This window comes from Anomaloglossus baeobatrachus, unplaced genomic scaffold, assembly GCF_048569485.1.
Source record: "Anomaloglossus baeobatrachus isolate aAnoBae1 unplaced genomic scaffold, aAnoBae1.hap1 Scaffold_2756, whole genome shotgun sequence".
Lineage (NCBI taxonomy): Eukaryota > Metazoa > Chordata > Amphibia > Anura > Aromobatidae > Anomaloglossus > Anomaloglossus baeobatrachus.
In genome coordinates, this window is record NW_027442248.1 from 1 (window position 1) to 144,179 (window position 144,179).

At 50.5% G+C, this 144,179-nt stretch overlaps 1 long non-coding RNA gene, 2 other non-coding genes and 1 pseudogene across 3 annotated transcripts; all 4 read left to right on the forward strand.

Moving 5' to 3' along the window:
* The first annotated feature begins 1,162 nt into the window (after positions 1 to 1,162).
* LOC142265719 (uncharacterized) lies at positions 1,163 to 70,967 on the forward strand. The gene is made up of 5 exons (XR_012731976.1): positions 1,163 to 1,320; positions 38,628 to 38,677; positions 46,290 to 46,339; positions 62,256 to 62,306; positions 69,389 to 70,967. It is a non-coding gene; the product is annotated as an uncharacterized LOC142265719 (long non-coding RNA).
* Positions 33,022 to 33,175, forward strand: LOC142265721 (5.8S ribosomal RNA). Its single transcript, XR_012731978.1, has one exon. It is a non-coding gene; the product is annotated as a 5.8S ribosomal RNA (ribosomal RNA).
* On the forward strand, positions 40,653 to 40,798 carry LOC142265722 (5.8S ribosomal RNA; annotated as a pseudogene).
* LOC142265720 (5.8S ribosomal RNA) lies at positions 56,599 to 56,752 on the forward strand. Its single transcript, XR_012731977.1, has one exon. It is a non-coding gene; the product is annotated as a 5.8S ribosomal RNA (ribosomal RNA).
* Positions 70,968 to 144,179: the final 73,212 nt, after the last annotated feature.

Below are 144,179 nucleotides of genomic sequence, written 5' to 3' on the forward strand. Positions count from 1 at the left end.
CTGCGACTCCCAATTTGTTTGGATCCATTAATCCATGTAAAGGCTGTTACATATGCGGATACTGTGTGGCTTGCAATAACATCGACAGAGGTACTACTTTTTCCTTGGCAGATGGCAGGCGACACTAACATCAGGGAGTATATCACATGCGGTACAACACATGTGATATACCATGCGACGTATGGGTGTCCGCAGGTGTATATCGTAATATCTTGGGAGTTACGGATCAGAACAAGGGACCACACGTCAGGGACATAGTTGCGACAAAAATGGTGTAAGATGTCTCGACACAAAACTTTGCAGCGACATTTTAGGACAACTCATAACTTCAACCCTAGTTCCCTCAGACCTGTTATACATGGAGTCTTCAGAGGGGGCAATCTCAAGAAACGCCTGGCCCAACGCTTACCAGGTGGATTGTTACCCTGGGGACTATGTCTCCGGATGGACTAAACAAATCCTTTAGTTTCTCCTCATTTTTATGATTGACCATCTGAGTTAAATATCTGAAATATCCTCTTCACGTGTGTTCTTTTCATTATATGTTTTTCTTACCTCCTTTTTATTACCCTATATTGGGGTGTCTTGCCTGTATTGATGTGCACCTTCCTTTCTATTAAGACCTCATGAAATCATTCCTCCTGGTCCTTTAATGTGCGTCTTTTTGGTCCAAACGATGAATGGTTTTTAGGAATTTCGACAACCTATCAGCACAATGGATGTATTTTTAGTATGATGCTGTTTTACATACATGCACATACTGCCTATACTGTAATTATGACATACATATTTATAGTATTATTACTATTACTTATCTTTACATTTTGAGGAATATGTGCATCTATTTAGATTGATTCTTATATTGTATATGTGTGTGCTGATTTGGCTGTGGCAATGTATTAAGCACATTTAGTCCCCGCGACACCACTATGAGCACTTTCCTTCTTGAGGTTGCCCCTGTGTGCGGAGGTGACGCGTTCCTCCTGTTATCAGGAGCAATCTCGATGATGTGCGATCACAGTGGTAATAAACCATGTGACCATGTGATTCTCATGTGACCTACACTGCTATGACGCCAACGCTGTGAAGCCAGGCCTCTACAACAGCATCCTCTGATATTATTAGAGTGGTGAGCGCATGCTCGGTGACGTGTGTTACGTAATTGATCACGTGGTCACTCACAGGTCCTTTTATAAGGTCTTGCAAGGCTATGGAGACTATCACAAACCTCTGAGAAGAAGCGGACAATCCGCCTGAGAAACGGCTGTCAGGCTCTTCCCTTCAGTCCACATGCCCTGCTTATACCCCTGAGACTACTGGGTAAGACAACTTTGTTGCAAACACATTATAATTAAGAGTGCAAGTTACCATGATATTCTCTACATGAGCACAATCTTTATATTCATTACTAACGCTGTGATTAGATGTTGCTACACAGGCGACCTCTTGTGGGAATTAAATGTATTTTCCCTTTACCACTGTACTTTATGTCTTTACCAATTTGAGCAGATGATTGAATCTATTATATATAATATTCTGTAGGTTTAGCTTGGGCACTGTGTCCAATTCCTGTCTTGTATTAAATCTTGTATTGTTTTAATAAATATTTTTGTAATTGTTTAATAAAGATTCATTAATTATACATGTAAAATCTCCATTGTTTTTTAGTTTGCAGCTGATCAGCCTTGCCTATTTTCATGCCAGAAATATTTGGAGAAACAAATTGACTTGGCAAAGGGCTCCATTAATAAAGCGAAAATTAAAGGGGATAATGGGCAACCTGGCGTGACCTATTTGTAGTAGGGACGGGTTAGAAAGTACAATTGATGAGTAAATTTGTGCAGTGGTCAATGTGTTAAGTACCATAATTGAGGACGAGATAGGACCAGAGATGCCAAATTTTATGAGCACTTCTTGGAGGTAACCCCAGTGTAATCGATTGAATGCTTTCACCGCATCCAAGGACAGAAGCAAATAAGGCATTCCACGAAACCCCACCTTAGAAATAATGTTGGTAACGTGACCTGTACCTTCAGCAGTTTGACTTTTTACAAAACCCACCTGATCCTGTTCTGTAAGTGATAAAATATTAAGATTAAGAGATATGGCTTTAGTGTATAGTTTAGATCTGAATTTTAAAGGGTTATTGTCTTTAACGTTGGCTGGCTTAGGTAGTGTAATAATGAAAGCCACAAGCATTTTTTTAGGATACAATTTAGTCTTAGCGGCTTTATTAAAGTCTCACTAAATAAGGAGCTTGCAGCAATTAATATTTCTTATCATATTCGTTTGTGACACCATCCAGTCCTGGGGCTTTGTTAAGCTTTAATAACTCTACAGCTTTTATTTCTTGAAAGGTAAATGGTTGGGAGACAGTTTGTATGTTCAGGATTCAATTGAGTTACCTTTATTTTATTCAGAAAGGAAGCTCTTGTAATCCGGATGGAGAGTTTTGGTATCTGTTTCCAAGATGTATAATTTGTGATAATTAGGAAACTCATTGGTAATGTTCTGAGGATCTATTAATTTACATTTGTCAGATGAGTAGAAGAAAGATATACGGGATGGAGCGGTTTAAGATTTTGTTTGCTAAAAAGGGAGCTTCTTACTGTGCCAATAATGACAGTACTTTTTTAGCGTTTGTTCATGTTGGTGAACTTTCCTCCCACCTCTCCTCTAACTCTCTCTTCGACAACCTCCAGTCCGCCTTCCGTCCACATCATTCCACTGAAACTGCCCTGACTAAAATTACAAATGACTTACTTACTGCCAAAGCTAACAACCACTTCTCTATACTCCTACTTCTAGACCTATCCTCAGCCTTTGACACTGTCGACTACTCCCTGCTACTACAGATCCTCTCTTCCCTTGGTGTCAGAGACCTCGCCCTATCCTGGATCTCTTCATACCTTTCCAACCGCACTTTTAGTGTCTCCCACTCCCACACAACCTCTTCATCCCGCCATCTCTCTGTTGGTGTCCCTCAAGGCTCTGTCCTGGGACCCTTACTCTTTTCCATCTATACGTTTGGACTGGGACAACTCATAAAGTCCCATGGCTTCCAGTACCACCTATATGCCGACGACACTCAAATCTACCTCTCTGGTCCAGATGTCACTTCTCTGCTGTCCAGAATCCCAGAGTGCCTATCGGCTATATCTTCCTTCTTTTCCTCTCGCTTCCTAAAGCTCAATGTGGCCAAAACTGAACTGATCATCTTTCCTCCGTCTCACCTACACTCCCTACCTGATCTAGCTATTACAATAAATAACATCACGCCTTTCCCAGCACCCAAAGTTCGGTGCCTCGGAGTGACCTTGGACTCTGCCTTGTCCTTCATACCACACATCCAATCCCTCACCGCCTCCTGCCGTCTTCAACTCAAAAATATTTCCAGAATCCGTCCTTTCCTCAATTCTTAATCTACAAAAATGCTAGTGCATGCTCTCAATCTCCCGCCTCGACTACTGCAACATCCTCCTGTGGTCTCCCTGCTTACACGCTCGCCCCTCTCCAGTCCATCCTTAATTCTGCTGCCCGAATGATCCACCTCTTTCCTCAATACCACCCCGCTTCTCATCTCTGCAAATCCCTCCATTGGCTCTTAATCTTCCATCGCATCCAATTCAAACTACTAACACTGACCTACAAAGCCATCAATAATCTGTCTCCTCCGTATATCTCTGAACTAATCTCTCGCTACACTCCAAAACGTAATCTTCGGTCCTCCCAAGATCTCCGTCTCTCATTCGCTCCTCATGCAACCGACTCCAAGACTTCTCCCGAGCATCCCCAGTCTCCTGGAACTCGCTGCCTCAACACGTCAGACTATATACTACACTTGCAAACTTTAAACGGAACCTGAAAACTCATCTGTTCAGAAATGCCTATAACCTTCAATGACCCCACTGCCCCACTACCGTGCGGAGCTGCCGGACCACCCCCGTGCGGGGCTGCCGCCCCACCACCATGCGGAGCTGCCGGACCACCCCCATGCGGAGCTGCCGCCCCACCACCGTGCGGAGCTGCCGCCCAACCTACACCCCGCCTACTGTCTCCTCCCCAAAACCCTTTAGAATGTAAGCCCGAAAGGGCAGGGCCCTCTTCCCTCTGTACTAGTCTGTTTATTGAAACTTGTATATGTTTTCTGTATGTAACCCCCCTTCTCATGTACAGCACCATGGAATCAATGGTGCTCTATAAATAATAATAATAATAATAATAATGTTGGTAAAAATGTGCATGCAGTTGGTTTTAAAGCTGGGATATCTCTAATGCTCGATCATTGGAAAATTATAATTTATTGAGATTATGGAGGGTACAAAGTTTATTTTGTATATCTGTATAAAGTAACTGCTTATCATTATTGTGGAATGATTGTTTGATAAATTGACCTCTTAAGTATCTTTGTGCGCACACAAGAGAGTCGTATCCAAGACTTCACTATTATCATTTAGTTCAAAATAATCCAGGATGGATTGTTGAAAGTATGGGGAAGAGAGCGGATGATTTAAAATGTAGTTGTTTGAACACCAAATTGGGTTGGGAAAAGGTTTGAATAGCTCTTTTATAGATAAATACAGGCACGATCTGACCACGTTATAGCAGCAAAACACGTTTGATTCAGTTGAAGTAATGCTGCTGTAACATTTAAAAGCTAAATAATCAGTAAAACCTAATCTCATGTTTCTTAAATTTCTACATGATACAGATTATCGGAATTTATACTTCTTAGCTCAAATGGGTTTATTATAATCACCTCACATTTTCAAGGAAACAAAACTTTCCTTTACTAAAGAGGCAGTCGCTTAGATAGCAAAGGAACTGCTCCTCTTTGGTGAAGTGTCAGAATACGGTTGCCAATTTCAAGAGAAGGTTCCACAATTGGGGCCACTTTAGGGAATTCATTCAATCAGGATTTAAATAAACACGCACTAAGATTGGATCCTTACACCTAAACCAACATCTGAACCTATCACACGGCTAAAAGGTACTTATGATGACCAAACTGATTGCATTACAAGTATCCTCAGAAAATATTGGGGGATTCTCAGGGCAGATCCCGATACTTCTGGTTTCATATTTGTATCCCCCTGTCATCTTAAGGAAGGGGAGATCTATCAAGGTCATGTGGTACACAACCATCTCTCTATATAAAAAATAAAAAAGCCGTTACCTGGTTGGACAACATATCACTGGGTGCCTTCAGGTTTGATAACTTTAGTTTTGCCAACATGTCACTCCTAATACTTTTAGAAGTGTTGTTACAAATTGGGTCTATAAAAACGACTTTGCCAATTGTAAAACCACTGGTGTAGTGTAGCTGTGCACCTACACTTGCCCCAAAGATTAAGTAGGAAAAACGACACGACAACTTCAGGTTCATATTAGCGAAAACCTTGGGGATTTTAGACATGGCAGGGAGACCCCTTTGGCACATCATGTTAATGCCGTAGATGGTAGCGATATACTGTTTCATTTCAAAGTAAACTATCCCACAAAGTGATTGGGATGAAAGGATATTGCTAAGGGAAAGCAGGTGGATTTTTTGGCTTGAGTTAAGGCCCTGTCACACACAGAGATAAATCTGCGAAAGATCTGTGGTTGCAGTGAAATTGTGGACAATCAGTGCCAGGTTTGTGGCTGTGTACAAATGGAACAATATGTCCATGATTTCACTGCAACCACAGATCTGCCAAAGATTTATCTCTGTGTGTGTGACGGGGCCTTTATACTCAGCCCCAAGGACCTTAACCAGCAATTAAGCTTTGTTAGATTTATTAAGTCTGTCCAGCTCTAGTGGTATTTACACTTTAGCATACCTTTTACATACAACCTCCATTTCTGGTATAGGCCCTAGTGACCACTGGTATTTTTTATAAATTGATGATCATTTGGTCTTGTATATATTTTTTTTAAATTGTTCGTGCACTTATTGGGATCAAGATTGTATTATTGTCCTGTACATTTTTTGATAATATCCCCAACTAATGAAGAGTATAATCATGTCTGTCCCTTATTATTGCGCTATCTATAGTCCAGATCTACAGTGCTTCTTGTCCACATCAAATATCATGCTGCCTATTTGTGCCCATAACTCATAGGGGTATTTCTACATCTGCTATATCTGTAGTATTATGCGTTTACATACGGTTTTTCCATACAGCGTGCATGCGCAGCTAGCAGGCAGTTGTTGAAACGCATTTGCATCCCACCACTCTCTAGGGTGCGTGATTTCTCATCCCTACTATATGATAGACGTTTAATTCGGCTTCTGTTATTACGTCACATCCGGCGTGCTGCACTAAGTGGAATCCCACGATGCATTCCATTGCCCATCAGGTCACATCAGGTACGCTGTACTCAGTGAAGCCCAAGATGTGATCCACCGCCTATAACGTCACTTTCTACACTCCAGAAGCGATATTAATCCTGGCCATATATGGCGCAGTTTCCTCTAATGCCTGCATATGTTACGGCACAGCGGTGTCACATGCTGTATTTTCTGCATCCTGGTCTTCTTCTCCAATGCACCACACAAGTGGAACCCATTAACTCCAAAACCCTATCTCTCCTATGGATAATGACAAAACAAAGAAAAAATAGTGTCTTTTAGTCCCTAAAATAAAAGTATTTTAATATAAAGATCCAGAGTTCTGTGATCAGTAACCTGTAATGATCAATCTCAGCAGCAGGCGGAGGATGATAGAACTGACATCCTGATATCATTCAGAACTTGTGTTATATATTCTGGATTTTACTGTACTTTTGCATTCTTGGCCATCCATTAAAAAAAAAATGAAAATACCGAATATAAAAGTATCAAACACAGCAATAAATATATGAAGATGACCAAATGTGTAAAGTGAAAAAAAAATGCTAAAAAGGCTGTTACACTAGTGATGTGTCGGTCGGGAACAATCCGATCCAAAGATCCGGCTCCTTGCTGTGACTGACAGGAGCTGGATCCTCAGTGAGAGCCACTAAATTCTCTAAACGGCTCTCAGTGGGCGTAAAAAAAATGGGTGTTTGGTGGGCAAAACCCCGCCCACTTAGCAAAGTAATTGGTCAGTTGGGAGTGGGCAGGGTTTAGCAGCGGGTAGGCGGGGTTTCAGCATCGTCAACAAAAGATTAAATGTGTGTTTACCTGTGGTGAACACATAATTAATAGGGAGCCAGGAACGAGCCAAAAGAGTCGGCTCTTTTTGGTAAACGAGGCCATGGGAACCGGATCACCAAAAAGAGTTGGACTGCCCATGACTATGATACACCAATGAAGTGACAAAATTATTCATGAAAAAAATTCTACTAGAAATGAATGTGAAAAACTTGCAAAAATGTGAAGCGCTGAATAAATATATGGCCAGAATATACTGTATATACAGTATATCCATCACTGCCCACACTGTGGGTTGGGACTATCAATATACGGACAATTTGAATTTAGCAATTATAAGGCTCCTGTCAGGTCTGATAACGCTCTTAACCTGCATCTATCGGGTTAATCAGCAGTTTAATACTGTTTGAAAGGTCCTGGCCGATGTACTGGAAATGCGGCTTCGAGGAAAACGTTTACGTTACTTCTCTCAGTAGCCCCCGGTGCTAACACCGCTCACAACACGTGGACAGCCTGCTCTGCACTAATACACTGCACCGCAAGAAGTGAAGGTGCCAGAGCGGTGGCAACAATTTCTCCGGACACGCCTGTATGACTAAAAGCCTACTGGGGGAAAAGTTTATTTTCATTTTCAGTACTGCAGCTGGCATCATCCAAAAGGCCCCGTCACACACACAGATAAATCTTTGGCAGATCTGTGGTTGCAGTGAAATCATGGACATATTGTTCCATTTGTACAAAGCCACAAACCTGGCACTGATTGTCCACAATTTCACTGCAACCACAGATCTGCCGCAGATTTAGCTCTGTGTGTGACAGGGCCTAAACCATATTAACCTGCAGATATCCGCAGGGTCACTTGAAATATTTTTACCAGGCCTTTGTGGTTGTAAATTAAAAAGTGAGAAAAAAAAATACTTAAATATCTTAACAAGTAAAGTTAAAGAGCACATGTAGTATAAAACCCCAAAATAGCCTTAGTGAAAAAATAGTGGTATATGCTCTAGTCAGGAACTGGTAGAAATGGGGGTATATGTTCTAGTCATGAACTGGTTAATGGTGACTTGTTTTTGTAAAGATGGAGTCAGTACATTTCTAACGGCTCAGCCCTGGTGTCAGCCTCATTCAGACTTCAGCGATTTTTTTAACAAAAAAATTGGTCTGAGTTTCAGCAGTGGGTTTTTTTTGTCAGTTTGTTCAGTCAGATTTTATAATCAAAGTTTGTCCGATTTTTTTCATTTTTTTCTTGGATGAAAAAGCAAAAAAGAAGGGAATTTTGTTTACTTACCGTAAATTCCTTTTCTTCTAGCTCCAATTGGGAGACCCAGACAATTGGGTGTATAGGCTATGCCTCCGGAGGCCGCACAAAGTATTACACTAAAAGTGTAAAGCCCCTCCCCTTCTGCCTATACACCCCCCGTGGTCACACGGGCTGCTCAGTTTTGGTGCAAAAGCAAGAAGGAGGAAAAAACAATTATAAACTGGTTAAAGTATGCTCAATCCGAAGGAATAACGGAGAACTGAAACCATTCAACATGAACAACATGTGTACACAAAAAAACAGGGGCGGGTGCTGGGTCTCCCAATTGGAGCTAGAAGAAAAGGAATTTACGGTAAGTAAACAAAATTCCCTTCTTCTTTGTCGCTCCATTGGGAGACCCAGACAATTGGGACGTCTAAAAGCAGTCCCTGGGTGGGTAAATAATACCTCATAATAGAGCCGTAACGGCTCTGGCCTACAGGTGGCTAACCGCCGCCTGAAGGACTCGCCTACCTAGGCTGGCATCTGCCGAAGCATAGGTATGCACCTGATAGTGTTTTGTGAAAGTGTGCAGGCTCGACCAGGTAGCAGCCTGACACACCTGCTGAGCCGTAGCCTGGTGCCTCAAAGCCCAGGATGCACCCACGGCTCTGGTAGAATGGGCTTTCAGCCGTGAAGGAACCGGAAGCCCTGCAGAACGGTAAGCTTCGAGAATTGGTTCCTTGATCCACCTAGCTAGGGTTGATTTGGAAGCCTGTGACCCTTTACGCTGGCCAGCGATAAGGACAAAGAGTGCATCCGAGCGGCGCAGCGGCGCCGTACGAGAAATGTAGTACCTGAGTGCTCTCACTAGATCTAACAAGTGCAAATCCTTTTCACATTGGTGAACTGGATGAGGATAAAAAGAAGGTAAGGAGATATCCTGATTCAGATGAAAGGGGGATACTACTTTAGGGAGAAATTCCGGAACCGGACGCAGAACCACCTTATCTTGGTGAAACACCAGGAAGGGGGCTTTGCATGACAGAGCTGCGAGCTCCGACACTCTCCGAAGTGAAGTGATTGCTACTAGGAAAACCACTTTCTGTGAAAGGCGTGCGAGAGAAATATCTTTCATTGGCTCAAACGGTGGTTTCTGAAGAACCAGCAGTACCCTGTTCAGATCCCAGGGTTCCAACGGACGTTTGTAAGGAGGCACGATGTGACAAACCCCCTGCAGGAACGTCCGTACTTGAGGAAGCTTGGCTAGGCGCTTCTGAAAAAACACAGAGAGCGCAGAGACTTGTCCCTTAAGGGAGCCGAGTGACAAACCCTTTTCTAATCCGGACTGAAGAAAAGACAGGAAAATGGGCAAGGCAAATGGCCAGGGAGAAAAACTCCCAGCAGAGCACCATGACAGGAATATTTTCCACGTCCTGTGGTAGATCCTGGCGGACGTTGGTTTCCTAGCCTGTCTCATAGTGGCAATGACCTCCTGAGACAATCCTGAGGACGCTAAGATCCAGGACTCAATGGCCACACAGTCAGGTTCAGGGCCGCAGAATTCTGATGGAAAAACGGCCCTTGAGACAGTAAGTCTGGACGGTCTGGTAGTGCCCACGGTTGGCCGACCGTGAGATGCCACAGATCCGGGTACCACGACCTCCTCGGCCAGTCTGGAGCGACGAGGATGGCGCGGCGGCAGTCGGCCCTGATCTTGCGTAACACTCTGGGCAACAGTGCCAGAGGAGGAAACACATAAGGGAGTTGAAACTGCGACCAATCCTGAACTAAGGCGTCTGCCGCCAGAGCTCTGTGATCGTGAGATCGCGCCATGAATGCCGTGACTTTGTTGTTGTGCCGGGATGCCATTAGGTCGACGTCCGGCATCCCCCAGCGGCAACAGATCTCCTGAAACACGTCCGGGTGAAGAGACCATTCTCCTGCGTCCATGCCCTGGCGACTGAGAAAGTCTGCTTCCCAGTTTTCCACGCCTGGGATGTGAACTGCGGAGATGGTGGAGGCCGTGGCTTCCACCCACATCAAAATCCGTCGGACTTCCTGGAAGGCTTGCCGACTGCGTGTCCCGCCTTGGTGGTTGATGTAAGCCACCGCTGTGGAGTTGTCCGATTGAATTCGGATCTGCTTGCCTTCCAGCCACTGCTGGAAAGCCTTCAGGGCAAGATACACTGCTCTGATTTCCAGGACATTGATCTGGAGTGAGGACTCTTGCTGAGTCCACGTACCCTGGGCCCTGTGGTGGAGAAAAACTGCTCCCCACCCTGACAGACTCGCGTCCGTCGTGACCACTGCCCAGGATGGAGGTAGAAAAGATTTCCCCTTCGATAGTGAAGTGGGAAGAAGCCACCACCGAAGAGAAGCTTTGGTTGCTTGAGAAAGAGAGACGTTTCTGTCGAGAGACGTCGGATTCCTGTCCCATTTGCGTAGGATGTCCCATTGAAGAGGACGCAGATGAAACTGCGCAAAAGGAACTGCCTCCATCGCCGCTACTATCTTCCCTAGGAAGTGCATGAGGCGTCTCAGGGAGTGCGACTGGCCCTGCAGGAGAGATTGCACTCCTGTCTGTAGTGAACGCTGTTTGGTCAGCGGGAGTTTCACTATCGCTGCTAGAGTATGAAACTCCATGCCAAGATATGTTATCGATTGGGCCGGTGTCAGATTTGACTTTGGAAACTTGATAATCCACCCGAAACTCTGGAGAGTTTCTAGAGTAGCGTTGAGGCTGTGTTGGCATGCCTCTTGAGAGGGTGCCTTGACCAGCAGATCGTCCAAGTAAGGAATCACTGAGTGTCCCTGAGAGTGGAGTACCGCTACTACTGAAGCCATGACCTTGGTGAAGACCCGTGGGGCTGTCGCCAGGCCGAACGGCAGTGCCACGAACTGCAGGTGCTCGTGTCCTACGGCAAAGCGTAGGAAGCGCTGATGCTCTGCAGCAATCGGTACGTGGAGATAAGCATCTTTGATATCGATCGATGCGAGGAAATCTCCTTGGGACATTGAGGCGATGACGGAGCGGAGGGATTCCATCCGGAACCGCCTGGTCTTCACGTGTTTGTTGAGTAGTTTCAGGTCCAGGACAGGACGGAAAGACCCGTCCTTCTTTGGAACCACAAACAGGTTGGAGTAAAAACCGTGACCCTGTTGCTGAAGCGGCACAGGGACCACCACTCCTTCCGCCTTTAGAGTGCCTACCGCCTGCAAAAGAGCATCGGCTCGCTCGGGAGGCGGAGAAGTTTTGAAGAATCGAGCCGGAGGACGAGAGCTGAACTCTATCCTGTAACCGTAAGACAGAATGTCTCTCACCCACCGGTCTTGTACCTGTGGCAGCCAGATGTCGCAAAAGCGGGAGAGCCTGCCACCGACCAAGGATGCGGTGTGAAGTGGCTGCAAGTCATGAGGAAGCCGCCTTGGTAGCGGCACCTCCGGCGGTCTGTTTAGGACGTGAGTTAGACCGCCATGAGTCGGAGTTCCTCTGATTTTTCTGAGGCCTTTTGGACGAGGAGAATTGAGACTTGTCCGCGCCCCGAAAGGACCGAAACCTCGACTGTCCTTTCCTCTGTGGGGGTCTGTTCGGTTTGGGCTGGGGCAAGGATGTATCCTTTCCCTTGGATTGTTTGATGATTTCATCCAAACGCTCGCCAAACAATCTGTCGCCAGAAATTGGCAAACTGGTTAATCGCTTTTTGGAAGCAGAATCTGCCTTCCATTCCCGTAGCCACAAGGCCCTGCGGAGTACCACCGAATTGTCGGCTGCAACCGCCGTCCGGCTCGCAGAGTCCAGGACAGCATTAATAGCGTAAGACGCAAATGCCGAGGTCTGAGTGGTAATGGACGCCACTTGTGGTGCGGACGTGCGTGTGGCTGCTTCAATTTGCGCTTGACCTGCTGAGATAGCTTGCAGCGCCCAAACAGCTGCGAATGCTGGGGCAAAAGAAAGCGCCTATAGCTTCATAGATGGATTTCAACCAGAGCTCCATCTGCCTGTCAGTGGCATCTTTGAGTGAAGCCCCATCTTCCACTGCAAGTATGGATCTAGCCGCCAGTCTGGAGATTGGAGGATCCACTTTGGGACATTGAGTCCAACTTTTAACCACGTCAGGGGGAAAAGGATAACGTGTATCCTTAAGACGCTTAGAAAAACGCTTATCTGGACAAGCATGGTGATTCTGGACTGCCTCTCTGAAATCAGAGTGGTCCAGAAACATGCTCGGTGTACGCTTGGGGAACCTGAAACGGAATTTCTCCTGTTGAGAAGCCGCCTCCTCTGCCGGAGGAGCTGAGGGAGAAATATCCAGCATTTGATTGATGGACGCAATAAGATCATTCACTATGGCGTCCCCGTCTGCAGTATTAAGATTGAGAGCGCCCTCAGGATCAGAATCCTGATCAACTGTTTCCGCTTCATCAATCCGAGATTCCCCTCGCTGAGACCCTGAACAATATGATGATGTTGAGGGAAAATCTAAGCGAGCTCGCTTAGTCGGTCTGGGGCTGGGGTCTGTGTCAGAACCCTCAGCCCGGGATCTATGAGATACCCCGGGAGGACATTGTTGGTCCAACTGAGGGGGCCCAGGGAACACAGATTCAACAGAGTCCCTGTGCTGAGATATCGGCCTGGACTGCAAGGCTTCTAGTATCTTAGCCATAGTGTCAGAGAGTTTTGCAAACTCTGTCCCTGTCACCTGGACATTGTCAGCAGGTGGCTCCCCCTGGGCCCCTCTTAGCAGAGGCTCTGGCTGAGCAAGTGTCACAGGGCCCGAGCACTGTACACAATGAGGGTCAGTGGAACCTGCCGGTAGCGGGGTCGTACATGCGGCGCAGGCAGCATAATAAGCCTGTGTTTTGGCACCCCTGCCTTTTGTGGGCGCCATGCTATTATCTTCCCTAAGCAACACAATAGGGTATATAGCCAGAATGAACTGTGCACCATACAGTGTAAATTGTATAGTTACACTACTGCACAATGGGGCTGGCACCACAGGTGCTGCTTACCACCCGCTTAAAAGCGGTTGTGAGGCCACCGAAGTCCCTGCCTGGGTCCCCCAGACCTTGTCCCCCTCTGCTGCGTCCGAGGAGCTGACAGGAATGGCTGCCGGCGTCCTGAGGAGAGAGGGGAGTCGTGGGCGTGGCCTAGAAAGTGCGGGAACTGGTGCCTGCACTGTGCACAGTGAGAGGGATGGAGTATGCAAAGCATGCTCCAGCCCTCCGTGCTGCTCGTGCTGTGCAGCGTCCCGCCTTTCTCCTGCCTGTCAGGGGTGAGGGCGGGAGGAAAAGGAGACCAGGCCGCAAGTCAAGCCGGGGACTATAGTAATAAGCGCTGCCGCCGTATAAGCGCGGCCAGCGCGGAAGTCCCCGGCGCACTACAAGTCCCAGCCGCGCCACAGTGTTCTGTGGCAGCGGCGGTTAGCGCGGCGGTCCCTAAACATAAACACACTCAGTAACGCTGAGTGTGTAATGGCACATTAAACCCTGTCAGCGCCGCGGTCCCCGGCGTACTAGCACACCCAGCAAAGCTGCAGTGTTGCTGTGCGCGGACCCCACAGGGATACAGAGTACCTTACAGAAGCAGGGCCATATCCCTGAACGGTACCCGGCTCATATCCAGCAGGCTCCACAGGAGATGTGGATGAAGCACGGTCTCCTGTGCCTGGAGACCGATAGGATCCCACTTCACCCAGAGCCCTGAGGGGGATGGGGAAGGAAAACAGCATGTGGGCTCCAGCCTCCGTACCCGCAATGGATACCTCAACCTTAACAACACCGCCGACAAAAGTGGGGTGAGAAGGGAGCATGCTGGGGGCTCTATATGAGCCCACTTTTCTTCCATCCGACATAGTCAGCAGCTGCTGCTGACTAATCTGTGGAGCTGTGCGTGCATGTCTGCCTCCTTCGCACAAAGCAAAAAACTAACTGAGCAGCCCGTGTGACCACGGGGGGTGTATAGGCAGAAGGGGAGGGGCTTTACACTTTTAGTGTAATACTTTGTGCGGCCTCCGGAGGCATAGCCTATACACCCAATTGTCTGGGTCTCCCAATGGAGCGACAAAGAAAACAAGTTTGACTATGTTTCCCATTAGTGAAACAGATGTTACAGATGGTGGCAGAGTGCCGAGAGATTGTTCCTGGACCCATAGACCTGCACTGCTGATATAGGTCTGACGCATGGATCATTATCGGACGGCTCTACGTTTCTGTGCAATCAGTCCACGAAAAACCATGGACTTGTGAAAAGCCATATTCACTATCGCAGCTCTGAGAGTGATCCGTGAGAAACATGGATCTCACTCATCCGAGAAAAAATGAGGAATGAATGAGGCCGAAGGATTTAGGATCAGCACAGAGCTGCCAGATTGCCTGATATCCAGTACATACACCCGGGACGTGTGCGTGTGTGTGCGTGTGTGTGTAAATATATATATATATATATATATATATATATATATATATATATATATATATATATATATACACATATATATCTAGTATCAAGTGCCAATGATACACGATTGGCTGCGGTTTCTGGAGGATCATCTTCATGATATCAGTGGAGGTCAAAAAGATTTTATTATGTTCAGTTTCTCTCAGTTTTCTATTCTGCAATTTTTTTAAGTCAATCGGAGAAGGCAAAAATACCTATAAGAATTTTTGTTTTCTTTTTCCATCTTAACCCCTTTTCCCCTGGGGCAATCTTCTGGGTTTTTTCCGCCCCTTCTTCCAAAAGCCATAACTTTGTTACTTTTCCATATGAAGACTTGATTTTTGCAGGAAGAGTTGCACTTTTTAATGACACTATTCATTTTGCCACATATTCAACTGGAAAATGGGAAAAAAATTAAAGTGCGATGAAATTGCGAAAAAAAAGTGCAATTCACGATTGTTTTGGGGGCTTCTTTCTTTACCATGCTCACGCTATGCTAAATCTGACCTGGCAGTATCAGTCTCCAAATCAATACGAGTTTGTAGACACCAAACCCATATAGATTTACTGTTATCTAAGGGGTGAAAAATATTCAGAAGTTGGTAAAACATAAATATAAAACTGTTCTTTTGTCGCCAGGTTCCGTCACCCGCTCCGTTCTCATTTCTCGGATCTGGGGCTCAGTGACATCTTATTTTCTTACGTCTTGAGCTGGTGTTTTTAATGATACAATTTTTGGGTAGATATGATGTTTTGATCGCCCGCTATTACATTTTTATGCAATGTTGCAGTGACCAATAAAACGTAATTCTGGCGTTTTGCTTTTTTTTCTAGCTGCATCGTGTGCCAATCAGATTAATTGATTTTATGTTTTGATAGATTGGGCATTTCTGAACACGGCGATAACAAATGTGTAATTTTTTTTTACGTATTTTCAATGGAGCAAAATGGAGATGATTTTAACTTGTAGGTTTTTTCATTTTTTTATTTATATTTTTTAATGATTTTACTAGTCCCCTTAAAAGACTTTTTTTGCCTGCAGTGTTCGATCACTTCTGATGAGAGCGAAGCTTCAGCCTCATCAGCACCGCTCTGTACAGCAGAAACGCTGATCTCCTGAGTGCCGGCGTTTATGTCACAGGAGAGTAAATGGAGGCGGCAAAAGGGAGCCTGCATTAAAGGGACAGACCTGGCCAAGGACGTATATATTGTGGCCATGAGGGGGTTAAAATGTGAATTTTTCGCACTATTTCCTATTATCACTATTACGCTTTTTTCTGGGTTTTGATGCTGTAAAATGATTTTCTCGTCTTTTGACCTCATTTATACGGATTCTGATGATTTTCGGACCCTCTTTTGCGCTCTGTGCGGTATTTTTCTCTCATCCCTATTATTGCTGTTATGTATAATTATTGCTGTATTTTTCGAGTTCGGTTTCGTCACTTTTGCGCTTCCGTTCCATCAGATTTTCCCCCTTTGATGTAATTACACAGGATTTGCTGATTTTTGGATTATTTTGCACATTTTCCTCAGTATTTTCTCTCTGATGATTTCTCTATTTCTGAGGTTCGGTCACTTTTTTCCTGCATTTTCCGATTTTGGGTTTATTTTCGGAATTTTTTTGCCCTCTGTGCGGCATTTTCTCTTTTTTACCTTCCTATTTATAATGGCACATGTAATATTTAGGGATTGTGTAACATTAATGGTGATTCTGAGCATTGCCGCCATGCTCGTCGTAATCTACCAATACTGCCAACATTACTATCTATAGAGGCCTCATCCGCTGCTCTGAGTGATCGTCTCTGCAGGAACCATCTTTTGTGAGGTGATTTTACCTCATGAAATCACTAAACCCTGCCCCATATTCACACTGGCGCCTTTACACTGAGCTGCGCCGTCTGCCCTATATCTATATCTAGCCTCTTTTCCCTGTATAATTGCTCCATAGACTGGTTGTGGCCGCACTATAGAGACAGCACAGCTCATTGTCACAGCTCTCCCCTGCACTGTGCGATAATAATGGCGCCGTCTGCCCTATAACTAGCCTCTTTTCCTGTGTAATTTCCCCATAGACTGGTTGTGGCAGCGCTATAGACACCGCACAGATCATTGTCAGTGCTTTCTGCGTTACTCGTGTGATCATAATGGCGCCGTCTTCCTCGCCGCGCTCCTTTTATAACATCGGTGGACAGAGCGCCGACACTGCGATCACTAGCGACACCTAGTGGTGGGAGGATGTAGATGCTAGAGTGTACTAGCTTCTGCCTGGTATGACGTCACTTGTCATGTGATGGGGCGTGTTCAAACTGCCGTCTGGTGTTTCTAGCGAGACGTTTCCAGAGGGAAAAAACATTCTTTCTCTAAGTCACGTGGGCATAGAGGTGATTATCATAGAAGCGGGGGGACGGGTGAGATGGGGGGTGTAGGAATATAGTGGACAGGAAGAAACATTGCCACGCCAACCATACAGCCGCCTACTACCCGGACAGGAGCCCGTACATTCTAGCTCAACAGTGGACTAGCGGGTAAATGATCTGGGTAGATGCTAGAGAATACAGGCTGCTTGCAGGTTATGACGTCACTTCCGGGGCGTATCCATCTACTGTTAGGGGCGTGTCCTTTATTCAGCGCGCCAGAGAAGCAGCCACGCACCATTGGCACGCAAAGCACTGTGGCGCATGGTCAACCGAAACCTAGGCACCGGAGACCCAAGCTCCATGGACACAGAACCAGGCACAGGACACCCAGGCCCCATAGACAGCAGACACCAGTGATTTAGGCACCGGAGACCTAAGCACCGGAGACACAGGCCTCATTGATACAGATACAGGTTAGTGAGGTTAGCAGGTTGCAGGCATGCAGTTGTGTGATGAGGATGATGATGATGTGAAGCTGCACGCTAGAGGGTTTGGGAGGCTCGGATGATGATGATAAAGATGGGAGGCTGCACAGTGGAGGCTAGGATGATGGGAGGCTGCACAGTGGAGGCTGGGATGATGGGAGGCTGCACAGTGGAGGCTGGGATGATGGGAGGCTGCACAGGGAAGGCTGGGATGATGGGAGGCTGCACAGTGGAGGCTGGGATGATGGGAGGCTGCACAGTGGAGGCTAGGATGATGGGAGGCTGCACAGTGGAGGCTGGGATGATGGGAGGCTGCACAGTGGAGGCTGGGATGATGGGAGACTGCACAGTGGAGGCTGGGATAATGGGAGGCTGCACAATGGAGGCTGGGATGATGGGAGGCTGCACAGTGGAGGCTGGTATGATGGGAAGCTGCACAGGGAAGGCTGGGATGATGGGAGGCTGCACAGTGGAGGCTGGGATGATGGGAGGCTGCACAGTGGAGACTGGGATGATGATGATAGGCTGCACAGTGGAGGCTGGGATGATGATAGGCTGCACAGTGGAGGCTGGGATGATGATGATGATAGGCTGCACAGTGGAGGCTGGGATGATGATGATGATAGGCTGCACAGTGGAGGCTGGGATGATGATGATAGGTTGCACAGTGGAGGCTGGGATGATGATGATGATGATAGGCTACACAGTGGAGGCTGGGATGATGATGATGATAGGCTGCACAGTGGAGGCTGGGATGATGATGATGATAGGCTGCACAGTGGAGGCTGGGATGATGATGATGATAGGCTACACAGTGGAGGCGGGGATGACGATGATGATGATAGGCTGCACACTGGAGGCTGGGATGATAATGATGATAGGCTGCACAGTTGAGGCTAAGATGATGATGATAGGCTTCAAAGTGGAGGCTGGGATGATGATGATGATAGGCTGCACAGTGGAGGCTGGGATGATGATGATGATAGGCTGCACAGTGGAGGCTGGGATGATGATGATGATAGGCTGCACAGTTGAGGCTAAGATGATGATGATGATAGGCTTCACAGTGGAGGCTGGGATGATGATGATGATGATAGGCTGCACAGTGGAGGCTGGGATGATGATGATAGGCTTCACACTGGAGGCTGGGATGATGATGATGATAGGCTGCACAGTGGAGGCTGGGATGATGATGATGATAGGCTACACAGTGGAGGCTGGGATGATGATGATGATAGGCTGCACAGTGGAGGCTGGGATGATGATGATGATAGGCTGCACAGTGGAGGCTGGGATGATGATGATGATGATAGGCTGCACAGTGGAGGCTGGGATGATGATGATGATAATAGGCTGCACAGTGGAGGCTGGGATGATGATGATGATAGGCTACACAGTGGAGGCGGGGATGATGATGATGATGATAGGCTGCACACTGGAGGCTGGGATGATAATGATGATAGGCTGCACAGTTGAGGCTAAGATGATGATGATAGGCTTCAAAGTGGAGGCTGGGATGATGATGATGATGATGATAGGCTGCACAGTGGAGGCTGGGATGATGATGATGATAGGCTGCACAGTGGAGGCTGGGATGATGATGATGATAGGCTGCACAGTTGAGGCTAAGATGATGATGATGATAGGCTTCACAGTGGAGGCTGGGATGATGATGATGATGATAGGCTGCACAGTGGAGGCTGGGATGATGATGATAGGCTTCACACTGGAGGCTGGGATGATGATGATGATAGGCTGCACAGTGGAGGCTGGGATGATGATGATGATAGGCTACACAGTGGAGGCTGGGATGATGATGATGATAGGCTGCACAGTGGAGGCTGGGATGATGATGATGATAGGCTGCACAGTGGAGGCTGGGATGATGATGATGATGATAGGCTGCACAGTGGAGGCTGGGATGATGATGATGATAATAGGCTGCACAGTGGAGGCTGGGATGATGATGATGATAGGCTGCACAGTGGAGGCTGGGATGATGATGATGATAGGCTGAACAGTGGAGGCTGGAATGATGCTGATGGTAGGCTGCACAGTAGAGGCTGGGATTATGATGATGATAGGCTGCAAAGTGGAGGCTGGAATGATGATGATAGGCTGCACAGTGGAGGCTGGGATGATGATGATGAAAGGCTGCACAGTGGAGGCTGGGATGATGATAGGTTGCACAGTGGAGGCTGGGATGATGATGATAGGCAGCACAGTAGAGGCTGGGATGATGATGATGATAGGCTGCACTGTAGAGGCTGGGAGGATGATGATGATGATAGGCTGCACAGTGGAGGCTGGGATGATGATAGGCTGCACAGTGGAGGCTGGGATGATGATGATGATAGGCTGCACAGTGGAGGCTGGGATGATGATGATGATAGGCTGCACAGTGGAGGCTGAGATGATGATGATGATGATAGGCTGCACAGTGGAGGCTGGTAAGATGATAGGCTGCACAGTGGAGGCTGAGATGATGATGATGATAGGCTGCACAGTGGAGGCTGGGATGATGATGATAGGCTGCACAGTGGAGGCTGGGATGATGATGATGATAGGCTACACAGTGGAGGCGGGGATGATGATGATGATGATAGGCTGCACACTGGAGGCTGGGATGATAATGATGATAGGCTGCACAGTTGAGGCTAAGATGATGATGATAGGCTTCAAAGTGGAGGCTGGGATGATGATGATGATGATGATAGGCTGCACATTGGAGGCTGGGATGATGATGATGATAGGCTGCACAGTGGAGGCTGGGATGATGATGATGATAGGCTGCACAGTTGAGGCTAAGATGATGATGATGATAGGCTTCACAGTGGAGGCTGGGATGATGATGATGATGATAGGCTGCACAGTGGAGGCTGGGATGATGATGATAGGCTTCACACTGGAGGCTGGGATGATGATGATGATAGGCTGCACAGTGGAGGCTGGGATGATGATGATGATAGGCTACACAGTGGAGGCTGGGATGATGATGATGATAGGCTGCACAGTGGAGGCTGGGATGATGATGATGATAGGCTGCACAGTGGAGGCTGGGATGATGATGATGATAGGCTGCACAGTGGAGGCTGGGATGATGATGATGATAGGCTGCACAGTGGAGGCTGGGATGATGATGATGATGATAGGCTGCACAGTGGAGGCTGGGATGATGATGATGATAATAGGCTGCACAGTGGAGGCTGGGATGATGATGATGATAGGCTGCACAGTGGAGGCTGGGATGATGATGATGATGATAGGCTGCACAGTGGAGGCTGGGATGATGATGATGATAATAGGCTGCACAGTGGAGGCTGGGATGATGATGATGATAGGCTGCACAGTGGAGGCTGGGATGATGATGATGATAGGCTGAACAGTGGAGGCTGGAATGATGCTGATGGTAGGCTGCACAGTAGAGGCTGGGATTATGATGATGATAGGCTGCACAGTGGAGGCTGGGATGATGATGATGATAGGCTGCACAGTGGAGGCTGGGATGATGATGATGATAGGCTGCACAGTGGAGGCTGGGATGATGATGATGATAGGCTGCACAGTGGAGGCTGGGATGATGATGATGATAGGCTGCACAGTGGAGGCTGGGATGATGATGATAGGCTGCACAGTGGAGGCTGGGATGATGATGATGATAGGCTGCACAGTGGAGGCTGGGATGATGATGATGATAGGCTGCACAGTGGAGGCTGGGATGATGATGATGATGATAGGCTGCACAGTGGAGGCTGGTATGATGATGATGATGATAGGCTGCAAAGTGGAGGCTGGAATGATGATGATAGGCTGCACAGTGGAGGCTGGGATGATGATGATGATGATGATGATGATGATGATGATGAAAGGCTGCACAGTGGAGGCTGGGATGATGATGATGATAGGTTGCACAGTGGAGGCTGGGATGATGATGATAGGCAGCACAGTAGAGGCTGGGATGATGATGATGATAGGCTGCACTGTAGAGGCTGGGATGATGATGATAGGCTGCACAGTGGAGGCTGGGATGATGATGATGATGATGATGATAGGCTGCACAGTGGAGGCTGGGATGATGATAGGCTGCACAGTGGAGGCTGGGATGATGATGATGATAGGCTGCACAGTGGAGGCTGGGATGATGATGATGATAGGCTGCACAGTGGAGGCTGAGATGATGATGATGATAGGCTGCACAGTGGAGGCTGGTAAGATGATAGGCTGCACAGTGGAGGCTGAGATGATGATGATGATAGGCTGCACAGTGGAGGCTGGGATGATGATGATAGGCTGCACAGTGGATGGGATGATAATGATAAGCTGCACAGTGGAGGCTGGGATGATGATGAGGACAGGCTGCACAGTGGAGGCTGGAATGATGATGATGATAGGCTGCACAGTGGAGGCTGGGATGATGATGATAGGCTGCACAGTGGAGGTTGGAATGATGATGATGATAGGCTGCACAGTGGAGGCTGGGATGATGATGATGATAGGCTACACAGTGGAGGCTGGGATGATGATGATGATAGGCTGCACAGTGGAGGCTGGGATGATGCTGATAATGATAGGCTGCACAGTGGAGGCTGGGATGATGATGATGATAGGCTGCACAGTGGAGGCTGGGATGATGATGATGATGATAATAGGCTGCACAGTGGAGGCTGGGATGATGATGATGATAGGCTGCACAGTGGAGGCTGGGATGATGATGATGATAGGCTGCTAGGCTGCACAGTGGAGGCTGGGATGATGATGATGATGATGATGGGCTGCACAGTGGAGGCTGGGATGATGATAGGCTACACAGTGGAGGCTGGGATGATGATGATGATGATGATAGGCTGCACAGTGGAGGCTGGGATGATGATGATGACAGGCTGCACAGTGGAGGCTGGGATGATGATGATGATGATAGGCTGCACAGTGGAGGCTGGGATGATGATGATGATAGGCTACACAGTGGAGGCTGGGATGATGATGATGATAGGCTGCACAGTGGAGGCTGGGATGATGATGATGATAGGCTGCACAGTGGAGGCTGGGATGATGATGATGATGATAATAGGCTGCACAGTGGAGGCTGGGATGATGATGATGATAGGCTGCACAGTGGAGGCTGGGATGATGATGATGATAGGCTGAACAGTGGAGGCTGGAATGATGCTGATGGTAGGCTGCACAGTAGAGGCTGGGATTATGATGATGATAGGCTGCACAGTGGAGGCTGGGATGATGATGATGATAGGCTGCACAGTGGAGGCTGGGATGATGATGATGATAGGTTGCACAGTGGAGGCTGGGATGATGATGATAGGCAGCACAGTAGAGGCTGGGATGATGATGATGATAGGCTGCACTGTAGAGGCTGGGATGATGATGATGATGATGATAGGCTGCACAGTGGAGGCTGGGATGATGATGATAGGCTGCACAGTGGAGGCTGGGATGATGATAGGCTGCACAGTGGAGGCTGGGATGATGATGATGATAGGCTGCACAGTGGAGGCTGGGATGATGATGATGATAGGCTGCACAGTGGAGGCTGAGATGATGATGATAGGCTGCACAGTGGAGGCTGGTAAGATGATAGGCTGCACAGTGGAGGCTGAGATGATGATGATGATAGGCTGCACAGTGGAGGCTGGGATGATGATGATAGGCTGCACAGTGGATGGGATGATAATGATAAGCTGCACAGTGGAGGCTGGGATGATGATGAGGACAGGCTGCACAGTGGAGGCTGGAATGATGATGATGATAGGCTGCACAGTGGAGGCTGGGATGATGATGATAGGCTGCACAGTGGAGGCTGGAATGATGATGATGATAGGCTGCACAGTGGAGGCTGGGATGATGATGATGATAGGCTACACAGTGGAGGCTGGGATGATGATGATGATAGGCTGCACAGTGGAGGCTGGGATGATGCTGATGATGATAGGCTGCACAGTGGAGGCTGGGATGATGATGATAGGCTGCACAGTGGAGGCTGGGATGATGATGATGATAGGCTGCTAGGCTGCACAGTGGAGGCTGGGATGATGATGATGGGCTGCACAGTGGAGGCTGGGATGATGATAGGCTACACAGTGGAGGCTGGGATGATGATGATGATGATAGGCTGCACAGTGGAGGCTGGGATGATGATGATGATAGGCTGCACAGTGGAGGCTGGGATGATGATGATGATAGGCTGCACAGTGGAGGCTGGGATGATGATAATGATAGGCTGCACAGTGGAGGCTGGGTTGATGATGATAGGCTGCACAGTGGAGGCTGGATTGATGATAATAGGCTGCAAAGTGGAGGCTGGGATGACGATGAAAGGCTGCACAGTGGAGGCTGGGATGATGATGATAGGCTGCACAGTGGAGGCTGGGATGATGATGATGACAGGCTGCACAGTGGAGGCTGGGATGATGATGATGATGATAGGCTGCACAGTGGAGGCTGGGATGATGATGATGATAGGCTGCACAGTGGAGGCTGGGATGATGATGATGATAGGCTGCACAGTGGAGGTTGGGATGATGATAATGATAGGCTGCACAGTGGAGGCTGGGTTGATGATGATAGGCTGCACAGTGGAGGCTGGATTGATGATACTAGGCTGCAAAGTGGAGGCTGGGATGACGATGAAAGGCTGCACAGTGGAGGCTGGGATGATGATGATAGGCTGCACAGTGGAGGCTGGGATGATGATGATAGGCTGCACAGTGGAGGCTGGGATGATGATAGGCTGCACAGTGGAGGCTGGGATGATGATAGGCTGCACAGTGGAGGCTGGAATGATGATGATGATGATAGGCTGCACAGTGGAGGCTGGGATGATGATAGGCTGCACAGTGGAGGCTGGAATGATGATGATGATGATGATGATGATAGGCTGCACAGTGGAGGCTGGGATGATGATGATAGGCTGCACAGTGGAGGCTGGGATGATGATGATGATAGGCTGCACACTGGAGGCTGGGATGATGATGATAGGCTGCACAGTGGAGCCTGGGATGATGATGATGATGATAGGCTGCACAGTGGAGGCTGGGATGATGATAGGCTACACAGTGGAGGCTGGGATGATGATGATGATGATGATGATAGGCTGCACAGTGGAGGCTGGGATGATGACGATGACAGGCTGCACAGTGGAGGCTGGGATGATGATGATGATGATAGGCTGCACAGTGGAGGCTGGGATGATGCTGATGATAGGCTGCACAGTGGAGGCTGGGATGATGATGATGATAGGCTGCACAGTGGAGGCTGGGATGATGATAATGATAGGCTGCACAGTGGAGGCTGGGTTGATGATGATAGGCTGCACAGTGGAGGCTGGATTGATGATAATAGGCTGCAAAGTGGAGGCTGGGATGACGATGAAAGGCTGCACAGTGGAGGCTGGGATGATGATGATAGGCTGCACAGTGGAGGCTGGGATGATGATGATAGGCTGCACAGTGGAGGCTGGGATGATGATAGGCTGCACAGTGGAGGCTGGAATGATGATGATGATGATAGGCTGCACAGTGGAGGCTGGGATGATGATAGGCTGCACAGTGGAGGCTGGAATGATGATGATGATGATAGGCTGCACAGTGGAGGCTGGGATGATGATGATAGGCTGCACAGTGGAGGCTGGGATGATGATGATAGGCTGCACAGTGGAGGCTGGGATGATGATGATGATAGGCTGCACAGTGGAGGCTGGGATGATGCTGATGATGATAGGCTGCACAGTGGAGGCTGGGATGATGATGATAGGCTGCACAGTGGAGGCTGGGATGATGATGATGATAGGCTGCTAGGCTGCACAGTGGAGGCTTGGATGATGATGATGATGATGGGCTGCACAGTGGAGGCTGGGATGATGATAGGCTACACAGTGGAGGCTGGGATGATGATGATGATGATGATAGGCTGCACAGTGGAGGCTGGGATGATGATGATGACAGGCTGCACAGTGGAGGCTGGGATGATGATGATGATGATAGGCTGCACAGTGGAGGCTGGGATAATGATGATGATAGGCTGCACAGTGGAGGCTGGGATGATGATGATGATAGGCTGCACAGTGGAGGCTGGGTTGATGATGATGACAGGCTGCACAGTGGAGGCTGGGATGATGATGATGATGATAGGCTGCACAGTGGAGGCTGTGATGATGATGATGATGATGATAGGCTGCACAGTGGAGGCTGGGATGATGATAATGATAGGCTGCACAGTGGAGGCTGGGATGATGATAATGATAGGCTGCACAGTGGAGGCTGGGTTGATGATGATAGGCTGCACAGTGGAGGCTGGATTGATGATAATAGGCTGCAAAGTGGAGGCTGGGATGATGATGAAAGGCTGCATAGTGGAGGCTGGGATGATGATGATGATGATAGGCTGCACAGTGGAGGCTGAGATGATGATGATAGGCTGCACAGTGGAGGCTGGGATGATGATAGGCTGCACAGTGGAGGCTGGGATGATGATAGGCTGCACAGTGGAGGCTGGAATGATGATGATGATGATGATAGGCTGCACAGTGGAGGCTGGGATGATGATAGGCTGCACAGTGGAGGCTGGAATGATGATGATGATGATAGGCTGCACAGTGGAGGCTGGGATGATGATGATAGGCTGCACAGTGGAGGCTGGGATGATGATGATGATAGGCTCCACAGTGGAGGCTGGGATGATGATAGGCTGCACAGTGGAGGCTGGGATGATGATGATAGGCTGCACAGTGGAGGCTGGGATGATGATGATGATAGGCTGCACACTGGAGGCTGGGATGATGATGATAGGCTGCACAGTGGAGCCTGGGATGATGATGATGATGATAGGCTGCACAATGGAGGCTGGGATGATGATGATGATAGGCTCCACAGTGGAGGCTGGGATGATGATGATGATAGGCTCCACAGTGGAGGCTGGGATGATGATAGGCTGCACAGTGGAGGCTGGGATGATGATGATGATGATAGGCTGCACAGTGGAGGCTGGGATGATGATGATGATAGGCTGCACACTGGAGGCTGGGATGATGATGATAGGCTGCACAGTGGAGCCTGGGATGATGATGATGATGATAGGCTGCACAGTGGAGGCTGGGATGATGATGATAGGCTGCACAGTGGAGGTTGGGATGATGATGATGATGATACGCTGCACAGTGGAGGCTGGGATGATGATAGGCTGCACAGTGGAGGTTTCGCCTGTGTTATACTGTCTGTCTGAGCTGTGTATCTAATCCTATCCTGTGTGATACTTTCTGATGAGCTGTGTATCTAATCCTAACCTGTGTGATACTGTCTGATGAGCTGTGTATCTAATCCTATCCTGTGTGATACTGTCTGCTGAGCGGTGTAGCAAATCTTATCCTGTGCAATACTGTCTGCTGAGCTGTGTATCTAATCCTCTCCTGTGTGATCCTGTCTGCTGAGCCGTGTATCTAATCCTATCCTGTATGATACTGTCTGCTGAGCTGTGTATCTAATCCTCTCCTGGGTGATACTGTCTGCTGAGCTGTGTATCTAATCCTGTCCTGTGTGATACTGTCTGCTGAGCTGTGTATCTAATCCTCTCCTGGGTAATACTGTCTGCTGAGCTGTGTATCTAATCTTTTCCTGGGTGATACTGTCTGCTGAGCTTGTGTGATCCTGTCTGCTGATCCGTGTATCTATTCTTCTTCTGTGTGATACTATCTGCTGAGCTGTGTATCTAATCTTCTCCTGTGTGATACTTTCTGCTGAGCCGTGTATCTAATCCTGTCCTGTGTGATACTGTCTGCTGAGCTGTGTATCTAATCCTCTCCTGTGTGATACTGTCTGCTGAGCTACGTATCTAATCCTGTCCTGTGTGATACTGTCTGCTGAGCCGTGTATCTAATCCTGTCCTGTGTTGATACTGTCTGCTGAGCCGTGTATCTAATCCTGTCCTGTGTGATACTGTCTGCTGAGCTGTGTATCTAATCCTGTCCTGTGTGATACTGTCTGCTGAGCCGTGTATCTAATCCTGTCCTGTGTGATACTGTCTGCTGTGTTTCTAATCCTGTCCTGTGTGTTGCTGTCTGCTGAGCTGTGTATCTAATCCTGTCCTGTTTGATGCTGTCTGCTGAGCTATGTATCTAATCCTGTCCTGTGTGATACTGTCTGCTGAGCCGTGTATCTAATCCTGTCCTGTGTGATACTGTCTGCTGAGCTATGTATCTAATCCTGTCCTGTGTGATGCTGTCTGCTGAGCCGTGTATCTAATCCTGTCCTGTGTGATGCTGTCTGCTGAGCCGTGTATCTAATCCTGTCCTGTGTGATACTGTCTGCTGAGCCGTGTATCTAATCCTGTCCTGTGTGATACTGTCTGCTAAGCCGTGTATCTAATCCTGTCCTGTGTGATACTGTCTGCTGAGCTGTGTATCTAATCCTGTCCTGTGTGATACTGTCTGCTGAGCTGTGTATCTAATCCTGTCCTGTGTGATGCTGTCTGCTGAGATATGTATCTAATCCTGTCCTGTGTGATGCTGTCTGCTGAGCGGTGTATCTAATCCTGTCCTATGTGATACTATCTGCTGAGCCGTGTATCTAATCCTATTCTGTGTGATACTGTCTGCTGAGCTGTGTATCTAATCCTCTCCTGTGTGATACTGTCTTATGAGCTGAGTATCTAATCCTCTCCTGTGTGATACTGTCTGCTGAGCTGTGTATCTAATCCTATCCTTTGTAATACTGTCTACTGAGCGGTGTAGCAAATCTTATCCTGTGTAATACTGTCTGCTGAGCTGTGTACCTAATCCTCTCCTGTGTGATACTGTCTGCTGAGCCGTGTATCTAATCCTCTCCTCTGTGATACTGTCGGCTGAGCTGTGTATCTATTCCTATCCTGTGTGATGCTGTCTGCTGAGCCGTGTATCTAATCCTATTCTGTGTGACACTGTCTGCTGAGCCATGTATCTAATCCTATTCTGTGTGACACTGTCTGCTGAGCCGTGTATCTAATCCTATTCTGTGTGACACTGTCTGCTGAGCTGTGTATCTAATCCTATCCTGTCATATTGTCTGCTGAGCTGTATATCTAATCCTATCCTGTCATACTGTCTGCTGAGCTGTGTATCTAATCCTGTCCTGTATGATACTGTCTGCTGAGCAGTGTATCTAATCCTCTCCTGTGTGATACTGTCTGCTGAGCTGTGTATCTAATCTTATCCTGTGTGATACTGTCTGCTGAGCTGTGTATCTAATCCTATCCTGTGTGATACTGTCTGCTGAGCGGTGTATCTAATCCTATCCCTTTGCAGACTGAGTGCACCAATGACACGGGACTTAGAAAAAAAAGACTAATTTTTCAGACTTCCGAGATCTGACCGGCGTCGGCAGCCCCCGGCATCCAAAAAGGGCTCCAGGCAATCTGGCCCCGGGCACTCTCGCCTGACTGCCCTCGGCGCTTGGATAAAGACTGAAAATTTTCGGACCTCCGTAGCCTTGGAGAGGTGCCGGGGGCCCGAGCGGGGCCCCGAGCACTCTCGCCTGACTGCCCTCGGCGCTTGGATAAAGACTGAGAATTTTCGGACCTCCGTGGCCTCGGAGAGGTGGCGGGACCCCCGGTGGCCCAAGCGGGGCTCCAGACAATCTTGCCCAATCTTCCCCGGCAGTTGGGAAAAAATGGGAGAAAAAAAAAGATCCGTTCAGAATTTTCATACTTCCATTGCTTTCAAGGGGTGTCCGGGCCCTCGGGGGCCCGAGCGGGGCTCCAGACAATCTTGCCCAATCTTCCCCGGCAGTTGGGAAAAAATGGGAGAAAAAAAAGATTTGTTCAGAATTGTCATACTTACATGACTTTCAAGGGGTGTCCGGGTCCTCGGGGACCCGAGCAGGGCTCCAGACAATTTCGCCCAATCTTCCTCGGCAGTTGGGAAAAAATGGGAGAAAAAAAAAATACTATTATACTTCCGTCATCCGGGGGGGAGTTGGACAGCCTCGGAAGCCGAAAAGGGCTCCAGAGAATCACACGGGAGAGTCATTGGGACTTTGAAAATGTTTCTGAATTTTCAGACTTCCATGGTTTACACCTCTTAACTCGAATTCGACGGGCAGTTCCATGCGTTTTGGCAGATACTCGGTTGCAGTACCCCAAAGCGGCCAGAGAGGGAGCCAAAGGAGCAAAAAAATCAGTAGAACCGGGATGAGGTTGAATTTTCCTGCCGCGTACGCCTGGCAGTTCAAGGTGGGCGGGTAGTTTGCGGTACCGACCCGGATTATGCGGGGGCGTCTCCCAACCACCCGAAGACACCTCGTCCCATGCCTCCAGGAGATATATGTGAGAGAAGAGCGCCTCTCCAGACTTTGAACGGTCTGGTCGGAGAACCGGTACTCCGATTAATTTGCGAAGTGCGGTTCGGGGACCCCTTCCGGTAGCAGGTTTGCGCTCTGGCCTCTCTTGCAGCTCCTGGAGGGGAATTTGCCAGACGTGGGGCCTGGAGTCAGAGCGCCTCCGATGTACGCAGACATCCAGCGGGTCCGGGTGAAGGTTCCGGTCCGAGAGACCCCTTCTCTCTTCCACCCCTGGGTTGTCCTCTTCTGATCGATTTGACGAAGCGCACCCGGGTGGGGAGGTGGCGCTGCTTGCTCGGCCCGGGCTCTGGAGCCCACGCCGGTCACAGGCAAGCGGCCGCTTCCTCCTCCACCCCTGTGGTTTCCCCTTCCTTACGGTGGCGCGAATGCGCTGGCTGCCCCCATCTTGAGGCAGGTGGCCTCGCGGTGGTGAGTTTGAAATGACCAGAGCCTCGAAAGCGGTCTGATGACCTGCACAGGCGAACGGCGGGGACCTACCCTGCGACTTCCCGGCCAGCTTCCGGCGGAGGTTGCGCGAGGGGGCCCATCGTTCGAACGCTCCCCGTGCTGGTTAGCACAGGGATCTTCTCCAAGGGCGGCCTTTTGCGAGCTCCCAGCGGCGGCGGTTAGCGTTTCCACTCTGCTGCCGGGCTATCCTTTTTCTTACCCCCGGTCTGTCCCGAGCCCCTTACCCCTATGGGGAGGAGATGACAGAGGTGCGGAGGCTCATCCTCTTCCGATCGATTTGGTGAAGCGCTCCCGGGCGAGGAGGTGGCACTGCTCGCTCGGCCCGGGCTCTGGAGCCAGCGCCGGTCACAGGCGAGCGGCCCCTTCCTCCTCCACCCCTGGGATTTCACCTTCCTTACGGTGGCGTGAATGCGCTGGCCGCCCCCTCCTGCGGAGGTGGGCGGCCTCGCAGTGGCAAGTTTGAAATGACCTGAGCCTCGAAAGCGGTCCGAAGACCCGCATGGGCGAACGGCGGGGACCTACCCCGTGACTTTCCGGCCAGCTTCCGGCGGAGGTCGCGCGAGGGGGCCCGTCGTCCAAATCGCTCCCCGTGCCGGGAAGCACAACAATCTTCTCCAAGGGCGGCCTTTTGCGACCTCCCAGCGGGAAAGTGGTGGCGGCGGTTGGCGTTTCCACTCTGCCGCCGGGCTATCCTTTTTCTTACCCCTGATCTATCCTAAGCCCCTACCCATATGGGGAGGAGACGACGGAGGTGCGGAGAGTGCGGTGCGGGTCCCTCGTGAAGCAGGGTGTGGGGAAGCGTCCCCACCGGGCCTGCGTACACCTTCCACGCTACCTGAACGTCCTCCCCGAGGCGGCTCGGAAAAGGGGCAGAAGCGAGAGTCGGAACGAGAAGGGAACCGAGGGTCCGACAGAGAAAGCTGGTTTAAAAATAAAAGGGAGAGATGGCGCGAGAAACCCATGACGGAGGAAAAAGGGGAGGCCCCCTCGCGCTCTGCGCCCCTTTCCCCATCCCGTCGGCAGCTGGGCCCACCGCTGCAAAAGCCACGGGAGGCGAAAAGAAAAGCAGAAAAAAAGTCCGTTGAGGTATGGGCGCGAGGGCGGGGGGAGGACTACGCTGGTAGGGCGACGCCGACACGGCCAGGCCAAGCATCTGGGAGACCTCTGAGTCGCCTGGTCGCGGTGGACCCTGAAAGCCAGCCCCCTCTCCCGTCAACCCCGCGCCCTTCCGCCGGTCGGGTTGAGGACCCCCGCGGCGGAGGCGGGACTAAGCCAGATGGAAGAGCCGCATCAGGCGACCCCGGTGGCCAGTCTCCTCGCTTCTGCGTCTCGCCGGGTGGCTTCTGGATGCCCTTCCGCTCCGGGCCTGCCTGTGGACCGACGACCCCTTGCGCGTGTGGAGGTGGGACTAAGCCAGATGGAGGAGCCGCACCAGGTCGTCATTGCCTCAGCCCCGCCCGTTCCCCAAGCGGCCCATCGCGGGTCGCCCCGGGAGCGGCGGGCTTTTGGTGGGGTGTTGCCCGTGGCGTCCCCCTGAGGCCAGTCTCCTCGCCTTCGCGTTCCGCCCGGGGAGCTTCTGGTCGTCCGTGCGGCTTTTCCGTATGGGCTCCCTTCTGCGGTGCCCTCCCTTCTGCTGAGCGGGTCGGCCTTCCGCCGACCTCGCGTCCTCCTTGCCACCTCCCCGAACACACCGCGCATTCTCTGGGTGCTCCCCCGCGTCTCCCTCTCTCTGTCACGGTCTCTCTGCCGTCTCCCCGACCTCGACGCGTCCACCTCTTCGCCTCTCTGGAGCGTCGCTCAGGCGCCGACGGGCTACCTGGTTGATACTGCCAGTAGCATATGCTTGTCTCAAAGATTAAGCCATGCATGTGTAAGTACACACGGACGGTACAGTGAAACTGCGAATGGCTCATTAAATCAGTTATGGTTCCTTTGATCGCTCCAAGCCATTGACTCGGACAACTGTGGTAATTCTATAGCTAATACGTATAAACGAGCACTGACCGCCAGAGATGCGTGCATTTATCAGACCAAAACCAAGCCGGGGTCCCGGGCGTGGCGTCGGGACGGTCCTCCGTAAAAGTCGTAACAAGGTTTCCGTAGGTGAACCTGCGGAACGATCATTAACGAGAGAGCGAGGAGCGGCCCGCGCCGTCTCGCCCAGCGACCCCCCACTCCAAGGAGGTGTGGGGCCGGAAGCTCACGGTTCTCCTCTCGTCCCCTGATGCGGGAGCGGAGGGAACCCGACTTCCGCCCCGCTGGCGCTCCCTGCGCGGCAGGGGACGGCACGCGGAGGGGGTCCCTTCCCTCCCGTCGCCCACCCGCCGCAGGAAACGAAACAACCTGCGCGTCGAAGGCCGTCCCGGGTACCGCTCGCCCGCGTGAGCCCGCACCCCGCTCCGGGGTCGGGACCGGGCGGTAGGTCGAGAAGCCACGAGCCCTTCTCTGTTACCCTCCCCGTCAGAGGTAGGGGCGGCGGAGGCCGAGCGCCCGGGACAACAGAGCCCCCTTCCTGAGCGGAACACCCCCCGTCCCACGTCTGTTTTTTTACGCCTTTGCGGCCGACCAACGTTATCCAGAGAAAAAAAAAACGAGCGAGACTCTTAACGGTGGATCACTCGGCTCGTGCGTCGATGAAGAACGCAGCTAGCTGCGAGAATTAGTGTGAATTGCAGGACACATTGATCATCGACACTTCGAACGCACCTTGCGGCCCTGGGTTGCTCCCGGGGCTACGCCTGTCTGAGGGTCGCCCCTCCGTCGATCGCCTCCACGGCGCTGCTGGGATTCAGAAGGAAGAGGAAGGGGGGTCCCAGACCTCTCCCCCGTCTCCTTGCGTCCCGCTAAAGCCAGACCTGCCCCCGCCCCGGGAATCGGGAGAGCGCGGCGAGGCTGTCTGTGGCAACACAGGGCTACCTCCGGTCACTCCCCCCCGTAAGACGGCGAGGGCGGAATGGCGTGGTCCGTGGAGAAAAGAGGCTGAAGGGATAGAAAACGACCGCCCGACGTGACGCGTCGTTTCTCTTTCCCGCCCGGCCTCCGCCCTCTCCGGGACTCTGACTCGACTAAAGACCTCAGATCAGACGTGGCGACCCGCTGAATTTAAGCATATTACTAAGCGGAGGAAAATAAACTAACCAGGATTCCCTCAGTAACGGCGAGTGAAGAGGGAAGAGCCCAGCGCCGAATCCCCGTCTGCCCGGCGGGAAATGTGGCGTACGGGAGACCGGACCACCCCGGCGTCGCTCAAGAGCCCGAGTCCTTCTAATACTGGCCCCAGCCCGCGGACGGTGGTAGGCCGGTAGCGGCCCCTGGCACGGCGGGACCAGGTTTCCCCGGAGTCGGGTTGTTTATGAATGCAGCCCAAAGCGGGTGGTAAACTTCATCTAAGGCTAAATACCGGCGCGAGACCGATAGCGGACAAGTACCGTGAGGGAAAGTTGAAAAGAACATTGAAGAGAGAGTTCAAGAGGGCGTGAAACCACTAAGACGTAAACGGGTGGGGTCCGTGCGTTCCGCCCGGAGGATTCAGCCAGGCGGGCTCTGGTCGGCCGCCCCGGGTTCCCGCGCTACTTCCCACCCCGGCTCGCCTGGCGGGCCGCCTTCACCCGTCCCCTCTTGGGGGGGCGGGGTGGGCGCCGCCGGCCACAGGCGAAGGGGGCGGACTAGGCCCGGGCGGCTCCGGTCCCCGCAGAGTGCATTTCCTCCGCGACGGTGCACCGCGACCGGCTCCGGGCCGGCTGTGAAGGCCTCAGGGGCGGAAGGAGGCCGAAAGGTTGCGCTTGCGCTCTCGGGCACGGGGCTCACGCCCTCCCGGCGTTACATCCCCCTCTCGGCAGAAGCAGTCGCCCGGGGCTGAGGGAGACGACCGCCTCGGCGACCTCTTCCGGAACCGCTCTGCCCTCCCCATCCCCCCGTCGCCCGGACGGCGCGTCTCCCTCTCTGGGGGGAGGCTGTCGGTCGGAGGCAGTGGTTCCGCGGGGGGGAAGTGGGTCTCGGCGACGGAGGAAGGGGGCCCCCCGCTTCCGGCGCAGTGCCGCCGCTGCGGGAGGGCTTGCCGACTCCCCCCCTTAGGGGGGGAGGCGGTCGCCAGGGGTCCGCGGCGATGTCGGCGACCCACCCGGCCTGTCTTGAAACACGGACCAAGGAGATTAACACACGCGCGAGTCCGAGGGCTCGACACGAAACCCCGTGGCGCAATGAAAGTGAAGGCCGGGACGCCTAGGCCGAGGTGGGATCCCGCTGCCCGCTCCGGGGGGTTTACAAAGGCGGGCGCACCACCAGCCCACTTCGCCCGCTCCGTCGCAGGCACGCCCGGGCAGGACGAAGCCAGAGGAAACTCTGGTGGAGTTCCGCAGCGGCCCTGACGTGCAAATCGGTCATCTAACCTGGGTATAGGGGCGAAAGACTAATCGAACCATCTAGTAGCTGGTTCCTTCCGAAGTTTCCCTCAGGATAGCTGGCACGCTCCAGAGACCCAGTTTTATCCGGTAAAGCGAATGATTAGAGGTCTTGGGGCCGAAACGATCTCAACCTATTCTCAAACTTTAAATGGATAAGAAGCCCGGCTCGCTGGCCTGGAGCCGGGCGTGGAATGCGCGCGCCCAGTGGGCCACTTTTGGTAAGCAGAACTGGCGCTGCGGGATGAACCGAACGCCGGGTTAAGGCGCCCGATGCCGACGCTCATCAGACCCCAGAAAAGGTGTTGGTTGATATAGACAGTAGGACGGTGGCCATGGAAGTCGGAATCCGCTAAGGAGTGTGTAACAGCTCACCTGCCGAATCAACTAGCCCTGAAAATGGATGGGGCTGGAGCGTCGGGCCCATACCCGGCCGTCGCCGGCAGTCGACGCCCGAGGAGGCTAGGCTGCGACGAGTAGGAGGGCCAGCGTGGTGAGCGCTGAAGTCCCGGGCGAGGGCCCGGATGGAGCCGCCGCGGGTGCAGATCTTGGTGGTAGTAGCAAATATTCAAATGAGAACTTTGAAGGCCGAAGTGGAGAAGGGTTCCATGTGAACTGCAGTTGAACATGGGTCAGTCGGTCCTAAGCGATCGGCGAGCGCCGTTCCGAAGGGACGGGCGATGGCCTCCGTCGCCCTCGGCCGATCGAAAGGGAGTCTGGTTCAGATCCCTGAACCCAGAGCGGCGGAGACGGGCGCCCCGCCGCCTTCCCCCTCCCCACTAAACAAAGGGGGAGGGGGTAGCATGGGCGCCCAGAGCGGCAACACAAACGATCCCGGAGAAGCCGGCGGGAGCCCCGGGGAGAGTTCTCTTTCCTTTGTGAGAGGCAGGGCGCCCTGGAACGGGTTCGCCCCGAGAGAGGGGTCTGAGCCTTGGAAAGCGTCGCGGTTCCGGCGGCGTCTGGTGAGCTCTCGCTGGCCCTTGAAAATCCGGGGGAGTTGGTGTAAATCTCGCCCTGGGCCGTACCCATATCCGCAGCAGGTCTTCAAGGTGAAATACCTCTCGATGTTGGAACAATGTAGGTAAGGGAAGTCGGCAAGTCAGATCCGTAACTTCGGGATAAGGATTGGCTCTAAGGGCTGGGCCGGTCGGGCCCGTCCGCGCGACCTCCGGCCTGCCCTCAGCCGCCCGCTCCCCGTCCTCCGTGCTGGGCCTGCGAGGGCCCACGCGTGGGGCGTCGAGCGGGGACGGGCGGCCGGCTAGGCACAGTCGGGCGGGGGGGTCCAGGCGGGCGGCGGTGATGACTCTGACCCCGCCGACACATTGTAAGATATATTGTAGCGTGTAAAGCAGGCTTTACTGGTTGCTATGGGAATCTGAGTGGTATCTAGGGTCCATTGGTCGTCTTGTAAACAAACCAGCGCAGATGGTCAGTGAACACGTTATCCTCAGCGACCAATCACCTCACTGCTTTCACTTTCTCACCAGCCCTGTAGTTAAGGCAGTTGAAATCTGATCGGTTGCCATGGTACCTTCCTCCATATTCTCTATTATAGATGGAAAGAGGAGAGACCTGCTCCACCATGATATCGTAAGGGTGCACACAGAGTCGGGACCTACCCCAGAGACCACTGCACCCCAAATTCAGGACTATCCCGCTGGAGCTGGGCCCTTCCAAACCCCCTCTCTTGTTTACCTTATATCTTATGAACATCAAACACACAGGCCTCCGACCCGTCACAGTTGCCATAGCCATCGCTTCTTCTAGAAGTCGTCACCTCACCCCGCCGTCCACTGGAGTCGGGCACGCTCATTTTGTAACCCTCTTTTGCTCCTGTAGCAGAAGCTCTTAAGGGTCACCCATACTGGCGAAATAAAATCAAAAATTGCAAAAACGTGTTCCAAATTGGGCAAAAACATCCCGCCTCTTGTTATGTGGTGATATCGGTGATGACTGAGACAGTCCCCGACATATTACCTTACTGATGTGAGGGATACAGTGGCACAGAAATATCGGTGACCCACAGGTGCCGCCAAAATGGCTCCCATCCATCAAGGTCCTATTCAGATGCCAGTGCGCTTTCTCTGGCAGTTGATGCTCATTTTGGATGTAACCAATGCCACAAAAGTAGTAAATTGTCAAAAAATCTCTCAAAAAATGCAAAAAAGATGCAAATTACAAAATAAGTATGGTAATTTGCAGAAGACCGCACATTTGGCAAAACCTAGGACCTCCAATTATATGGTGACATTGGTGATGGCTGAGAGTCCCTGACATAACGCTTGCCATTAGTTTGGCAGGAGATGCAGATTTGGTGCTGAAATTTATACACCAAATTACTGCACAAAATCTGCACAGAAAAACATGTTTTGGCAGGAAAAAAGTAGCTGAAAAAAAACACTCTTTTTATTGCATTTGCACGTTTTTTCACATGCTTTTTTCCATGCGTTATTTAGTCATAGCGACTGCAGTGGTTCAGGCACTCGTGATCGCCGCCAGGTCTCCGAGTGAGTTTACAGCTGGGACCCGACTCTCGCTGCCAGGAGCAATGCCTGCGCCGCTCACAGCAGTATGATCGCAGCATTCAGGAGGCAGGGGGAGGAATTGCTTAACTCTCCCTGGCGATCAGGTCCCTGTAATGCGATCACAGGAACCCAATCGCTGCCATGGTAACCCTGGGTTGTCACCATGATGACCCCGGGTTACTGAGGTATGGATCGCCTCACAGACCAGGCTACCTATGTCACCGGAGTTCCCTGAAGCAAAGTCCCGCCGTAAAGACCGCAAGATGAGAAAATGTCTGCTAACACTGGCTCTGTGGACTAGATGCAGGGACCCTGGTGACATCACATGGTGACCCAAGTTCATGCCATTGGATTTGCAGGAAATCCCAGTGATACGCTGGCATGAACTCGATTCACCTTGTGACCTTACCGGACTTCCTTGGAACAAGGTCCTACAGTAAAGACCGGGAGATGAGGAAATGGCTGTAGGGAACCGCAGTGGCGTCAAAAAAGCACACAAAAACGCACAAAAAAGCATGCGTTTTTTCCTACATTTTTCACTGACTCCATTGAAGTCAATTGGTGATAAAAAGTAGGAAAAAACGCAGAAACAATTGACATGCTGCTTCTTTTTTCAACATCAAAAACGGCAAGGAAATAAAAAGCAACATGTGCACAGCAAGTCAGGATTCTCATAGACTTTGCTGGGATGATTTTATTTGCTTTTATTAATTAAAACAAGCAAGGAAAAAGCATGAAAAATGCAACGTAGGGTAGTTTCTCAAATCCAGATGATGGATATCACAACCGTAACATGTGTATCCAGCACCAATCTCTACAGTACATTCATAGGCACCAGGACCCGGCTGCAGAAACGGATCTTCTCCCTTTACTTCACAGCACCAACTCACTGACCAAACGTGTGGCTTATTGTCCTCCCTCTCCTGGGTTCAGACCAATTGATGGGCAGAAGTGCTTATACCTGCCCCCTTAGACATTTGTTTTTCCTGTACCTTCAAGTATGAAGGAGGACAGTCTCTGGCCAGTTTGCAGGATTGTGTATTAGGGAGGCCCCTTGCAAAGGAACAATAGACACGCAAGCCCCCCAGACAATGAATCCTACTTCAAGCCTGATTACATTAAGGTCCATGGAGGCCAACTAGGAAAAACACATTTATTTACAACCCCTTCCCCCTTCAAATTGTGTACCTTGAACTGACGAGCAAGCAATCTCAAATAAAAATTCTATAACAACAAGAGTGATGTAACCGGCTCATCTGATTTCCTTTGTGTCTTTCAGACCAGCATCAGTATGCAAAAGCGGAATTTCAGAGTGAGGGGCTTAATAAGGTAATGTCCCCCACTATAATGTATGGGGTGTATGAATCTTCTGGGTATTCCCATATGTAAACATTGACTTTTTACATTTTAATAGTAACGGATTGTTAAACCCTGAATAGTCCAATCCTGTAGTGATTGTAGGGAGACGACGGAGGTGCGGAGGGTGCGGTGCGGGTCCCTCGTGAAGCAGGGTGTGGGGAAGCGTCCCCACCGGGCCTGCGTACACCTTCCACGGTACCTGAACGTCCTCCCCGAGGCGGCTCGGAAAAGGGGCAGAAGCGAGAGTCGGAACGAGAAGGGAACCGAGGGTCCGACAGAGAAAGCTGGTTAAAAATAAAAGGGAGAGATGGCGCGAGAAACCCATGACGGAGGAAAAAGGGGAGGCCCCCTCGCGCTCCGCGCCCCCTTCCCCATCCCGTCGGCAGCTGGGCCCACCGCTGGAAAAGCCACGGGAGGCGAAAAGAAAAGTAGAAAAAAAAAGGCCGTTGAGGTATGGGCGCGAGGGTGGGGGGAGGACTACGCTGGTAGGGCGACGCCGACACGGCCAGGCCAAGCATCTGGGAGACCTCTGAGTCGCCTGGTCGCGGTGGACCCTGAAAGCCAGCCCCCTCTCCCGTCAACCCCGCGCCCTTCCGCCGGTCGGGTTGAGGACCCCCGCGGCGGAGGCGGGACTAAGCCAGATGGAGGAGCCGCATCAGGTGACCCCGGTGGCCACTCTCCTCGCTTCTGCGTCTCGCCGGGTGGCTTCCGGATGCCCTTCCGCTCCGGGCCTGCCTGTGGACCGACGACCCCTTGCGCGTGTGGAGGTGGGACTAAGCCAGATGGAGGAGCCGCACCAGGTCGTCATTGCCTCAGCCCCGCCCGTTCCCCAAGCGGCCCCTCGCGGGTCGCCCCGGGCTTTTGGTGGGGTGTTGCCCGTGGCGTCCCCCTGAGGCCAGTCTCCTCGCCATCGCGTTCCGCCCGGGGGGCTTCTGGTCGTCCGTGCGGCTTTTCCGTATGGGCTCCCTTCTGCGGTGTCCTCCCTCTGCTGAGAGGGTCGGCCTTCCGCCGACCTCGCGTCCTCCTTGCCACCTCCCCGAACCCACCGCGCATTCTCTGGGTGCACCCCCGCGTCTCCCTCTCTCTGTCTCTCTGCCGTCTCCCCGACCTCGACGCGTCCACCTCTTCGCCTCTCTGGAGCGTCGCTCGGTCGCCGACGGGCTACCTGGTTGATACTGCCAGTAGCATATGCTTGTCTCAAAGATTAAGCCATGCATGTGTAAGTACACACGGACGGTACAGTGAAACTGCGAATGGCTCATTAAATCAGTTATGGTTCCTTTGATCGCTCCAAACCATTGACTCGGACAACTGTGGTAATTCTATAGCTAATACGTATAAACGAGCACTGACCGCCAGAGATGCGTGCATTTATCAGACCAAAACCAAGCCGGGGTCCCGGGCGTGGCGTCGGGACGGTCCTCCGTAAAAGTCGTAACAAGGTTTCCGTAGGTGAACCTGCGGAAGGATCATTAACGAGAGAGCGAGGAGCGGCCCGCGCCGTCTCGCCCAGCGACCCCCCACTCCAAGGAGGTGTAGGGCCGGAAGCTCACGGTTTTCCTCTCGTCCCCTGATGCGGGAGCGGAGGGACCCCGACTTCCGCCCCGCTGGCGCTCCCTGCGCGGCAGGGGACGGCACGCGGAGGGGGTCCCTTCCCTCCCGTCGCCCACCCGCCGCAGGAAACGAAACAACCTGCGCGTCGAAGGCCGTCCCGGGTACCGCTCGCCCGCGTGAGCCCGCACCCCGCTCCGGGGTCGGGACCGGGCGGTAGGTCGAGAAGCCTCGAGCCCTTCTCTGTTACCCTCCCCGTCAGAGGTAGGGACGGCAGAGGCCGAGCGCCCGGGACAACAGAGCCCCCTTCCTGAGCGGAACACCCCCCGTCCCACGTGTTTTTTTACGCCTTTGCGGCCGACCAACGTTATCCAGAGAAAAAAAAAACGAGCGAGACTCTTAACGGTGGATCACTCGGCTCGTGCGTCGATGAAGAAGCTGCGAGAATTAGTGTGAATTGCAGGACACATTGATCATCGACACTTCGAACGCACCTTGCGGCCCCGGGTTGCTCCCGGGGCTACGCCTGTCTGAGGGTCGCCCCTCCGTCGATTGCCTCCGCGGCGCTGCTGGGATTCAGAAGGAAGAGGAAGGGAGTTCCCAGACCTCTCCCCCGTCTCCTTGCGTCCCGCTAAAGCCAGACCTGCCCCCGCCCCGGGAATCGGGAGAGCGCGGCGAGGCTGTCTGTGGCAACACAGGGCTGCCTCCGGTCACTCCCCCCCGTAAGACGGCGAGGGCGGAACGGCGTGGTCCGTGGAGAAAAGAGGCTGAAGGGATAGAAAACGACCGCCCGACGTGACGCGTCGTTTCTCTTTCCCGCCCGGCCGCCGCCCTCTCCGGGACTCTGACTCGACCTCAGATCAGACGTGGCGACCCGCTGAATTTAAGCATATTACTAAGCGGAGGAAAAGAAACTAACCAGGATTCCCTCAGTAACGGCGAGTGAAGAGGGAAGAGCCCAGCGCCGAATCCCCGTCTGCCCGGCGGGAAATGTGGCGTACGGGAGACCGGACCACCCCGGCGTCGCTAAAGAGCCCGAGTCCTTCTAATACTGGCCCCAGCCCGCGGACGGTGGTAGGCCGGTAGCGGCCCCTGGCACGGCGGGACCAGGTTTCCCCGGAGTCGGGTTGTTTATGAATGCAGCCCAAAGCGGGTGGTAAACTCCATCTAAGGCTAAATACCGGCGCGAGACCGATAGCGGACAAGTACCGTGAGGGAAAGTTGAAAAGAACATTGAAGAGAGAGTTCAAGAGGGCGTGAAACCACTAAGACGTAAACGGGTGGGGTCCGTGCGGTCCGCCCGGGGGATTCAGCCAGGCGGGCTCTGGTCGGCCGTCACGGGTTCCCGCGCTAATTCCCACCCCGGCTCGCCTGGCGGGCTGCCTTCACCCGTCCCCTCTCGGGGGGCGGGGTGGGCGCCGCCGGCCACAGGCGAAGGGGGTGGACTAGGCCCGGGCGGCTCCGGTCCCCGCAGAGTGCATTTCCTCCGCGACGGTGCACCGCGACCGGCTCCGGGCTGGCTGTGAAGGCCTCAGGGGCAGAAGGTGGCCGAGCGGTTGCGCTTGCGCTCTCGGGCACGGGGCTCACGCCCTCCCGGTGTTATATACCCCTCTCGGCAGAAGCAGTCGCCCGGGGCCGAGGGAGACGACCTCCTCGGCGACCTCTTTCGGAACCGCCCTGCCCTCCCCATCCCCCCGTCGCCCGGACGGCGCATCTCCCTCTCTGGGGGGAGGCTGTCGGTCGGAGGCAGTGGTTCCGCGGGGGAGAAGCGGGGCTCGGCGACGGAGGAAGGAGGCCCCCGCCGCCGTGCCGCCGCTGCGGGAGGGCTTGCCAACTCCCCCCCTTAGGAGGGGAGGCGGTCGCCAGGGGTCCGCGGCGATGTCGGTGACCCACCCGGCCTGTCTTGAAACACGGACCAAGGAGTCTAACGCACGCGCGAGTCCGAGGGCTCGACGCGAAACCCCGTGGCGCAATGAAGGTGAAGGCCGGGGCGCCCCGGCCGAGGTGGGATCCCGCCGCCCGCTCCGGGGGGTTTACTAAGGCGGGCGCACCACCAGCCCGCTTCGCCCTCTCCGTCGGGGAGGTGGAGCACGAGCGCGCGCGATAGGACCCGAAAGATGGTGAACTATGCCCGGGCAGGACGAAGCCAGAGGAAACTGGTGGAGTTCCACAGTGGTCCTGACGTGCAAATCGGTCGTCTAACCTGGGTATAGGGGCGAAAGACTAATCGAACCATCTAGTAGCTGGTTCCCTCCGAAGTTTCCCTCAGGATAGCTGGCACGCTCCAGAGACCCAGTTTTATCCGGTAATGCGAATGATTAGAGGTCTTGGGGCCGAAACGATCTCAACCTATTCTCAAACTTTAAATGGTTAAGAAGCCCGGCTCGCTGGCCTGGAGCCAGGCGTGGAATGCGCGCGCCCAGTGGGCCACTTTTGGTAAGCAGAACTGGCACTGCGGGATGAACCGAACGCCGGGTTAAGGCGCCCGATGCCGACGCTCATCAGACCCCAGAAAAGGTGTTGGTTGATATAGACAGTAGGACGGTGGCCATGGAAGTCGGAATCCGCTAAGGAGTGTGTAACAGCTCACCTGCCGAATCAACTAGCCCTGAAAATGGATGGCGCTGGAGCGTCGGGCCCATACCCTCCCGTCGCCGGCAGTCGACGCCCGAGGAGGCTAGGCTGCGATGAGTAGGAGGGCCGTCGCGGTGAGCGCTGAAGTCCCGGGCGAGGGCCCGGACGGAGCCACCGCGGGTGCAGATCTTGGTGGTAGTAGCAAATATTCAAATGAGAACTTTGAAGGCCGAAGTGGAGAAGGGTTCCATGTGAACTGCAGTTGAACATGGGTCAGTCGGTCCTAAGCGATCGGCGAGCGCCGTTCCGAAGGGACGGGTGATGGCCTCCGTCGCCCTCGGCCGATCGAAAGGGAGTCTGGTTCAGATCCCTGAACCCAGAGCGGCGGAGACGGGCGCCCCGCCGCCTTCCCCCTCCCCCCTAAACAAAGGGGGAGGGGGTGGCATGGGCGCCCAGAGCGGCAACACAAACGATCCCGGAGAAGCCGGCGGGAGCCCCGGGGAGAGTTCTCTTTCCTTTGTGAGAGGCAGGGCGCCCTGGAACGGGTTCGCCCCGAGAGAGGGGTCCGAGCCTTGGAAAGCGTCGCGGGTCCGGCGGCGTCTGGTGAGCTCTCGCTGGCCCTTGAAAATCCGGGGGAGTTGGTGTAAATCTCGCCCTGGGCCGTACCCATATCCGCAGCAGGTCTCCAAGGTGAACAACCTCTGGCATGTTGGAACAATGTAGGTAAGGGAAGTCGGCAAGTCAGATCTGTAACTTCGGGATAAGGATTAGCTCTAAGGGCTGGGCCGGTCGGGCCCGTCCGCTCCCTCCGCGCGACCTCCGGCCTGCCCTCAGCCGCCCGCTCCCCGTCCTCCGCGCTGGGCCTGCGAGGGTCCACGCGTGGGGCGTCGAGCGGGGACGGGCGGCCGGCTAGGCACAGTCGGGCGGGGGGGTCCAGGCGGGCGGCGGTGACGACTCTGACCCCGCCGACACATTGTAAGATATATTGTAGCGTGTAAAGCAGGCTTTACTGGTTGCTATGGGAATCTGAGTGGTATCTAGGGTCCATTGGTCGTCTTGTAAACAAACCAGCGCAGATGGTCAGTGAACACGTTATCCTCAGCGACCAATCACCTCACTGCTTTCACTTTCTCACCAGCCCTGTAGTTAAGGCAGTTGAAATCTGATCGGTTGCCATGGTACCTTCCTCCATATTCTCTATTATAGATGGAAAGAGGAGAGACCTGCTCCACCATGATATCGTAAGGGTGCACACAGAGTCGGGACCTACCCCAGAGACCACTGCACCCCAAATTCAGGACTATCCCGCTGGAGCTGGGCCCCTCCAAACCCCCTCTCTTGTTTACCTTATATCTTATGAACGTCACACACACAGGCCTCCGACCCGTCACAGCTGCCATAGCCATCGCTTCTTCTAGAAGTCGTCACCTCACCCCGCCGTCCATTGGAGTCGGGCACGCTCATTTTGTAACCCTCTTTTGCTCCTGTAGCAGAAGCTCTTAAGGGTCACCCATACTGGCGAAAACAAATCAAAAATTGCAAAAATGTGTTCCAAATTGGGCAAAAACATCCCGCCTCTTGTTATGTGGTGATATCGGTGATGACTGAGACAGTCCCCGACATATTACCTTACTGATGTGAGGGATACAGCGGCACAGAAATATCGGTGACCCACAGGTGCCGCCAAAATGGCTCCCATCCATCAAGGTCCTATTCAGATGCCAATGCGCTTTCTCTGGCAGTTGATGCTCATTTTGGATGTAACCAATGCCACAAAAGTAGTAAATTGTCAAAAAATCTCTCAAAGCATGCAAAAAAGATGCAAATTACAAAATAAGTATGGTAATTTGCAGAAGACCGCACATTGGGCAAAACCTAGGACCTCCAATTATATGGTGACATTGGTGATGGCTGAGAGTCCCTGACATAACGCTTGCCATTAGTTTGGCAGGAGATGCAGATTTGGTGCTGAAATTTATACACCAAATTACTGCACAAAATCTGCACAGAAAAACACATGTTTTGGCAGGAAAAAAGTAGCTGAAAAAAACCACTCTTTTTATTGTATTTGCACGTTTTTTCACATGCTTTTTTCCATGCGTTATTTAGTCATAGAGATTGCAGGGGTTCAGGCACTCGCGATCGCCGCCAGGTCTCCGAGTGATTTTACAGCTGGGACCCGACTCTCGCTGCCAGGAGCAATGCTTGCGCCGCTCACAGCAGTATGATCGCAGCATTCAGGAGGCAGGGGGCGGAATCGCTTAACTCTCCCTGGCGATCAGGTCCCTGTAATGCGATCACAGGAACCCAATTGCTGCCATGGTAACCCTGGGTTGTCACCATGATGACCCCGGGTTACTGAGGCATGGATCGCCTCACAGACCAGGCTACCTATGTCACCGGAGTTCCCTGAAGCAAAGTCCCGCCGTAAAGACCGCAAGATGAGAAAATGTCTGCTAACACTGGCTCTGTGGACTAGATGCAGGGACCCTGGTGACATAACATGGTGACCCAAGTTCATGCCATTGGATTTGCAGGAAATCCCAGTGATACGCTGGCATGAACTCGATTCACCTTGTGACCTTACCGGACTTCCCTGGAACAAGGTCCTACAGTAAAGACCGGGAGATGAGGAAATGGCTGTAGGGAACCGCAGTGGCGTCAAAAAAGCACACAAAAACGCACAAAAAAGCATGCGTTTTTTCCTACATTTTTCACTGACTCCATTGAACTCAATTGGTGATAAAAAGTAGGAAAAAACGCAGAAACAATTGACATGCTGCTTCTTTTTTCAGCATCAAAAACGGCAAGGAAATAAGAAGCAACATGTGCACAGCAAGTCAGGATTCTCATAGACTTTGCTGGGATGATTTTATTTGCTTTTATTAATTAAAACAAGCAAGGAAAAAGCATGAAAAATGCAATGTAGGGTAGTTTCTCAAATCCAGATGATGGATATCACAACCGTAACATGTGTATCCAGCACCAATCTCTACAATCCATTCATAGGCACCAGGACCCGGCTGCAGAAACGGAACTACTCCCTTTACTTCACAGCACCAACTCACTGACCAAACGTGTGGCTTATTGTCCTCCCTCTCCTGGGTTCAGACCAATTGATGGGCAGAAGTGCTCATACCTGCCCCCTTAGACATTTGTTTTTCCTGTACCTTCAAGTATGAAGGAGGACAGTCTCTGGCCAGTTTGCAGGATTGTGTATTAGGGAGGCCCCTTGCAAAGGAACAATAGACACGCAAGCCCCCCAGACAATGAATCCTTCTTCAAGCCTGATTACATTAAGGTCCATGGAGGCCAACTAGGAAAAACACATTTATTTACAACCCCTTCCCCCTTCAAATTGTGTACCTTGAACTGACGAGCAAGCAATCTCAAATAAAAATTCTATAACAACAAGAGTGATGTAACCGGCTCATCTGATTTCCTTTGTGTCTTTCAGACCAGCATCAGTATGCAAAAGCGGAATTTCAGAGTGAGGGGCTTAATAAGGTAATGTCCCCCACTATGATGTATGGGGTGTATGAATCTTCTGGGTATTCCCATATGTAAACATTGACTTTTTACATTTTAATAGTAACGGATTGTTAAACCCTGAATAGTCCAATCCTGTAGTGATTGTAGGGAGACGACGGAGGTGCGGAGGGTGCGGTGCGGGTCCCTCGTGAAGCAGGGTGTGGGGAAGCGTCCCCACCGGGCCTGCGTCTGTGTCGCCCTGGGCAAGCCAGGGGACACAGGTCACGCACCACCACACCCCCCATCCCAGGTAGGCACACCTAAGCTGAACCACAAATCCTTGTTGCCTTCCTCCAGAGGCTGATGATTCACACCAGGGGGTGGGCCAGGCGGTTGGCTCCGCCCACCAAGGAGATCACAGCTCTGGAGGCAGGAAGTACCAGGCAGTTGAGCTCAGGGCGAGCTTGTGTAAACAAGATTAGCCCAGGGAGGGCAAGTGTAAACAACGAAGTGAAAGTAAAGAAAGGAAAGTGGCAAAGGAGGAAAGCAAGTGTGTGACAGAGAGAGAAGCCTGAGGTCCAGCTTTGTGTAGGGCCAGAACAGCAAGGTCAGCAACGGCGGTGACTGTCTGGAGAGGGACAGTTCGGAAGTTCCTGGAAGGACCCCGTTGGCTGTGTGCCCGGTGGTCTGGAGCAGTGTTCCGAAGGACAGTCAGCACCAGGGCAGGGGCCTCTCGGACCCCGGCAAGGCTAGGAGTCGCCAAATTTGCCGAATCCGTCAGTGACGGGGACGTAGCTCTCCCAACAACCAAGACCCGACAGAAGGCAACAGCCCAACCCGTACAACGGAGACACCGCCACCGCCAGGGCACCAGTCTCCGAGGGCCAGCGCCTGCGGGCAAAGTGTAGTGCTCCTCCGGCCCAGCTTGAAGCCGGGGAGCGGGTTACCGGTGGGGACCCATCGCAACCAACCGTACATACAGGTGCAAGGAAAAGGGACATCACCGTCACCTATCTGGGAAGCAAAGCAGCCGTCTGTGGGACCGTCCTACCAGCCGTTTGGTTTACCGTACAAACTGTGTCCGTGTCTCAGGCTGAGTGAGTACCACCGTGCCGCAAGGCACAGCGCTGCCCCCGCGTCCCTGCGCCCACCAGGCCCTGCACCTCACAAGCCATCACCGGGCCCCGGGATCACCAACCCCTACCCACGGAGGGGCAACACAACACCTGGCTGCTCCACATCACCATCCCCGGGATCCCCGTATTAAGCAGCGGTGGTGCTACCAATCACCACAACCGTGGGTGGCGTCACGGACATTATCCCAACACCCCAAACCCCCCTTTAACTCACGGGCGAGGAGCGCCGCTCGAGAAACCCCCGGGATCCGGTCCACGGCTCGAGCCACCACTGAGCAGCCGGACCCGAGCAGAAGGGGTGAGCGCGGTGTGCTGACACCCTCCTCCCCGCCCGCGACAACTTGGCGTCACGAACAGGATCTTACCGCTCTGCCGTCTGGTAGAGGTGCGCCTTGTTACCGCCGGAGGTATCCGGCAGGAACATTTCAGAAGCCGCCATCTTTGGCGCGAAAAGTTCCCGCTCGAGCGTCTTCTCGAGCAGTAGAGGCGCGAAGGCCAAAACCCCGCCCCGAGAGAGGAGGGGCCGGAAAGAGCTAAGGGGGACGGAAACAAGATGTCTGCGCCCGACGGAGCCGCTGGAGGAGCGGTGGCCGCAGCCGCAGCGGCACCCGTGGATGGGAATGGACCTGCCCAGGTCCCGGCCGTACCGGCGGGAGGTGCCGCGGCCCCCACGCTCGCTCAGGTCATGCCGTTTTCCTTGCCCTATGCGCCCGGAGCTGCCTGGCTACCGCAGTATGACGGGAAACCGGATGCCCTACAGGCCTTCCGGAAAAAGCTTAACCCGTTGCTAGAGCTGTACCCCCTGACTGATAAGCAACGTGCAGCGATAGTGCTAGGCCAGTTAACCGGAGCGGCGGAGCAGGAAGCGGAGACCTGGGCTCTCTGTAGCCACCATCTTTGAGAAGCTACAGACTGCCTTCGAGACCCGGACTGAAGCTGAGCTGAGGATGCAGTTTTACCAGTGCCGGCAACGAGCTGGGGATAGCATTCGGGACTATGCTCTACGTCTGCAGACCGCCCTCCGCACGCTGAAGCGGGCGAATCCTATTAATGAGGCGGATAGCAACAAGATGTTAGTGGAGCAATTTGCACAGGGGATGAGGTCCCCTGAGGACCGTAAGCAACTCCGGCTGTGGGCCCTGGAACACCCTGATGTGGACTTTGCTGTGTTAAAGGAGCGGGCCATTAAAGCACTACAGCCCCCAGCAACCGAAGGTCTGGAACCCGCCCCGTGGCCCGTTGAGACGGCTCCCGTTGTGGCGGCCTCAGCCAAATCAACCGCTCCAACATCTGCAGCCCCGAGCAGCACAGTGGAAGAACTGGCAGCCCAGGTCCGTCGCATGGACGGAGACCTTGCCAAAATCCTGGCTGCACTGCAACCTCTGACCAGACCTCAGCCTCCAGCACAGATCCAGCTTGTTGACAGTCCCGAGGATGTTCCCTGGATGCAGCGGAAAAGTGCTAACAACCCGCGGAGCAGACCCCCAATCTGCTACAAGTGCCGTAAGCCGGGACATTACTACCGACAGTGCCCGTTAAACGAGCAACCCCTGGGGCCCCGGGCCAATCCTCAGGAGTAGAACATCGTGGCCCCCCGGACTGGCGGGACCGATATATCGGGGCCCGCCCTATCATCCCCGTGGCTGTGGACGGCATACCAGTGATGGCTCTCTTGGACACTGGATCACAGGTAACTACCATACCGTACACGTTGTACCAGCGGTATTGGGCCGTAGATGAACTGGCGCCCCCAGACAATAGTATAACATTGATTGCTGCTAATGGACTTCCATTGACCCAGGTGGGGTATAAACAAGTAGCTATGACAGTGGGGCAAGCCGAACTGCAACACCAGGGTATGATTGTGATCATGAATGAACCCAGTGATCATAACCCGAAAATAGTGCTGGGAACCAATGTGATGGAGCACTGCATGGATGATGTGTTAACCCTATTACAACAGTTGGCCGCCACGGCGGCAGGGAGCCGGCAGAGGGCTGTGCAGCGTGAGATCCGGGCCCTGATGTACCGCCAGCATGTAAGCTCAACAGGAGGGGAGATTGGTGGAGTGAGAGTGATGGATGTTGCTCTATTGACTGTGCCCCCTGGGAGCGAGATGATGATCTGGTGTAGGGCAGCAGTAGGGTCTCAGGGGCGTGACTACCCTGCAATGATGGAGCCCCTGCCTTCCGAGCACTGGCCCACTGTAATGGCCGCCCGAGGGGTGGTGGATGTGAAGAAAGGGAGAGTGCCTGTGAGAGTGCTGAACTGTGGAGAGGAAGAAGTCAGGCTTTCCCGGTATGCCACCATTGCCAAGCTGCTCACCTTGGACCCTCACACTATCCAGGAAACCAGTCCATCTACACCCCCACCTACCACCAGCACTTCCCCACACCAGGGGGAGACAAAGGAGTGGCATCAACAGCTACATGTAGGCACTGATGACACCCCCACACATCACAGGGCAGGGGTATACAGGGTGGTGCAGGAGTATGAACAGGTTTTTAGTAAGCACCCCCTAGACTTTGGGCAGATTAAGGGGGTCCAACATCACATCCCCACCGGTGAACATCCCCCTATCAAAGAGAGGTATAGACCTATTCCCCCTGCATATTACCAGTGTGCCAAGGATATGTTGAGGAATATGAAGGAGGCAGGGGTTATTCGGGACAGCTGTAGTCCCTGGGCCGCTCCGTTGGTGCTGGTCAAGAAGGATGGTACCATGCGGATGTGTGTGTACTACCGGAAGATCAACCAGATAACCCATAAAGATGCCTATCCATTACCTCGGATTGAAGAGTCTTTGGCTGCGCTGAGAACTGCAAACTACTTCTCGACCCTTGACCTCACCAGCGGATACTGGCAAGTGGCTGTGGCCCCAGAAGATCGGGAGAAAACCGCTTTCACCACCCCGATGGGGCTATGCGAATTCAATAGTATGCCGTTCGGGCTGTGTAACGCCCCAGGAACCTTCCAACGGCTGATGGAGTGCTGTCTGGGACATCTAAACTTCGAGACCGTCCTGTTGTACTTGGATGATGTGATTGTTTATTCCCAGACGTACGAAGCCCATCTGGAGCACCTGGCCGAGGTTTTCGCGTCCTTTGCCAAGTATGGGATGAAATTGAAGCCCTCTAAGTGTCACCTGCTGAAACCCAGAGTGCAGTACCTGGGGCACGTGGTGAGTGCAGATGGTGTTGCCCCTGACCCTGAGAAGATTACTGCCATCCAGAGCTGGCCGAGGCCAACTACGGTGAGGGAAGTAAGGCAGTTCCTGGGCCTGGTGGGGTACTACCGGCGCTTTATCAAGGGATACACGAAGATGGCGGCCCCCATGCAAGACCTCCTCGTGGGACAGACCAAAGGTGGTAGACCCGTTGGAGCCCCACTGTCGTGGGAGGACAAGCATGAGGAGTCCTTTTGCCAGCTGAAGGCGGCCTTGACCGGAGAAGAGGTCCTGGCATACCCTGATTATGGGCGCCCGTTCATCCTCCACACGGATGCCAGTAACGTGGGGCTAGGAGCGGTCCTATCCCAGGTCCAGGATGGAAAGGAGAAGGTGATCGCCTATGCTAGCCGAAAACTCCGGCCGACCGAAAGGAACCCTGAGAACTATAGCTCCTTCAAGCTCGAGCTATTGGCATTGGTGTGGGCTATCACGGAGCGGTTCCGCCACTACCTGGCGGCAGCAACATTCACCGCGTTTACGGACAACAATCCGCTGACGCACCTGAACACGGCCAAGTTGGGCGCGCTGGAGCAGCGGTGGGTAGCCCGGCTAGCCAATTATGATTTCACCATTAAGTACCGGGCCGGGCGCGTCAACATCAATGCGGATGCACTCTCCCGGATGCCCCATCTGTCAGAAGAGGGGTGCGAGGATGACGACCTCGAGGAGATTGAGTTGCCTGCGTTTCACCAGCCGCCTACCGAGAGGGTACAAGTACATCAGCAACGAGTGGATCTGGACCCACGGCCCAATCAAGAGTGGCAAGAAGCTCAGGATCAAGCGCCGGCTGTTCGCCTTGTCAAGACTCTGGTGGAACAAGGTGCTACGGGAATAGACCCTGCCGCCCCAGCCGAAGCCCAACGCTTGTGGAAGGAACGTAAACGGCTTTACCTACACCAGGGGAAGCTGTACCGTGAGCTGATCAACCCGAAGACCCATGAGAAAATATGCCAGTTGGTCATTCCTCAAGCTGACGTTGCCACTGTCCTGCGGGCATACCATGATGGTGCTGGCCACTTCGGGTGGAAGAAGCTGGAGATGCTGTTGAGGGAGCGGTTCTATTGGAGTGGGATGCGTGAATCGGTGGAAGCCTGGTGCCGGGAGTGCGGTCCTTGTACGCTAAGGAGAAAGGACGAGACTAGCCAGAGGGCACCCTTACATCCAATAGTCACCCATCAGCCGCTGGAATTGGTCGCCGTAGACCATGTCAAGCTCACCCCTAGCCGAAGTGGGTACACCTATGCATTGACCATGGTAGACCACTACTCAAGATTTATGGTGGTAGTCCCCGTTAAGGACCTAACTGGTCGAACTGCTGCTCGGGCGTTCCAGGCTTATTTCTGCCGGCCCCATGGATACCCAGAAAAGGTGCTGACTGACCAAGGCCCGGCCTTTGAAGCAGAGGTGTTCCACGAATTCTGCCAGTTGTATGGCTGCAAGAAGATCCGGACCACTCCTTACCACGCCCAGACCAACGGCATGTGCGAGAAAATGAACCACCTGGTCCTGGGGCTTCTCAAGACGCTACCACTGGAAGAACGGAACCTGTGGCCGGAAAAGCTACCCAACCTGGTCGATATGTACAATAATATCCCCTCTAGCTCGACGAAGTGCACCCCAGCGTATCTGATGAGGGCTCGGCCCGGCCGCCTGCCGGTGGATCTGGAGATGGGATTGGAGGCCCCCGAAGCACTCCCTTCGACGGTGGAGTGGGAAAGCCGGAGGAGAGCACAATACCGGCAAATCCAGGAGTATGTGGAGAAAAACCTCAGTCGAAGTCGAGAACAGCAGGAGCACCGGTTCAATCAGAAGGCGTCCGCGGATCCTTTCCAGCCAGGGGATGTAGTGCTGAAACGGAAGAGGAAAACACACAAGCTGGATGATCAGTGGGAGCAAGTCCCTTATGTCATACAACCCACAGAATGGGAAGATGGGAAGGCCTACCAGATCAGTCGTGACCAAGGGGGCACCCTGGCCACAGTTTCCCGGGACCATCTCAAAAGGTGCCCTCCAGCGTTGAGGGCAGAGGCTGAAGTACCGGTTCCTCCACCAGCGGAGAAGGCAGCAGAGGTAATCCACACGGTAATGGGTGACTTCCCAGCAAACTGGCCTACACAGAACGGCGCGGTGATTCTTCCAGTGATACTGTTCCCACAACCCGTGGATGAAGGAGTAGTGGAAGTGGTTAACCGTGAGCCAGAACCAGTGCCAGTGCCCAGGGATGAACCTGTACCCAGCTCTCCTACGCCCCCGCCTGCTCCACACTATAGCCGGGAGGAGGAATCGATTGTTCCCTCTACCCCACTGTCTAGCACCACTGACACCGGGCCCCGAAGGTCCACCCGTTCCAACCTAGGTAGACCTCCACTTAGGTACAGGGAGACCGTTCTGTAAGAAAAAGGGGTCAGGGAATGTAAAGAGTGCTTGTTTGAGTGGAAAAGTTTGAAAAGTTTAAAAGTTGAATGATAAGAAGAAAAATGATTACCGAACAGTAACCTGATTTGCTTTTGTGATTAGCAACCGGCTGGAGCCGGCACCGTTGTCCCCGTGGGGACCGTTTAAAAAGTTGTTTTGCATGGAGGACTATCCATGGACAAGCCCGTGAACTTGCAGGGCAACCACAGACGTTAGTGGCTTGTAAATATGTTGGTTACCGTTACCGTTTTCCGCAGGCCGCCTCCGGAGAGGCAGGTTGGAGGGAGGGCCCTGAGCAGAGCAGGCCAGGGCCCAGCCACCAAAGGAACCGGTGGCTACCCTCTGGAGGGCAAGGACAGATCCCGCTCGGGTACCGTGTGCTGGACTGTGGGTCAAGGGGTGCTGCCTGGGCTTTAGGGGCAGCATCAGGGCCAGGTTACTTGGGTGGGAGAGAGCGGAAACCGTAACCGTAAACCGTTGAAACGTTAAAGTAAAATGTGCCTCCCGTAAGGGAAGATTGTTGAAAATGTTATGTTTAACCCTGTTACCCCTTTTACAGAAAAATAAAACCGGTGTAGGACGGCAGCCCACGGACGGTCTGCGTTTTGCTAAGGGGGAATGTGTCGCCCTGGGCAAGCCAGGGGACACAGGTCACGCACCACCACACCCCACATCCCAGGTAGGCACACCTAAGCTGAACCACAAATCCTTGTTGCCTTCCTCCAGAGGCTGATGATTCACACCAGGGGGTGGGCCAGGCGGTTGGCTCCGCCCACCAAGGAGATCACAGCTCTGGAGGCAGGAAGTACCAGGCAGTTGAGCTCAGGGCGAGCTTGTGCAAACAAGATTAGCCCAGGGAGGGCAAGTGTAAACAACGAAGTGAAAGTAAAGAAAGGAAAGTGGCAAAGGAGGAAAGCAAGTGTGTGACAGAGAGAGAAGCCTGAGGTCCAGCTTTGTGTAGGGCCAGAACAGCAAGGTCAGCAACGGCGGTGACTGTCTGGAGAGGGACAGTTCGGAAGTTCCTGGAAGGACCCCGTTGGCTGTGTGCCCGGTGGTCTGGAGCAGTGTTCCGAAGGACACTCAGCACCAGGGCAGGGGCCTCTCGGACCCCGGCAAGGCTAGGAGTCGCCAAATTTGCCGAATCCGTCAGTGACGGGGACGTAGCTCTCCCAACAACCAAGACCCGACAGAAGGCAACAGCCCAACCCGTACAACGGAGACACCGCCACCGCCAGGGCACCAGTCTCCGAGGGCCAGCGCCTGCGGGCAAAGTGTAGTGCTCTTCCGGCCCAGCTTGAAGCCGGGGAGCGGGTTACCGGTGGGGACCCATCGCAACCAACCGTACATACAGGTGCAAGGAAAAGGGACATCACCGTCACCTATCTGGGAAGCAAAGCAGCCGTCTGTGGGACCGTCCTACCAGCCGTTTGGTTTACCGTACAAACTGTGTCCGTGTCTCAGGCTGAGTGAGTACCACCGTGCCGCAAGGCACAGCGCTGCCCCCGCGTCCCTGCGCCCACCAGGCCCTGCACCTCACAAGCCATCACCGGGCCCCGGGATCACCAACCCCTACCCACGGAGGGGCAACACAACACCTGGCTGCTCCACATCACCATCCCCGGGATCCCCGTATTAAGCAGCGGTGGTGCTACCAATCACCACAACCGTGGGTGGCGTCACGGACATTATCCCAACACCCCAAACCCCCGTTTCACTCACGGGCGAGGAGCGCCGCTCGAGAAACCCCCGGGATCCGGCCCACGGCTCGAGCCACCACTGAGCAGCCGGACCCGAGCAGAAGGGGTGAGCGCGGTGTGCTGACACCCTCCTCCCCGCCCGCGACACGTACACCTTCCACGCTACCTGAACGTCCTCCCCGAGGCGGCTCGGAAAAGGGGCAGAAGCGAGAGTCGGAACGAGAAGGGAACCGAGGGTCCGACAGAGAAAGCTGGTTTAAAAATAAAAGGGAGAGATGGCGCGAGAAACCCATGACGGAGGAAAAAGGGGAGGCCCCCTCGCGCTCCGCGCCCCCTTCCCCATCCCGTCGGCAGCTGGTAGGGCGACGCCGACACGGCCAGGCCAAGCATCTGGGAGACCTCTGAGTCGCCTGGTCGCGGTGGACCCTGAAAGCCAGCCCCCTCTCCCGTCAACCCCGCGCCCTTACGCAGGTCGGGTTGAGGACCCCCGCGGCGGAGACGGGACTAAGCCAGATGGAGGAGCCGCATCAGGCGACCCCGGTGGCCAGTCTCCTCGCTTCTGCGTCTCGCCGGGTGGCTTCCGGATGCCCTTCCGCTCCGGGCCTGCCTGTGGACCGACGACCCCTTGCGCGTGTGGAGGTGGGACTAAGCCAGATGGAGGAGCCGCACCAGGTCGTCATTGCCTCAGCCCCGCCCGTTCCCCAAGCGGCACCCTCGCGGGTCGCCCCGGGAGCGGCGGGCTTTTGGTGGGGTGTTGCCCGTGGCGTCCCCCTGAGGACAGTCTCCTCGCCTTCACGTTCCGCCCCGGGGGCTTCTGGTCGTCCGTGCGGCTTTTCCGTATGGGCTCCCTTCTGCGGTGCCCTCCCTCTGCTGAGCGGGTCGGCCTTCCGCCGACCTCGCGTCCTCCTTGCCACCTCCCCGAACCCACCGCGCATTTTCTGGGTGCTCCCCCGCGTCTCCCTCTCTCTGTCGTCTCCCCGACCTCGACGCGTCCACCTCTTCGCCTCTCTGGAGCATCGCTCGGTCGCCGACGGGCTACCTGGTTGATACTGCCAGTAGCATATGCTTGTCTCAAAGATTAAGCATGTGTAAAGTACACACGGACGGTACAGTGAAACTGCGAATGGCTCATTAAAATCAGTTATGGTTCCTTTGATCGCTCCAAACCATTGACTCGGACAACTGTGGTAATTCTATAGCTAATACGTATAAACGAGCACTGACCGCCAGAGATGCGTGCATTTATCAGACCAAAACCAAGCCGGGGTCCCGGGCGTGGCGTCGGGACGGTCCTCCGTAAAAGTCGTAACAAGGTTTCCATAGGTGAACCTGCAGAAGGATCATTAACGAGAGAGCGAGGAGCGGCCCGCACCGTCTCGCCCAGCGACCCCCCACTCCAAGGAGGTGTGGGGCCGGAAGCTCACGGTTCTCCTCTCGTCCCCTGATGCGGGAGCGGAGGGAACCCGACTTCCGCCCCGCTGGCGCTCCCTGCGCGGCAGGGGACGGCACGCGGAGGGGGTCCCTTCCCTCCCGTCGCCCACCCGCCGCAGGAAACGAAACAACCTGCGCGTTGAAGTCCGTCCCGGGTACCGCTCGCCCGCGTGAGCCCGCACCCCGCTCCGGGGTCGGGACCGGGCGGTAGGTCGAGAAGCCTCGAGCCCTTCTCTGTTACCCTCCCCGTCAGAGGTAGGGACGGCGGAGGCCGAGCGCCCGGGACAACAGAGCCCCCTTCCTGAGCGGAACACCCCCCGTCCCATGTCTGTTTTTTTACGCCTTTGCGGCCGACCAACGTTATCCAGAGAAAAAAAAAACAAGCGAGACTCTTAACGGTGGATCACTCGGCTCGTGTGTCGATGAAGAACGCAGCTAGCTGCGAGAATTAGTGTGAATTGCAGGACACATTGATCATCGACACTTCGAACGCACCTTGCGGCCCCGGGTTGCTCCCGGGGCTACGCCTGTATGAGGGTCGCCCCTCCGTCGATCACCTCCGCGGCGCTGCTGGGATTCAGAAGGAAGAGGAAGGGGGGTCCCAGACCTCTCCCCCGTCTCCTTGCGTCCCGCTAAAGCCAGACCTGCCCCCGCCCCGGGAATCGGGAGAGCGCGGCGAGGCTGTCTGTGGCAACACAGGGCTGCCTCCGGTCACTCCCCCCCGTAAGACGGCGAGGGCGGAACGGCGTGATCCGTGGAGAAAAGAGGCTGAAGGGATAGAAAACGACCGCCCGACGTGACGCGTCGTTTCTCTTTCCCGCCCGGCCTCCGCCATCTCCGGGACTCTGACTCGACTAAAGACCTCAGATCAGACGTGGCGACCCGCTGAATTTAAGCATATTACTAAGCGGAGGAAAAGAAACTAACCAGGATTCCCTCAGTAACGGCGAGTGAAGAGGGAAGAGCCCAGCGCCGAATCCCCGTCTGCCCGGCGGGAAATGTGGCGTACGGGAGACCGGACCACGCCGGCGTCGCTCAAGAGCCCGAGTCCTTCTAATACTGGCCCTAGCCCGCGGACGGTGGTAGGCCGGTAGCGGCCCCTGGCACGGCGGGACCAGGTTTCCCCGGAGTCGGGTTATGAATGCAGCCCAAAGCGGGTGGTAAACTCCATCTAAGGCTAAATACCGGCGCGAGACCGATAGCGGACAAGTACCGTGAGGGAAAGTTGAAAAGAACATTGAAGAGAGAGTTCAAGAGGGCGTGAAACCACTAAGACGTAAACGGGTGGGGTCCGTGCGGTCCGCCCGGAGGATTCAGCCAGGCGGGCTCTGGTCGGCTGTCCCGGGTTCCCGCGCTACTTCCCACCCCGGCTCGCCTGGCGGGCCACCTTCACCCGTCCCCTCTCGGGGGGGCGGGGTGGGTGCCGCCGGCCACAGGCGAAGGGGGCGGACTAGGCCCGGGCGGCTCCGGTCCCCGCAGAGTGCATTTCCTCCGCGACGGTGCACCGCGACCGGCTCCGGGTCGGCTGTGAAGGCCTCAGGGGCGGAAGGTGGCCGAGCGGTTGCGCTTGTGCTCTCGGGCACGGGGCTCACGCCCTCCCGGCGTTACATCCCCCTCTCGGCAGAAGTAGTCGCCCGGGGCTGAGGGAGACGACCGCCTCGGCGACCTCTTCCGGAACCGCTCTGCCCTCCCCATCCCCCCGTCGCCCGGACGGCGCGTCTCCCTCTCTGGGGGGAGGCTGTCGGTCGGAGGCAGTGGTTCCGCGGGGGGGAAGCGGGGCTCGGCGACGGAGGAAGGGGGCCCCCCGCTCCCGGCGCCGTGCCGTCGCTGCAGGAGGGCTTGCCGACTCCCCCCCTTAGGGGGGGAGGCGGTCGCCAGGTGTCCGCGGCGATGTCGGCGACCCACCCGGCCTGTCTTGAAACACGGACCAAGGAGTCTAACGCACTCGCGAGTCCGAGGGCTCGACGCGAAACCCCGTGGCGCAATGAAGGTGAAGGCCGGGGCGCCCCGGCCGAGGTGGGATCCCGCCGCTCGCTCCGGGGGTTTACTAAGGCGGGCGCACCACCAGCCCGCTTCGCCCGCTCCGTCGGGGAGGTGGAGCACGAGCGCGCGCGATAGGACCCGAAAGATGGTGAACTATGCCCGGGCAGGACGAAGCCAGAGGAAACTCTGGTGGAGTTCCGCAGCGGTCCTGACGTGCAAATCGGTCGTCTAACCTGGGTATAGGGGCAAAAGACTAATCGAACCATCTAGTAGCTGGTTCCCTCCGAAGTTTCCCTCAGGATAGCTGGCACACTCCAGAGACCCAGTTTTATCCGGTAAAGCGAATGATTAGAGGTCTTGGGGCCGAAACGATCTCAACCTATTCTCAAACTTTAAATGGATAAGAAGCCCGGCTCACTGGCCTGGAGCCGGGCGTGGAATGCGCGCGCCCAGTGGGCCACTTTTGGTAAGCAGAACTGGCGATTCAGGATGAACCGAACGCCGGGTTAAGGCGCCCGATGCCGACGCTCATCAGACTCCAGAAAAGGTGTTGGTTGATATAGACAGTAGGACGGTGGCCATGGAAGTCGGAATCCGCTAAGGAGTGTGTAACAGCTCACCTGCCGAATCAACTAGCCCTGAAAATGGATGGCGCTGGAGCGTCGGGCCCATACCCGGCCGTCGCCGGCAGTCGACGCCCGAGGAGGCTAGGCTGCGACGAGTAGGAGGGCCGTTGCGGTGAGCACTGAAGTCCCGGGCGAGGGCCCGGACGGAGCCGCCGCGGGTGCAGATCTTGGTGGTAGTAGCAAATATTCAAATGAGAACTTTGAAGGCCGAAGTGGAGAAGGGTTCCATGTGAACTGCAGTTGAACATGGGTCAGTCGGTCCTAAGCGATCGGCGAGCGCCGTTCCGAAGGGACGGGCGATGGCCTCCGTCGCCCTCGGCCGATCGAAAGGGAGTCTGGTTCAGATCCCTCAACCCAGAGCGGCGGAGACGGGCGCCCCGCCGCCTTCCCCCTCCCCCCGAAACAAAGGGGGAGGGGGTGGCATGGGCGCCCAGAGCAGCAACACAAACGATCCCGGAGAAGCCGGCGGGAGCCCCGGGAAGAGTTCTCTTTCCTTTGTGAGAGGCAGGGCGCCCTGGAACGGGTTCGCCCCGAGAGAGGGGTCCAAGCCTTGGAAAGCGTCGCGGTTCCGGCGGCGTCTGGTGAGCTCTCGCTGGCCCTTGAAAATCCGGGGGAGTTGGTGTAAATCTCGCCCTGGGCCGTACCCATATCCGCAGCAGGTCTCCAAGGTGAAGAACCTCTGGCATGTTGGAACAATGTAGGTAAGGGAAGTCGGCAAGTCAGATCTGTAACTTCGGGATAAGGATTGGCTCTAAGGGCTGGGCCGGTCGGGCCCGTCCGCTCCCTCCACGCGACCTCCGGCCTGCCCTCAGCCGCCCGCTCCCCGTCCTCCGTGCTGGGCCTGCGAGGGCCCACGCGTGGGGCGTCGAGCGGGGACGGGCGGCCGGCTAGGCACAGTCGGGCGGGGGGGTCCAGGCGGGCGGCGGTGACGACTCTGACCCTGCCGACACATTGTAAGATATATTGTAGCGTGTAAAGCAGGCTTTACTGGTTGCTATGGGAATCTGAGTGGTATCTAGGGTCCATTGGTCGTCTTGTAAACAAACCAGCGCAGATGGTCAGTGAACACGTTATCCTCAGCGACCAATCACCTCACTGCTTTCACTTTCTCACCAGCCCTGTAGTTAAGGCAGTTGAAATCTGATCGGTTGCCATGGTACCTTCCTCCATATTCTCTATTATAGATGGAAAGAGGAGAGACCTGCTCCACCATGATATCGTAAGGGCGCACACAGAGTCGGGACCAACCCCAGAGACCACTGCACCCCAAATTCAGAACTATCCCGCTGGAGCTGGGCCCCTCCAAACCCCCTCTCTTGTTTACCTTATATCTTATGAACGTCACACACACAGGCCTCCGACCCGTCACAGCTGCCATAGCCATCGCTTCTTCTAGAAGTCGTCACCTCACCCCGCCGTCCATTGGAGTCGGGCACACTCATTTTGTAACCCTCTTTTGCTCCTGTAGCAGAAGCTCTTAAGGGTCACCCATACTGGCGAAAAAAAATCAAAAATTGCAAAAACGTGTTCCAAATTGGGCAAAAACATCCCGCCTCTTGTTATGTGGTGATATCGGTGATGACTGAGACAGTCCCCGACATATTACCTTACTGATGTGAGGGATACAGCGGCACAGAAATATCGGTGACCCACAGGTGCCGCCAAAATGGCTCCCATCCATCAAGGTCCTATTCAGATGCCAGTGCGCTTTCTCTGGCAGTTGATGCTCATTTTGGATGTGACCAATGCCACAAAAGTAGTAAATTGTCAACAAATCTCTCAAAAAATGCAAAAAAGATGCAAATTACAAAATAAGTATGGTAATTTGCAGAAGACCGCACATTGGGCAAAACCTAGGACCTCCAATTATATGGTGACATTGGTGATGGCTGAGAGTCCCTGACATAACGCTTGCCATTAGTTTGGCAGGAGATGCAGATTTGGTGCTGAAATTTATACACCAAATTACTGCACAAAATCTGCACAGAAAAACACATGTTTTGGCAGGAAAAAAGTAGCTGAAAAAAAACACTCTTTTTATTGCATTTGCACGTTTTTTCACATGCTTTTTTCCATGCGTTATTTAGTCATAGCGACTGCAGGGGTTCAGGCACTCGCGATCGCCGCCAGGTCTCCGAGTGATTTTACAGCTGGGACCCGACTCTCGCTGCCAGGAGCAATGCCTGCGCCGCTCACAGCAGTATGATCGCAGCATTCAGGAGGCAGGGAGAGGAATCGCTTAACTCTCCCTGGCGATCAGGTCCCTGTAATGCGATCACAGGAACCCAATCGCTGCCATGGTAACCCTGGGTTGTCACCATGATGACCCCGGGTTACCGAGGTATGGATCGCCTCACAGACCAGGCTACCTATGTCAACGGAGTTCCCTGAAGCAAAGTCCCGCCGTAAAGACCGCAAGATGAGAAAATGTCTGCTAACACTGGCTCTGTGGACTAGATGCAGGGACCCTGGTGACATCACATGGTGACCCAAGTTCATGCCATTGGATTTGCAGGAAATCCCAGTGATACGCTGGCATGAACTCGATTCACCTTGTGACTTTACCGGACTTCCCTGGAACAAGGTCCTACAGTAAAGACCGGGAGAAGAGGAAATGGCTGTAGGGAACCGCAGTGGCGTCAAAAAAGCACACAAAAACGCACAAAAAAGCATGCGTTTTTTCCTACATTTTTCACTGACTCCATTGAAGTCAATTGGTGATAAAAAGTAGGAAAAAACGCAGAAACAATTGACATGCTGCTTCTTTTTTCAGCATCAAAAACGGCAAGGAAATAAGAAGCAACATGTGCACAGCAAGTCAGGATTCTCATAGACTTTGCTGGGATGATTTTATTTGCTTTTATTAATTAAAACAAGCAAGGAAAAAGCATGAAAAATGCAACGTAGGGTAGTTTCTCAAATCCAGATGATGGATATCACAACCGTAACATGTGTATCCAGCACCAATCTCTACAGTCCATTCATAGGCACCAGGACCCGGCTGCAGAAACGGATCTTCTCCCTTTACTTCACAGCACCAACTCACTGACCAAACGTGTGGCTTATTGTCCTCCCTCTCCTGGGTTCAGACCAATTGATGGGCAGAAGTGCTCATACCTGCCCCCTTAGACATTTGTTTTTCCTGTACCTTCAAGTATGAAGGAGGACAGTCTCTGGCCAGTTTGCAGGATTGTGTATTAGGGAGGCCCCTTGCAAGGGAACAATAGACACGCAAGCCCCCCAGACAATGAATCCTACTTCAAGCCTGATTACATTAAGGTCCACGGAGGCCAACTAGGAAAAACACATTTATTTACAACCCCTTCCCCCTTCAAATTGTGTACCTTGAACTGACGAGCAAGCAATCTCAAATAAAAATTCTATAACAACAAGAGTGATGTAACCGGCTCATCTGATTTCCTTTGTGTCTTTCAGACCAGCATCAGTATGCAAAAGCGGAATTTTCAGAGTGAGGGGCTTAATAAGGTAATGTCCCCCACTATGATGTATGGGGTGTATGAATCTTCTGGGTATTCCCATATGTAAACATTGACTTTTTACATTTTAATAGTAACGGATTGTTAAACCCTGAATAGTCCAATCCTGTAGTGATGATAATAAACAGTCAATGATAGAAATAAGTCTGTGGGGTCAGACTGCTCAGGGTCTAATTGTGGTCTGTTACCATGGTGACACAGTTTTGCCTAGGATCTGTAGTTAAAAAAAACGGTAAACTTTTTCTTTTTTCATTTTCGTGTCATAGGGAAAGTAAAAAAAAAAAAAAAAATCTGTTGTGTGGGTGTACGTGGCCTCATGAGAAAACTAAATATTTGGGGTCTTTATGATTTTTTGGGAGTTTCCATCGATTGTTTGCATCTCCAGTGAGCTGGGACTTCTCGTCAAGGTTTGGTCATGGTTATCCTGGCTTACTTCATCTCACAACTCACCATGAGTAAAAGAGATCTCATACTTGAACGATCAGAGGAACAAAGCAATGGCCCAGTGTCACGAGTGGCAGACAGTCCTGTGGTGTCCGTCAATAGAAGGTTAGAGCGTTTGGCTGTGCAAAATGCTCTCCGATTTGCTATTATGCTGTCTGTCCGTATTCAGTGTACTAGGCATCCCCTTTGCTGGGTTTTTATCCTTTTCCCTTTAGGACCCTGCGGATCTCCTCTTCCCTTCAGCTGCTAATCATCTGTATTTCCCCTTGGATTTACATACTCAAATTTTCCCTGGACTTGTGCTGGTGATATTCAGTTCCTTCACAAGCTCTGGATGCAAGCAGGCGGCTGGCAGTGATCTGTAGGATCATTGCTGCTCTTTACTGAATGTCTTACTGAGTCGTCTACAGATAAGTAGTTTGTGGTTTTTACCTTATTTGGTATTCCTGTGTTTTCTTTAGCGCCTAGTGGGGTTGAAAGACCTCATCCCACCCGCTCCCTACCTAGGGCCCAGATACAGGGTCAGCCTAGAGTCAGGTATCCTGCTCAGCGCATAGGTGCGGATCCTATCTAGGGTGGTGAGGGAACTTGGAGACCAGTGGTAGGCTTGGTCAGGGGTCACCATCTCCTCCCTCCCTAGACACAGGGTTTCCCTTCCCTTTCACCATTCGCTTGGTACTTCCCGTACCTAGTGTGACACCCGGGCCCATGAGCCTGGGATCTGATCAAACTTTGAGGTGAACCCATCACTGTGGAGCCATTCACTTATCATCAGGGTCTATTACGTATTTGATACCAAGATAAAATATTTGATTATGAGCATTTCAGTGTAAGGCTAGGACCCCTAGAGTGATGGTAAAACCCCACTTTTAGTAGGACTTTCCCAAAAGTGAAAATACTATGATTTGTCATCTTTACTTCAGTTTATCTTCACTTCGCTGCAAGCTAAGAACTAACACTACTTTAAATTGAACTTGTCACTTTTCATTTATATGTAATTTTTTTCTACATGGTGTAAATGCCGCTGTTCTCCTGAATCCAGCATTATTTTTCTTTAGTTCCTGCTCCTCTATGTTCCTAAGATATGGTCTCCTCTTCTAGTCTTTTGATCCTCATGGCGTGGTCCTCTGCTCTTCTGTGGGCGTCTCCTCGATCACCACACCCACTTGTATGAAAAAGACTAGAAGTACATATAGCAATGAAGAGGCCATATCTCCGGAACGGAGAGGGCTGGGAACAAGGGAAAAACATCGCCGGATTCAGGAGAACGGCGGCTTTAACAGCAGGTAAAGAAGTTGCATATTTACATCAAGTGACAGGTGTGTTATATATAACTGTTCAGGATCTGGCAGAATTTTGAATTCAGCTCTGGAGCTTAAGTCATGACTTTAAAGAAAGAGATTTATAATTTTCCAAACTAATATATTGAAATAAGAAACTCCAGCACTCCGCTATTACAGCAGTCCAGAAATCAGCACACACCTGATCCTGCACGGAATGTCCAAGGCAATGGTTTCAATTGTAGAAAGAAGAAAAAAAATCCAGCGGATCACAGGCTTTTTAGTACAAGGAACTTACGTCTTTATTGCTTCATTTAAAAAAAATTTCCACAGCGCAGGTAGGATCCACAGACAAGGTATCTATATCATCAGTTTATCCAACATGTTTCGACCCAGAGAGTGGTCATATAGTCTTATTCATGGATGTTTTAGAGTAGGTACTGATACCTCTATATAGCTTACTAGAACTCCCATCATGCAAGTGGTTTCTAATTAGGATAATCATCCCACACATTTAACAAAGACTTGTGCACAGATAGGAAATTCTAGTGCTATAATTCACAGATACATAAAACACAAACAATATTATTCATATTGTCATAAACATTAAAACCATTTTTACATGAATAATTTAATTATAATGGACAATCATGTCCTACCTTATATTCATACCATGTGGAATGCGAATATTTAACTTAAATATCCAAAAGGATTCTCTATTTAGAACTTTACGTTGGAAGTCTCCCCCTCTGGCCATTTGTTGAACTTTTTTTATCGCTCTAAATTTAAGACCAGTGGTATTACCGCCATGACACAAAGTAAAATGCCTAGAGACCGCTGAAAAATATAACCCGTATACCATTCAAATTAACGAGTTCTTGTTTCTATCTATAAAATATTTACTAACGCATAACTATTTTCTTTTTGATGATAAATTTTGTATACAGAAACTGGGCGTTAGCATGGGGGGGAAATTGTCCCCCTCATTAGCAAATATAGTGGCTGCTATTTGGGAAGAGCAGAACATCATTAATATTGATAATCCTTTTAAAAATAATATAATCCTTTATGGACGCTATATAGATGATATAGTTATTATTTGGGATGGAGATTCCTGTTCTTGTAACCAGTTTATAGAATACATCAATAAAAATCAATTTAATCTAAAATTTAGATATAATCTACAAAAAAAGAAATATGTTTTTTGGATGTTATTTTCACTGGACACATAGAAAATGGGTCTATTGAAATAAGTCCGTATAGAAAACCTTCCAATAATAATGATATTCTGCATGCAAGCTCATGTCATCCTCACCATATAAAAAATAATATTCCAATAGGAGAGATGATACGAACCAAACGTAACTGTAGCAATCTGTATAAATTTGAAAAAGAAAAAAATATGGTATGGAAATGGCTATATGAAAGTGGATATCCAGATTGGACACTCATTAGAGCTATAGACAGAGTGGATAAAATAGCTACAGGAATTATTGAAAAATAAAAATAAAAGGAATCAAAAGTATACAGGCAGTCAGTTTAATAATGTAGCAGTGACCTTCTCAACTAGATATAGTCCGCAATTTTTTAGAATCACTCAGATAATAAAATAGTATTTGCCAATTCTTCATCAGAATTCTACTTTTTCTAAATTAATAAATACACAGTCAATTAGGTTTGTATCTAAAAGAGCAGTAACTTTGGCTAATATTTTATCTCCAAGTTTTTTTTCACGAAAAACAATAAATAATGAATGCACATGGCTATTATATAAAGGTTTTTACAAATGTGGCCATATTCTTTGTAAAGTTTGCAATTTTGTGGATAGGGGAGATACATTTACCTCTTTTTCAACAGGAATACAATATAAAATTCAGAGACATTTAAATTGTACAACCGAAGGTGTAATATATTTAATTGACTGCACAATATGCCTTAAACAGTATGTAGGCTGTACGGTCGGACCGCTGAAGAACCGCATCAGACGCCATATCTCAGATATAGGTAAAACACACTTATGCGGTTCTTCAGCGGTCTCTAGGCATTTTACTTTGTGGCATGGCGGTAATACCTCTGGTCTTAAATTTAGAGCGATAGAAAAAGTTCAACAAATGGCCAGAGGGGGAGACTTCCAACGTAAAGTTCTAAATAGAGAATCCTTTTGGATATTTAAGTTAAATACTCGCATTCCACATGGTATGAATATAAGGCAGGACATGATTGTCCATTATAATTAAATTATTCATGTAAAAATGGTTTTAATGTTTATGACAATATGAATAATATTGTTTTTTTATGTGTTTTATGTATCTGTGAATTATAGCACTAGAATTTCCTATCTGTGCACAAGTCTTTGTTACATGTGTAGGATAATTATCCTAATTAGAAACCACTTGCATGATGGGAGTTCTAGTAAGCTATATAGAGGTATCAGTACCTACTCTAAAACATCCATGAATAAGACTATATGACCACTCTCTGGGTCGAAACATGTTGGATAAACTGATGATATAGATACCTTGTCTGTGGATCCCACCTGCGTTGTGGAAACTTTTTAAATGAAGCAATAAAGACGTAAGTTCATTTTATATAAAAAAGCCTGTGATCCGCTGGATTTTTTTCTTCTTTCTACAATTGAAACCATTGCATTAGATGTTCCGTGCAGGATCAGGTGTGTGCTGATTTCTGGACTGCTATAATAGCGGAGTGCTGGAGTTTCTTGCTTCAATATATATGCTAAAGGCTTTTTTCCGTGCACCCACCACAGATATTTTTTTCTTCTATCTATTATTGATGTTGTGCTCCACGGTGTGTTACACATAGCCCCCCTGCGGAATCAGAATTTTTTTTTAACTCCTTGGCATGTTATGCACTGTTGCAAATCCTTCCAATTTAAAAAAAAAAAATAATAGCTGTTGGGAGTACCTTCTGATGCTGTGCTCCATAGTGTCTGAACCTTTCCCCCCTGGGGAAACTGAATTATTTTAAATCCTCGGTGTTAGCTAGTGGAATAAAGCCTGAGTTCCAGAGTGAAGAACTGTCACTTCCACAGTGCTGCATGCTTTACAAACTGCGGTCTAGGAAGCAGGCGATGATGCCTCCTTCTGCCAACCTGATTTTGGCCAGATGCAATCATCATCATTGACATCAGCTTCGATGTCCCAGCGTGGCGTTTATTTGTCCATAAAACAGACATTACTGAAAAATGTTAATAGAATTTGAATAGAGGGCCGCTGGAGCCAGTGGTGTTGGTGGAGGGGGTGGGTCAGGCCAACACTCAAATAGCCACATTGGCAATAGTACTGTAAAGTGTTATGGAGTACGCATTCCAACTTTCACACTAATGACATAGGGGACGAAGAAAGCTATAAATGACTGCCATCCCTCCCCACTGCATGTTACAGGGCCCACCTGAGAGCCCTAAGAAGTCTGAGATTTTGATTTTGGAGCAAGCATATGATAAGGGCATAATACCGAAAAAATTCCTGGATACTATAAAGGGACTTCATCCACGACTCCTAGCACTTTACCTGATCCCAAAAATACACAAGGACCCAGCAAACCCCCCTGGCAGACCCATTATATCGGGCAATGGTAGCCTGATAGAATTGGTCTGTCAGGTTATTGATTTTTATTTGAAACCGTTGGTCTGTGAATTACCATCTTATATTCAGGATACCACTGCCGCCCTGAGACGATTAGATGGTATTCACCTTGAAGATAACATGCTGTTGGTGTCGGCAGATATAGAGTCTCTATATACTTCCATTAGACACCAGGATGGTCTCAGGGCGGTTTCATGGTACCTGAAGGCTAGTAACATCTCGCGACCAACGGTTGATTTAATACTCATTTTGTTAGAATTTATTTTGACGCATAATATTTTTACGTTTAACGGTATGATTTTTTTACAGACGCAGGGAACTGCCATGGGGGCTTGCTGTGCGCCCTCCTATGCCAATCTTTTCTTGGGGGCATGGGAGCGGCAAATTTTTGTGGATGACAACAACTTATGTACACATCAGGTCCAAAATTGGGTCAGGTATATTGATGACGTTCTGTTCATCTGGGAGGGTCATCTCAGTGGTCTCCAGGAATTTATGCAATGTTTAAATCAGAACGATTTGAACATTAAACTTACCTTTGAATATGGGCGCACCATAAATTTTTTAGATCTAAGGATTGTTGCATCGTCTAATGGCTTGTTGTCTACACAAGTGTATCGTAAGACTACGGCTACCAATTCATTGTAAGACTACGGCTACCAATTCATTGTTGTTGGCATCCTCTGCTCACCCTAAAAGTACCATCCAGGGGATTCCCAGTAGCCAGTTCCTTAGAATAAGGAGGATTTGTTCGGATGATGCCAGCTTCATGACTCATTCGGAGGAACTGGCACATAGATTTGAGACTAGAGGTTATAGTCGGAGAGTCATCAGACATGGGTTTAAAAGGGCAATGAAATCGACCAGAAACTCCCTTCTCTTTTCTAATGTTGTAAAGGACAGCAACAAGAATGAACCAACGGTGCGTCTCATTACAACTTATAACAGTAGATGGGATGAGTTGAAAAAGATTGTTCATAAACATTGGAATATCCTTATGACGGATCCAAGTTTAAGATCAATTCTCCCATCGCGGCCGTCTTTGGTGGCTAAGCGTGCTAAAAATCTGAGAGACATGTTGGTTCACAGCCACTATGAACCATCTCGGGTAAGCACGCTTGGTCAACCGCTGTTTGGTTTCTTCCCTTGTGGCCTATGCAAGGTGTGTGCCAACCTTGTGAAGGCAAAAAGATTCCATAACTTTGATGGATCTCGTGAGTTCGAGATCAGACAAAGAATCACGTGTTCATCAAGGGGGGTCATTTACAGGGCTGAATGTCCTTGCAAAAAAGTATACATTGGTCTGACCACGAGGGAGTTAAAGATTAGGGTTCGCGAGCATTGTCTAGACATAGAGAAGGCTAAAGGCATTGATGATGTAAGTCTTTTGAAAACTATCCCTAGGCATTTTAAGAACTTTCATTCTTGCAATCCTACCATGTTGAAAGTCAAGGGTATAGATATGATCTCTATGGGAACAAGAGGGGGGGACCTGGGCAGGCTTCTTGCCCAGGTCGAAAGCAAATGGATTTATAGATTGGGAACCCTGGCCCCCAATGGTTTGAACGAGAATATGGGATTCTCAGCGTTCCTGTAAGGTGATTAGGTGGCCTTTCAATGCATTTGGGTCTGCTTTTGGTTTTGTCATTATGACCTTTTGATGCGTATCAATGGCTATACCTGGTTTTAGTTAGGTGTATGTGGTGGGTGTTTTATGTAATTTTAATTGTCTGTTTTTTTAGTTCATTAGGTTACCTATGTCTGGCTTCTGTCTATTTTTGGAGCATATTCTTCTACATCAGCGCCTTGGAGTTCAATGGGCTATGGCGTCCATCTAAAGAAATGAAGAGGATCCTGTTTTTATGGACTATAACTACTGATTTGGGCTCTTATGTCTCATAGGACGTAATGGTGTTACTATATATCTGAGTATGCACCAAAAAGTGGTGGAGGTGGTCGAATGCTTTTTGTGGGCAAACGGGGAGAGTCCTTTGTAATCTGTACTGTATATAGCAATAAATGTCTTTTGATATAAATTCTGTCAATTTTCTGATAAGGATGTTATAACATGGCGAGGATGGTTGAACACTGCCTATAAAATTTATATACCTACATATCTATGTATGCACTACAAAGTGGCGGAGGTAGCCGAGTGCCCTCCGTGGGTATCCATGGATATAGTGATGTTATGACATGATGAGGATGGTTGGACGCTGCCTATAAAATTTATATCTTCCTAAAATTGCATTATGTTTTTTAGAACATGCTTACTGATGCAGTGTTTGCTCTTATTCCTTGCCATGACTGTGTGCTATTCATAATGTTGTAATATATACGGACCCCGTGTAACATAAGGTGGTTTGTTGAAAGCCCATTTAGATTTAGAACACTTCCTGTTTGTTTCTATGTGTGTGAATCCACCTAGTGCGCATGCCTGCTGAACTGCTCGCTCGCTTCCAAAACCGCGTCTGAAAGCGTCCCGTGGTTTCCATGGTTCCATTATCACATGGGCCGTGACGTCACGGGGCACGTGATCGCGGTATATGGGAAGCGTATTCCATTAGCGGTGGTGGTAACAGTTGTCATGCGCCACATCCTTAGGTGGTTTCATTTACGTTTAGCTGATCACATGATCTTAAAGCTCATCTCCATTGGCTGTTCCAGCCTTTTTAACCAACCTGCCCCTCACCTCTGGCACGCTCCTTGAGAAAGCAACTGCGAAACACGTGTCGGAGTGTGAGGGCCGCGGCAGGATATTTTCAGGTGATGTAATCGTTATTTGCACTTTTAATGTACCTGTCATTTACCGTCTTGCCTGTTTAAGTCTACCTGCATTTCCACTCCCCCTCCCCCTCTTGGTATCTACTCAGTTGCATGTGCCTGGCATGTATTATGCTTCATTAAGCTGTACTTTTGTTCACCTTACTTGTTTTGGTGAACGCTATATCGCATAGATAGTTCCAACTTGGAAGGTTGCCCCACTTAGGGGTGTGACTGATATTAGCATGATTCATGTATATGCCATGCGCGGACAATGTGTGGATCTGGATGGGTGAGGGGCAGTAAGTGGATTTTCACTGCAGGTGGAATACTTCATTGCTACACTCTGTGTTCTGCACATGGTTGTTGATTAACATTCACACACATGCTCTGCAGGTTGGTGGAATTCCATCTGCACAGCAATTTAGTAGTCATTTACTATAACCAATGAGCAGCGCAGGATATCGCAATTTTCAACATTTAGTCTAACAGGTATGCCGGTGTAGGTGTATAATTTTGGTCACCTGAAAAACCATTAATCTTTGGTAACTTTTCCTGACTGTGTCCCTCTCTGTTCACGGTACCTTTTGTCTGTTTTAAACTTTTTTAATCAATATTAATAAAGGTGTCTTTTTTTACTGTCTTTCGTGTCACTCGTATATGTGGGTGTCCATTGACATTCATGGTTGTGTGTAACACCAGTGACTATGTAAGGGGAATACATGAAATAGCAGAAACTGCTGTGTGAATACTGACTTGAAAAATTCAATAGCTACATGCAAGAGTGAATATGTGAAAAATGGAATCTGCATTACTGCCATGAACATATGAATCAAGAGAAATTTAGCTACTGAATTGATCAATGCAATAGAGCCCCAACACTACGCCAAAGTATTTCTCTACGTTGGGGTCCCTAGCTTGTGTGTGTCCTCTCATGCAGTTAAAAAACCTACCGTGTATGGGAAGCTGAGACCCAGGCTATATGCGTATGATATGGATTGGCAATAGGTGTGGTTGGGGAGGGTTCACAAACGAAAAAATACTAACAATTAGGAATAACGTTTGGAACACCATTCTAAGTCCGAACTGGGTGCAAAAACCTAAAAAAACATCACTATGAGGAGATAAGGTATGCATACCAGTGACTATGTAAGGGGAATACATGAAATAGCAGAAACTGCTGTGTGAATACTGACTTGAAAAATCCAATAGCTATATGCAAGAGTATCCATATCATACGCATATAGCCTGGGTCTCAGCTTCCCATACACGGTAGGTTTTTTAACTGCATGAGAGGACACACACAAGCTAGGGACCCCAACGTAGAGAAATACTTTGGCGTAGTGTTGGGGCTCTATTGCATTGATCAATTCAGTAGCTAAATTTCTCTTGATTAATATGTTCATGGCAGTAATGCAGATTCCATTTTTCACATATTCACTCTTGCATGTAGCTATTGGATTTTTCAAGTCAGTATTCACACAGCAGTTTCTGCTATTTCATGTATTCCCCTTACATAGTCACTGGTGTGCATACCTTGTGTCCCGCCAGTGGACAGGAAAATAGCATTTATGCACAAGAAGTGCTCCAATCCAATATTAAAGCTGGCACTCGCCCCAGCCTACAGTCAGCAGCAGAGACCAGAGCTGAGCAGCGGAGACCGAAACCCATACAGCGTCACAGCAAAAGGTGCAGCAACATGGGAGAGGCGGGGCTAAGCAGAGGGGGTGGAGCCAGATAGACAGTCCCCCAGACACATTCCCGGCGACCGCTGTGCTCTGGCGGCAGCCGCGCTTTTCCCGGCTGCTGGCCCTTTAAATCCACTGGCTGATGACCTGATTGTAGATGCTAGAATGTATGGTCTCTATCCAGATTCTGACTTCCAGGACCTGACTGCAGCCCATACATTCTAGGCTTAACCCCGACGTGTGCTCGTGTGCTCTGGTCGGCGGGGTAAGCAGCACGCTGCGATAAAGTCACAGAAGAGCTGCAGCAGATTTACTGGCCTCCCGGACCTGTGCTGTGTGTCTGACTCCTCCCCCACCCCAGTACTGTGAGTGCTCAACCCATCGCTGCAGAACACCCCCCCACCCGCTCAGTGCAGTGTGTGCCCCGCTCAGTGCAGTGTGTGCCCACCTAGTGCAGGGCTATGCTGCCACCAGTGCTGTCTGTGTCTCCCTAGTGATGCCTCCGAGTGTTGTCCTTGTCCCCAGTCATGTCTGTGCCACCGTCAGGGCTGTCCATGCCCCCTAGTGATGTATACGCCCCCAGCGTCTCCTGTGATGTGTGCTCCCAGCGTCTCCTGCGATGTATATGCGCCGCAGCGTCTCCTGCGATGTGTGCTCCCAGCATCTCCTGTGATGTATATGCGCCCCAGCGTCTCCTGTGATGTGTGGCCCCAGCGTCTCCTGTGATGTGTGGCCCCAGCTTCTCCTGTGATGTGTGGCCCCAGAGTCTCCTGCGATGTGTGCCCCCAGAGTCTCCTGCGATGTGTGCCCCCAGCGTCTCCTGCGATGTGTGCCCCCAGCGTCTCCTGCCATGTGTGCCCCCAGCGTCTCCTGCGATGTGTGCCCCCAGCGTCTCCTGCGATGTATATGCGCCCCAGCGTCTCCTGCGATGTATATGCGCCCTAGCGTCTCCTGCGATGTATATGCGCCCCAGCGTCTCCTGCGATGTATATGCGCCGCAGCGTCTCCTGCGATGTGTGCTCCCAGCATCTCCTGTGATGTATATGCGCCCCAGCGTCTCCTGTGATGTGTGGCCCCAGCGTCTCCTGTGATGTGTGGCCCCAGCTTCTCCTGTGATGTGTGGCCCCAGAGTCTCCTGCGATGTGTGCCCCCAGAGTCTCCTGCGATGTGTGCCCCCAGCGTCTCCTGCGATGTGTGCTCCCAGCGTCTCCTGCCATGTGTGCCCCCAGCGTCTCCTGCGATGTGTGCCCCCAGCGTCTCCTGCGATGTATATGCGCCCCAGCGTCTCCTGCGATGTATATGCGCCCCAGCGTCTCCTGCGATGTATATGCGCCCCAGCGTCTCCGGCAATTTATGCGCCCCAACGTCTCCTGCAATTTATGTGCCCCAGCGTCTCCTGCGATGTATATGCCCCCAGTATCTCCATACGAGGCAAACTTGGAAATGCAGCTGTGAGAAACAAGATGATCAATATCACCGAACATCACAGCTGCACCAAAGAGAAGCAGCTCCAGCCACCACAACGAGATAATGAAAATGAACGACGTGTCAACGAGCAACGATAAGGTGAGTTTTTTGCACGATCACAGTCACTCGTAGCTGTCACATGCTACGATATGTCAAACGATGCCGGATGTGCGTCACTATCGACGTGACCCAGACGACATATCGTTAGATATATCATAGCGTGTAACGTGCCCATTACGGGTCATAATGGGTGTATTTTGGAGAATTTCCTGATGTATTACAGACATGGAACACCTAAAATATAAGAAAAAAATATATAAAATGAATGCATTTGTTTTATAGTTGGAAATAATTAGCAATTGTAAAGTGCTGCGGAATACGTTAGCGCTATCTAAATAAAAATTTTTATTAGATTTGATTGGTGGACATTGAACCAAGCTAGGGGATTCTAGTGTAAGTGCACTCAAAGGAAACATTTTTTTTCCTGCATATTATTTGGGCACTGTATGGTGAGATTATGTTTACTTTATATGGATGTTATCAGTCTGAATGTACAAGATCTGTCTAAAATGGCTACTTATGGAATGCTACCTTTTTCATTGCCCAGGGACCCAGTTTTATAGCATTTCCTCTAAATAGGTGATCAAAATAAGAGTCATCGCATACTGCCCACCTTATATTAATTTAAAACGCCAATGGAATATTTGATTACACCTTTTCTGGGTTGGTTTACTTAAAAACTATGATTTTTTGGTCAAAATTTTGGAACACATTGGTGTTTCTGATTGGGCATATTGGTGCTGCTTTCTAGCAAAATTTTTCCTATGTTGACCTCTCACAATAGATGGCTATGGGCAGAAAGAAGCTTTGGCTGACAACCATCTCCCCGACTCTCCCATACTCAGGAGTGCTCCTTTTACCCACCCAATTCACCAGACTCTCCCATACACAAGAGTGCTCATTTGGCCGAAAACCATCTGCCCCGTCTCTCTCATACATAGGAGCACTTATTTGGCCGACAGCCATCTCACCCAACTCTCCTTTATACAGGAGTGTTCATTTGGCCAACAGCCATCTCACCCGACTCTCCCATACACAGGAGCACTTGTTTGGCCGACAGCCATCTCGCCCAACTCTCCCATATACAAGAGTGTTCATTTGACCAACAGGCATCTCACCCGACTCTCCCATACACAGGAATGCTCATTTGGCCAACCCATAACACCCGACTCTCCCATACACTGGAGTTCTTGTTTGGCCAATAGCTATCTCACCTGACTCTCCCATACAAATGAGTGCTCGTTTGACCAAAAGCCATCTCCCCCAACTCTCTCATACACAAGAGTGCTTGTTTGGCTGACAGCCATCTTACCTGACTCTCCCATACACAGGAGCACTTATTTGACCGACAGCCATCTCACCCAACTCTCCTATATACAGGAGTGTTCATTTGGCCAACAGCCATCTCACCCGACTCTCCCATACACAGGAGCACTTGTTTGTCCGACAGCCATCTCGCCCAACTCTCCCATATATGGGAGTGTTCATTTGACCAACAGGCATCTCACCCGACTCTCCCATACACAGGAGTGCTCGTTTGGCCAACCCATCACACCCGACTCTCCCATACACTGGAGTTCTCGTTTGGCCAATAGCCATCTCACCTGACTCTCCCATACAAATTAGTGCTCGTTTGACCAAAAGCCATCTCCCCCAACTCTCTCATACACAGGAGTGCTTGTTTGGCTGACAGCCATCTCCCCCAACTCTCTCATATACAGGAGTGCTTGTTTGGCCGACATTCATTTCACCCAATTCTCCTTTACACAGGAGGAGAGCTCATTTGGCCGACCGCTCTCGTGTTCTTTCTGAGAAAGCTGACGATTGACACATCGGCCAGAGGCCTAACTCTGGGAGAATAATGTGATTGTCAGTCTGAAATCAAGCATACACGATCAACATCTCTCTTGACCATCAGGTGGCCGGAACCCTTATACACATTAGACTAAAGGCCGCTTTACACACTACGATGTATCTGACGATATGTCGTCGGGGTCACGGTTTTCGTGACGCACTTCCGTCATCGTTAGCGACGTCGTTGCGTGTGACACCTACGTGCGACTCGCAAATAGGGTGAAAATCGTTACTCGTTGACACATCGTTCAGTTTCAAAATATTGTTAGTCGTTTGGAACGCAGCAGACATATTGCTACGTTTGACACTTTGCCAACGACGAACAACATCCACACGACTACCTTGGTGAAACAATATATCGCTGAACGATGTAGTGTCGTTTGTGAGATGTGTACGTGTGCCCTCTACAAAACGACGTGTGAGCGATCTCGGCAAATCGTAACAACGATCTGGGCATGTCACATCGCTAACGAGATCGCTAGCGATATCATTGTGTGTAAAGCAGCCTTAAGAGTTAATATCGGCGGGTTCAGCCAACATTAGTCTAATGTGTACAGAGACTATATTCACATTACTTTTCTGCCAAATGTTTGTTTTCAGGATGGAGAAGAAATGGTTAAAACCTGCGCTGCCGTGAAAGCACCAACCAGTCGTGTTGATTTGAACGGTGATTTATTTCTACGCGTTTCTTAGACAAAATTCTCCTTCTTCAGGAAAAATCACAGACAGAGTTTTGGTTTCCCCAGTCTCTCTCTTTGTGTGGGATTAATCACTCCAAGGATGGAGGAGAGAGGGTATTAGAGCAGGACTAGGCTGGGAGCCCAGACGTCTTCACCATCAAAAGTATCTCTGGATTAAGGGAAAGCAAGAGCCCCTAAACCTGAAGGCCAATCTAGGAGCCCCGATCCCCGGACACCTTATTATAACGCATGACAAAAATAAAAGTTTGGCTATGAAGAAATTGTCAAGGAAGCCATGTTGGAGATTTTACATTGGGGCCCACGAGTTTCAAGTTACGCCACTGGGATTTCACCTGCACTATATTTTTTTTCTAAAGTGCATTGCCAGTAAGGGTATGTGCATACAGTTTTTTAAGGACTTTTTTTTTTTTTACAGTTTGTTCGCTCAAATAAATGCTTGAAAAATTGTTAAAAAATGTCTTCCTATGGATTCCACTCCAGCAGTGTGCAGCTATTTTTACTTTGTGGTAAACTCTGCTTTTCTGCTTTGTTCCTACGCATTTCTAGGAAAAAACACTTGCTGTTTATTTGAGGTTTGGTTATACACAGTGATCAGAACCCGGCCTGTAGGAAGTAAATCATTAATAATACATTCCAGTTTAATAATATCTGTTCTCCATTTTTCTGGGAAGTTTGGAAGTTTCTTTTTGTGATGAAGAGCCTCTTATTCTGACATAATACGTTACGTTCTGATTGTTTGTTATATATTAAAACAGCCACATTCAATAATTTATGTGAAGAGGAACTCCCGCAGCTTTATTACATGCGCGTGTGGATGAGTCATTTTTTGCCCTTTAAATTATCATTTTTTTTTTTTAATTATGATTAATAGGCCGTGAGCTCAGATGTCAACCAGATAGTTTTTTAGTACTGGTGGAGTCTTTTACAAGTTATTGTTAACCATCTTAAAACGCACCAATCACCAGGATTTTCCTATATAACCTAAGGCCAGTGCTATCAGGCTGATTCTATACATACATACCTTTGGATGTCAGCTCGGATGTATAGGTTTTGAAATACAAGCAAATAAAGTTTGTAAAATCAGCAGATTTTTGAATGGCAGCAGCTGCCGATCAGCTGATAGCAGGGGTGGGTATTTAGAGATATCCCCTCCCCCTACCTGTCCATCCTCCCCCTGTTATTTATCCTAATTCTATTATAGAATCGTTTTACTAACTGACTAGAAGGTACTGTGCTGATGTCATACCCATGTGACCAGAAGGGGCGGGGCCTCAGCAAAAAGAAAAAAATGTTGCTTCCCGGTATCAGCTATGTTGGCTGAGGCCCCGCCCCTTCTGGTCACCTGGGTTTGACATCAGCACTGGTCCTTCTAGTCAGTTAGTAAAATGATTCTATAAAAGAATTAGCATAAATAACAGATAGGGGAAGGACGGACAGGCAGGGTGGCGGAAATCACTATGAATACCCCCCAGCTATCAGCCTGTCTGTGTAGCTCAGAAACCCCAGAGAAACGGTTGGAGTGTCAGAATCTGTAGTGTGAACATGGTCTGATGCCGCCATACCAATCGGCGAGTTTTGACAGTGACACTGCAAACTCAAACTTAACACTTTTCAACACAGCCATAGACTATAGTGATTAGCCATCTATACACATGGAGACCCTCCATAGACCCATTCACTTGTATCTATGTGTGTCACACCTGGACCGTCACAGGGTATTGTACAATCTGCCCTCCCGTGCAATATTCACATCCTTCTTGGTTATGGGTCCCGTGACTCCCTTTCAAGATTTCTAATGCTGGAGAGCTCACTACCTCCCGTGGTAGCCTGTTCCACTCCCTGACTGCCCTCACCACCTCCCGTGGTAGCCTGTTCCACTCCCTGACTGCCCTCACCACCTCCCGTGGTCGCCTATTCCACTCCCTGACTGCCCTCACTACCTCCCGTGGTCGCCTCTTCCACTCCCTGACTGCCCTCACTGTCAAAGTTATTCCTAATGTCTAATCTGAATCTTCTTCCTTTAAGTTTCATCCCATTACTTCTTGTACTTCTTTGAGCTAATGAGAATAGGGTAGTTCCCTCTGCACTGTGACTTCCTTTCAGATATTTGTAGACCGCTATTAAGTCTCCTCTCAGCTTTCTCTTTTTCAAACTAAACATTCCTAGTTCTTTTAGCCGTTCTTCATATCACACAATTTGCAGACCATCTACCATCTTGGTTGCTCTTCACTGGACTTGCTCCAATATATCGAGGTCTTTCTTAAATTGGGGAGGCCAGAACTGTACCCAGTATTCCAGCTGGGAATACTGCCTTCCGCAACACTCAGTTTCTCACATGGCCCCGTAGGAAAATTAACCCACCCCTGATCTAGTGATTTATGTAATGAGACATTTAAAGGCGATGAGTTAATCCAGAACGTTACACAGAACGTTGTGTTTAGCTTTTCCCAGTTTTAGCACAAATAATATAGATCTACCTCTGACACAATTCTTCTCAACTCCAGAAGACCCCGAAATAATGAAGGGGGGACATAGGTGTTGTGAATGTTAGTTATGTTTTGGCTGCTGGGAGGCTCCCTCTGGTGGCCAGGAATGGTTTGGACTTGGACCAGGTGTGTTGTGCAGTGGGTGTTTCCTTTGCTAACTCTCTGCTTATTTAAATCCTGGTCTGATTGCAGGCTGTTGCCGGATATCAGTTGTTCTTTGTATCTCCAGCCTGCTTAATCCTGCTCTACACCACATCTTCACCAGATAAGTGCTTGCTCTTTATTTATTGTCTGGTTCTTTTGTTTATCTGGGTTTGTCATTTGCTGTGGTTGGTTTGTTTATTTGCTTGCAGGGATTTTCCCCCTCAGTGGATTGTTGGGGAACTCCCTGCAGTTCTGTGTGGAGTATACCTCCTTTGGGTCCATGTGTTTGTGGCTTGTTGACTTTGTTATGATTCTTGTTTTCTGTTCATTGGTATGACAAGGGCACCTGGTATAGGATGTTTTTCAGATACTTAAGCCCTATGCCATTTTCTCTCGGAAGTTTGCTCCTTCTGAACGGAATTATGATGTGGGGAACCGGGAATTATTGGCTATGAAGTGGGCATTTGAAGAGTGGAGGCATTGGTTGGAGGGGGCTAGGCATCAAGTTGTGGTGCTTACGGACCACAAGAATCTCATCTATCTGGAATCGGCCAAGAGGTTGAATCCTCGGCAGGCCAGGTGGGCTTTGTTTTTTACCCGGTTTAATTTTGTGGTCTCTTTTTTGCCGGGCACTAAGAATGTTAAGGCCGATGCCCTTTCCAGGAGTTTCTGCGCGGACTCTTTGGAGGTTGTCGAACCGTCTACTATCCTGAATGATGGTGTAGTTTTCTCGGCTATTTTGCCTGATCTGCGGTTGGCACTGGCGGAATTACAGGGGGATAAACCTGAGAGATGTCCTACAGGGGAACTGTTTGTCCCAGACCAATGGAGAGACCGAGTTGTCTCTGAGGTTCATTGCTCTGTTTTGGCGGGTCATCCTGGCATTTTTGGTACTCGGGATCTTGTGAGACGCTCTTTTTGGTGGCCTTCCCTGTCCCGAGATGTCCGTCGTTTTGTGCAGTCGTGTGGAGTTTGTTCTATGTCCAAGTCCTGTTGTTCACGTTCTAGTGGGCTATTATTGCCTTTGCTTGTACCTAAGAAACCTTGGACGCACATCTCTATGGATTTTATTTCAGAGCTTCCCGTCTCTCAGAAAATGACTGTGATTTGGGTGATCTGTGACAGATTCTCCAAGATGGTCCACTTGCTTCCCTTATCTAAGTTGCCGTCTTCATCAGAGTTGGTGCCTTTGTTTTTCCAACATGTTGTTCGTTTGCATGGTATTCCCGAAAACATTGTTTCTGACAGAGGGGTGCAGTTTGTATCCAGGTTTTGGAGGATTTTTTGCTCCAAATTGGGTGTTCAGCTGTCTTTCTCCTCGGCGTTTCATCCTCAGACCAACGGTCAGACTGAAAGGGCTAACCAGACCCTGGAGACCTATTTACGGTGTTTTGTTTCTGCGGATCAGGATGACTGGGTGTCGTTTTTGCCTTTGGCTGAATTTGCCCTTAACAATAGAGCTAGCTTTACCACGTTGGTGTCCCCCTTTTTCTGCAATTTTGGGTATCACTCCAGGTTCCTCTCAGGGCAGCTTGAGGCATCTGACTGTCCGGGGGTGGATTCGGTGGTCAACAGAATGCAGCAGATTTGGGGGCAGGTAGTGGATAAATTGTTTCAGTCCCAAGAAACTGCCCAAAAGTTCGCAAACCGGCGTTAGACTGTTGGTCCCCGGTTTAAAGTAGGGGACATGGTGTGGTTGTCCTCTAAAAATATTCCTATGAGAGTTCCATCTCCTAAATTTAAGCCCAGATTTATTGGACCTTATAAGATTTCGGAGATTATTAACCCTGTATCTTTCTGTTTGACTCTGCCTGTGTCATTTAAGATTCACAATGTCTTCCATAAGTCCTTGTTGAAGAAACATATGGAGCCAGCAGTTCCTGCAGCAGCGCCTCCTGACCCTGTTTTGGTACAAGGGGATCTGGAGTATGAGGTTGAAAAAAATTCTGGATTCCCGTCGCAGTAGGCGTCCGCTTCAGTACCTTGTGAAATGGAAGGGTTATGGGCAGGAGGATAACTCTTGGGTTGTGGCTTCTGATTCATTCATGACAGATTCATGCGGACAGGTTGGTTCGCGCCTTCCATCATGCTCATCCCGAGCGACCCGGTGGCGTGGGTGAGGGTTCGGTGACCCCTCCTCAAGGGGGGGGGGGTACTGTTGTGAATGTTAGTTATGTTTTGGCTGCTGGGAGGCTCCCTCTGGTGGCCAGGAATGGTTTGGACTTGGACCAGGTGTGTTGTGCAGTGGGTGTTTCCTTTGCTAAATCTCTCCTTATTTAAATCCTGGTCTGATTGCAGGCTGTTGCCGGATATCAGTTGTTCTTTGTATCTCCAGCCTGCTTAATCCTGCTCTACACCACATCTTCCCCAGATAAGTGCTTGCTCTTTATTTATTGTCTGGTTCTTTTGTTTATCTGGGTTTGTCATTTGCTGTGGTTGGTTTCAGTTTATTTGCTTGCAGGGATTTTCCCCCTCAGTGGATTGTTGGGGAACTCCCTGCAGTTCTGTGTGGAGTATAGCTCCTTTGGGTCCATGTGTTTGTGGCTTGTTGACTTTGTTATGATTCTTGTTTTCTGTTCATTGGTATGACAAGGGCACCTGGTATAGGAAGGAGTTCAGATCGTGCGATCTGAGGGCCTTTTTGTACTATCAGGAAGTTGGTATTTTGCAGGGTTTTTCTCTGGCCACCATCAGTCCCTTTCCTGTCCTTTCCTATTTTAGTCAGTGGGGGCCTCACCTTTTGCTAATCCTGTCATCTATCTGTGTATTGTGTTCTTCCTATATCACCGCAGTCTTTGAATGTGGGGGGCTAGCTATTCTTATCTATTTTCTGAGGCAGAGAGTTATTCATCTTTCCTACCTTTTAGGATAGTTAGTTCTCTGGCTGGGTTCGCGGTGCACAGGATGTTAGTTCACCCCTCGGCTACTTCTAGTTGTGATGGTTAGTAAGGGGATGGCGGCCAGATTAGTTGCCAATGCTCTTGTCACCTTTTGCCAATGATTTGTGGTGGTCTTCCATGGTTCCGGATCATAGCACATAGGGCAATGAGAGAAAAATATAGTTATGTTTGAAGTGTTCTATGTTATGTCTGTAATAGTGAGGAAGAGGAAGAGGTAGAAGAGATTAAGGCGGAGGAGATTCAGATGGAGTGGATTAAGGTGGAGGAGGAGATCAAGGTGGAGAAGGCAGAAGAAAAGATAGAGAAAAAAAAGAACGGAAAAAAAGAAAATCGTGGTGATGTATGTAGAGAGAGAATGTGGTGATTATGTCGCGGGCAGAGGGGTGGGAAGGCCGCTCGGTGAGATCGCTGGCGTTCGGGTCCGGTGCTTCTGCTCCTCGGTGGCTCAAGCACGGGGCCGGACCCGGGACTCGAGCAGCGCTCCTCGCCCACGATTGAAAAGGGGGAGGTTTTTGGGATGTCGGTCGTGACGCCACCCACAGGTTGTGGTGATGGTGGGCACCACCGCTGCTGGTGACGGGGGATCCCGGGAGCGATGGCGGAGAGCAGCTAAGGTGTTGACCCCTCCGTGGGTAGGGGCGGTTGGTCCCGGGGCCCGGTTGGGAGTAGGGAGGAGGTATAGGTGCAGGTGCAGAGGCAGGGAGGCAGCGTGGTCGCGGGTGCAGCGGTGAGGTGCGGTGCCGGATGGCACTGTTGTACTCACTCAGACACAGAAGGACAGAGTCTCTGGTAAACCAAACGGCTGGATGGACGGGGCCCACAGCCGGCTGCGGTGTTCTCACTCTCCCCGGACGGGTTGATGGTGGCTGTCGTTTTCCTGCACCTGTGTAAGTGTATTTGACTCCTATGGATTCCCACGGGTAGTCCACTCCCCAGCGTGTACGTGTCTGGAGAGCCCGTTTTGCCCGCAGGCGCTGGCCCTTGGATCTCTGGCCTATGGCGGTGGCTCTTATCCGGACGGGTTGGGCTGTTGCCTTCTGACGGGACTTGGTTGGGGATGAACCGCTGAGGTCCAGACTGCAATCAGATAATTTGACCTTTACGGCGGCTCCTAGCCTAGTCGGGGTCTGAGTACCCTGCCTTGGTGCTTGGCTTCAATCTGCTCCCCGGTTCGGTACCGGTGGGCCACCGCCCGACCCTGGTCTTACGGTTCCGCTGACCTATGCCAACTCCTGCAGACGGCCACCACCGTCTGCCGACCTTGCTGAACGTGCCTGGGCTCCAACCCAGACACCAACAGTTTTGCTCCTCTCACTTTCACTGTCAGAACTGTTCTGCTTACTTTTCCCGCCTCCAGACCTGTGAACTCCTCGGTGGGCGGGGTCAACTGCCTGGCTCCACCCAACCTGGTGTGGACATCAAGCCTGGAGGGTGGCAACAAGGGTTTGATTGACTGGTGTCACCTCCCCAGGGAAGGGGGTGTGTGTGTGGTGTTAGTATTCTGTGACCCCTGGGGGTCCAGGGCGTCACACTCCCCCTTGGTTAAATTCAGACCGTCCGCGGGCCGCCCATCACTGATTTTTATTTTTTTTCTGAAAAATATAAATTAACATGGGAAAAACATATAACATTAAGCATACTTTAATTGTTCCCTTACGGGAGGCTCTTCACTTCAAACGTTGCTAACGGTAATAAAAAACATTTTTAATAACAACGGACGGGTCCCAGTTCTTCCGCTTTCCCACCCAAACAACCTAAACCTTGATGCTGCCCCTAAGAAACGGGCAGCACCCCTTTTCCCCAGTCCAGAAACAGGAACACGGTTCAGGTCGCCCAAGCGGGAACGGGTACGGTGTCTCGCACCCGGTTGTCATTCAGGGGGCCCCACGCCCAGGGGGACCCCTGACCCCGGAGGATGGTCACTGGTCCTGGTGGTGACCGGACCCCAGCCTGCTCTGCTGCAGGCCCTTCCTCCAACCTGCCTCTCCGGAGGCGGTTAACGGAACTCCAGCCCGGAATTATTTACAAACCCACCAGTTTGTGGGTGGCCTGCAAGTTCTCGGCCATGTTCATGATTACTCATGTGGAAAGGGCTTTTGGGGTATCGGTGCCAAAAAGGGCAAAAACAGCGCTTCACTGCTCAGCGCTTCCTGAAGAAAACATAAAAGCATGGAGTAGGTCCCAATGGGGGACAACAGTTCTGCCGCAACGGAGATCCGCTGCCTTTAGTTGAGGTCGCCTTCCTCATACGCCTCCTCCAGCTCTACATCCGGACTGTAGAGGAAGCTCTGCTACACTGGTATATAGGTGCTCAGAGGTAAATAATAGACAATAGTAGAGGATAACCTCGGCACACTAAACCTCCCACACTGAGTCAGAAACTCACAATGAATAGTAATGCAAAAACACTCTTTATTGGTCTGTTTTTTGAGGAATTTTTTTAAGGCATATATGCTTCTGTCCAAAATAAGTAGCTAATTTGACGTTTCGGCCTGAGCCTTCGTCAGATTGGACTTATCTGTGTGTAAAAGTATAACAATAATCAATATCATACAAGAGTGAGGGACAATAGTACAGAATTTAAGCAACATAGGGATACAATCTGGGTGTAACAATGGCACAAAGTGGAACACAAAATGCTGTAATACAGAAAAAAGAAATTACAGTAATGTCTCATATTGGGGGTCAGAGTAAATTAGACAACACTGGTGCGAAAGATTGTCATACATAAAAATCATGTGTAGTAGGTGAAAATGGCACTATGCATGGTAGAGCTGATGGGAGACCGACCATAGAGAACAGGGAAGAAGGAGAAAAAGTGGAGAAAAAGAAGAAAAAGGAGGGGGTGGAAGAGGGGGGGAGAGGAAGAAGGAGAAGCGGCTATGAGAATTGCGTAAGTAGTACATGACTCACCGGGAACACACATAGTCGTGACAGTTACGTCAAACAAGAGGACCGGACAATGTAAGGGACTTTATACTGTTGTGTGTATCACTATAAAGAAAGGCATATACGTTAAAGTAAGGATCATATGGAACTAATATACAGGTAATTAATGATGGTGAGTAAATAATTGTGTTGTACAATGTATAATACCTGTTGCTTAGAAACCGTTATAGGGTAACATATACCGTATTTTTCGGACCATAAGACGCACTTTTTTCCCCCCAAATGTTGGGGGAAAGTGGGGGGTGCGTCTTATGGTCTGACTATAAGGCTGCGGGGAATGAGGGTGCCGCGGTGCAGCGGGTCATCGGCGGCACGAGCAGGCTGTAACAGCCTGCCGTGACCACGTGGGCCCGCTCATTACATATGCACGCCCATCCTCCCGCCCATCATCTCTCAGCGAAACCGGCACTGACAGGTGGGCGGGGTGATGGGCGGGGGGGGGGAATGCGTGCATAATTAGCAGCCGGCCGTGATCACCCCTGGCAACTACAGCCTGGAGTGATCATGTGCGGCTGTATTCACTGCCCCCCGTGCATCATTATCAGCGCGGGGTGCAGTGAATCAGTACACTCACCCGTCACCGTGTGTGGAGCCGCCCCCCTGCAGCATCGCGTCTTCCTGTCTGTGCCGGCGGTCAGCTGATCTGGACACTAGCTGCGCGCACCGCGATGACGTCATCGCCGTGCGCGACGCTAGTATCCACCAGAATCGATCAGCTTACCGCCGGCACAGACAGGAAGACGCGATGCTGCAGACACCGGTGACGGCTCCACACAGCGGCGCTGCAGCTGAGACAGAGATCGGTGCTTCAGCGAGTGAGGAAGGGTAAGTATAAACGTTTATTTTTTTTTTCCTGTGCCACAGGATACACGCCATTTACCAGGATGGGGGCATTTCATGAGCAGGATGGATGGGGTCATTTCATGAGCAGGATGGATGGGGGCATTTCATGAGCAGGATGGATGGGGGCATTTCATGAGCAGGATGGATGGGGGCATTTCATGAGCAGGATGGATGGGGGCATTTCATGAGCAGGATGGATGGGGGCATTTCATGAGCAGGATGGATGGGGGCATTTCATGAGCAGGATGGATGGGGGCTTATCTTGAGCATGATGGATGGGGGCATATCATGAGCAGGATGGATGGGGGCATTTCATGAGCAGGATGGATGGGGGTATATCATGAGCAGGATGGATGGGGGCATTTCATGAGCAGGATGGATGGGGGCATTTCATGAGCAGGATGGATGGGGGCATTTCATGAGCAGGATGGATGGGGGCAGATCTTGAGCATGATGGATGGGGGCATATCATGAGCAGGATGGATGGGGGCATATCATGAGCAGGATGGATGGGGGCATATCATGAGCAGGATGGATGGGGCATATCATGAGCAGGATGGATGGGGCATATCATGAGCAGGATGGATGGGGCATATCATGAGCAGGATGGATGGGGGCATATCATAAGCAGGATGGATGGGGCATATCATAAGCAGGATGGATGGGGCATATCATGAGCAGGATGGATGGGGCATATCATGAGCAGGATGGATGGGGGCATATCATGAGCAGGATGGATGGGGGCATATCATGAGCAGGATGGATGGGGGCATATCATGAGCAGGATGGATGGGGGGCATATCATGAGCAGGATGGATGGGGGCATATCATGAGCAGGATGGATGGGGGCATATCATGAGCAGGATGGATGGGGGCATATCATGAGCAGGATGGATGGGGGGCATATCATGAGCAGGATGGATGGGGCATATCATAAGCAGGATGGATGGGGGCATATCATGAGCAGGATGGATGGGGGGCATATCATGAGCAGGATGGATGGGGGCATATCATGAGCAGGATGGATGGGGGCATATCATGAGCAGGATGGATGGGGGCATATCATGAGCAGGATGGATGGGGCATATCATAAGCAGGATGGATGGGGGCATATCATGAGCAGGATGGATGGGGGCATATCATGAGCAGGATGGATGGGGGCATATCATGAGCAGGATGGATGGGGCATATCATAAGCAGGATGGATGGGGGCATATCATGAGCAGGATGGATGGGGGTATATCATGAGCAGGATGGATGGGGGTATATCATGAGCAGGATGGATGGGGGGTATATTATTAGCAGGATGGGGGGTATATGAGCAGGATCATATACAAGGCAGGAGGATCCTTATCAGAATGGGGTACCTTAGTAGAGAATTTGGGGACATTACCCCCATAACAGTGTCAGCAGCAGATCCTCGCCCCATAACAGTGTGTCATGACCATATTTTTTGGTTGAAATTTTATTTTCCTATTTTCCTCCTCAAAAACCAGGGTGCGTCTTATGGTCAGGTGCGTCTTATAGTCCGAAAAATACGGTACCAAGAGGCACCTGTCAGGTGCTATAGCTACTCAGCCTAGGAGTGCTGGGGAAGACACAGTAGTAGCGTCTAATACGGATCAAGCTATAATGAAACAAACATGTGATAGACAAGTGAACATCAGACGTCTTTAAGTAAATCTCTGCTGATAGGTAAGGTGTATATAACGCCCTTATGTACCTGTATGTCAGCCTTGCTAGTATAGCACTGTCACAGGAGCTGTATAGGATTGCTGGGATGTTATCCACAGATTATGCCTTATGGAAAGCTTGCTATGAGATATAGGTACCTCTAGGGAAGTACAAAAAAGTCATAAAAGGCCCATGATCATATTAACGAAGTGCACTAAAATATGGTTGGGAGCAAGGTATTTACCTAAGTGGAAGGCCAAGTGTTAATGCTGCCGGTAGCACCGGAAGGGTCTCTGGCCAAGGTCCTAATATGGTGAGAGAAAAAAGAGGAGTGTAGATAACAAACAGAGGATAAGGGTTAAAGCCATGTGACAAAGAGAGAGACAGAAGGTCGATTGCCATTACTCACCTCGCCGCTGGTGGACGTGCGTTCAGTACTAGCGCGCTCCTGTGCAGTGAACTATGTCCGGCGTGCGAGGGTTCTTGAAGGAGGTGTGGGTGGGACTATACAGATCACTTCCTGCGTGTGGAACGCAGGAAGTAAGGAGGTGGAACGCACACCGCACATGCGCAGTGTGCGCTACACCTCCAGACCAGATCTGGGTGTGACTAGAGTTGCGTCCTAAGGGTATGTGCGCACTAGGCGTTTTTTTCACGCTGCGTTTTTATGTGCGTTTTTGTCTAAAAAACGCACCCGCGGCTAAAAAACCGCGGCAAAAACGCATGCGTTTTTGCCGCGATTTGGTGCGTTTTTTGCTGCGTTTTTGCTCACTGCGTTTTTATTCAGTGAACAATGCCATTAAAGATTGTTGATGAAAAAAAAAAAAAAAAAAAGGTCTGATGTCATTTCCTTCTTCAAAATGTTCATTGTATGCAGGAGAGCAGACAGCTGCAGAACTAGTGTATGCAGGAGAGCAGACAGCAGCTGCAGAACTACAAGTCTCAGCATCCTCCATTCACTAGTGTATGCAGGAGAGCAGACAGCAGCTGCAGAACTACAAGTCTCAGCATCCTCCATTCACTAGTGTATGCAGGAGAGCAGACAGCAGCTGCAGAACTACAAGTCTCAGCATCCTCCATTCACTAGTGTATGCAGGAGAGCAGACAGCAGCTGCAGAACTACAAGTCTCAGCATCCTCCATTCACTAGTGTATGCAGGAGAGCAGACAGCAGCTGCAGAACTACAAGTCTCAGCATCCTCCATTCACTAGTGTATGCAGGAGAGCAGACAGAAGCTGCAGAACTACAAGGCTCAGCATCCTCCATCCAGGACTGTATGCAGTTTTTTGCCCAAAAAGAAAAAAAAAATGACATGGGCTTCGCCATATTTTTGTATGCTAGCCGGGTACAGCAGGCAGGTACGGGCTGCCCCCAACCCCCAGCTGCCTATTTGTACCCGGCTGGGAACCAAAAATATAGAGAAGCCCTTTTTTTTAATTATTTCATGAAATAATTAAAAAAAAAAAAATGACGTGGGCTTCGCCTAATTTTTGAGTCCAGCCGGGTACAACTAGGCAGCTGGGGATTGGAATCCACAGTGCAGGGTGCCCATGCTTTCTGGGCACCCCCACTGCGAATTGCAGTCCGCAGCCACCCCAGAAAATGGCGCTTTCATAGAAGCGCCATCTTCTGGCGCTGTATCCAACTCTTCCAGCTGCCCTGAAGCCGGGTGGCTAGCCGGGTAATAATGGAGTTAGGGCTAGCTGTATATTATCAGCTGGCCCTAAGCCCGAAATTCATGGTGTCACGCCAATATTAGACATGGCCACCATGAATTTCTAGTACAGATAAAAAAAAACCACAACACACAGAAAAATATTTTTATTAGAAATAAAACACAACACAATTAGTGACTCCATCTTTATTGAAATAAAGAACCCCCCTCCACAGTAATCCTGGGTTAGGGTCACGCGCCGTCCAATCCGGATCCAATATCATCTGATCGGTTTGCTGGAAGGCATACCGATCAGATGATCTGTCAGGTTCAAGGATGTGAATCACATCACACATCAGCTGATTGTATAAAAGCCGATTATACAATCAGCTGATGCATCAGTAGAAAAAAAAAAAAAAAAATAATACTCACTTATGTGCTGTGCTGATGACCGGCAGCTCCTGGAGCGATCGATTGGACAGGAGTCTGATCCTATACGATCGCTGCAAGAGCTGCCGGTAATCAGCTGATGAAGTCCCCTGACGGCAGGATCAGCTGATAGCCGGCCGGGCGCCCGCGTCACCGCGATCAGCTGATGCGTCAGGTGACTGCATCAGGTGATCCTCCGCCAGGTCCTGCAAGCAAGGTCCTGCCCCGGGGAGACTGCACACAGCCAGAGCGGCGGGACCGGGAGGAGCTGGGAGCGGGCATGGCACCGGGACCCTGCGGACAGGTGAGTATATATGACATTTTTTTTTTTTCTACTGTTCACTTTGATTTTCGCCGCTGCCTCCACCTCCCGCCCAGACATGGCGCCGCACGGAGCTGACATGCACAGGACGGGAGGTGGAAGCAGCGGTGACGGTACCGGGAGGATTCACGCTTCTGTGTTTACCAACAGAAGGAATCCTCTTCCTGTACACGTCACTGTAGTACCCACCCCTTGCGTTTATAGCTGCGTTTTTAGTCATAGAAACGCGGCTATATGCATTTTTCATTGCGTTTTTAACATCTCATTGAATTCAATGGGTGAAAAACGCAGTGAAAAACGCAGAAATAATTGACATGCTGCGTTTTTGTGGTCACCACAAAAACGCAGCTAAAAAAAAACGCTGTGTGCGGACAGCACTTATGAAAACCCATTGACATTGCTGGGGAAGCAATGTCACTGCGTTTTCAGCACAAAAACGCGGTAAAAAACGCCGCTAAAAACGCCGCTAAAAACGCGGCAAAAACGCCTAGTGCGCACAAGGCCTAAAGCGGCGTTCGGGGGCAGACAACTTCTACTGGGTCGTGCTACTGCCAAACAGCATTCTCTGCTGCATATACCATGGCCCCCGGCCACCCCTTTAACATGCGCGCTTATCATGCTGCACAGAATAGAGCTGCCGTCATGTGACAGCATTGCCGTCCTGTCCTTCATTCTCTGATTATAGTGATCGGCTGAGGGAGGAAGGAACAGAATGGCTGTAAGTACATAGTCTCTCCCCAACATCACGCATTATTATTGGCCCCTGTTATAGATGATATAAATCTGCATTTTTCGACATTATTTTCTATTATCTCAATAAATTGATAATTATAATTTAACGGCTTCTATTTCCCTACAGGCACCAAGAGGAAGAGGTTCGCCTATCAAGGTAAATACAAGTTCGATCCTGAGGAGTGACCGGCAAAATATACAGTACAGACCAAAGGTTTTGGACACACCTGTTTTGCACACTCTTGGCATTCTCTTGATCCTTAAGAGGTAGTCACTGGAATTAGTTTTCACTTCACAGGTGTGCCCTGTCAGGTTTAATAAGTGGGATTTCTTGCCTTATAAATGGGGTTGGGACCATCAGTTGTGTTGTGCAGAAGTCTGGTGGATACACAGCTGATAGTCCTACTGAATAGACTGTTAGAGACTTTTTACAAATTCTAAGTAAAGAAAAACGAGTGGCCATCATTACTTTAACCCCTTCACGACCATGGACGGATATATCCGTCATGGAGTGTGTCCCGTTAAGCCCCGCCCCCTGCCGCGGGCAGGCGGCGGGGATCAGCGCACATATCAGCTGTTTTCAACAGCTGACATGTGTGCCTGCATGTTCCGAGTGGAATCGCATTCCACCCGGAATATTGACCCCTTACATCTCGCTGCCAAAGTCTGGCAGCGAGATGTATATGCGCGCGGCCATGTTTTTTACTTACCGCCGCCCCCACCGGAAGTCACGTGAGTGATCACGTGACTTTCGGTGGTTGCCATCGTAGCACAGAGTCATGTGATGACGCCTGCAGCTATGACGTTTCACTTTCGTTTTCACCCGGCCGGGAGCAGGGTGAAACAGAAAGTGACTGTATCTGCTGGTTACAGCTGTATAGCTGTGATCAGCAGATAGATAAGAGCGATCGGATTGCTGATCACTATAGCCCCGTAGGGGGACTAGTAAAATAAAAAAAAAAAGTAAAAAAAAAGTTTAAAAAAAAAAAAGTTAAAATCACCTTCCTTTCCCCCCATTGAAAATTAAAGGGTTAAAAAAAAATAAATATACACATATTTGGTATCGCCGCGTTCAGAAATGCCCGATCTATCAAAATATAAAATCAATTAATCTGATTGGTAAACGGCGTAGTGGCAAAAAAATTCCAAACGCCAAAATTACGTTTTTTTGTCAGCGCAAGTTTTACGCAAAATGAAATACCAGGCAATCAAAACGTAGCATCTGCACAAAAATGGTACCATTAGAAACGTCAGCTCGAGACGCAAAATATAAGCCATCACTGAGCCATAGATCCCAAAAAGTGAGAACTCTACGGGTTTCGGAAAATGGCGCAAAACGTACGCCATTTTTATTGGACAAACTTCAGAATTTTTTTTAACCCCTTAGATACAAGTAAACCTATACTTGTTTGGTGTCTACAAACTCGCGCCGACCTGAGGCATCATACCCACACACGCAAAAAACAAGCCCTCATATGGCAAGATTGCCGGAAAAATAAAAAAGTTATGGCTCTCGGAAGAAGGGGAGCAAAAAACAAAAACGGAAAGTACCCCAGGGCTGCAGGGGTTAAGAAATGAAGGTCAGTCAGAAAAATTAGGAAACCTTTGAAAGTGTCCCCAAGTGCAGTGGCAAAAACCATCAAACGCTACAAAGAAACTAGCTCACATGAGGACCGCCTTAGGAAAGGAAGACCAAGAGTCACCTCTGCTGCGGAGGATAAGTTTATCCGAGTGACCAGCCTCAGAAATCGCAGGTTAACAGTGTGGCGCCCTGGACAAGCCATGTCGTCACAGGTACTACAACAACACACCCCACACCCCGAGATAGGCACACCAGTCACACACAAATCCTTGTTGCCTCCCTCCAGGGGCTGATGTCCACACCAGGTGGGGTGGAGCCAGGCGGTTGGCCCCACCCATCAAGGAGTTCACAGTCCTGGAGGCGGGAAAAGGAGTTCAGTTGAGTTTGGAGTCTAGTTTGGAAAGAAGGAAAGTGGTAGTAGAGGAGCAGACTGACCGTGTCCGGGTATGTGGCCCGGGCACATACAGCAAGATTGGCAGACGGTGGTGGCCGTCTGCAGGAGAGGCCGATCAACGCAGAACCGTAGGACCGGGGCTGGGCGGTGGCCCACCGGTACCGAACCGGGGAGCGAAGAGAAGCCAGCACCAACCGGCAGGGCCTTCGGACCCCGACCAGGCTTGGAGTCGCCGTTAAACTGGTCAAATCCGTTAGTGACCGGAACCCCAGGGGTTTCCTAACAACTAAGACCCGAGTGAAGGCAACCGTCCGAACCGACAAGGGAGATACAGCTACCGCCAGAGCTAGAGCTCTTAGGGCCAGAGCCTGCGGGCAAAGGGGCTCCTCCGGCACTCATACGCCGGGGAGCGGGCTACCGGTGGGAAGCCATTGGAGCCGAACACACAGAAGGTGCAGGGAAAGACAGCCATCACCACCCGTCCGGGGAAGACAGCAGCAGCCGGCTGCGGGACCCGTCCATCCAGCCGTTTGTTTTACCAGAGACTGTGTACCGGTATTGGCTGAGTGAGTACCATCGTGCCATCCGGCACCGCGCTGCCCCCGCGACCCTGCACCTCGTCGACCCCTGTGCCTGGCCCAACTCACCTCACTGGGCCTCGGGACCACAAGCCCCTACCCACGGAGGGGGAAAACATCCCAGCTGCTCCATAACAACGCTCCCGGGATCCCCGTCACCAGCAGCGATGGTGCCCCAACCATACCACAAACCGTGGGTGGCGTCACGAACCAAATCACCAAACCAACCCTTTTCACTCACGGGCGAGGAGCGCCGCTCGAGGCCCGGATCCGGCCCACCGCTCGAGCCACCGAGCAGCGGCAGCAGCCGGACCCGAGCAGCGAGCGCTGCCCCCGCGACCCTGCACCTCGTCGACCCCTGTGCCTGGCCCAACTCACCTCACTGGGCCTCGGGACCACAAGCCCCTACCCACGGAGGGGGAAAACATCCCAGCTGCTCCATAACAACGCTCCCGGGATCCCCGTCACCAGCAGCGATGGTGCCCCAACCTCACCACAAACCGTGGGTGGCGTCACGAACCAAATCACCAAACCAACCCTTTTCACTCACGGGCGAGGAGCGCCGCTCGAGGCCCGGATCCGGCCCACCGCTCGAGCCACCGAGCAGCGGCAGCAGCCGGACCCGAGCAGCGAGCGCAGTTGAGCAGCGCACCCCCCGATCGCGACAACTTGGCGTCACGAACAGGATCTTACCGTTCTACCGGCTGGTAGAGGTGCGCCTTGTGTTCCACGCTGGCGGTGTCCGGCCGAAAAATTTCAGATTCCGCCATCTTGGGCGCGAAGATTGTACCCGCTCAAGCGTCTTCCCGAGCAGTGGAGGCGCGAAAGCCGAAACTCCGCCCCTGAAGAGGAGGTGCTAAGAAGAAACCAAGGGGGGACGGATGGCGGCCGGCCACGTGTGGCCGAGACTGTAGAGAAGCGGATGGAGAGAAGGCGGCGTCCTCAGGGTGGAGCGCAGGAGCGCCCGTCACCGGAGCGTCTAAGCTCTGGGGGAACCGAGGAGGCATAGCCTTTGAAGATTGCGGCCCGGGTGAGCTCCCCGCCGGGACCGCTGCTTGGCTGGAGCGGGAGCTGGCCGGTTCTGCTTGAAGATGAGGGCGCAGAGCTTGCAGCAGCTGCTGGATTGGAAGGCGGAGATGCGCAGAATGGTTGCCATGGTGTGGGTCGTGAACGAGGGGCCGCTGCGGCCGTGCCACGTCACGATCAGGCCACCCAAACTCCTGAACCAGCCTTGATTGAGTGGGAGCCGGGGCCCAGCACCGCCGCGGGAGGTCCGGAGAGGGTGCAGCCGATGGAAGAGGGGATCTCGAGCACGCTGCCCCCGCCACCGTTCCCAACGGCGATCAGCGGTTCTGGGCTGCACTGCCTATGGAAGGAGAACCCGATGTACTGTCCGGTCCCCGAGTGGGCCGACCCGCTGCGGTGGTAGCCGCCCCAAAGTCAGCGGTCCCCCGTTGCACCGTTGTTTCCCGTTGGGACCATCAGCACCGTTACTGTTACAAGTAAATGAAAATAATCAACCGAGATGTTACCTGATTGTCAACCGTGATTGAACCGGCCGTTGCCGGCAAGTTGTCCCCGAAGGGACCCTTTGCACCGTGCGTAAGGAACTGCTTACGGACATGCCCGAGAACTTGCAGGGCACCCACAAATTAGTGGCATGTAAATAATTGGCTTAAATCCATTACCGCCTCCGGAGAGGCTGATTTGGAGAATGGGCCTGGAGGAAAGAGTTGGCCCAGGCCCGCCACTACCGTAACCGGTGGCGATCCTCCGGGGGTCAGGGGTTCCCCATGGACGTGGGTTCCCCTGAAGGGACCGTAGGGTGCAAAATACCGTACCCGTACCCGCTGGGGCAGCTTGGATCTGGACTGGGGTCAAGGGGTGCTGCCCATTTTCTTAGGGGCAGCATCAGGGCCAGGTTGCTTGGGTGGGAGAGAGCGGAAGCCGTTGTTAATAAAATGTCGAAATATGTGTACCGTTAGAAACGTTTAAGAAAGTGCCTCCCGTTAAGGGAAGATCCGTACAAATGCTTTTGTTGACCGTGTTTTACCTGTTAAATTATCTTTTTCAGTTTTTCAAAAAAAAATAAAACCGGTGATGGACGGGCAGCCTGCGGACGGTCTGCATTTAACCAAGGGGGAATGTGGCGCCCTGGACAAGCCAGGTCGTCACAGGTACTACAACAATACACCCCACACCCCGAGATAGGCACACCAGTCACACACAAATCCTTGTTGCCTCCCTCCAGGGGCTGATGTCCACACTAGGTGGGGTGGAGCCAGGCGGTTGGCCCCACCCATCGAGGAGTTCACAGTCCTGGAGGCGGGAAAAGGAGTTCAGTTGAGTTTGGAGTCTAGTTTGGAAAGGAGGAAAGTGGTAGTAGAGGAGCAGACTGACCGTGTCCGGGTACGTGGCCCGGGCACATGCAGTAAGGTTGGCAGATGGTGGTGGCCGTCTGCAGGAGAGGCCGATCAACGCGGAACCGTAGGACCGGGGCTGGGCGGTGGCCCACCGGTACCGAACCGGGGAGCGAAGAGAAGCCAGCACCAACCGGCAGGGCCTGCGGACCCCGACCAGGCTTGGAGTCGCCATTAAACTGGTCAAATCCGTTAGTGACCAGAACCCCAGGGGTTTCCTAACAACTAAGACCCGAGTGAAGGCAACCGTCCGAACCGACAAGGGAGATACAGCTACCGCCAGAGCTAGAGCTCTTAGGGCCAGAGCCTGCAGGCAAAGGGGCTCCTCCGGCACTTATACGTCGGGGAGCGGGCTACCGGTGGGAAGCCATTGGAGCCGAACACACAGAAGGTGCAGGGAAAGACAGCCGTCACCACCCATCCGGGGAAGACAGCAGCAGCCGGCTGCGGGACCCATCCATCCAGCCGTTTGTTTTACCAGAGACTGTGTATCCGTTATTGGCTGAGTGAGTACCATCGTGCCATCCAGCACCGCTCTGCCCCCGCGACCCTGCACCTCGCCGACCCCTGCCTGGCCCAACTCACCTCACCGGGCCCCGGGACCACCAGCCCCTACCCACGGAAGGGGAAAACATCCCAGCTGCTCCATAACAACGCTCTCGGGATCCCCGTCACCAGCAGCGGTTGTGCCCCAACCTCACCACAAACCGTGGGTGGCGTCACGAACCAAATCCCCAAACCAAACCAACCCCTTTCACTCACGGGCGAGGAGCGCTGCTCGAGTCCCCGGATCCGGCCCACCGCTCGAGCCACCAAGCAGCAGCCGGACCCGAGCAGCGAGCGCAGTTGAGCAGCGCACCCCCTGCCCACGACAACAGCAGCTCAGATTAGAGACCAAGTCAATGCCGCACAGAGTTCTAGCAGCAGACACATCTCTAGAACATCTGTTAGGGAGGAGACTTTAGCAGGCTTTACACGCTACGACATCGCTAAAGCGATGTCGTTGGGGTCATGGAATTTGTGACGCACATCCGGCCGCGTTAGCGATGTCGTTACGTGTGACACCTATGAGCGATTTTGAATCGTCGCAAAAACGTGCAAAATCGCAATTCGGTGACATGCCTCCCTATTCCCAATTATCGTTGCTTTTTCAGGACGCAGATTGTTCCTTGTTTCTGCGGCAGCACACATCGCTATGTGTGACACCGCAGGAACGAGGAACCTCACCTTACCTGCGGCCGCCGGCAATGATAAAGGAAGGAGGTGGGCGAGATGTTCGTCCTGCTCATATCCGCCCCTCCGCTTTGATTGGGTGGCCGCTTAGTGACGTTGCTGTGACGCCGAACGAACTGCCTCCTTAGAAAACTAGGCAGGTAAGTAGTGTGACGGGTCCGCGCGATTTTGTGCGCCATGGGCAGCGATTTGCCCGTGACGCACAAACGATGGGGGATCATAGAGATCAGACCCCACCAATCATAAAGGGGAGTCTTGTCTTATTAATATGCAGTCACCTTACAGTATGGGAATATGCCTTTATAGGGAATGTGTCAGTAAGAATTTTACTAAGAAACCAAACGTAGTGCAGGATAGAACAGGGGAAACATCTCCTATGATGCCTATTCCATCGTCCCCCAGAGCCGTGTGGCAATGAAATTAATCTTTAATCATATGGAGATTAGCTTTGCTGGTGCATTGTGGGGGCGTATCAGTCACTTGTGGGCGAATCCAGTCACTTATGGATGAAAATTCATGGGTATTGATGTCATCCATTTGGGTGTGCGGGGGGTTGATTATAAGAAATCGCTCACTAAACGCGAGTGCGAATGGATTGTTAGGGGTACTTTGCACGCTACGACATCGCACCTGCGATATCGTCGTGGTCAAATCGAAAGTGCCGCACATCCGGCGCCGGTAACAACGTCTCAGTGTGTAAAGCCTAGATGCGCCGATAAACGATCTCAAAAGTGTCGTAAATCGGTGATCTGTGTAGCGTCGGTCATTTTCATAATGTCGGTACAATGATGTTCCTGCGGCAGCACACATCGCTGTGTGGGAAGCCGCAGGAGCGAGGAACATCTTACCTGCCTCCACCGGCTATGCGGAAGGAAGGAGGTGGGCGGGATGTTTACGTCACGCTCCTCTCTGCCCCTCCGCTGCCCCTCCGCGCACGACCCGCCCGCTTAGGAAGGAGGCGGGTCGCCGGCCAGAGCGACGTCGCAGGGCAGGCAAGTGCGTGTGAAGCTGCCGTAGCGATAATGTTCGCTATGGCAGCTATCACAAGATATCGCATGTGTGACGGGGGCGGGTACTATCGCGCTCTGCATCGCTAGCATCGGCTAACGATGTCGCAATGTGCAAAGTACCCCTTAGACTGGACACGGTTAAGCCATTTGGCTTAAATGAGAAGCTCAGTGTCTCACCATTCCTGTAAAAAATCTCATTAACATATATGTAGACTCTGTCACCAGTCCTCTAGTGATTATTGTGTATTGATTTTTGTTTTTCTTGTTTAAATATACAGTACATACGAAAACATAGGACCAAGGCTGTGAAGTCCGAGTCGGAATTGCCGTCGGTGCCCCTTTTGGCTCAGTAAGAAATGTAATAAAATTAATAATATCCTATAATACATAATAAATTGACGATAGTATGTATACAGAATGTATACAGAATGTGCTGAATATTTTTTCATAGGAATTTGGGAAAGTTATGAAATGTCCTACAAATGGCTATTCTATTCTTGATGTAAGGCTACATTCACACACAGCGTTTTTGCTGCGTTTCTTGAGGATACGTGTTTCAGCTGCAAAAGCAGATCAGCTTTTTAAAAAACCGCATCACCTGAAAGGTTTTTGAGCTCATAGATAATGTTTTCAATAGCAAAAGCAGATTAGAAAAACGCCACAAACTGACATGCTAATTCTTTGTGAGGATCTGTTTTAGAGCCCAAAATCAGATCCTCACGAAACGATGTGTCTGTCATATGTTGAAAGCCATTACCTTTGCTGGATGCCCAGAGTCACTGCATTTCACTGAATTATTTTGCCATCAATGTTTGATATGTTTGTGACAAGAAAGGAATTGTTAGCAAGACACTGGCAGTAAAAGATACTAAAGCTCATCACAGCAGCCAGTTTCTCCAGGCCTTAGTGGAAAAGGTTCTGCAAGATTACGAACTAAAAAAAAAAACGTTCTTGCTATTGTAACAGACAATGCTTCAAACATGATAAGTACAATTAAACTGAAGAATGAGAGTAATGAACAACAGCTAGAAGAAAATTTAGGATTCAGTATTTTTGAGGTGAAAGGCCACACTGCTGTTCATGTAACTGAGGAACAAACCGATATTACAACAGAAGAACAGCATAATGATACTTTAGGATTAGATGATCTTGTTGAAGCTGCTTCAAAACTTTCATATTCTTCACATGCTCTGTGTTGTGCACACGCTGCAGCTGCCAATAAGAGATAGTCTGCAAGAGGGACATGCTGGAAATCTGATTGGAAAAGTGAGGAAATTGGTTCATGCCGCCAGGAACCCCTAAAATTGATTCCATCTTAAAGAGACGTGCTGGGAAAGGGGCAATTGTTGATCAAGCCACTCGGTGGGGCAGCATGTATTTAATGATTGAGCAATTGCTTCACGGTAAGAGCAGTAAGGGGTACTTTGCACGTTGCGATATCGCAAGCCAATGCCGCGATAGTCCCCGCCCCCGTCGCAGCTGCGATATCGTGTGATAGCTGTCGTAATGAATATTATCGCTACAGCAGCTTCACATGCACTCACCAGCCGTGCGTCATCGCTCCGGCTGGCGACCCGCCTCCTTGTTAAGGGGGCGGGTCGTGTGGAGTCACTGTGACGGCAGGCGGCGAATCAAAGCAGAGGGGTGGAGATGAGCAGGATGTAAACATCCCGCTCACCTTCTTCCTTCCGCATAGCCGCCGGCGGGAGGTAAGGTAATGTTCCTCGCTCCTGCGGCTTTATACACAGCGATGTGTGCTGCCGCAGGAACGAGGAACAACATCGTACCTGTCGCAGCAGCGTAATTTTGAAAAAAGTCGGACACTGCACAGATGATATGATAACAACGCTTTTGCGCTCGTTAATCGTATCATCTAGGATTTACACACTACGATGTCGAAAGTGACGCCGGATGTGCGTCACTTTCGATTTGACCCCACCGACATCGCACGTGCGATGTTGCAACGTGCACCCTAAGACTCTGGAACTCTCTTCCTGGGGAAGTGGTGATGGCCAACTCACTGAATGAATTTAAGAGGGGAATGGATGCTTTTCTTGAAAGCAACAGAATAGAAGGTTATGAATAACATAATATTACAGGTAGATAGTTGACCCAGATTAGGAGTCGGGAAAAAACATTTTTCCCTATGAAGAAAATTGGCTCCTACTCTATGGGTTTTTACCTTCCCCCTGGTTCAACACTGCAGAACAGATGCACTAAAAATAGGCTGAACTAGATGGACATAATGTCTTCCTTCCGCCTTACAAACTATGTTACTAAAATCATTTCTTATAGATATGGTGAACCCTCAGGTAACCCTAAATGAAGGTCAATGGACACAGGTGGCTGAATTGAAGGAATTGCTTAATCACCCATTTACCGTGACTAAAAAATTACAAGCTGAGGATTTAACTCCTGGCAAAGGGAGTGGAAGAACTTACTATTTTTCCTGTCCCAAAGATGAGGTTTAATCGCAGATGGCATTTCTGCTTCAATGAAACGGAGAGAGACACAGCTATTGGAAAAGAAAATTCTTCTGGCAGCTGTTTATGTGTACCCAAGTCATCGTATACTGCTTGATGATCATCAGCTTACTAAAGGAATAATTATATTAAGAAATTACTAGCACAAAGGGAAACTAAGTGGATAGTGGCTCTGGACACTGTTACTCCACGTGGCCTTAATGAAGCCCTGAGTTTTGCGTCCTTCTTATAAATGTGATTTTTATTATTTTTATGATCATTTGACATGCGTAATTCAATATGGTGTAATATCCGAAATTATGTTGCCTGATGTGTCTAGCCTTGGGAATTGTTTTTAATTATTTTTTATTCACTTATCTTTTTTAGTGTTCACCAATTTATGTCTGCACCCTTCCTCTTGCATTAATGAAATGAACTGCAAAACCTTTGGAATATTTGCTGAGGACTTCCTATCTCTTCTTTTGAACCTTCGGTGGCTCTTTGACTTCTGCATAAGGAACTTTGCTGTTTCCAGTGAAGCTATAATGCTATATTTACGATACTCTATTCCTATTGCCTTTTAGGTTGCTCAAAATACATGTTCCTTTGCACTGTTGTATTTGCCTGCTGCCGTAGGTTCTCATCACTTGGATGCTCTGGTTGTGCGCGTGCGCGTCCCCCGCCCCCGTGCGTCGCCGTGGCGTCTCCGGTGCGTCTTGGCCTCCGCGCGTGCGCGTTGGTGCATTGACTGCTACGGTGGCATCATCGGGGTCGGCTGTAAATATTGTATTATATATTTACAATTTATTACAGTTTTTCGTGTTCTAAAGTTGTATTCCAATAAATATATTTTATGTTCTATCTAAATATCTTGATTGTTGTATCATAACAATGATTAAATGTAAAAATAGGTAATATCAGCTCACCAAGCCTGCTGCAGTCCCATAATCGTCCTGTGGTGGATGATCAGCGCACGGATGGTCAGAAGTCACCAAATAGATATAGAATATAAATCCAGCGCAATCACACGGAATATTAAAAAGTTGTCTTCTTTATTGATAGTTTTTTAATAAAATCCAAAAGGTACATGCAGCATAAAAATAAAGGATGCCCAGGTCAGAGCTCTGACCTGGGCATCCTTTATTTTTATGCTGCATGTACCTTTTGGATTTTATTAAAAACTATCAATAAAGAAGACAACTTTTTAATATTCCGTGTGATTGCGCTGGATTTATATTCTATAATGATTAAATGTCTGATGTTCACATTGCACTACAATAAATTTTTCACTTAAATATAAGCAATATATGTGGGAGTCGGAGTCGAAGGTTTGGATTACCGACTCCATAGCGCTGGTTTGGACACACCTTCTCAATCAAAGAGTTTTCTTTATTTTCATGACTCTGAAAATTGTAGATTCACATTGAAGGCATCAAAACTATGAATTAACACATGTGGAATGAAATACTTAACAAAAAAGTGTGAAACAACTGAAAATATGTCTTATATTCTAGGTTCTTCAAAGTAGCCACCTTTTGCTTTGATTATTTTCAAAAAACTGACTCTGTTCAAAGCATTTATAAGGCATTGATGAAGGCTAAATAGACCATAGATTTATGAATATATGAAGATATTTATATGCCCAACACAAACAAGACTTACACAGACAGCAGTGATTTAAAATCAACACAGCAAACACCGGGCAGTGTGGATGGATACAGGGCTTTTTATATTGCCAAGTGCAGATAGAATTACATGGGAGCTCTGGAGAAAGAGTGTAGTAAGAAAACCTAATATTATTGGCAATTAGATGGTTACACAATCTATATAGCAGGAGTTGACAGAGGAAATGACCTGCAGCAATAATAGACAACCAGGTGAATTAATACAGCATGACATGGTATTAAGCAAAACTAAATATTAGTGAATCAAAAAAGACATCACACAGTGATAATTAGAGTTGAGCGCGGTTCGCGGTTCGTGGTTCTCCAGTTCTAGGCTCGAGTGATTTTTGGGCTGTTCGAGATCGAACTAGAACTCGAGCTTTTTGCTAAAAGCTCGATAGTTCTAGAAACGTTCGAGAACGGTTCTAGCAGCAAAAAGCAGGGCTTTTTACAGCTACAGTGTGCAGGAGCCATCGCTGGCAGCCTGCCACAAGCTGGTAACCAAGATAAACATCGGGTATCCAAGCAAAGCGCTTGGTTAGTAACCCGATGTTTATCTTAGTTACGTGCAGGAAGCCCACACTTCCCCGCTCAGCTCACTCCGCCCCCTCCTGCCCGCGGCATGTATACATACATATCCACACACACACACACTCTCACTCACGCACACACCCCCCCCCCCCCCAGCTACAGTGTGCAGGAGCCATCGCTGGCAGCCTGCCACAAGCTGGTAACCAAGATAAACATCGGGTATCCAAGCAAAGCGCTTGGTTAGTAACCCGATGTTTATCTTAGTTACGTGCAGGAAGCCCACACTTCCCCGCTCAGCTCACTCCGCCCCCTCCTGCCCGCAGCATATACACACACACACACTCTCACACACGCACCCCCCCTACCCCCCCCCGCTCGGCTTACCTGCGGTGATGAAGTCCCGCCATCCCGACCTCAGCGCTGTCACTGTCCTCCATGGCCGCCGCTTGTCACATCACCTCTCGCTTCCCACCCGAGACGTCACGGACCTCTCGCGATGCTTGATGTGAAGGCGCCGGTCATTGACCTCAGTGACAGGTGCTGTCAGTGTGCTGGAGATCAGCGCAGGTAATGTACCTCGCTGACAGCAGCACTTGTCATCCCCTGCAGTGACCTGGGCTGACCCATTGATGTTAGCTCAGGTCACTGCATTGCTCTCCCAGCCAATGGGGAACATTCTGCTCTTCATTGACTGGGACAGTGTGGATCGTCATGGCAACCCCTTGGATTACACCAGACCTGGATTTGTTTTTCATTCTAATAAATTGGTTAAAGAGGGAATGTTTTGGGGAGTGTTTTTTCAAATAAAAATGTGTTTGTCGTCTATTTTTTTTTATTACTGACTGGGTTGGTGATGTCGGGTATCTGATAGACGCCTGACCTCACCAACCCCAGGGCTTGATGCCAGGTGACATTACACATCTGGTATTAACCCCATATATTACCCCGTTTGCCACCGCACCAGGGCGCGGGATGAGCTGGGGCGAAGCACCAGGATTGGCGCATCTAATGGATGCGCCACTTCTGGGGCGGCTGCGGCCTGCTATTTTTAGGCTGGGGAGATTCCAATAACCATGGACCTCCCTAGTCTGAGAATATCAGGCCCCAGCTGTCTGCTTTACCTTGGCTGGTGATCCAATTTTGGGGGACCCCTACGTGTTTTTTTTTTAATTATTTATTTAATTTAAAATAACAGCGTGGGGTGCCCTCAGTTTTGGATTACCAGCCAAGGTGAGGTTGCCAGCTGTGTTCTGCAGGCTGCAGCCGTCTGCTTTACCCTAGCTGGCTACAAAACTAGGGGGAACCCTACGTCATTTTTTTTTTTCATTTTTTTGGCTAAATACAAAGCTAAGCACCCCTTAGTGCCACATGAAAGGTACCAAAGGGTGTTCCACTTTTTCTCCATTTTTTTCTCCACTTTTTCTCCATTTTTTTCTCCACTTATTCTCCACTTTTTCTCCTCTTATTCTCCACTTTTTCTCCTCTTATTCTCCACTTTTTCTCCACTTTTTCTCCATTTTTTTCTCCACTTTTTCTCCACTTTTTCTCCACTTTTTCTCCTCTTATGCTCCACTTTTTCTCCACTTTTTCTCCTCTTAATCTCCACTTTTTCTCCACTTTTTCTCCACTTTTTCTCCTCTTATGCTCCACTTTTTCTCCACTTTTTCTCCTCTTAATCTCCACTTTTTCTCCACTTTTTCTCCTCTTAATCTCCACTTTTTCTCCACTTTTTGTCCACTTTTTCTCCACTTTTTTCTCCACTTTTTCTCCACTTTTTTCTCCACTTTTTCTCCTCTTATGCTCCACTTTTTCTCCCCTTTTTCTCCACTTTTTCTCCACTTTTTCTCCTCTTATGCTCCACTTTTTCTCCTCTTAATCTCCACTTTTTCTCCTCTTATGCTCCACTTTTTCTCCACTTTTTCTCCACTTTTTCTCCTCTTATGCTCCACTTTTTCTCCACTTTTTCTCCACTTTTTTCTCCACTTTTTCTCCTCTTATGCTCCACTTTTTCTCCACTTTTTCTCCACTTTTTCTCCTCTTATGCTCCACTTTTTCTCCACTTTTTCTCCTCTTATGCTCCACTTTTTCTCCACTTTTTCCTCCACTTTTTCTCCTCTTATGCTCCACTTTTTCTCCACTTTTTCTCCACTTTTTCTCCACTTTTTTCTCCACTTTTTCTCCTCTTATGCTCCACTTTTTCTCCACTTTTTTCTCCACTTTTTTCTCCACTTTTTCTCCACTTTTTCTCCTCTTATGCTCCACTTTTTCTCCACTTTTTCTCCTCTTATGCTCCACTTTTTCTCCACTTTTTCTCCTCTTATGCTCCACTTTTTCTCCACTTTTTCTCCTCTTAATCTCCACTTTTTCTCCTCTTATGCTCCACTTTTTCTCCACTTTTTCTCCACTTTTTCTCCACTTTTTTCTCCACTTTTTCTCCTCTTATGCTCCACTTTTTCTCCACTTTTTTCTCCACTTTTTCTCCACTTTTTCTCCTCTTATGCTCCACTTTTTCTCCACTTTTTTCTCCACTTTTTCTCCTCTTATGCTCCACTTTTTCTCCACTTTTTCTCCACTTTTTTCTCCACTTTTTCTCCTCTTATGCTCCACTTTTTCTCCACTTTTTCTCCACTTTTTCTCCACTTTTTTCTCCACTTTTTTCTCCACTTTTTCTCCTCTTATGCTCCACTTTTTCTCCACTTTTTCTCCACTTTTTCTCCGTTCTTTTTCTATGGTCAGTCTACCCATTAGCTCTGCCATGCATACTGTAGCTCTACACCTACTGCACATGTTACTTTATGATTGACATCTCTTTCGTACCAGAGCTGTCTAAGCCTACTCTGACCCCATATTTGTCATTACTATATTGTCCTTGTACTGTATTATGACATTTGTATCATGTGTTTCATTTCTTGCTGTGTTGCAATTTTTTTGCTGCATCCCAATTGTACCTCTACATTGTTCGAGTTTATGTTATTGTTCTCTCACTCTTATGTGATACTGATTATTGTCATTTTTCATGATTACATGCAGATAAGTCCAATCTGACGAAGGCTCAGGCCGAAACGTCATTTGTAACTTGTTTTGGACAAAAACATATATGCTTATGAAAAAAAAATGTTCTTAATACGGACCAATAAAGAGTGATTTTGCATTACTATCCATTGGGACTTACTGACTTAGTCTGGGAGATTTAGAGTGCCGAGGTTACTCACTAATTTTATCTATTATTACCTCTGAGCACCTATATACCAGTGAGCAGAGCTTCCTCTACAGTAGTTCTCCTGATTAGGCATGCCCTTACCTCATGAGCAGGGCATTGCAGCTTTGGTAGCAACCATTACGACATGGACTCTGCTGCTGTGGACCCGGGGAGAGTGAGTGCAGATTCATTGCACCCACACTCCTCACATGAAGGGTCCGCACTCCTAGAAAATGGGGGATACGTTCCCTGAGTGTCTCCCCCCCATATTCTAGACGGTCCAGAGTCGTCGTGGGACCCCTTTATTTTTTTTCTTACAATAAATTGGTGAAAGAGGAAATGTTTTGGGGACTGTTTTTTCAAATAAATTTCTTTTGTCGATTTTTTGTTTTTGTTAGTACTGACAGTTTATGATGTTGGGTATCTAATAGACGCCATGACATCACAAACTGCTGGGCTTGATCTCAGGTGACTTTACAGCTAGTATCAACCCGATTTATTACCCCGTTTGCCACTGCACCAGGGCACGGGATGAGCTGGGGTGAAGCGCCAGGATTGGCGCATCTAGTGGATGCGCCACGTCTGGGGTGCCTGCGGCCTGCTATTTTTAGGCTGTGAAGGCCCAATAACTATGGACCTTCCCACCCTGAGAATACCAGACCACAGCTGTCCGCTTTACCTTGGCTGGTGATCCAATTTGGGGGGGACCCTACTTTTATTGTGTAATTATTAATATTTATAAAATAATTATAAAAAAGAGCCTGAGGGGACCTCCACATTGGATCCCCAACCACGGTAAAGCTGCCAGCTGTGGTTTTCAGGCTACAGCCGTCTGCTTTACCCTAGCTGGCTATCAAAAATGGGGGGACCCAACGTAATTTTTTTTTTAACTATTTTTTAAATAGAAAAAATTAATGGGCTTCCCTGTATTTTGATTGACAACCAAGGTAACGGCAGGCAGATGGGGGTGGCAACCCATAGCTGTCTGCTTTATCTGCGCTGAGAATCAAAAATACCGCGGAGCGCTACGTCATTTTTTTAAAGATTTATTTTTACAGCACTGTGATGTCCAGCAATCAAAATACAGGGAAGCCCATTTTATTTTTAGTTATTTAAATAAATAATTAAAAAAAATACATATGGGCTCCCGCTGCATTTTTTGTATTGCTAGCTAAGGGTAATCCAAGCAGCTACTGGCTGCTAACCCCCACTGCTTGGTGTTACCTTCACTGGCAATGGAAAATCCAGGGAAGCATTTTTTATTTTTTTTGCCAAAAAACTACAAAAAAAGGACGTGAGCTTCGCCATATTTTTGTATGCTAGCCAGGTATAGCAGGCAGGTGCTGGAAGAGTTGGATACAGCGCCAGAAGATGGCGCTTCTATGAAAATGCCATTTTCTGAGGTGGCTGCAGACTGCAATTCGCAGCAGTGGGGCCCAGAAAGCTCAGGCCAACCGGTGGTGCGGATTCCAATCCCCAGCTGCCTAGTTGTACCTGGCTGGACACAAAAATGGGGCAAAGCCTACGTCATTTGTTTTCTAATTATTTCATGAAATTCATGAAATAATAAAAAAAGGGCTTCCCTTTATTTTTGGTTCCCAGACGGGTACAAATAGGCAACTGGGGGTTGGGGGCAGCCGTACCTGCCTGCTGTACCTGGCTAGCATACAAAAATATGGCGAAGCCCACATAATTTTTTCAGGGGGCAAAAAAAATCTGCATACAGTCCTGGATGGAGTATGCTGAGCCTTGTAGTTCTGCAGCTGCTGTCTGTCTGTATGGAGAAGAGCAGACAGCAGCTGCAGAACTACAAGGCTCAGCATACTCCATCCAGGACTGTATGCAGAAGTTTTTTGCCCACCAAAAAAATGACGTGGGCTTCGCCATATTTTTGTATGCTAGCCAGGTACAGCTGGCAGCCACGGGCTGCCTCCAACCCCCAGTTGCCTATTTGTACCCGGCTGGGAACCAAAAATATAGGGAAGCCCGTTTTTTTTAATTATTTCACTTATTTCATGAAATAATTAAAAAACAAATGACGTGGGCTTCGCCCTATTTTTGTGTCCAGCCGGGTACAACTAGGCAGCTGGGGATTGGAATCCGCAGCACAGGTTAGCCCGAGGTTTGTGGGCGCCTCTGCTGCGGATTTCAGTCCGCAGCCGTCCCAGAAAATGGCGCTCTCATAGAAGCGCCATCATCTCGCGCTGTATCCAACTCTTCCAACAGCCCTGGAGCCGGGTGGCTTGTTGGGTAATCATGAGTTAATACTGGCTTTGTTTTACTAGCCAGTATTAAGCCAGAGATTCTTAATGTCAGGCACGTTTGACCCGGCCATTAAGAATCTCCAATAAAGGGTTAAAAAAAAGACACCACACAGAGGAAAAATACTTTAATAGAAATAAATACACAGACACATTAGAGACTCCATCTTTATTACCCCCTGTCAGCCCTCCACGATCCTGCTCTTCTGTCTTCTTTCTTTCTAGTGTAGTAGTAGTGACGATTGTAGTGAGGAAGGATGAGATTCACCAGCTCATCACTTGGGGCTGGGGAACCTCCATCCTCACTACAATGCTCACTACAATCGTGCAGCAGCGTGCAGCCTTCACTCCGTGAGTGATCACTGCTGGCTGCTAGCGGTAACGCTGACAGACGCGTTACCATAGCAACGGTGCTCTCGGAGCCGCGGTTAGCGGTGACGTCACCGCTAACTGCGTTGCTATGGCAACGGTGATCTCCGTTAATGACCGGCTGTGTCAGCCGGTCCCTAACGGAACGGGGAGTCGACCGTGTGCTAGAGCATGTCGCCGGTACACGGCGATACACATATGTGCACCGTGTACCGGAGAGATGCACTCGCAGGTCCTATATGATGTGTCATAGTCATGTGACCAGTCTGTAGCCAATGAGATAATAGCCACATGACTGGTCACATGGCTATTTTGACGTCACGATAGGTCCTGCATCTCTGCTGGCAGTGCAGGTCACCGGGAGGATTCAGCGATCATCGGATGGAATAGCGGCAGGAGACAGAGTGCAGAAGGGATCGCGAGGACCGGTAAGTGTTATGGCAATGTTTATTAACTGTTTGTGTACATTTATAATGCATTTTTATGTGTTTGTGATTGCCTCCCATTATAGCCTATACGTTCGAGTTCGGTTCGTCGAACGTTCGACGAACTGAACTCGAACGAGACCTCTGTTCGGCGAACCACCTCGAGCCGAACCGCGACCGGTTCGCTCATCTCTAGTGATAATAACATGGGTTGATGAACATTAAATGTAATGCCTCCAATACTGAGCTAATATATCAGTTAATTGCTATCCATACCTAGTCTGCTATAGAAAAGCTATATGCATTGGAGTAAATACTGCCTAAGGCTAGGTTCACATTTCCGTTGTTTTGCATCAGTCACATGCGCTGCTTGACGCATGTGACTGATGCGTTGTACAGTGGATGATAAAGAATACATTTCATTGTCGGACTCCGTTGTGTGCGGGGGGCGGAGTGCGGGGTGGGTGGAGCCGAACGGGGCCATGGCGCTGAGGACGTCAGTGCCGCGGTCTGCATGGCTGGGGACAGGTGAGTGAGTGTGTGTGTGTGTGAGGGGAGTGCGGAGTTCAGGAGGGGGCAGAGCCGAGCGGGGAAGTGTCGGCCTCCCTGCACATGTAGCCAGGGTAAATATCGGGTAACCAAGCAAAGCACTTTTGCTTGGTTACTCGATATTTACCTTGGTTACCAGCATACAACGCTTAGCGCTGGCTCCTTGCACACGTAACCAGGGTAAATATCGGGTAACTAAGCAAAGCTGGTTACGTGTGCAGGGAGCCAGAGCATGCGCAGCGAAAGCCTACGGACTGCACTGCTCAAAAAACGTTACAGGCTGCGTTCCTTCCGCCCGGTGGTCAGTCATCCACAACTGATCAGTCGGGTGGAGGATGCAACGCAGCATCATCAGTCACAATCCGCCGCTCATACAAGTCTATGGGAACAATGGAATCTGCTAAACGGATTCCGTTGTTTACCAGACCAGCGGATTGTGACTGATACAATTTAATGGAAGTGTGAACCTAGCCTAATAAACTCTGTCCATCAAATATTGCAGGAAAGCCATCAATTGCAAAGAGGAGAACCAGTGCTCTCATGGGGGAGATACCCACCGATTAATGCCCAGACCAAGACACACCGCTCGCACCTCGACGCGCGTTTCGCAACTCCTTCGTCAGGAGGTGTAGGGACTGTGTGTCTGGTTGTTTAAATCCCTCCCGTATACTGCTCACCGGCCTACGGCGGCATGCGCCGGCTCATCGACGCCCATTCTCCACTGCATGTTGGCATCCTGGAAATCATAGTGCGCAGCTGCAGCACACAGACACCTAATTGGATGCCAGGCAGAGGAAGAAGTGTCAGGGAGCCGGCGCACGCACAGGCAGGAAGCCGAGGACACCATCTTAAGGTCAGGCACAGTAAGGGCAACAGAAGCATTATAAAGCACATAAATACCCGCAGGTATAGATAAATTATATTTAGCTCTATATGGACCCTATATGTGAAGACTTATAAGCCCATGACCTCAATATGTACAAAACATAGACAGAAAAGAAAGAAGTGTCCGTGATAACACTTGGCATGCTGAGATGTTGCTAGATGTTAAACATTCTTTATATTCTTTATATATTGCCACATATAGGCTCCTCAGCAGCAGTCAACAAAGAGGGACCAGCCAGATCTATAAAAAAGACATACAGTTAAAATCATGATTTCAGCTGGGACACCTGACAAAGACCACACTTCCCCTTATATAGTATAAATATATACCTACTGTGTATATACATAGGAATCCCTCTCCCCCACAGCGGCAGCGACCACTGTATAGTATTCAAGGAAATATTGGAATATTTAATGAGGCCAGGCATTATGAGAGAAATGGCTTAAAACTGACAGCGTCATTTCAGCCTTTTGGCTTTATGGTGTCCAGGACTGTTATCTATTTATGTTATCTTCTTTTCTATGTAAGTTGTTTTTTGTGTCACCTCCTCTTGCCCCCAGATTGACTTTTTGTCTATTCCCCGAAATTTCAAATGTCGCCAATTGCAGCCATTTTTTCTTTGAAATGTTTGGGTATATTTTTAAGCACGGCCATTTCCTCAGGTTTTTGAATTTTTGCAGCGTTTTTAATGTCGCGAACATGTTCTAAAATTCGCACCGTGAGCTCACAATCAAGAACCTATAAAATCTTGCAATTTATAAATTGTCGCTCCTCCAATGTCGTTTATTGGGCAACATGTCCCTGTGGGCTTATTTTTATAGACCTCACTACTCGTAAGTGTGTCGCCCTGGGCAAGCCAGGGGTCACAGGTCACAACAACACACACACCCCACATTCCCTGCAGGTACACCAGCTAACCAGAAATCCTTGTTGCCTTCCTCCAGGGGCTGGTGTCCACACCAGGGGGTGGAGCCAGGCGGTTGGTGTCCACCCACCAAGGAGTTCACAGCCCTGGAGGCAGGAAGAAGCAGGCAGATAGAGTGTGGAGTTTGAAGAGAATGGAGGTCTAGCTGAGGGCTAGAGAGGAGTTCAGCCAGGGAGGAGGAAGTGGAAGGAAGGGAAGTGTAGTGGAGCTGAAGCTGAAGAAGAAAGCTGAAGTGACAGAGAAGTGAAAGTAGAGAAAGTGCAAAGTGGCAGTTTAGTACAGCCTGAAGTGGTCTGAGGCTGTGTGCCTGGACAGAGACAGCAAGGTCAGCAGACGGCGGAGATTGTCTGGAGTGGGACTGTTTGGAGGTTCCTGGAAGGACCGCGGACGGGTGGTGACCCGGCGGTCTGGAGCAGCGTGCAAAGGACAGTCAGCACCAGGGCAGGGGCCTCTCGGACCCCGGCAAGGCTAGGAGTCGCCATAATTTGCCGAATCCGTCAGTGAAGGGGACGTAGATCCCCCAACAACCAAGTCCCGATTGAAGGCAACAGCTCAACCATTACAGGGGAGACACCGCCACCGCCAGGGCACCAGTTTCCCCAGGGCCAGCGCCTGCGGGCAAAGTGTGGAGCTCCTCCGGCCCAGATTGTAGTCGGGGAGCGGGTAACCGGTGGGAACCCATCGCTACCAATAGATGTAACATAGGTGCAGGGAAGAGTGACCATCACCGCCAACTGCAGGGAACCGCAGCACCGTGAACCGTCCGAGGGACCCGTCCAACCAGCCGTTTGTTTACCAAAAACTGTGTCAACGTCTCAGGCTGAGTGAGTACCACAGTGCCGCAAGGCACAGCGCTGCCCCCGCGTCCCTGCGCCCACCAGGCCCTGCACCTCACAAGCCATCACCGGGCCCCGGGATCACCAACCACTACCCACGGAGGGGCAACACAACACCTGGCTGCTCCGCATCACCATCCCCGGGATCCCCGTATTGAGCAGCGGTGGTGAAATCACCACAACCGTGGGTGGCGTCACGGACTATAAACAATCCCCACACCCAACAAACCCCTTTCACTCACGGGCGAGGAGTGCCGCTCGAGAAACCCCCGGGATCCGGCCCACTGCTCGAGCCACCGCTGAGCAGCAGCCGCCGGACCCGAGCAGAAGGGGTGAGCGTAGTGTGCTGACACCCTCCTCCCCGCCCGCGACAACTTGGCGTCACGAACAGGATCTTACCGCTCTGCCGTTTGGTAGAGGTGCGCCTTGTTACCGCCGGAGATATACGGCAGGAAAATTTCAGAAGCCGCCATCTTTGGCGCGAAAAGTTCCCGCTCGAGCGTCTTCTCGAGCAGCAGAGGCGCGAAGGCCAGAACTCCGCCCCGATAGGGGAGTGGCCGAAAAGAGCTAAGGGGGACGCAGATGGAGAAATGGCAGCGTCCTCGAATTGGAGTGCGGGAATACCCGCCACCGGAGTACCGAAGCTCTGGGGGAAACGAGGCGGAGTAGCTTTTGAGGACTGTGGCCCGGGTGAACTCCCCGCCGGGACCGCTGCATGGCTGGAGCGGGAGTTGGGCCGATTCTGCGTGAAGGTGAGGGCGCAGAGCCTGCAGCAGTTGATGGATTGGAAGGCAGAGATGCGAAGGATGGTTGCCGTAGTGGGGGCCCGTGAGCAAGGGGCCGCTGCAGCCGTGCCGCGTCGCGATCAGTCCACCCAAACCCCAGAACCGGCCCTGATTGAGTGGGAGACGGACATCAGCACCGCGGCTGGGGGTCCGGAGAGAATGTCGTTGATGGAGGAAGAGGTCCCAAGCATGTCGCCTCCGCCGCCATTCCTAACGGCTGTTAGCGGTTCGGGGTTGAACTGCCAGTGGGAAGAAAACCCCATGTACCGCTCGGTCCCGGAGAGGGCCGACCCCCTGCGGTGGTAGCCGCCTCAAGGGCAGCGGATGCCCGCTGCAGCAGTCCCCGTTGGGACCACCTTTGTGTTTGTTTGAAAAGTTTACAGTGAATGATGAAAAATGATTAACCGAAGTTTAACCTGATTCTTTGTGATTTGCAACCGGCCGGAGCCGGCACCGTTGTCCCCGTGGGGACCGTTTAAAAAGTGTTTTGCATGGGAACTATCCATGGACAAGCCCGTGAACTTGCAGGGCACCCACAAACGTTAAGTGGCTTGTAAATATGTTGTTTGCCGTTACCGTTTTCCGCAATGCCGCCTCCGGAGAGGCAGGTTGGAGGGAGGGCCCTGAGCAGAGCAGGCTGGGGCCCAGCCACCAAAGGAACCGGTGGCTACCCTCTGGAGGAAAGGACAGATCCCGCTCGGGTACCGTGTGCTGGACTGTGGGTCAAGGGGTGCTGCCTGGGCTTTAGGGGCAGCATCAGGGCCAGGTTGCTTGGGTGGGAGAGAGCGGAAACCGTAACCGTAAACCGTTATGCAACATTAAAGAAATGTGCCTCCCGTTTTGGAAAGAGTTATTAAAAATGTAAATATGTTATTTTATTATATGTTATCTTTTACAGAAAAATAAAACCGGTGTTGGACGGCAGCCCGCGGACGGTCTGCATTTTGCTAAGGGGGAATGTGTCGCCCTGGGCAAGCCAGGGGTCACAGGTCACAACAACACACACACCCCACATTCCCTGCAGGTACACCAGCTAACCAGAAATCCTTGTTGCCTTCCTCCAGGGGCTGGTGTCCACACCAGGGGGTGGAGCCAGGCGGTTGGTGTCCACCCACCAAGGAGTTCACAGCCCTGGAGGCAGGAAGAAGCAGGCAGATAGAGTGTGGAGTTTGAAGAGAATGGAGGCCTAGCTGAGGGCTAGAGAGGAGTTCAGCCAGGGAGGAGGAAGTGGAAGGAAGTGAAGTGTAGTGGAGCTGAAGCTGAAGAAGAAAGCTGAAGTGACAGAGAAGTGAAAGTAGAGAAAGTGCAAAGTGGCAGTTTAGTACAGCCTGAAGTGGTCTGAGGCTGTGTGCCTGGACAGAGACAGCAAGGTCAGCAGACGGCGGAGATTGTCTGGAGTGGGACTGTTTGGAGGTTCCTGGAAGGACCGCGGACGGGTGGTGACCCGGCGGTCTGGAGCAGCGTGCAAAGGACAGTCAGCACCAGGGCAGGGGCCTCTCGGACCCCGGCAAGGCTAGGAGTCGCCATAATTTGCCGAATCCGTCAGTGAAGGGGACGTAGATCCCCCAACAACCAAGTCCCGATTGAAGGCAACAGCTCAACCATTACAGGGGAGACACCGCCACCGCCAGGGCACCAGTTTCCCCAGGGCCAGCGCCTGCGGGCAAAGTGTGGAGCTCCTCCGGCCCAGATTGTAGTCGGGGAGCGGGTAACCGGTGGGAACCCATCGCTACCAATAGATGTAACATAGGTGCAGGGAATAGTGACCATCACCGCCAACTGCAGGGAACCGCAGCACCGTGAACCGTCCGAGGGACCCGTCCAACCAGCCGTTTGTTTACCAAAAACTGTGTCAACGTCTCAGGCTGAGTGAGTACCACAGTGCCGCAAGGCACAGCGCTGCCCCCGCGTCCCTGCGCCCACCAGGCCCTGCACCTCACAAGCCATCACCGGGCCCCGGGATCACCAACCCCTACCCACGGAGGGGCAACACAATACCTGGCTGCTCCGCATCACCATCCCCGGGATCCCCGTATTGAGCAGCGGTGGTGAAATCACCACAACCGTGGGTGGCGTCACGGACTATAAACAATCCCCACACCCAACAAACCCCTTTCACTCACGGGCGAGGAGTGCCGCTCGAGAAACCCCCGGGATCCGGCCCACCGCTCGAGCCACCGCTGAGCAGCAGCCGCCGGACCCGAGCAGAAGGGGTGAGCGTAGTGTGCTGACACCCTCCTCCCCGCCCGCGACATAAGCTCAGGGTGCAAATTTTAAAACATGTTCGCAACATTAAAAACGCTGTAAAAATTCAAAAAAACTGATTCCTTATTCTCTTATTCCAGTGATACGTCACTTAGTGGGTTGGGTTTTTGTTTCAATACAATCAGTGTTTTATCATCAGGAGATTATCACTGCAGGACTAGGTGTCTGGTGTCTTAGTCCAACCCTGCCCCCACCACTGATTTAACAGTTTTCTGTCAAAACACAGTGTACACAGAAAACTGCCAGTCCGTGGTCTGTCAATATACAGTGTACACAGAATGCTGCCAGTCCATGGTCTGTCAGTATACAGTGCACACAGAAAGCTGCCAGTCCATGGTCTGTCAGTATACAGTGTACACAGAAAGCTGCCAGTCCATGGTCTGTCAATATACAGTGTACACAGAAAGCTGCCAGTCCGTGGTCTGTCAATATACAGTGTACACAGAAAGCTACTAGTCCATGGTCTGTCCATATACAGTGTACACAGAAAGCTGCCAGTCCATGGTCTGTCAATATACAGTGTACACAGAAAGCTGCCAGTCCATGGTCTGTCAATATACAGTGTACACAGAAAGCTGCCAGTCCATGGTCTGTCAATATACAGTGTACACAGAAAGTTGCCAGTCCATGGTTTGTCTATATACAGTGCATACAGAAAGCTGTCATTCCATGGTCTTTCAATATGCAGTGCACACATAAAGCGGTCAATCCATTGTCTGTCCATAACAGTGCACACAGAAAGCTTCCATTCCATGGTTTGTTAATATACAATGTACACAGAAAGCTTCCATTCCATGATCTGTCAATATACAGTGTACACAGAAAGCTACTAGTCCATGGTCTGTCAATATACAGTGTACACAGAAAGTTGCCAGTCCATGGTTTGTCTATATACAGTGCTGTCACGCTCCCCGGGTCCTCACCCCCGCTCCCCGGCTCACCTGCCACGCTCCCCGCTCTCCAGCCTCCGGTGCCCGTCCTTCCCAGGCCCCCTGGTCTCCGATCCCGGCGCCCGACGGCTTCCCAGGCCCTGGCCGGCTCCCCTGCGTCCTCCTCGCAGCCTCCTTCCCTGGCTTCTGGCACCCGGGCGGCGCGCATGCGCATTAGGGCGCGCGCGCGGTCACTGACCCTTTCTTAAAGGGCCAGCGTCCATTAACAGGAAATGAGGCTAAACAGGTACAGGGTATATAGGGGGTTATTGTCCAAGGGGGCGGGGCCTGATCTTCGTGTTTCCTAAGCTAGGAGTCAGGTCTCCTGGTGTTTCTGTGCATGTACTTACCTCTCTCTCTCGTAGAGCCGTGCCTGCCTCGCCATCCAGTCCTGCCGTATCCCGAACCCCGAACGCTGTCCATCTGCCATCCTGACAGTCCGCACCATCCCGGATCCCTGCGGTGACTCATCACCTCGCTCCAAAGGTTCCGGACCCCGCCTGACACCATCTCGGCTTCCGAACCAGAGCTGCGTCACCCGGACTACCACCCGTGACTCCGTGGTCCCAGGGACTTCTCCGCTATACTCGTGTGCACGGACTGTTCTGCTGTTTATAGTGCCCCAGCTACCGGACTCTTTACTACCATCTAGGAGTTCGGCCCAGTGGATCCACCTCCTGGGTCTGCCCGTCCACCTGGCCCTGACAGTAAGATCAGGCCATGGATCCCGCTGCAGCACTAGCAGCCGTACAGGAGGAACTCCAACGCCAGCGTGAGACTCAGACCCGCATGCTGCAATTCATGTCTTCTGTGGACGCCCGCCTGAACACGCTACAAGCGGCAGTTACGACTTCGACATCCCGGGCTTCCACTAGTCAAGCCACGGCTCCAGCTCCTGTGGCCACTTCTTCAGATACCACCAGACTTCGGTTGGCTTCACCACCCCGGTACGCCGGAGACCCCAAGACCTGCAGGGGCTTCTTAAACCAATGCTCCCTTCATTTCACGCAGCTGCCGCATTTGTTTGCCTCCGACCAAGCCAAGGTCGCCTTCATCATGTCCCATCTAGAGGGTGAGGCACTGGCGTGGATGAACCCCTTGTGGGAGAAGGGGGATCCTGTGACCACGAACATCCAGGACTTCCTGCAGGCATTCCGTGGTACCTTCGATGAGCCCGGACGCGCCTCCGCGTCTGCTTCGTCTCTTCTCCGCTTACGTCAGGGGACTCTGACGGTGGGTCAATACGCGATCCGGTTTCGCACCCTGGCCTCAGAACTAGGGTGGAACAACGAGGCCCTAACCGCCGCCTTCTGGGAAGGACTCTCAGGGCGAATTAAAGACGAGCTGGCGGGTCGTGACGTACCGACCACCCTAGATGCCCTGATTGCCCTAGCGACTCGAGTGGACATTCGCTTTCAGGAGCGATCCAAGGAAGCTTCCCGTGAGAGACGTCCGGTACGGCATTCCCCTCCTCCGCAGAAACCCTCCGTACTTCAGTCATCGACAGCTGGGGCTCCCGTCCACGAGCCCATGCAGATCGACCAAGTGCGTCAGTCTGAACAACGTCGAGCAGAGCGGCTCGCCAAGGGTCTCTGCTTTTACTGCGGTGAGGACACACACCTGCTACGCTCCTGTCCAGAGAGGCCGGGAAACTCCAAAGCCTAGGGTTGGTAGGAGAGGCCACCCTAGGTGCTGGGACTCTCTCTGACCCGGTTACATGGACAGTGCAAGTGACAACGGGAGAGACGCGGTTCACGGCTGATGCCTACCTCGATTCCGGGGCAGCAGGCAATTTCATCCAGCAGACCACGGTGGACAAGTACCGGGTGCCTGTTACTCCACTCGACAAGCCCCTTGTGATTGCCTCGGTGGATGGGAGACCCCTCTCTGACACCATCTCCTGGATCACCAGGCCGGTCGAACTGCGTATCGGTGCCCTTCACACCGAGAACATCGCTTTCTACGTCCTCCCACACATGTCCCACCAGATCCTGCTGGGACTTCCATGGTTGCGGACACACGAACCATCAGTCAGTTGGGGCACTGGCGAAATCACCCGATGGGGCTCTTCGTGTCATGAGAGGTGCCTAAAGTCCATACAACCCATCCGACGACCTCCGGTTCCAGAGAACCTACCGGGGCTGCCCTCGGCCTATTGGTCCTTTGCAGATGTTTTTGATAAAAAGGAATCCGAGGTACTGCCGCCACATCGTCCATACGATTGTGCCATCGACCTGCTCCCAGGAACAACACCACCACGAGGACGGATATATCCTTTATCTCCAGCCGAAACAAGGGCCATGTCTGCTTACATCTCAGAGAGCCTGGCAAGGGGGTTCATTCGGAGATCCTCCTCTCCTGCTGGAGCAGGTTTCTTCTTTGTCAAGAAGAAAGAGGGCGACTTACGCCCATGCATAGACTACCGGGGTTTGAATCAAATCACCGTAAAAAACAAGTACCCACTGCCGCTCATTCCCGAATTGTTTGACCGGCTTAGAGGAGCACGTGTGTTCACCAAGCTGGATCTTCGGGGTGCTTACAATCTGGTACGCATCCGATCTGGTGACGAATGGAAAACCGCGTTCAATACGCGCGATGGACATTATGAATACTGCGTGATGCCCTTCGGCCTGTGTAACGCTCCTGCCGTCTTTCAAGAACTGGTGAACGACGTGTTCCGGGACCTTCTCTACATCTGTGTGGTAGTGTATCTAGATGACATCCTTGTCTTCTCTCCGGACCTCCAAACCCACAGAGAAAACGTACAGCTGGTGCTACAAAGACTGAGGGAGAATCGTCTGTACGCAAAGTATGAGAAGTGTGTCTTTGAGCAGTCTTCTCTCCCCTTCCTGGGGTACATCATCTCAGATACCGGACTGCAAATGGATCCCAAGAAGGTCTCCGCCATTCTCAACTGGCCTCCTCCTTCTGGACTGAAGGCAATCCAACGCTTCCTGGGATTCGCCAACTACTACCGCCAGTTTATCCCTCACTTCTCTGCCTTGACTGCTCCTCTCTCCGCCCTGACTAAGAAGGAGGCTAATCCTAAGGACTGGTCACCTGCGGCTGACGCCGCGTTTGGCTCTCTGAAGCGGGCATTTGCCTCCTCTCCTGTACTTCACCGTCCGGAGTTAAACCGCCAGTTCACCTTGGAGGTGGATGCCTCCTCCTCAGGAGCCGGAGCAGTGCTCATGCAAAAGTCCTCCTCCGGGAGGATGGTGACTTGCGGATTCTTCTCCAAGGGCTTCTCAGCGCCTGAACGCAACTACACCATCGGTGACCGAGAGCTCTTGGCAGTCAAACTGGCTCTGGAGGAATGGCGCTACCTTCTGGAAGGAGCAGTGTACCCCGTGATTATTTACACGGATCACAAGAACTTGGAATACCTGCGGTCCGCTCAGCGACTGAACCCACGGCAAGCCAGGTGGTCACTATTCTTTGCCAGGTTTGATTTCCAGCTCCACTTCCGACCCGCGGACAAGAATGTACGTGCTGATGCCTTGTCCAGGTCTTTCATGCCCATGGAGCAGGAGGAAGAGACTACCCAACCCATCATCTGTCCTAGCAAAATCATTCCGGTGGCCCCTGTCACCCTGGCCCAGATACCGCCTGGGAAAACCTATGTCTCCGAGGTAGACAGGGAAAAAGTGTTACACTGGGGTCATGCCTCGAAAACAGCCGGTCATGCTGGTCAGAAAAAGACATGGGGTGCGATTGTACGTCATTACTGGTGGCCATCCCTTCGCACGGACGTCGCTGCTTTTGTATCCGCCTGTTCCTCTTGTGCCAGGAACAAGACGCCCAAACACCTCCCATATGGCCGTCTTCTGCCTCTGCCGATACCGTCAGTTCCGTGGCAACACATAGCAATGGACTTTATTACGGACTTGCCATTGTCCTCCGGACACACAGTCATATGGGTCGTGGTGGACCGGTTCTCTAAAATGGCCCATTTCGTCCCTATGGCTGGACTGCCCTCTGCTCAGGAACTCGCGGACGCCTTTATACAACACATCTTCCGCTTGCATGGCTTTCCATTACACATCGTATCCAACAGAGGAACTCAGTTCACCTCCCGCTTCTGGAGGGCTCTCTGTAAACATCTGGGAGTGACTCTGGACTTTTCATCTGCATACCATCCTCAGTCTAATGGCCAGGTAGAGAGGGTCAATCAAATCTTGACCTCTTTCTTACGTCACTATGTTAACGCCCATCACGACGACTGGTCCGCTCTTCTTCCTTGGGCTGAATTCTCCCACAACCACCACGTCAGTGAGTCCTCCTCCAGCTCTCCCTTCCATGTCGTTTACGGACTCCAGCCTTCCATCCCATTGCCTGTATCTCCTTCTTCGGATGTCCCTGCTGCAGATACAGTAGCCCGTGACTTTGCAACCATTTGGGACTCTGTCAAAGCGTCCCTTGGGCGTGCTTCCCTGCGGATGAAAAGACACGCTGACAAGAAACGTCTGGACCCTCCGTGCTTCTCTCCTGGAGATCTCGTCTGGCTTGCTTCCCAGTACGTCCGCCTGAAGATACCATCATACAAGCTGGGTCCTCGCTACATTGGGCCGTTTAAAGTCCTCAACAAGATCAATGAGGTCTCCTACAAGCTACAGCTCCCGGCCACGATGAGGATACCCAACTCATTCCACGTCTCCCTGCTCAAGCCGGTTGTCCTTGGTCCCTTCTCCGCTGCTGCCAGTCCGGCTCCTCCACCTATTGCCGATGACGACATCTATGCGGTAAGGGATATCGTGGCCATGAAGACCGTACGAGGTCGACAGTTCTTCCTGGTGGACTGGGAAGGGTATGGTCCTGAGGATAGGTCCTGGGAGCCCAGGGAGAACGTGGGCACTCCTCTGATCCGTGCCTTCATGTCCCGGTTGCGGGGAGGGGGGCGTGGGGGGGGGGGGTACTGTCACGCTCCCCGGGTCCTCACCCCCGCTCCCCGGCTCACCTGCCACGCTCCCCGCTCTCCAGCCTCCGGTGCCCGTCCTTCCCAGGCCCCCTGGTCTCCGATCCCGGCGCCCGACGGCTTCCCAGGCCCTGGCCGGCTCCCCTGCGTCCTCCTCGCAGCCTCCTTCCCTGGCTTCTGGCACCCGGGCGGCGCGCATGCGCATTAGGGCGCGCGCGCGGTCACTGACCCTTTCTTAAAGGGCCAGCGTCCATTAACAGGAAATGAGGCTAAACAGGTACAGGGTATATAGGGGGTTATTGTCCAAGGGGGCGGGGCCTGATCTTCGTGTTTCCTAAGCTAGGAGTCAGGTCTCCTGGTGTTTCTGTGCATGTACTTACCTCTCTCTCTCGTAGAGCCGTGCCTGCCTCGCCATCCAGTCCTGCCGTATCCCGAACCCCGAACGCTGTCCATCTGCCATCCTGACAGTCCGCACCATCCCGGATCCCTGCGGTGACTCATCACCTCGCTGCAAAGGTTCCGGACCCCGCCTGACACCATCTCGGCTTCCGAACCAGAGCTGCGTCACCCGGACTACCACCCGTGACTCCGTGGTCCCAGGGACTTCTCCGCTATACTCGTGTGCACGGACTGTTCTGCTGTTTATAGTGCCCCAGCTACCGGACTCTTTACTACCATCTAGGAGTTCGGCCCAGTGGATCCACCTCCTGGGTCTGCCCGTCCACCTGGCCCTGACAAGTGCACACAGAAAGCTGTCATTCCATGGTCTTTCAATATGCAGTGCACACATAAAGCGGTCAATCCATTGTCTGTCCATAACAGTGCACACAGAAAGCTTCCATTCCATGGTTTGTTAATATACAATGTACACAGAAAGCTTCCATTCCATGATCTGTCAATATACAGTGTACACAGAAAGCTGCCAGTCCATGGTCTGTCAATGTACACTGTATACTGAAAGCTTCCAGTCCATGGTTTGTCAATATACAATGGACACAGAAAGCTGCCAGTCCATGGTCTGTCAATATACAATGTACACAGAAAGCTGCCAGTCCATGGTCTGTCAATATACAATGTACACAGAAAGCTGCCAGTCCTTGGTTTGTCAATATACAATGTACACAGAAAGCTGCCAGTCCATGGTCTGTCAGTATACAGTGTACACAGAAAGCTGCCAGTCCATGGTCTGTCAATATACAATGTACACAGAAAGCTTCCAGTCCATGGTCTGTCAGTATACAGTGTACACAGAAAGCTTCCAGTCCATGGTTTGTCAATATACAATGTACACAGAAAGCTGCCAGTCCATGGTCTGTCAATATACAATGTACACAGAAAGCTGCCAGTCCATGGTCTGTCAATATACAATGTACATAGAGAGCTGACAATCAGTGATGTGGAGAGAGTTATACACAGAGAGCTCCCAATCAGTGGTGTGGCCGGGATTATACACAGATCTGCAGCAGAGAAAACTGTGATTGTATCACAACTGCTGCACCCAGTAAACTAAGTGACACATCGCTAGAATCAGGATCTTTGCCCCTACATCTGCTGCTCTCATATTACACAGAAAACACCTGCTTCCATTTAATAGTTCTTTTGAATAGTCAATATGAAGAGGTTATTCTTAAATCAGAACTTATCTATCGACATATTGGTGATAATTTTCTGATCCTGGGGGGTGACAGCTTAGACCCCCAGTGATGATGAGTGATACCTGAGTACAGCGCTTGACTATCCCTTTGAGGAGGACTGTAGAGAATGAATGAAGCGGGCAGTGGATAGCTGATTTTTTTATATTTTGGGACATCCCCTTTAAATAGAACCTGTCAGCATGTTTGTACATATGGATACACTGGTATTGCTGTGTAGGTGTTTGTCCCCCAATAAAAATGATACCTTCTTTGTAGGATCTGATGTGCCAGTCATGAGAAATCTAGAATATTAACCATATGCAAATCAGGCAGGAAGTGCACTGGGGGCGTGTGCAGAGTACATGGAAGAAGCGGACACGCCCCCAGTGTGATTGCAGCCTAATTTGCATATTTTTACATTCTAGATTTCTCATGATTGGCACACCTGATCTCTATAAAAAAAGAAGCACCTACTCAATCTGCTATGACATAAAAAAACCCATGCTGGAAGGTTCTCTTTCAATTCCGGATGACCCCTTTTACCAGTGCAGGGTTTGGGTATTTTAGTCATTCACAACCAGCCATATTTTACCCATACTGCCCTGCGATTCTCCAGATTTCTACTCTATGGATTGGTGTGACTCCCAGTGACAGGAGTATGTGCGTCTGGTTGTTTCCACATTTCTGCAGTGGTAGCTGGAGCAGATTCTGACTGACAGCCTGACATTCCTTGTATCCAATTACATCCAGCTCCCATCTTCTATAATCTATGCCCTACAGGAACCTGCTGCCGCCTCAGTAGGATTTGGCGGGGTCAGGGGTATTCTGTGCCCCCACTCTGTACTCTGATGCCTCGATGCAATTTACCCACTTTTTACAATAGAAATTACAAAAAATATTTTACTTGTAACCAAATATATAGTAGATGTAGCAGAGGTCAAATGTTTGAGGCTGCCAAATGTGTGACACCTCCCTGACATAAGATAATGCAATACATAAATCAGACGTAAGAAGCCGGAGCGCACATCAAGACATCACAACGACAAACCGGGCTCGCAAACATCCAACAGACTCGGCTCTGCTACATCCCACCAGCTCTACTACACTGGAGAGCAAAATTAGAGAACAACACACGCTTTCCTAAATGTTGCGGTCTTTGTGTCGTCCTATGTGATTATATCCCAACATGAGGAAACTCGCAGGATTTTAAGTTTATTTTATAAATTGAATTTATTCTTAATCACATAATAAAAATGTAAATGAGATAAATGAAAAAGAACACGGATCAAAATTAGAGAACACTTTCAGATCCCTGCAAGTTATTGGTGTTATTCTGGCACCTGGTGCTAATTTACTTAATTATATAACAAACCCTATGTAACTGGTGCTTAACTTTCCAGTTTTCACTCACTATGCAAAAATGATGTGCGGTGCCAAAGTGACTGAAACCCTCCGGCTGCAGGTTGCCCAGATGAAGGCCAAAGAGGTGACCCTATAAACCATAGCAAGAGAAGTTGTTCATTCCAAGTCTGTGATTTCGAGAATATTGTGTCTTTACATCACAAAGTCTTTCAAGTCCCCCAAGAAGGCTGGTCGCCCACGAAAGATAAATGCAAGAGAGAACAGGATAATGCCAAGAATTTCCATGGGTAATCATTTCAACGCTGCAGCTGGAATTGCTCGCCAGTTCAGCACTGAACAGGGTAAGTGTGGCGCCCCTGACCTAGTCAGGCACCACTGAGTACTGCACCCATGCTGGGGACAGTACAACACAGGTAATCCAGAAGGCTGACAGGGGTGTGGTACACAGGCGCATAGTAATCAGCTCTCACACATGAGAGGACCCCTGGGGATCCCAGGAGGGGGAAAAGCCTTCACCTTCACTGGAATAGTGGAGGGGGCCAAAAGCCTCCATCTCCTCTCAAGGGGTGTGGTAAGAGAGTCTGGTTGCTAGGTGGCGTAGGCAAGAACAGGAGAGGAGGAGCAGTGAGCCAGTTAGAGCAGAGTCCAGGGAGCTCCGAGGAGAGCTGACCCCTTCCCCTGGGCTGCTGTAGTCTGACAGCGTCCGCGCAGTGGCTACCGACGGGGGAGAACGGTCACCTAGGAGTGCTACCCGAAACCCATCTCCAGCTAGAGAGAGAGCACAGAGTGGGAAGTAAGGAGACTGCTAGGGAGTACCAGGCCCAAACGGGCGGCAGATCCCGAAGCGGAGATAGATCCAGCTTTCTTTTGCTAAACCTGCCGGTGTGGGGCTCTCAAAGCCCACGCCACAACACCACAAAAGCCGCAGCCACGTAGCCACAGTTAGGGCCCATAGCTCACAGGAGGCAAGAAGCTGGAGTGATCTGGCCCAGGCAACAAGCACACGGCAAACGAAGGGGAGTGAGGCTTCAGCAACTTCCCTGGGTGACCCCCATAGGGACTCAAAGTCGGGGTCACCCCAAACCACCAAGGGCTAAGGAAGGCGAGTTAGTAGTCACCCTCACAAGTCAGCCTGAAGGACACCTGGTTCCCGCCTGGTTCATCCCAGCTACGCCCGGGTTACTCACCCTGCCATCAACTGTGAGTAAAAACCCTGAAAGACATTCTGCCTGTATTGAGTCATTCTGCGCCTTGTGGTACTACGCACCTACACAGGGCCCTGGGGCTTGCCTCACTCTCAGGAGGCTATTCCAACTAACTGCACACACCATCAGCCCCAGGCGACCCTCAACCTGCAGTGGCGGTCCCTACTGGCCGCAATACTGAGAGTGGCGTCACGACAAGAAGAAGATCTCCTACCTGTGACCAAGATCCAGCTGAGTGGAGTCCCTGAAGGTAATGCACCGACACAACACCTGTGGGGCTTCACATCTGGCGTCACGAACAGGATAAGGACTAGACCTGTTCAGACAGGTGACCATGTGCCTGGGCGGTCCGCCTGAAAAATTGGAAGCGCCGCCATATTGCCACCATGAAAAGCGCGCTGAAAAACAACAGCAGCCCGCGCTGGGAGAAGTTACCGCCCACGAAGAGGTGTGGCTACCCAGAGATCCCCTGCAGAGTTCTGACCTCGCTTGTGAAGAGAGCGGAAGCGTCCAGAGACGGCGGGAAGGAAAAGGAGCCACAAGCCTGCTGCTGCAGAGAGAAGGGATGGAGTCCAGACGTGGATACCCAGAACCAGGCTCTGCTGCCTGGTGGTGCCGGGAGCTTGCTATCTTCTGCGATCAGCTGGAGGCCAGGATTATGCGACAGCTCAGTGAGGGACGCACGGAACTTCTGGAGATGGCTGCGGCGGTTCGGACCTACGAGGAGGGAGCCGCGCGACGCCTGCCAGATCGAGCGGCGACGACTCAGATCCCGATGGTGCCACTGATGGGTGAGTCCAGAGTTGCCCCGGCCAGCGCAAGTGCTCCAACCCCTGCTGCTACGACCGCGGTCCCAGAAGAGGCGCCCGGCGCGGCGACGCTGAGCCAGGCCGCCGCAGCGATGCCCTGCTCGGCCCGCCAAGCCCCGGCCGCCGCAGCGATGCCCTGCTCGGCCCACCAAGACCCGGTCCCTGCAGCGACGCCCAGCCCAGCCTGCACAGATCCCATCGCAGCTGCGACGCCGATCCAGGCCGCCGCCAAACAGGGCGCGGCCCGCCAAGACCAGGCCGCCGCCAAACAGGGCGCGGCCCGCCAAGACCAGGCCGCCGCCAAACAGGGCGCGGCCCGCCAAGACCAGGCCGCCGCCATGCCAGGCGCGGCCCGCCAAGAGATTGCATCACCATTTTCCCCGGCCTGCAAGGCCAGAGCAGACACCGCTCCCCAGTTCAAGGAGGTCTCTGCTAGGAAGCCCACGCTGGGGGAGGACCCTGCATACTGGCAGCTGAAGGCTGACATGGAGGCCAAGTTCCCACAGGAGATGGTGGATCAGTACATGCTTCCTCCGCACACCCCTAAGGCAACCCCTGCAGCAACCACGCTGAAGAGTCCACCGCCTGGGCCAGCTGAGGAACACTCATCCCCAGCGCTGCCACGACCAGAGTGCAGCGAAGAACTAAGGGGGAGAGGAGGGCAAGAAGCTGAAGAGTTGCCCCCGGAGCCAGCAGCAGTGCTAGTCCCAGAGCCGGAGATGCTGCCATATTCCCGCTGGGACGAGGAAGACCCGATACCCTCTGCTGAAGAAGATCTGCCCAAAAGCCTCACCTGGGAGCTTGTAAGCTGCACATCGCAGAATCCAGCCCGCAAGACACAGCGCCGCAGTAGAACCCAGTTTTCCCCTGCACCGCCATCCCCAGAGCAGAGAGAAGTCACAGCCAGAGACCTACAAGAAAAAAGGTTACTGAGAAGGTCCAAAGCCCAGGTCAGAGGACCCCTTTGCAGAGGAGTAGTGGAGGACTTCAGCCTAAAGTCAGGATACGGGTTCATTGTTGCACCTGGTATCAAAGAAGGCATTTTTGTTAATAGGAGAGACGTCAGAGCTAATCTGCCCAGAGGACACCCTGGCAGAAACTTAAAGATGGGAGACACAGTGCAGTTTACCCTGCATCAAGGAGAAAGAGGCTGGTATGCCCTAGATGTAGTGCCATGTCCCAAAGAAGAAAGGAAAGACAGCCATAAAGAAAGAAAAGACCAAAGACCTAATGAAGAGACAACTACAGATGAGGAAAAAGGTCAAGAAAGCAACAGGTGCCGCAGCCCTACAGGCCCAAGCCCTGGTGAAGAGGAATCTGCCTAAGTTTAAGTAAAGTACAGCAAGTTTTGACCAGTTTGGAAAGTTTTGTTTGCAACGTTCTCAAGTTCAAGTAATGTGCCCACAAAAACTATTGTGAGAAATAAACCTTAAGGCTATGAACTGGCTATAGCCACAAACTCTCGCAGTGTAAATAGTTACACCAGAGGGCACCACCACCACCAGAGTCAGCCTGTTTAGGGGCTTGGCTCGTCTGCAACCAGGAGGAGCCCGTCCGTATATAGGGCCTTGGCTTACCTGCGACCAGAGAGCATGCCTGTTTATGGGGCCTGGCTCTCCACCACAAAGAGGGTACCTGGTCAGCACCAACTGTGGAGGCCGCCTCTACATCCTGCCAGAAGAGGCTGAAGGCGCGGATCCACCAGGCCAGGTATACCCTGAAACCACCAGCCCATGAAAGCCGCCTCTACATCCTGCCAGAAGTGGCTGAAGTCGCGGCCAACGTGAAAGGGTTTTGGGTGGGTCAACGGACTTGTGGGTGGAGGGTGGTGATGTATGGTACCTGGTGCTTTAAAAATGTTTTACATGTTTTAATGTTTTATGCATTTTAAAATGTTGTCTTGCAGCCCGAGGACGTGCTGGTGATAACTAAGGGGGAATGTGGCGCCCCTGACCTAGTCAGGCACCACTGAGTACTGCACCCATGCTGGGGACAGTACAACACAGGTAATCCAGAAGGCTGACAGGGGTGTGGTACACAGGCGCATAGTAATCAGCTCTCACACATGTACCCATGAGAGGACCCCTGGGGATCCCAGGAGGGGGAAAAGCCTTCACCTTCACTGGAATAGTGGAGGGGGCCAAAAGCCTCCATCTCCTCTCAAGGGGTGTGGTAAGAGAGTCTGGTTGCTAGGTGGCGTAGGCAAGAACAGGAGAGGAGGAGCAGTGAGCCAGTTAGAGCAGAGTCCAGGGAGCTCCGAGGAGAGCTGACCCCTTCCCCTGGGCTGCTGTAGTCTGACAGCGTCCGCGCAGTGGCTACCGACGGGGGAGAACGGTCACCTAGGAGTGCTACCCGAAACCCATCTCCAGCTAGAGAGAGAGCACAGAGTGGGAAGTAAGGAGACTGCTAGGGAGTACCAGGCCCAAACGGGCGGCAGATCCCGAAGCGGAGATAGATCCAGCTTTCTTTTGCTAAACCTGCCGGTGTGGGGCTCTCAAAGCCCACGCCACAACACCACAAAAGCCGCAGCCACGTAGCCACAGTTAGGGCCCATAGCTCACAGGAGGCAAGAAGCTGGAGTGATCTGGCCCAGGCAACAAGCACACGGCAAACGAAGGGGAGTGAGGCTTCAGCAACTTCCCTGGGTGACCCCCATAGGGACTCAAAGTCGGGGTCACCCCAAACCACCAAGGGCTAAGGAAGGCGAGTTAGTAGTCACCCTCACAAGTCAGCCTGAAGGACACCTGGTTCCCGCCTGGTTCATCCCAGCTACGCCCGGGTTACTCACCCTGCCATCAACTGTGAGTAAAAACCCTGAAAGACATTCTGCCTGTATTGAGTCATTCTGCGCCTTGTGGTACTACGCACCTACACAGGGCCCTGGGGCTTGCCTCACTCTCAGGAGGCTATTCCAACTAACTGCACACACCATCAGCCCCAGGCGACCCTCAACCTGCAGTGGCGGTCCCTACTGGCCGCAATACTGAGAGTGGCGTCACGACAAGAAGAAGATCTCCTACCTGTGACCAAGATCCAGCTGAGTGGAGTCCCTGAAGGTAATGCACCGACACAACACCTGTGGGGCTTCACATAAGCATCTGTCTTGTCATACAATGTCACGACGTTTAAGAGCATTTGGACTGAAAGCCAACTCTGCAGTGACCAAACCTCTCATTAGCTGAAAGAATCACAAGGCTAGACTCACCTTTGGTGATCAGCATGTTGTGTGGACAGAGGAGAAGTGTCCACAGTTCATTTTAGTGATGGAAGCAAGTTTAATTTATTTGGGTTTGATGGGAAACATTATGTTCATCAACAAGCTGGGGAAAGACTGAACCCAAAGTGTGTTAAAAAGTCAGTGAAAGGCGGTGGAGGAAGTGTCATGGTTTGGGGAATGTTTTCTGCAGCAGGAGTTGGACCTCTTATACAGTTATATGGTAGAGTGAATGCAAGTGTGGATCAGAACCTTCTTCACAACATGTGGTTCCTTACTTACATCCATCACTCAATCAGCAGCAATTTTCATGCAGGACAATGCCTCTGTCACACAGCAAAACAGGAAAGCAGCTCCTTGAATCAGAAAACATTGAAACAATGAGATGGCCACAGCCCAGAGTCCTGATCTAAACCCAATAGAAAACCTCTGGAAATCCCTGGTGACAGAGTTATGGCCAAGAACTGTGAAAAAGACTGGAAGAAGAGTGGACCAAAATCCCACCAGAGCAGTGCGAGAGACTAGTGATGGTGGCCGCAGATGTGCGGAAGTCATTCACAGCGACGGCCGGTGCACGTCCTACTGATCGATTACTGTTGTTACCGTCAGAAACTTTACTCATAACTTTCTCTGTGCTACAGTCATTGCTGTTCTCTAATTATCATCATCACGTTTTGGGCAAAATAAAGGGTTTATGGTGATAAACTTTGGATCTTTTGTAAAACCCTGTTCTTCTGAAAAAAGCAAGCGATCATACATTGTTCTCTAATTATGATCTTCAGTGTACATCCCACCAGTCACTGAGTGCAGCTCTAGAGAATAATACAGGATGTTACTCCAGGATAAGTAATGTAATGTATGTACAGAGTGACTGCACCAGCAGAATAGTGAGTGCAGCTCTGGAGCATAATAGAGGATGTAACTCAGGATCAGTACAGGATAAGTAATGTAATGTATGTACATAGTGATTGCACCAGCAGAATAGTGAGTGCAGCTCTGGAGCATAATAGAGGATGTAACTCAGGATCAGTACAGGATAAGTAATGTAATGTATGTACATAGTGATTGCACCAGCAGAATAGTGAGTGCAGCTCTGGAGCATAATAGAGGATGTAACTCAGGATCAGTACAGGATAAGTAATGTAATGTATGTACATAGTGATTGCACCAGCAGAATAGTGAATGCAGCTCTGGAGTATAATACAGGATGTAACTCAGGATCTGTACAGGATAAGTAATATAATGTATGTACACAGTGACTGCACCAGCAGAATAGTGAGTGCAGCTCTGGAGTATAATACAGGATTAGTGATGAGCGAGTATGCTTGTCACTACTCGGTACTCGCACGAGTATCACTGTACTCGGGCTACTCGGCGGGTACTGAGTAATTTCGCGATACTCGTGCTGTACTCGTGGTCTTCATCCCTGCATGTTGGCGCTCTTTTGAGAGCCAGCCCTCATGCAGAGATTATATCTTGATTAGAACCTGGCTCAACCAAACAAATAACAGGTGCTCTGGAGAAACAGTAGGCTATATAGAAAATATACTCCGGCACTCAATTAGAAAAAAGAAAAGAGAAGTCCAATATGATGCTCAATATTGTCTTTATTTTATTGTGAAAAATAGTCCGACGTTTCAACCCATCCAGGGTTTTCCTCAGGGACTAATATAATAACAAAGAGAAGAAATATATACATTGTCACAATCATACATCATTGTTACAAAACAATACATATCACACACAGGTGAAAATCACGTTTTACATTGTTTCAAAAAAAATTTTTTATGTATGCTGAGCTCTTCATAAAGAATGCACAAGGAAAATACCCGTGGACTAAATATAATGAATACAAAGGGACACTTTATTTGCTGTAGAAATCAATGTACGATATAGTCATAACACTAAGGAGACCAGAAATCAGGACATACCTATGATAGATAAGATTACGTTTCCTTGAACGAGCACCGAAATTGTGATGAACAATTAGACACTTTGGTGTCAACGGAAGGTACTAGAGGGTGAGACATGAATATGTTAATACCATAAATGCATATAAGAAAAAGGGAACTATGTGTTTATAGGGGTTCAGGAGTGTGTACCTCAATGGATCAATGCTGAGATCAGAACATCCAATCAGGACAGTAAGAGAAAACATAAACAACCTCCACTGATATATTGAAAGGGTTCAGTATGTGAATTCCTAGTGGGTCATGTGCCACAAGTTTCTAAATAAAAAAATCATTCATCTATTAGAAATGAGCGCATATGGGCTCCAGGAGATAATTGATCTATCAGAAAAAGAGTACCTCATGGGCGGGACCAAGTATGAGCTGAAATATCCCGGTTGCGTTTAAGTCAAATTGACCAGTACGAATGAGTAAGTGGTACTACAATCTACAAAAGGATGAAATCCAAATTAAGATCAAACAAAACTATAAAAGAACCAAGAGTAAGGCAAAAATATTACCTATGAGTATGGAAAAAAAGTTTCCATGAGTGCTCCAGCCGTTTAAAGAATCCAAACACACATAAGGTTATTAACAACGACAGGTAGACCACATGAGAGTAAGTTGTATTAGCCCATGGACCCAAGGAGGTGAGTTTATGACCTGTTCTGAGAAAACGTATATGAGTATATGACACGTTAGTATGGACACTAATGATCAATATTGTAATATATGATGGATCCATCAAAAATAACTGCGTCGTACCTTATGAGTATAATGATACACAAAATGTGACTAAGGCTGCCTCTGTGTTGTCGCAAGGCGGCAGTGCAGATGTGTGTGCACCGTAAATGGGCAGGAGACTGTCGTGAGGCAAAGACAGAGACAGATACTTAAGGACACCAATAATCAACCAGCAAGAGACATACGCAGCAATGAGACCACGTACCTGACCTAATGATGAGTGAACAAAGGGTCTAATAATGAGCAGGCCAAAGGCTCTATAGGGAATAAGGGAAATAGGGAATATGAAAGAGATAATGTAGAAGAAACAATGCCATGGAAACGATATCAAGAAAGCGAGGGCAAGTAGTGGCAAATAAGTATATGAAATATATGTCATATTTGCCACTACTTGCCCTCGCTTTCTTGATATCGTTTCCATGGCATTGTTTCTTCTACATTATCTCTTTCATATTCCCTATTTCCCTTATTCCCTATAGAGCCTTTGGCCTGCTCATTATTAGACCCTTTGTTCACTCATCATTAGGTCAGGTACGTGGTCTCATTGCTGCGTATGTCTCTTGCTGGTTGATTATTGGTGTCCTTAAGTATCTGTCTCTGTCTTTGCCTCACGACAGTCTCCTGCCCATTTACGGTGCACACACATCTGCACTGCCGCCTTGCGACAACACAGAGGCAGCCTTAGTCACATTTTGTGTATCATTATACTCATAAGGTACGACGCAGTTATTTTTGATGGATCCATCATATATTACAATATTGATCATTAGTGTCCATACTAACGTGTCATATACTCATATACGTTTTCTCAGAACAGGTCATAAACTCACCTCCTTGGGTCCATGGGCTAATACAACTTACTCTCATGTGGTCTACCTGTCGTTGTTAATAACCTTATGTGTGTTTGGATTCTTTAAACGGCTGGAGCACTCATGGAAACTTTTTTTCCATACTCATAGGTAATATTTTTGCCTTACTCTTGGTTCTTTTATAGTTTTGTTTGATCTTAATTTGGATTTCATCCTTTTGTCGATTGTAGTACCACTTACTCATTCGTACTGGTCAATTTGACTTAAACGCAACCGGGATATTCCAGCTCATACTTGGTCCCGCCCATGAGGTACTCTTTTTCTGATAGATCAATTATCTCCTGGAGCCCATATGCGCTCATTTCTAATAGATGAATGATTTTTTTATTTAGAAACTTGTGGCACATGACCCACTAGGAATTCACATACTGAACCCTTTCAATATATCAGTGGAGGTTGTTTATGTTTTCTCTTACTGTCCTGATTGGATGTTCTGATCTCAGCATTGATCCATTGAGGTACACACTCCTGAACCCCTATAAACACATAGTTCCCTTTTTCTTATATGCATTTATGGTATTAACATATTCATGTCTCACCCTCTAGTACCTTCCGTTGACACCAAAGTGTCTAATTGTTCATCACAATTTCGGTGCTCGTTCAAGGAAACGTAATCTTATCTATCATAGGTATGTCCTGATTTCTGGTCTCCTTAGTGTTATGACTATATCGTACATTGATTTCTACAGCAAATAAAGTGTCCCTTTGTATTCATTATATTTAGTCCACGGGTATTTTCCTTGTGCATTCTTTATGAAGAGCTCAGCATACATAAAAAAATTTTTTTGAAACAATGTAAAACGTGATTTTCACCTGTGTGTGATATGTATTGTTTTGTAACAATGATGTATGATTGTGACAATGTATATATTTCTTCTCTTTGTTATTATATTAGTCCCTGAGGAAAACCCTGGATGGGTTGAAACGTCGGACTATTTTTCACAATAAAATAAAGACAATATTGAGCATCATATTGGACTTCTCTTTTCTTTTTTCTAATTGAGTGCCGGAGTATATTTTCTATATATCTCATGCAGAGATTGGCTGGCAGACCACTGCAATGCCACAGCCCTGTTAGTTGTGGAATTGCAGTGATTGGCCGGCCCGCAAAGCGTGACTGAGCCTTTATACCAGCGGGCGCACTGTGCTCTGCACACAGCCATCTCGTATTCCCTGCTTTCCCTGCCCACAGGCGCCTATGATTGGTTGCAGTGAGACACGCCCCCACGCTGAGTGACAGGTGTCTCACTGCACCCAATCACAGCAGCCGGTGGGCGTGTCTATACTGTGCAGTAAAATAAATAAATAAATAATTGAAAAAAACGGCGTGCGGTCCCCCCCATTTTAATACCAGCCAGATAAAGCCATACGGCTGAAGGCTGGTATTCTCAGGATGGGGAGCCCCACGTTATGGGGAGCCCCCCAGCCTAACAATATCAGTCAGCAGCCGCCCAGAATTGCCGCATACATTAGATGCGACAGTTCTGGGACTGTACCCGGCTCTTCCCGATTTGCCCTGGTGCGTTGGCAAATCGGGGTAATAAGGAGTTAATGGCAGCCCAAAGCTGCCACTAAATCCTAGATTAATCATATCAGGCGTCTCCCCGAGATACCTTCCATGATTAATCTGTAAATTATAGTAAATAAACACACACACCTGAAAAAATCCTTTATTAGAAATAGAAAACAATAACAAAGTCCCTCATCACCAATTTATTAACCCCGACAAAGCCCTCCATGTCCGGCGTAATCCACGGACCTCCAGCGTCGCTTCCAGCTCTGCTGCATGCAGGTGACAGGAGCTGCAGAATACACCGCCGCTCCTGTCACCTCCACGCAACAAATGAGGTGAGTAGCGCGATCAGCTGAGCTGTCACTGAGGTTACCCGCGGCCACTGCTGGATCCAGCGGTGCCGTGAGTCACCTGACTGACAGCAGCTGATCGCGCTACTCACCTCATTTGCTGCGTGGAGGTGACAGGAGCGGCGGTCTATTCTGCTGCTCCTGTCACCTACATGCAGCAGAGCTGGAAGCGACGCTGGAGGTCCGTGGATTACGCCGGACATAGAGGGCTTTGTCGGGGTTAATCAATTGGTGATGAGGGACTTTGTTAGTGTTTTTTATTTCTAATAAATTATTTTTTCGGGTGTGTGTGTGTTTATTTACTGTAATTTACAGATTAATCATGGAAGGTTTCTCGGGGAGACGCCTGACATGATTAATCTTGGACTTATTGGCAGCTATGGGCAGCTATGGGCCAGCTTATTACCCCGATTTGCCAACGCACCAGGGCAAATCGGGAAGAGCCGGGTACAGTCCCACAACTGTCGCATATAATGTATGCGGCAATTCTGGGCGGCTGCTGACTGATATTGTTAGGCTGGGGGGCTCCCCATAACGTGGGGCTCCCCATCCTGAGAATACCAGCCTTCAGCCGTATGGCTTTATCTGGCTGGTATTAAAATGGGGGGGACCGCACGCCATTTTTTTTAATTATTTATTTATTTATTTTACTGCACAGTATAGACACGCCCACCGGCTGGTGTGATTGGGTGCAGTGGCACAGCTATCACTAAACGTGGTGGGCGTGTGTGACTGCAACCAATCACAGGCGCCGGTGGGCGGGTAAAGCAGGGAATACGAGATTGATTAATGGGCGGCCGGCTTTTTCAAAATAGTAAAAGCCGCCGGAGTTTTTATAACAGCCGTGCAGCGCCGCGCCGGAGATCGGGGAACGGTAAGTATGAGAGAGGGGGGGAACTGACCGACAGACAGCGAGAGGGACAGATAAGACAGAGAGACCGACCGACAGACTGAGGGAGAGAACGAAACAGAAAAAGAAAAAAGACCGACATCACATGAACAAAGCACAAAACGAACAGGGAGCAAACAGAGATGCGTCCGTGTCACTAGGACGTGCGCACAGACCCATTGACTTTCATTGGGTCCGTGCTGCGTGTTGCGTGCAGAAAACGGACATGCTTCCGTGCAAAACGCACACAGGTACGGATCACGGACACGGACAAACGGACATGCATCAAAAACGCACGTGGAGCTTTTATCATACAATAACATTGGTGCACGTTTGGCCGTGTCTCCAGTATACACGGAGACGGACCAAACACGCACGTGTTTCACGGATGTGTGTTTCAGGCCTTAAGGACTTTCCTCCTACCTCTAACTTTGTCATTGGTTTCAATGTCCACCATGATGACTAGGTCCTCACCAGCCCCACCGAATAATCTATCAACCCAAACTCGAGTGCTCGGAAGATTGCACAGAATCCCAGCCCTACGATAATTCTTCGGGTGCACTGTGGTCCTACTGTTCCTTCGCCAGATTCTTGAGATTGTCCTTTGTCACCAACCTCGAGAAATGACTGTGTTTTTACTTGCAGGACAATTCACTGTAATTGTTTGAATCTATTGTGCGTTGAAGAGTGGTAATTTTTGAAGCAATGTTACCAGAGTGACCGGCATTGAGAATAATATAAACTAGAAGTCCTCCAGGTTAATTATTTTACCAATCTCCGCTGCAGTTGAACGCTAATAGATTTCCAGATCATTGTTTCTCGACCTAGTTTCGAGTCACTGTGACACTCACAGGACTTTTTGACTGCCGTCCACATTTTTCCTGATGGATGTACAGTAATTAGATGTCTGTTCTTGCGTATCCATTAAAAAAGTTTGTATATGTTCATCTTGCCTCACACAAATATTTGATCTACAAGTGATACATTTTTTATTATATAGCAGTCTTCCGCTCGATCTCGAGACATGGCGACTTGATGAATAAACGCTTTGTAGGAAGATCGATATTGTTCAAGCTTAGGTAGGTCCACCAGGGTCTTCTCTGCTGTTATCTTGATTGTATGATGTCATCGGGATGCTGGTCTTCCTCTTCGCCATGTTCCTTCTTTTCTTCTGACCATGATGTCCTTCTCCAATGATTACTCTCTTTGTATTATATGTCCAAAGTAGACAAGTCGTAGCTTGGTGATCCTTGCTTCGAGTGACATATCTGGCTTGATTTGATCCAAAATTGATTTGTTTGTTCTTGCCATCAATAGTATTGATAATGTGGCGCCCTGGATAAGCCAGGTCGTCACAGGTACTACAACAACACACCCCACACCCCGAGATAGGCACACCAGTCACACACAAATCCTTGTTGCCTCCCTCTAGGGGCTGATGTCCACACCAGGTGTGGTGGGCCAGGCGGTTGGCCCCACCCATCGAGGAGTTCACAGCCCTGGAGGCGGGAAAGGAAGGGAGTTCAGTTCAGTTTGGAAGTTGAGGAAAGTGGTAGTTGAGCAACAGACTGAATGTGTCCGGTTACGTGGCCCGGGCACATACAGCAAGGTTGGCAGACGGTGGTGGCCGTCTGCAGGAGAGGCCGATCAACGCGGAACCGTAGGACCGGGGCTGGGCGGTGGCCCACCGGTACCGAACCGGGGAGCGAAGAGAAGCCAGCACCAAACGGCAGGGCCTGCGGACCCCGACCAGGCTTGGAGTCGCCGTTAAATTGGTCAAATCTGTTAGTGACCGGAACCCCAGGGGTTTCCCAACAACTAAGACCCGAGTGAAGGCAACCGTCCAGACCGACAAGGGAGATACAGCTACCACCAGAGCTAGAGCTCTCAGGGCCAGAGCCTGCGGGCAAAAGGGCTCCTCCGGTACTCATACGCCAGGGAGCGGGCTAACGGTGGGAAGCCATTGGAGCCGAACACATCGAAGGTGCAGGTAAAGATAGCCGTCACCACCCGTCCGGGGCAGACAGCAGCAGCCGGCTGCGGGACCCGTCCATCCAGCCGTTTGTTTTACCAGAGACTGTGTATCCGTTATTGGCTGAGTGAGTACCATCGTGCCATCCGGCACCGCCCTGTCCCCGCGACCCTGCACCTCACCGACCCCTGCCTGGCCCAACTCACCTCACCGGGCCCCGGGACCACCAGCCCCTACCCACGGAGAGGGAAAACATCCCAGCTGCTCCATAACAACGCTCCCGGGATCCCCGTCACCAGCAGCGGTGGTGCCCCAACCTCACCACAACCCGTGGGTGGCATCACGAACCAAATCCCCAAACCAAACCAACCCCTTTCACTCATGGGCGAGGAGCACCGCTCGAGTCCCCGGATCTGGCCCACCGCTCGAGCCACCGAGCAGCGACAGCAGCAGCAGCAGCCGGACCAGAGCAGCGAGTGCAGTCGAGCAGCGCACCCCCGCCCGCGACAATAACATCCTTCTCCAGCACCACATTTCAAAGGCATTGATTCTTCTTATGTCTTGTGCATTTATCGTCCAGGTTTTGCATCCATATATTACCAAAGAAAAGACCAGACTATGTGCGAGTTGTGTCTTCATCACCAGTGAAATGGTCCTCAATTCGAGGACCTTGTCTAGTAACTTCATTATGAATTTCTCCATAGCTATTCTCCTATTGATTTTGTTCCGGTGTCGTCGCTGAAACCTGAGAAATCATTCATCCAAATAGGTTGAAGTCCTTTATAAATTCCAGTTTGCCTCCATACATCTCAAATGTATACCAGTCATACTTGGCAGTAGTCAATGTCTTTGAGTTTTTGCACTGTCTTGTCCTTTCCTTCCAGCAGGGACCTCAACACACTCACCCTCCTGGCTGCGTAGGGGTGGCATCAGATTCCGTCCCTGCTGCCGGCTCCCAGGACCTACACATGCCGCACAGGTCTTCTGGGAGCGCACTCAGAGAATGCGGGTGCACCTATTCTTAAAAGGCAATGTGCGCTAACCCGGAAGTGCTTTCTATGGGAGGTGCCTGGGCAATGTGATCTATTGTTAAAGACAAGTTGATAGTAGTCAGGTCCTGTCCTTGTATCCTCTGTCTATACCTGTACCTGTGCTTCCTAACCCATACCTGTATCTTCGAACCTATTGTACCTGCTGCACCTGTCTGTACCTGTCATACCAGCTGTACCTCCTGTACCCGTCAGTACCTCCTTTAACCGTCTGTACCTGCCGACCCAGCTGTACATGCTACATCTGCCACATCAGCTGTACCATTCTGAACCAGCTGTTCAGCCTCCATCAGCTGTAATCAGAGACTGTACCTGCCTGCATCCAACTCCGTACTTGCATTCCCTACTCTTGGGGTTAGCTTCCATGGTACTGTGTCTCCCTACCTTCCAGCACAAGCCTAACCTCACCATCAGAGGCCCTAGCGAAGACGACATACTTGCTTATTTATGCCCCTCAGGTCAAGTCGGAACTATGGTCCAGTGGCTCCACTCCCTCTTGCACCCTCGAGCAGAACATTTTGCCTTCTTTTTTGTTGAATAGGAGGCCATACAAGTAAAAAATAAATCTCTGGGTTGGATTCCGGTAAGCACAACATCATTTCCCACTCAAACTCCAAAAAATGTTCTAAAACACAGTGCTTCTTTATGTCATCTACACAACTAAAAACAGGACATCCTGCCAAAAATGACAATAGCCTATGCATTTTGAACTATGTGTGAATGATTATTAGTCGTGCTTTGTACAGTTCACACATACTGGTTCAAAAACGCGTCGTCTGTCATAATTTTTTCCAGGATGTTTTGTTTTTAATTCATACTCACTCTCAACACCTGACATATTTGGGGGCTATACTTAAAGCTGGTGGATCTCAGTCTTTCTTACTTTGGGAACTACATTCACCTCTGAGTGATGGTCGCAACACACATTCTATGCAAAGAAATCGTAGAAGCCTCTTGTGTGCCCCATTAAAGGTTAAGTTCCTTAACTGCCACCTTATAAAGTACTTTCAGGTGTACCCTGACAGCTTCTTTATAAAGTAGTACTTCCCTGAGTGCCCCCTTAAAAAGTAAAGTAATGGTGCACATAGTAATTTTTTATAAAGCAGTAAAAACCTGAGTGCCGCTTATAAAGCAATAATGCTCCTTCAGTGCCTCCTTAACAAGTAAGAATGCCCCTTATCAAGTGATAGGTTCCTGACTGGCCCCTCATTAAGTAAGTATGCTGCCGAGTGCTACCATAGCAAGTAGTAATGATTTATGTGTTGTCCGTAAGACGTCATGTTGACTTGTGGCATTCGCTGGATCAAACTGCTCCAAGACATTCATAAGGGGCCCGATAGGAATTTGTGGATTGTGAGCCACTGGTGATGGACCACTGCTTTTAAAGGTTAACCAAACTGTGGAACATTTTTAATATTTTTTTATTGATCGATGGGTGCACTGCCGGACACAGACAGGACAAGGCCACTGGGCAAGAATAGTATAGGGGTACTTTGCAGCCCAATAGCTCATCAATGCACAGCTGACATCCACCCAAAAACCATTAGCCTAATAACCACCATACCAGGGCAATCAGGAAGAGCCAGGCAAAGTCCCAGGATTGGAGCATATAATGGATACACCAATTCTGGGGTGGCTGGGGGCTGCTATTTTTTGGCGGGGAAGGGCTCAATAACCATGGACCTTCCCTGCTTGATAATACCAGCCTCCAGCTGTCTGATTTACCTTGGCTGATTTCCAAAAATAGGGGGACCCCTCACCGTTGTTACATTTTTTATTTATTTCTTCGTTAAACCAGGCTAAACACTTTTTAGTTTCCCATGAAAGGCATTAAAGGTTGCAAGTGCATCATTTATAGGTTGGTTGACACATTATATATCTGCAGGATACTTATCTAGTCTAGCTATTTATGTATTTATCTATAGTTTTAGATTCGATTGCGTTATTATTTCTGACAAGTAGGAGGAATTTACCTAGCATATTCTAAGATGTAAAAGATGATGTTAAAAATGCATTGTATACGGGTGTCATAAAGATGTTATGCAAAAAATAAATCGCACACTCACATGACAAAAGGTTACCCAGACGGATTCCACTCGTCCAACTTTTCAGGAGAGAAATGGGACTGAATTTTTTTACGCTAATGTGAACGAGCCCTTTTGAACGAGTTATTGATGTCTACAGTTTGGATGAAAACTACAGTATTAGTAGTAGTACCAGTAGTTATTTTGGCTGGTTACAGGGTATATTGCAATTATTTTTAATTATTCCAATGTATCGAACTAAAAAATGTTAAGTATTTTGACAAATAGATGGTATTTTAATCATTGCTTACTGATTTTGTATATAGCTCTTATGCAGATTTATGTGCCTCCACGATTAAAAACTAAAAATAAATTATGGTTCTGATTCATCAAAGCTTTTCACCTGAAAATGGACATAAAAAGCTTTGAAAAGTTGCAAAAACTTTTCACAACTCACCGTTACGCAAAGTTTTTTCAACTTTTGATGTTTTCACGAGGACGAGGGAATCATGATACAGATTGTAATTCATGATGTTTGTAGCTGATATCTGACTGGAGTAAGAATTGTGGCAAAGTGCACCACACTTGTCCGATGCATGTACGGAACCGAGCGTAGACTGGCTATGTGCATTCGATGAGTGTTAAACTCAGGCAAACCCTAAAGCGGGCTTTACACACAGCGACATCGCTAGAGATGTCGCTGGTGAAAGCACCCGCCCCCGTTGGTTGTGCATCATGGGCAAATCGCTGCCCATGGCGCGCAACATCGCTTACACCTATCACACGTACTTACCTGCTTAGCGACGTCACTGTGGCCCGCGAACCGCCTCCTTTCTAAGGGGGCAGTTCGTTCGGCGTCACATTGGCATCACTAAACGGCTGCCCAATAGAAGCAGAGGGGCGGAGATGAGCGGGCAGAACAGACCGCCCACCTCCTTCCTTCCTCATTGCGGGCAGCCGCAGGTACGGTGATGTTCCTCGTTCCTGCTGTGTCACACATAGCGATGTGTGCTGCCGCAGGAATGACGAAATACCTGCGTCCTGCAACTGCAATGATCATCGGGATTACAACGACTGGACAACGATCAACAATTAGGTGAATAATTTTGATCGTTAACGGTCATTCGTGCGTTTCACAAGCAACAACGTCGCTAACGAGGCCGGATGTGCGTCACGAATTCCGTGACCCCAACGACATCTCGTTAGCGATGTCGTTGCGTGTAAAGCCCACTTATGAGTTTCTGAAGCAGAAGACCAGTTTTTATGCCAGTTTTTCACTTGCTTCATGAGCGTTTTTCCTATAGTTTTGGCTGTTGACAGTTTTTTTTAAGGGTTTTCCCATGTTTTTTTGTGAAGTCTTTTTTTATTGTCATTTTCCAGTCATTTTTTTACAGCTAACATTTTTTTTTAGCAAAAAAAAAACCATTTGGGCATCTTTTGGGCATCTTTTCAACTTATCCATTGACTGGTATTGTAATCTTCAGAGCGCTTTCCGAGCTGAAAAAAACAAAAGAATGGACAGGCCACTTTGTTAAAGGGAATCTGTTAGCAGGATTTTGCTATGTAAGCTGAGGACAACTTGCTGTAAGGGTTAAAAAACAAAAAGCAACTGTGTGTCTCATGTGTGTGCGATGGTTTACTTTAACTAATGGCTTTATTACCCTGTGATTAACATTGCTAGGTCTAGCTGGCATGTGCACAGTAGTCCGGCACGCCCTCTCCTGTGATTGACCCCTCACAGTCAATGCACAATCTCGAATGAGAGGCTGATGTGGGCAGGACAGGTCTCCAAGCTCAGCTACATGCTTAAAACTTAATTATGTGAGATTGGTTGCAGCCAATAATTATGTTATACACCTTTTACCACTTTCTGCCTACATTATGTTCTTTTAGATGAGGTAGCAAAAACCTGCTGACTGATTCCCTTTTTCTAGTGATGGGCTTACCTGTACTGTGAAAGTCGGGATCAACGTGGGTTCAAAAGAACCCGAGCACCTACCACGGGCCTGGGAGCTCCACATCTAATGGATGCAACAATCCTGAGCGGCTGCAGGGTGCTATTTTTAGGCTGGTGGGGCCCAATAAACATCGGTCTCCCCAGCCTTAAAAAAAAGCAGCTCCTAGCTGTCGGCTTTATCATAGTTGGGTATCAAAATTGGGGGGGACCAAACGCCGTTTAACAAAAAAGGAAAAAGCCGCATGCGGTTCCTTCGATTTTGATACCCATCCAAGATAAGCGCATGGCTGGGGGCTGCAGACTGTAGTCGTTTGCTTTTTCTGTGCTGGGTATCCTAATATGGGGGGACCCTTCACCAATTTTTTTTATTTATTTTTACACCAATATAGATGCAGACAGCATGTGTGATTGAAAGCAGTCAGGCATGCTGTCACACATGCTGGCTGGTGCTGTCTCACTGCAACCAATCACAGACGTGGGGACTGCTGGTGACGGGGGAAGCAGTACATATGCATGTAGGCAGGGCTGTATTTTGCCTTCGTGCTGCCCTAGGCACTTTAAGTGGTCGCGCCCCTTAGTGACAACGTAACACTGAGTTTTCGCACACGACATCTGTTTAAGGTAGATCTACTCTGTAAAACACTTTAAAAAGTATCAATGAGAAATGAAGGGCACTAACCCCCCCCCCCCCCCAAATGGGGATCACCACAGGCACATCAAAACATAGCATGAGTATAAAATATTCCCACCACACCGTCCCCCCTTATATACTGTGACTGTGACACTGCCCCTAATAAACTACACACTGCCCTCCCTTATAAATTATACCCACCACACCTTCCTCAATTATGAAATATGATCTGCACATTGACCTCACATCATGCTGCCCCCTCCTCACAGTGTCCCATGCATGCTGCCCCCTCCTCACAGTGTCCCATGCATGCTGCCCCCTCCTCACAGTGTCCCATGCATGCTGCCCCCTCCTCACAGTGTCCCATGCATGCTGCTCCCTCCTCACAATGTCCCATGCATGCTGCTCCCTCCTCACAATGTCCCATGCATGCTGCCCCCTCCTCACAATGTCCCATGCATGCTGCTCCCTCCTCACAATGTCCCATGCATGCTGCCCCCTCCTCACAATGTCCCATGCATGCTGCCCCCTCCTCGCAATGTCCCATGCATGCTGCTCCCTCCTCACAATGTCCCATGCATGCTGCTCCCTCCTCACAATGTCCCATGCATGCTGCCCCCTTCTCACAATGTCCCATGCATGCTGCCCCCTCCTCACAGTGTCCCATGCATGCTGCCCCCTCCTCACAATGTCCCATGCATGCTGCCCCCTCCTCACAATGTCCCATGCATGCTGCCCCCTCCTCACAGTGTCCCATGCATGCTGCCCCCTCCTCACAATGTCCCATGCATGCTGCCCCCTCCTCACAATGTCCTATGCATGCTGCCCCCTCCTCACAGTGTCCCATGCATGCTGCCCCCTCCTCACAGTGTCCCATGCATGCTGCCCCCTCCTCACAATGTCCCATGCATGCTGCCCTCTCCTCACAGTGTCCCATGCATGCTGCCCCCTCCTCACAATGTCCCATGCATGCTGCTCCCTCTTCACAATGTCCCATGCAAGCTGCCCCCTCCTCACAATGTCCCATGCATGCTGCCCCCTCCTCACAATGTCCCATGCATGCTGCCCCCTCCTCACAATGTCCTGTGCAAGCTGCCCCCTCCTCACAATGTCCCATGCATGCTGCCCCCTCCTCACAATGTCCCATGCATGCTGCCCCCTCCTCGCAATGTCCCATGCATGCTGCTCCCTCCTCACAATGTCCCATGCATGCTGCTCCCTCCTCACAGTGTCCCATGCATGCTGCCTCCTCCTCACAATGTCCCATGCATGCTGCTCCCTCTTCACAATGTCCCATGCATGCTGCCCCCTCCTCACAATGTCCCATGCATGCTGCCCCCTCCTCACAATGTCCCATGCATGCTGCCCCCTCCTCACAGTGTCCCATGCATGCTGCCCCCTCCTCACAGTGTCCCATGCATGCTGCCCCCTCCTCACAGTGTCCCATGCATGCTGCCCCTCTCCATGAGCTCCTAATGCTG